The sequence below is a fragment of the Tenrec ecaudatus genome, chromosome X (assembly GCF_050624435.1).
Source record: "Tenrec ecaudatus isolate mTenEca1 chromosome X, mTenEca1.hap1, whole genome shotgun sequence".
Taxonomy (NCBI): Eukaryota; Metazoa; Chordata; class Mammalia; order Afrosoricida; family Tenrecidae; genus Tenrec; species Tenrec ecaudatus.
This window is the reverse complement of record NC_134548.1, coordinates 87,981,854-88,126,032: the sequence shown is the minus strand read 5'-3', so window position 1 is coordinate 88,126,032 and position 144,179 is coordinate 87,981,854. Positions and strand designations below refer to the sequence as shown.

The 144,179-nt window shown below is 38.3% G+C and overlaps 3 pseudogenes; all 3 read left to right on the top strand.

The window, feature by feature from the left end:
* Positions 1 to 26,510: 26,510 nt before the first annotated feature.
* LOC142434406 (hypoxia-inducible factor 1-alpha inhibitor pseudogene) lies at positions 26,511 to 27,842 on the top strand (annotated as a pseudogene).
* On the top strand, positions 27,664 to 76,551 carry LOC142433501 (DNA repair nuclease/redox regulator APEX1-like; annotated as a pseudogene).
* A 36,830-nt stretch (positions 76,552 to 113,381) lies between these two features.
* Positions 113,382 to 116,605, top strand: LOC142433500 (ATP synthase F(1) complex subunit alpha, mitochondrial pseudogene; annotated as a pseudogene).
* Positions 116,606 to 144,179: the final 27,574 nt, after the last annotated feature.

Genomic DNA, 144,179 nt, shown 5'->3' with positions numbered 1-144,179 from the left:
CTCGTGGTCAGTCAGGCTGATGTGCTTCTTTCATGTGACATTGATGCTTCTCAGCAAGATGGCCGCTTGTTTATCCTCAAGCCTTTAAGACCCCAAACACTTTTGATAGCCAGGCATCGTCAGCTTTCTTCCCCACATTTGCTTATGCACACATTTTCTTCAGCAATCATGTCGGGAAGGTGTGCATCATGGAATGCCAATTTAATAGAACAACGTGCTCTTGCATTGAGTAAGTGCTTGAGTGGAGGCCCAATGTCCATCTGCCTTAATACTAAATCTATAAACATGTGCACATAGATCTGCTTCCCCACACTCTTATATAAATATATTCACATATGTATATTCCAGTCTTCAGACCTCTATAAATACCCTTTGTCATCTAGTTCTTTCCTCTACTTTCTTTTACTTTCCTCTTATCCCACTATCATGCTCAGCCTTCATTTCAGTTTCAGTATTTTCTCTCAGTTACCTTGCCCTTGACGAATCTCTACCAGGCCTCTCATACTCTCCTTGCTACTGATTTTGGATCACTTATTGCTCCCCTGTCCCTGGGTTGGTCAGCAAGACCTCCTTATCCCCTCCTCCCCCTCTCCCGTATCCCCCAGAATCATTGGTTCTCTTGTTTTCTCCTCCAGAGTATTCATGCAGTCTATCTTATCTAGACAGAGCTGTAGGGATAATAATATGCACCAAAAATCAAGTCATAGAAGATAGTCGATGAGTGAGAACACAGCTAGGAAACCAATTTCCCAAAGAAGAATAAATTAATTAAAAGAAAAAAATTATTAAAAGAAAGAAAAACCTGTAAATAGATCAAGGTCTGATTTTGATCTCTAGGCATATCCTTCAGTCAGGTCCAATGGAGTACCATGATTTTTTATCTCTAGGCGTGTCCTTCAGTCAGGTCCAATGGGGTACCATGCTTTGGCCCCATAGTCTCTCGTTTGTATTCCCTCAGGGACTCCCTGCTCTGCTCCCATGGTTGCTCTGTCCTATGCTTTTAGTGGTTTGCCTCAGTGTCACAGGGTCAGTCTGGGCCAGTCCCCACCCTGAGTCTCCAGTGATGTCCCCCTTAGGGCCCTGGGCCATCAAGGGATGGCGTGTCTCTACTGGGGTCAGCCATAGTATCCACTCTGTCCATTGGCTGTTCAGAGTGGGGATATAATTCTCTAGGCCTGATGGGCCAAGATGTGCTCCACTTCTCTCTTCCTCCCCCATCATTTGCTCCCATTTGCTCTGATCAGACATGTCCCTCTCCCTCTTCATTGCTGTCCTCTCAAGTAAATTCTTCTGGGCTGAGGGGCAGTTGTCCACGTAGCTGGTATGGGGACCGAGCCCTCAGGCCCACCCTCCACTGGCTCCCCACTCCTTGCAGGCACACTACATTCGTCTGGCACTGGCTTTATATCTGGACCCTCTTTCCGTGTGGAGACACAAACAATAGCTTCCCCTTGGGTGCGTCAGTGCCCTATTCCCCCATCATTCATCTTTTTTTATTTCCCCTTTCCTCCCTCCACCCCCATTTTATTTGGCTACCATATGTACCCATGAATTTTGTCTGGCCAATGGCATACTACCTGGACCTCACCTCTGGAGTGTTTGTATACAGTAGCTTTTTCCTGTGCCCTTTTGCACGTACCTTTCTGTTCTCTCTTTTTCATTCATATATATATATAAACTTAGCGGACTCATGTTACAATTTTCCTTTGGCGCTTGGCTTACTTCACTTAGCATAATTTCCTTGAAGTTTTTCCCATGCGGCAATATGCTTCATGCGCTCATCACTGCTTTTAGCGATACATAGTACTCCATTGTATGTATGTATAAAAGTTTTTTAATCCATTGGTCTGTTGATGGAAATTTGGGTTTTTTCCAACTCCTTGCGATTGTGAACTGTGCCGCAATGAACATTGGAGCACAGATGTCTGGCCGTGGTTTGTTTCTTGCCTCTTCTGGGTATATGCCCAGTAGGGGGATTGCTGGGTCATATGGTAGCTCAATTTCCATCTGTTTGAGAAATCGCCAAATCGATTTCCATAGTGGCTATACATGCCTACAAGTCCACCAGCAGTGGATGAGAGTTCCTCTCTCACCACAGCCCCTCCAACGCTTGTTGCTTTCTGATTTTTTGAATTGGGCTATCTTTGAGAGTGTTAGGTGTTATCTCATAGTTGTTTTGATTTGCATTTCTCTTATGGCTAATGATTGGGGCCATTTTCTCATATGTTTACTGGCCATTCGGATGTCAGATTCTTTGAAACTTCTGTTCAGATCTTTTGCCCACCACCTCAGTGGACAATTAGTTTTCTCTTATTGTAAGCTTGCAAAGTATTGTAGATTTTAGTAATAAGGCCGTTGTCTGATGTGTGATTGCTAAAGATGTTTTCGCAGTCGGTGGACTCTCTTATTACTCTCTTGGTGTATTCTTTCGATGCACACAGGTGTCTCATCTTCACTATATCCCACTTGTCTCTTTGTGACTCCTCTGTATTTGTATCCTTCTTTTTTCCTATAGCCTATGTATTCCCTGTGCCAAGGTTCTCAGGTTTGTCCCAATTCCCATCTGATGGCCCTAATTGTTTGGGTTTTATCCCAAGGTCTGTGATCCACCTTGGGTTTATCCTTGTGCATGGAGTGAGGTAAGGATCTTGCTTCATTTTTCTGCAGGTAGATATCCATTTTTTCCAGCATCATTTATTAAAGATCGCATCTACCTCCCATTTAATATTTTTGGGCCCTTATCGAAGGTCAGTTGCCTGTATGCTGATGTTTTTTCCTTCTGGATCTTCAGCTGTTTTCCATTGGCTTAAAAATATGTCATTATGCCAGTACCACACTGTTTTGACTACTGTAGTCGTATAGTACGTGTCAAAATCAGGTAGAGCAAGCCCTCCCACTCTGTCCTTCTTCTTGAGGAGTTCTCTGCTAATTCTGGGCTTCTTCTCCCTCCATATGAATTCGTTAATCTGTTTCTCCAATTACTTGAAGATGGATGGTGGTATTTGTATCGGGATAGCATTGAACTTTTATCATGTCTTGGGCAGAACTGACATCATTACTACATTCCGTCTGCTCATCCACGAGCATGGGATATTGTTCCATTTGTTAAGGTCACTCTTGACTTCTTGAAGTAGTGCTTTATAATTGTCCTCATACAAATCTTTCATTTTTTTAGTCATGTATATCCCTAGGTATTTCAATTTGTGCTTGGCAATTATAAAGGTTTCTACCTTTTTAACCGTCTCTTCTGTGGTCTTGTCTGATGTGTAGAGCAGTCCAATAGACTTCTGTGTGTTGAATTTGTATCCTGCCACTCTGCCATACTCCTCTATTGCTTCCAACACTCCACTTGTGGAGTTTAAGGGATCTTCAATGTATAGAATCATATCACCTGCAAATAATGTTAATTTTGCCTCTTGTTTCCCCAGCTAAATACCTTTTATATTTTTCCTTTGTCTTATGTTGTTAACTAGGGCCTCCAGTATGATGCTAAATAGGAGGGGGACAAGGGGCATCCTTGTCTGGTCCCCTTTTTCAGTTACATATTTGTCCATGTCTTCCAGATTGTTGAATTCATTAGAATATAGACCTTCATAATACCATGTAATTTTCCTTTTATTTTGTTACAGTCCATTGTAAGGTCCCCTGTTTCATCCCTCATCCTTGCAAATGTCGTTTGTTTCTTCCTTTCTTTGATTAGGTTTGCCAGAGGTCTATCAATTCTGTTAATACTTTCAAAGAACCAACTTTTCTCGGCATTAATTTTTTCCATAGTTTTCATATTTTCCCTCTCATGTATTTCGGCTCTTATTGTTATTATATCTAGCCTCTTGCTATTAGTAGGATTGTTCTGTTGACTCTGCTCTAATTGCTATAAGTTTTGTGTCAGCATATCATCCACAAGTCTCTCTTCTTTTTTAATGTGTGAATGTATTGCTAATAGCCTTCCTCTGATAAATGCCTTTGCTGTATCCCACAGGTTTTGGTATGTCGTATTTTCGTTTTCATTGGTCTCTAGAAACTTCTAGAATCACTGAGAGGGAAACTGGGCTTGTTGTCCTATCTAGTCTGCTGATGCTTACTAGATCAGAGGATTTTGTTTTTTTCTACCTGGCCATCTAGAATAAAATCAAATGAAATTGTCTTCCACAATTATATGCTGTAGCTCTGTGCTGTTTGAAGGTGACACTTGCTACAGTGGGTCTTTGTTATGCAAAAAGCTGCCAGGCCCTGTAACTGAGTTGTGGCATTTCTTTACTAGGTTTCTTCTATGCTAATTTATGTTAAGGACCTCCACCTATGTGCTCCTTGGAGCTGAGCAAAAAGACTTGGGCTTGGTTTTAAACCAATAATATATATTTCACCCTCTTTTTTATTATGCTTGTGATGTGCTCTGATTTGGGGGCTGTCAGGCTGACCCCCGGAGGGGGAGATCCCCCTTATTAGGGATGTTGTTTCCTTCTAGGCCTATTGGAACTAAATTTGATCCCTGGATTCCAAAGTTTCCGCCTATTTTCTCCCATACCACTATCTACCTGAGATAACATTCTACTTTTTCTTCTACTCTAAATTATGGCTACTCACTACTACCACTCATGAGCTCAAGTTAGCCAACCGCATGGAGAATTCTGGCATAGGGTTCCCCTTGTGTCTGGCATTCTGTTCCCTCTGGTGTCTGCCTGCAGAAATCCCTGCTCCTGGCAATGGCACAGCTGGCGCCTGCGGCCTCGCCAAAGCTAGAGCACTTTAGAGTATTCTTGTTTGCTTTGTGAGTGGAAATCCCACACAAAATGGGGTTCAGGAGATACCCTGGTACCCTAGTTCTAATTTCAGGACTCCACCTCCCCGTTTCCTTCGTCTTATCTCCCAATTTTCTGGTCTGGCAGCAGGAGCTCCAGACAGATGAGTCCTATCTAGTCGCCATTTTCCCCCTCCCCCTTCACATCATTTTCATTTCTAATTCTAGATATCTGCATCTTCTCTTTCTTTGCTTCTGTTAAATTTACCGGCAGTTTGTTCTTTTTGTTAATCCTTTCAAAGAAACAACTTTCTTTTAGTTTATTCTAATTTAGTTAATTTCATTGTCCTTATTAATAGTATTATTGATATTAAATTGACATATAATACACTTCCATAGTTAAATTGCTTTTAAAAAGAATTGTATATACATCATCGCAATCCATTCAAGTGCCCCCTTCCGTATTCATTATTTGCTCTCCAATTCTCTTCACCCTCTGACCCCCAATTTATTATAAAGCATTGTATTAATTATTGTCTATGTGCATCTGCATCCACTCCTGTGCATCATAAACTGGGGAATCTAAAAGAAACAATAAAAAACAAAACAAAAAAGACTTCAAAATAAAAGAATAATAATATAAATATAAAAATTAAGAAAGAAAAAAATACCAACAAACAATATTTTTAAAACTACAGAAATTTCTGTTATGAATCAAGTGAGATATATTTCAGTCTAGAACAAATTTAGGTTGGGTCAAAAGGGAGGTCAACTGATTAAGTAGCACATTATATCACAGTTCCATCCATCATAATTAAGATTACAATATCTGTCTGGTAGTAAAGCTGTTCATGTCCCTTGCTTGTGGCCATAGGCTATCTGCCAGACACTTAATTTGACTAGATGGATTTTGTAGATGGATTTTGGGCTTCCACTGTCCTCCATAGCCTTCTACAAATTGGGTGTTTACAATGTAAGCTCAGATAATTTTCTCTTTGTCTTATCTGGATGCTGTTATTTTCATCTTTGGATTGCACAGGCTGGTGGGCTTTTTTGATGTAGACTTAGTTGATGGCTCACTTAGATGGCTAATTTTAGACCCACTGTTCTATTGATAGCTGGGCACCATCTATTTTCTTCACCACACTTTGATGTAGCATTTTATCTTCAGTGATCTCTTCATGAAAACAAGTATTGGGCAGGGCCATGTTATAATAACTAACTGCTCTTAGACTGAGACTCAAGTTATGTGGGAGCCCAGAATCCATCAGCTTGTCCACGAGTTATGAAAGACTCTGGTTTACTTTAGTGGTCATATTATGACAACAACAATGAAAACAAATTAACAAAAAAGGAAAAAACATTATCAAACATCCCTCTTAGGTATTTCCACTTGAGTGGATAACATCAATAATTTATCCAATCACATAGAATTTAAGGTACTTTTGATATATGGAATTTATGTGAGTTTTGCCCCAATGCGAGCTGATCCATGAGTTAGTGCTCTGTTCAGATTTATTTCTTAAATGATTGAGCTCTCTTTACATTGAACGTGTGCACTGGTGTTAGGGGAAAATGTCCTGTTAAGATTCCTTACAAGGGCAGATCCTTGACTATTAAATTAATAGTTGTCATGTTAATGCAATGGGAGGATTGAGATTCTAAATATATAGTGAGAACGAATTTTTGTCTTTTTGATTTTTCCACTGTTTTCTGTTTTCCAGTTCATTTATTTCTGATCTAATCATTATTAATTCCTTTCTCTTGTTTTTGGAGGTTTATGTTGTCGCACTTATTGCAGTTGTTGGATGTGTTATGTTAAATGATTGACTTTGGATTTATTCTCTTTTTAATGTGTGCATTAATTATTATATATTGCCCTCTTATAACAGCATTTCCTATATTCCAAAGTTTTTGGTATGCTGTGTTATCATTCTCGTTTGTTTGCAGGAATTTCTTAATTTCTCCTCTTTGTTTATCTATTACCAAGGTATTTTTAAGTAGTATGTTGTTCAGTCTCCAAGTGTTTGGTTTATGTTCTTATTCTTCTTGTTGTTAATTTCCAGTTTCATAGTGTTGTGATCTGAGAAAATGGATAGTAGGAACTCAATGATTTTATAATTTATTAAGGCTTGCTTTTTGGTCCACTGTGTGATCTATTCTGATCTATTCACTGTGTACACAGGCGTATAATATATACTATGCTATTTTCCATTGGAATACTCTGCATATGTCAAGTAGGTCAAGCTGCTTGATTGTGCTGTTTAGTTCCTCTTTTTCATTTTGAGTTTTTTCTTTGATGATTTGTCTTCCCCAGTATTATTGCTGAGCTGTCTTTCTTTCCTCAGCTCTGTGCTAGTCTGGGTACTTTAGAGCAACAAATCCATAGCAACTCATGTATAAGAGAGGGTGTTATATGAAGGTTAAGTGTGCATCAAGAAAGCATCCCAACCCAGTGCTGCCCAAGCCCACAAGTCCAACATTAACCTGTTTAACCCATATGTCCAACACCAGTCCACAAAGTCCTCCTCCATCTCACAAAACAGACACAACAATGCTGATTGCAGGAGGAAAGCCGAGTCAGTGAATTTGTAAACATCTCAGCACTGCCAGTGGTCTCCACACGGCTGCTTCAGCACCCAGGGCTACATCAGGGTAGGTTCATGTGGCTTCTCCTTGGGGATGTCTTGCAGGAAGTCAGCCTTACAAGCTGAAGCAGGGAACTGCTAAGGCAGATGCACCCTGGCACAACCATCACAAAGCAAGAGACCCGAGAACTAGAAAGGCGAGGCCCACCGAGCCATTTATCCCTGCATCCTTCAATTAACCCCACATGTATTTACATCAATTTATATACTGTCCACTTACATAGTTTGTTAGCTTCACTATTGAAATTAAATAACACCTACACCATAATCCTATAATCCTGTGAATATATTCTTCCACCTATGAAAGTTTGTAAACCAACCATGTACTGTGCTATTTTCCATCAGAATACTCTGTATATGTCAAGTAGTTCCACTTGCTTGATTGTGTTGTTTAGTTCCTCTCTTTCATTTTTGAGTCTGTTCTTTAATCATTTATCTTCCCCAGTATTATTGCTGAAATGTCTTTCTTTCTTCACCTCTGTGAGAGTTTTATTGGCATATTCTGAGAATCTTTCATTGGGGGCATGTATGTTTATTATGGTATGTCTTCTTTTTCTATCATTCCTGTATTATTTCTGTAGAGTCCATTCTCTGTTTTGATGTATGTAAATGTCATATATTTTTAGGAGATACCAGTCCTCTATTTTCTCTTATCTAGTGTGGGTGTTTTTAATTATGTTTGGTAGTGTATTGGTGCCTCATATTAGGGCCATTAAATTTGTTCCTTTTTTATTGATGATTTTTCTAGTTCTAGAGTTTACATTTAAATGTACCTTAGGTTAGTTGTTTTTTTTTAATAGTGTGAGTTGTAGATCCTATTCCATTCTTCTGCTGGTGGAGCTACAATTTCTTCAGCACCTTTTAATGTGTTTTAGTCTTTTATCAAAAATCTAGTTTTCATGAGTGCTTTTCAAAAAAATTGATTCCTCCATTATGATATACTGTTAAATATATCTATTATTGTACCAGTGACAAAGCTGTCCTTATTTGTGTAACTGTGTAATAGATTGTGAAATAAGGACTATTGATTAGCTGTCTACTTTGTTTTTTAATAGTGTTTTACTTAACCTGGATTTCTTTCATTTTTATATAAAGTTGGTGACTAATTATTTCATATCTTTGAAGAAGTGTTCTGGTATTTCTATCACAATTGCACTGTACTTATATATCGCTTACAGTAATATGAACATTTTCACTGTATTACATCTTTCCATTTCTGAACAGGGAACATTCTTACATTTATGCAAATCTGTATTGGATTATTTAAATAATGTATTGAGATTTTCTTTGTATCATTCTTTTGATTCTCTGATTAGGTTTATTCCTAAATATTTCACATTTGGGTTGTCTACAATAAATGATTGTAGCTCTTTGGTGTCACCAATTCAGTTTTAACTCATGGCAACCCTATGCACAACAAAACTAAACACGACCCCGTCATTTATCATCCTCATCATTGTCCCTTGGTTTGAGCCCATTGTTGTAGCCACTGTGTCAACTCATCCCCTTAAGGGATCTTCCTCTTTTTTGAAGCTCATCTATTTTACCAGATATGATTTCCTTCTCCAGGGACTGAGCTCTCCTGACAACATGTCCAAAGTGAGACCGGTGTAGTGTTTACTTCTGTTTTTTAGAGGGTTGCTTGTGTTGGAACTGACTCTATGGCACCTAACAATGACACGTCTGTAAAAATGGGTAAAGAAATCATTATTTATCTGGATACCTCATGCCTTTTATTTTCCTGTCTCATTGATGTTACTTTTTCAAATAAGATGGCTTGGTCCAAAATATTCTGGTTATTTACATTGAATCTGCACTTCATGCCACATAAACAGACAGTTTATTAGCACAGAATGCAATTCTTTTTGAAACACATTTTCATTCTATGAAAGATATAGGCACATGGAAGTACTTTAGTCTCCATTTAATTAAGTCATTTGTAGGTATATGCATAGGTAAACACAGACTTTTAGATAAAAATAATCATGCTTATGCTCTTCTCATACATACATTTTTTCTCATTGTAATAGTATAGCCATTGGTGTTAATAATTATATTGCACATTGCTCTCAATCATTTCACATAATTTACTATGAATTTAACCAACAAGGTCTATATTGCTCATTAATGATTCTTTCCCCCAAATACTTATGAGCACGAGAGATTTTTAAAACTCTAAGACATCTGCAATTTGTACATTTTTATATCAACCCACTTACAAGTGACATATATGTGTTTCCTCTGAACAGATTTAATTTTAATTTTCCTGAATCAGTGTTAACCAGGAAAAAGGTAATTGTTGTCAAGCGTATTCAAACTGTCAGAATATCCTTCAATCTAAAAGCTGTTAGAATCTGCAAAAGTAATTACAGAAACTCTATTCAACTGTAATAATAACCTGCCACTGATGACAGCAATTACTGGGAAAGTGTAATAGAAATCAAAGGCACTTTTTCTGTGACAAGTATATTTCTGACTGAGGTCTGCATTGGTTGAATAATGTTGACAATGATGATGTGCTGTATCATTCTTAATCATGGTTGACATGTTACAGTTCAAATTACTCACTGTTAGAGAGAGATTAAATACTTTTACATAGGGATATATATTTTGATGAACAAATGTTATATTTCATTACTTATTTTATATGCTTTGTAAGTGCAGATTTTAAGTACATTTTAATTCAAATTTCACAAGCAAATTGTAGTTACCCCCAACTTACAAAATAAACTTCTCGGACTGGCAAAAGGTTTAGTGATCCATAACTAGGTCAAATGTTAGGCCCCCTTTAAGATTTTTTAAGCAGGTTTATTGGTATGTAATTCATATTTGATACAATTGGAATTTGTATACAATTGTATCAAGAATTAGATCTTATTAAAATATTTTGCAATCATTACCACAATCAAATTTAGAACATTATCTTTTTTCTTGTACTCATTATTAGCTGTCCATTTCCTTCCAAATACCCTTGCAATAACCCTGAGAGACTATTAATCCAGATAATGTATCTATAGAATTATCCATCCTGGTTTTATATAAAGAAATTCATACAAATATAAAAAGCAAAAAAATAACAGAATAAAACATAGAAAAGCCTCAATTATAATGAACATATAAAAACTAGAACAAACTTAAAATGGGTCCAAGGGAAGAAAAAAATGAAAGTGTGTCAAATTTTAACCTAACTACATCTGTATTCGTCAATTTTCCAATGCATCCTCTCTAATAGCAAGGTTATTCACATAACTTGAATAGGGATTTACCTTCAGTTTAATCCAATTGGGGACCCTGCAAATGGATTTTGGGTTTTCACTGTCGTGCATACTTTTCTGTAAATGAGGTGCTCAAATGTTAAGTTCTAATATATTCCCCTCCTCAAAATTTGGGTTATATTATTTATAATCCTGGGATCACAAAAGCTGGTGTATTATTCTCTGTGGATTTAGATGTCACCTCACTTAGATGGCTGCTTATTTTAAGATATGTCTGTAAGAGCCCTGGTTCTATTATTTCTGATAACCAGGCATCATCTGATTTCTTTACCACACTTTCCTATAGAACACATGTTTTCAGTAATGTCTTCAGGAGGGCAAATATTTAGAAGAGCCCTGTCCTAAGAACTGTTCTTAGATAAAGGCTATACTTCAGTCTGAGCTCAAAATCCATTCACTTAATCATGCTTTATATATGTCCCTAGTCCACTTTAAAAAACATCATTATCCTTTTATTGGGAAACATTAAAAATCATCTCTATGAAGAAGCACACCAGCCAGTGTGATCACTAAGTGTCAAAGGGATCAGGTATCAGGCATCAAAGAACAAAAAATCATATCATTGTGAATGAGGAGGAGTGCAGACTGGGAACCTAAAGCCCATCTGTAGGCAACTGGACATCCTCTTGTACAGGGGTCGCAGGGAGGAGATGGGCCAGTTAGGGTTCAGTGTAGCAACGATGAAACATATGATTTTCCTCTAGTTCTTAAATACTTCCACCCCCACTATTATGATTCCCAATTCTACCTTAGAAATCCAGCTGGACTGGAGTCTATACATTGGTACAGATAAGAACTGGAAACACAGGGAATCCAGGATAGATGAACCCCTAAGGGCCAGTGGTGAGAAATGCAATATGGTGAGGGTGGAGGGAAGGTGAGGGAGAAAGGGGGAACAGATTACAAGGATCTACATATAACCTCCTCCCTGGGGAATGAACAGCGAAGAAGTAGGTGAAAGGAAATGTCGGACAGTGTAAGACATGACAAAATAATAATTTATAAATTATCAAGGGTTTGTGAGGGAGTGGGGAGGGGGAGAGATGGGAAAAATGAGCGGATACCAGGGGCTCAAGTAGAAAGGAAATGTTTTGTGAGAATGATGAGGGAAACAAATATACAGGAGTGCTTGACACAATGGATGTATGTGTGGATTGTGATGAGTTGTATGAGTCACCAATAAAATGATTTAATAAAAAATAAAAACAAATCACCTCCACGAGGCATTTGATAATTCTACTGATGTTACTGTTGTTAAGTGCCTTCAACTTGGTTCTAACACATAGGGATCCTATCTATGTGCAACAGAATGAAACGTTGTCAGTTCCTTAGAAATCCTCACAATTGTTATAGTTGAACCTATTTTTAAGGTCATTGTTAATCCATCTTCTTGAGGGTCTTTCTGCTTTCTTTGCCTCTCTACATTACCAAGCATGGTGGCATTTTCCAGGGAGTGTTCTCTCTTGATAACATTTTCTCTGTACATAAGATTAAGTCAAGTTACATTGCTTGTAAGGAGCATTTTGATTTTTCTTTCTCCAAGATAAATTTATTTGTTGTTTTGGCAGTCTTTGGAACTTTCTATATTCTTTGTCAGTACCATATTTCAAATGCACCAATTCCTGGGGTTTCCTATTTCGATGTTCAACTTTCACGTGTAAATGAGGTGATTGAAAATACTATGAGTTGGGCCAGGCAGACTTTAGTCCTAAAATAACACCCTTACTTTACAACACCTTATTATGAATTCTATTCACTATATCATTGATTTAGCCAATATATTCACTTTCACATACAGTTTAAAAAAGGAATATGTACATTAAAGTACAGCTTTTTAGACCAAAATATATGGGTCACCGATCTGTACAGGTGGGAAAAAAATCAAGTGACTGACCACTATTCATTGGGGTGGGGGAATGAACTTTGGAGATAGGACAAAGCCAATAATGCTCATTTGCAAAGGTTGTACCATGCCTTTTAGACTAAGACATGTCAATAAAAAGTAAAGAGAGCATGAAATTAGCAAATATATGGTAGTCTGGAGCTGGTATTCCCTGGGAGTGTTTAACACAAGAGATCCAAACTAAAGTCCAAAGACCTCCAAATCAAGAAGCTTCGGAAAGCAGTCATCTGTTTCATCTCATACAAGGTTGTTTCAGCCTTAAATCCAAAGGAATATTTCAATTGCTTAAATACGCTCCAGGCGAGTTTAAGGTAAAGTCCACTTTTTTTAGTGGTGTTTTTAATTTAGAGCATTTTGATGTGGCTTATGAAAGATATTGTGTACCTTGAAAGCACAGAGCCTAAAGTCCTGGTTGTATATACTACATGGCCTGAGTCACGAAGGGCTGAATAGAAATTGGGTCAAACATTTTCAGTTAGGAACATAATACTAGGTGCATTCTCTCCTTGGGGTATAAACAAATAATTTTACTCCAATGGAAAGTTGCTTCACCTGGTTTAATCATCAAAAGAGTTATAACCACTTTCTCAAAGACAAACCTGCCCCTACATCCAACTCGGGGTTTGAATTTGAACTAAAATTCATTGAGCCTACATGTAGGAGTGTCCGTTGACTTTGAGTGATCGTAGAACAATCGCAAGGACTGACTGGTCTTCTCCTTCTGCCAGAAACATGAGAAAATGACCCCTAGCTGTGAGATTTCTCCTGTTGAAGTAGTTATTAAAATGCACAAATAAGGAGATGTTCTATGGATTGTGATTATTAGACAGGGACACCACCTCTTGCTTAGGAGACTGAATTACAAGATGATATAATCTGAGAATGGAGGCCTCCCTTTGCCTTGGTGTTTAACTTTATAATAGTGATCTTATACAATATTTGTCCTCTTGTGGTTATCTTTTCTCAGTGTAATGGTTTCTAAGTCCATCCATGTCACAGGTTTTTTCTTAAATTCATTCCTGTTTTTCAGGGAGTCACAGCATTCCATTGAGTGTATGCATGAGAGTTTTTTAACCATTCTTCTACTGATAGGTATTTGGGCTATTTCAAGTTTCTTATTATTGTGAACTCTGCTACCAGGAACATGGGAGAGCACTGCTGGGTTGATTGATATTTCTACTGCCAGTTGTTTTCGGTAGTATCGTATCATTTCCCACAATGGTTGTAAGAGTTTCAAAGCCCAGCAGCTGTGTCAAAGAATTCCACTCTCCCCACACCCTCTCCAGCTTTTGTTGCTTTCTATTTGTTTTAATTTGACTGTCATTGTTCTTTTGATTTGAATCTCTCAGATGGATAGACATCGTGAGCATTTCCTCATGTTTTGCTAGCCATTTGAGTGTCATTTTGGTGGACCATCTGTTCATGTCTTTTACTCACTCAAAAAATTAGTTTTATTGAGAGATAATGAACATATTATAGAGTTCACTAGTTCAATCATATTAAGAAGAATTGTGCAATCATCATTATAATTAAATTTGGAACATTTTCTTCCTTCTTGTACCCATTGCTGCTGAATCCTCATCCCCCACCCAATTTCCTCTTTCATACCTTGGGGTATGCAGGTAATTGTTAATCCAGTTGCTTTCATTTGTTATTTTAATTTGAAGATGCAATTAATTTTTTGAATTCTGGAACCATAATTCAATAAGCAATTTGGAAAGAATTTTCCATTGAAAACCAGATATTCTAAAAAGTGAGTAAGTGCTTTCTTTTTAAAAACCAACCAGACAACATATCTATGTACTTTTTAAGTAGACTGTAAATTCATCATTGAAACAATGGTTAGTCCCAAATAATCACTGGTGAAAAAAAAAAAACATTTACTGTTTGAGTTCATATGTGCTGTATTCACAAGTTTTAGTGAAGACCATGTTGAGCAGAGAATCAAATTTATGGTGTTCCAAAAGAGTGGTCAACAGACACATATTACTCAAATAATAAACAGAACTAGGGTAAATAAAACAGTATCCTCGCTGATAATACTGATATACCATTATCAGCCACAATTCCCCCAAGTTAGACGATCTTCCTAGGGTGATGTTAGATCACTAGTAATAGCACTACTGATAGGACAATAATGCCACATGGCATGTAAGAGAATAGAGAGGGAGCGAAGGAATAAATTATAACCAAAGGCAAAAACGGAAGGGATAATAAAAGTGGAAGGCCTCCTGCAGGGCAGTGGACATTATTCATTGCCCTAGTGCCATGGGGGATGGCTATCTTCTGGTGACTCGTCTAGAGTTACTGGGTGTTTAGATCATATATTTCCCCTTTACTCCTTTAAAATGTTCAAGGTTTCTTAAGAGGGCAATCATATCTCCCTGATACATACTTTATTTTGTATCCTTTTATAACTATTACATCCATTAAAAGGTGGGGAGGTGGGAAAGAATGGACTAAGTACAAATGTGCAGCCAGCATCCAAACACTAACCAACCCCATTGACATTTAGTTGATTCTCATACATATTTACCATATATAGGGTTTCCAAAGCTATAAATCTTAACAGGAGTAGACAACTTCCTATTTCTCTGAGGATAAGCTGGTGGATTGGATGCGTTAGCAGCTAAATGAGTAATGCACTAGACCACCAGGGATGCTTGCACTCAACATCAGTAAATCCCCAAATCTATAGATGGATACCCAGTTCTCATTCTAGCCTTCAAAGTTAAAATCTCAAGGTGTTATCTGGGAATATGATTTTAAAAGAATTTTATTGGCATATAATTCACAAATCAAGCAATTTAATAGTTCAATCACATCAAGAAGAGTTGTATAATAATCATCACAATAAGTTTTAGAATATTTTCTTTATTCTTGTACTTATTATTAACTTCCAATTTTCCTGAAATCCCTCCTGTCACATGCCCAAGGAACCGAAACATCTTTAACATGGGTGAAAAGGGAGATAAAATAACAAAATATTACATTTTAACCTAACTACATGTGCCATAATAAACTTTAGTTTTCTCTGATACCAAGGCTATTCACATCCTTCAACTATAAACAGAGGCAATTCTCCAGAAGCTTAATCCATGTGTGGACCTTGTAAATGGATTCTGGCTTCCACCGGCATCTATAGCTCGCTGCAAACCAGGTGTTCACAATTTAAGCTCTGATTCCATTCCCTCATTTAGATTTGGATTATATTATTTGCAATCCTTTTATCACACAGGCTGGTGCGCTTCTCCTGTGTAGTTGACACCTCACTCTGGTTCTTCTTAGAAACATCATGGTTATTCAATGTTAGAAGACATTTTCAATCATCCCCTTAAGGCATCACTTCCACTGCCATCTTGTCAGTGCTGACTAATAGCAACCCTATTGAGCAGGGTCAAACTTCCTTTGTGAATCACTGAGCCTGCAAATCTTCACAGTTTTATCTTTAGCTTGTGGAGCTGGCTAGTGATTTTGAACTGCTCACCTTGAGTTAAGCAGTCCAGTGCTTAATCACTATACATTTAAAGTAGGAACATTTTTAGCCCCAATCTATGAACAATTAGTTCTTATGAAATGACCCTGCTTGATATTCACCCTACGAGGGGATCAATGAAGATAGATGTGCTATAGCAAAGTGTAGTGAAGAAATTAGATGATGCTCCGGTATCAGAAAGAACAGTGCCTGGGGTCTTAAAGGCTTGTTTTCAAACAAGCAGCCATCTAGTGAGGTGTCAACTACACAGGAGAAGCACACCAGCCTGTGTGGTGCAAGGATTGTAAATAATATAATCCAAATCTAAATGAGGGAATGGAATCAGAGCTTAAATTATGAAAACCTGGTTTGCAGCGAGCTATAGATGCCGGTGGAAGCCAGAATCCATTTACAAGTTCCACACATGGATTAAGCTGCTGGAGAATTGCCTCTGATTATAAGGATGTGAATAGCTCCGTTATCAGAAAGAGAAAACTCTAAAGTTTATTATGGCAGATGTAGTTAGGTTAAAAGATACTTTCTTATCATTTGAGCTCCTTTTAAACCCTTTAAAAATAATTTCATTAGCACTTCATGCACATGTCATACAATTCAATAATTCAATCTTATCAAGAAGAGTTGTACAATTGTCTCCCTGTAATCATCGACCCAATTGTAAAGCTGTTTCTGTTTTTAAAAATACATGCAGATTATGCCCCTGACCTGATTACTAACCAGTGTATTGGAAAGATGAACTTAGGAGATCAAAATGATAAACCTGACTTGAAAGGTTAGAAGATCATCACTTGATTCCTCCTTCTGATACACTTTGGGCCTTATCTGATTTTCTTTTCTTTTTTTAAAACATTTTATTAGGGGCTCATACAACTCTTATCACAATCCATACATATACATACATCAATTGTATAAAGCACATCTGTACATTCTTTGCCCTAATCATTTTCTTTTCTTTTTTTACATTTTATAAGGAACTCATACAACTCTTATCACAATCCACACATATATATACATCACTTGTATAAAGCACATCCATACATTCTTTGCCCTAACCACTCTCAAAGCATTTGCTCTCCACTTAAGCCCTCTGCATCAGGTCCTCTTTTTTTCCCCTCCCTCCCCGCTCACCCCTCCCTCATAAGCCCTTGATAATTTATAAATTGTTATTTTGTCATATCTTGCCCTATCCGGAGCCTCCCTCCCCTCCCCCTTCTCTGCCATCCCTCTCCCAGGGAGGAGGTCACATCATGTGGATCCTTTTAATCAGTTCCCCCTTTTCATTCCACTCACCCTCCACTCTCCCAGCATCGCCCCTCACACCCCTGGTCCTGAAGGTATCATCCACCCTGGATTCCCTGTGCCTCCAGCTCCCATATGCACCAGTGTACAACCTCTGCTCTATCCAGTCCTGCAAGGTAGAATTCGGATCATGGTAGTTGGGGGGAGGAAGCATCCAGGATCTGGGGGAAAGCTGTGTTCTTCATCGGTACTACCTCACACCCTAATTAACCCATCTCCTCTCCTAAACCCCTCTATGAGGGGATCTCCATTGGCCGACACTTGGGCCAGGCCTTGTCTGATTTTCAATATTTTTGCTTTGTTTTTCATTTTAGGGCTTATCTCTGATGTATTTTTTTCATTGTGGGTAGCCTTCTTGATTTGTTGTTACATGTTTTTCTGTTTTTCAGTATATAAAAGCCAGGATCGATGTACCTATAGAGACAACAAGTAGAATAAGAGTTCCCGTGGGCTACGGTTAGGAGAGCTTTAAAGGGGAGCTGTTAACAAGGAGATCAAGAAGGATGAAAATTATTTGAAATTAGTTGTAGTAGCAATTTTACAATATGGTTTCATGTGAATGAACTATGGAATAGTATGATATCTCTAATAGAGCTTATCCCAATAAAATGGTTTTGGAAATACATATATATATACATATAAAATTTATCACCCTATCATTTAATCTCTTTTAGGATTCACTGTACATTTTTCTACTTTTTAATATTTTATATTCTTTTCATTGAGGTTTTTATCTAGTTTTCTTTATTATTGTTACTTTTAATGAATGTTTCTCTGTATACAAAACCCAAGATAGGTAAATCTGTAGTGACAGTTACTGGATTAATGGTTCCTTTGGGATATGGGAGGTTGAGGTGAAATGGTGAGCTAATAATCATGAGAACAAGAATGAAGAAAATGTTATAAAACTTTCTTGCTGATTATTGTATAAATCATCTTCATGTAATCAAACTATTAAATTGCATGATATATGAGTTATATGCCAATAAAACTGTGGGAAAATGTTTCCGCTTTCATAATTATCACACCCACTTGCTGTCAATGAGTTGATGCCGACGCATAGCGACCCTATGGGACAAGGTAGGGTGGCGCCTGTGAATTTCTGATACTGTAACATTTTATAGGAGTGGATAGTCCCATCTTTCTCCTGTGGAATGACTAATGGTTTTACACTGTTGATCTTGCAGTTAGCAACTTGTAACCTCATAAATATAGAAGTCATTCTTAGTTACTGCAGATGAAAAATGTGTACATATAGGTATCTCTGAAATTTAACACAGGATTATTGGAGATTGTCTGAGTTAGAACAACTTGTGGCACAATAAATTTCTCAATGAAAAAGTTGTTAAGTGAATGCATTGAAATTCTTCTAGTTTTACCTGATTATATTGCTAATGGTAAACCTCATAGATACAGATTCTATACTCATGTATACACATTTTTTCATTTGCATGAGCTAGAAGGGATTGATAAAAGCTAACCTTTACTGAACATAGACAGGAATTATGTCATAAACTCTTTAAAGTCTCTTCTATGCATTATCTCTTCCAGCGGTAATATTGTAGACAGTATTATTTCTGCAGGAGACCTGGTTGCATGGTGGACTGTGCTATTAATTTCAAAGTCAGCAGCTCAAAACCAGCAGCAACTCCAAGGGAGAAAAGTGAGACTTTCCACACCTGTAAAGAGTTTCAGTTTTAGAAACCCACAGGGTTTCCTATATGGTCCTATAGGGTCACTATGAGTCAGAATCTACTCAATAGTAAAAAAGGTTTTTTTTAAAGTATTGTTATTAGTATTTTATAGAGAACAAAACTGAGATAAGGTAAGTTTCATGATTTGTCCACTATCATATAGCTAGCAAATGGCAAAATCTAGATTCATATGCAACCAATCTGTCACTCTATCCTTCTGTTTCTAATCACTGTGTTATAATGAGATGTTACAAAATCCTTTCTGTGTAAAATATAGCCCTAAGGGCAAAGGATAATTCATAGTTAGGGCTTTATAATAGTGCTTGAGGTAGAGACAGAAAAAATGGAGATATAAAATTAGGAAACCGGAGGGGACACTTTCCAAATTTAAACTTCTTCATTACCTTGCTGATCTTACTCATGAAATAAAACAGGCCATCTGCCTATTTCTATCACAGTGAAAATAATAATCCCTCAGATTTATGTAGAACCTAATTTATAGTTCACATCTTTGCCTTTGATTTCATTTGGTCATCATAGTTCTTTGACATATACAGAATTATTGTTGCTATTTCTATTCCACATGTGAATACATTGACACACATTAGAAATAAATCCCAGTTACACCAATTGTTTGGATTTGATTACTTGGACTCAGAGTCTTACTTTGATCAATCGTATGGCATATTTACCATAATTTCAGTCTTAGTCATACAGAAAAATGTGAGATAGAAACTGAAAAAATATTAATAAATGTGTTGATTTTTCACTTATCCTTGCCAATAAGTCATATCTGGGAAGCAAGAGATGAAATTTAGATCTGACATGTGATGTCACTTGAATACATCACCATTTTTTAAGTAAAAATATATCTCAAAAATTTCCTGGGATTTATGAGTAAATTAAACATTCTCATATTTATATTTCTATAGCACTCTCATTTCCTTATCTGACCTAATTTTAATCTATGGAGAAATTTACTATTTAAAAATCAAAGAGGATTCACGTTTAATTATGGTGCTACCTTATAATATGAAAATGTTGCCCGTTAGGAGAAACCTAAAGGATCTTGAAGATCTAAATAGCTGAGATGGGGCTTAGGATGCAAAGAAGCTATTGGATAAGAGGTACTGGATGGCATAAGTGGTTGAATGCTCAACTATTTAAGTATTTAAGCCCACTCAGAAGTACTTTTGGAAGCAGGTCCAAAAATTTGTTGTGCAGTTACTATGCACGTATGGGTCATCCTGATTCAAAATCAAGTTGATGGCAATTAACAACAACATCACAGTCATATAGGGGAAATACTGAATTTGTTTCCTGTTGAAAGTAGTAATACATAAAATCATCCCTAAATGCTTCTTGTACCGCATGTACTTTTAGATCTTTGCCTACCATTAAAAAGGCAACCTGTAGGAAAACTAGAACTTATTGAGATCCAGGAGACTAACTTTTCTGTCTCAACAGAGAGCTATTTGTATTAACAAGGAATACCACTAAATTAAATTCTAAAGTAATACCTCAGGCAATATTAACTCTAGAGCTGCCTACAGTTCTAAAGAAATTCACATACCAAGAGTTAGTGTGTATGCAAGCAAGCAACGATATCAGATCTGTGCCTTTAAAAAATGATCTAAATATAGCTGCATTGTAATGAAAAGGAATAAAGCATATATTTAGACATTTTGTAACTTAACTCCCCAAGGAATCAAGAAAACATTTTGAAGTTCCCGATCCAGTACTTTCCAATATCCTACTATTTGAGTAAATGTGTTCAAACTATACCAGCTTTACCTTTCAAAGTGATCATATGACAAATTGCATGGTACGTAATCTGACATGTGCTTAATAAGAATCTACTGTAGTCCTAACCCTGTATTAAACTTAGTAGCAAGGCTGCAGCATGCAATTACTCATATGTGTTTTGATACCAGCAGCCATAGGAGAAAGGAGACTCTATGGATTCATACCAGAAGAAAATAATTTTGTCTTAAAATATTTAAAGCATATGTGCATAAAACACTACAACACAAGTTACTATTTAATGCATCAAGAGATTCATAGAACACGGGATTATTCAATTCATAGTAAGTTCAATTCAATTCATAAGCAACATTTATGCCTTTCAGGGCAAAAGTAATTTAAAACAGATAATAGCAGCATAGGTCATCAAAGTCACGCTCACTTAAGTACAGGAGAAAGGCATGAAAGAGTAACAAGAATTACAATATTCAGTCATTAGCAAAGGTCTTTATGGAAGATCATTTGATGATCCAAGTAGAATCTTGCATACATGCTTGTGTGGCAGGGGGTTCTTTTGAAAATTCTAGAGGTCATGTAATGAAAGATATAATGAAACAGAGAAATTTAATTCGGTACAATTAAGATGTTATCAATTTTATCTTATCTCTAGTCTCCATGGTGATGAAAAATGTTTAACTGATAAATGAATAATCACCAAATCTAAATAATGTGCTTTAGGGAGCATCTGCCTTATGTGTCTATTCTACATTTCTACTGTTCCTACTACAATATATGTCCTTTTCAATGTTCACTAAGATTACTATAACATGTGATATATTAACATTTGTACTTGTTTGCTCTAATTCATATGTCCACTTTCTGCTCAGTGATTTTCAATTGCTAAGAGAAAAATTCGAATAACTTAAATATATTCTTGTTAGGTGCCCTAAAGTCAGTTACGATCCATAGAACCCTTACGCACAAGAGGACAAAGCCCTGCTGGTCCTGTGTCATCTTCACAATTGTTCCTATCCTTGAGCACACTGTTGCAGCCACTGTGTCAATCCTCTTTTTTGCTGCCCCTTCACTTTATCAGCACGATGTCCTTTTCTAGGGACTGGGCTCTCATAATAGTATGTCAAAAGTAGGTAGCACCAAGTCTTACCATCCTTGCCTCTATCGAGCTCTTTGGCCAGACTTCTTCGAAGACACAATTGTTTGTCCTTTTGACAGCCCATGGTACTTTCAATATTCTTCTCCAGCACCACAATTCAAATGCATTGATTCTTCTTTGGTCTTCCTTATTCAGTGTCCACATGTTTATGAGACAAATGAAAATATCATGGCTTGGGTTAGGCACACATTAGCCCTCAGAGTAACAATCATGTTTTTTCCATACTCTAAAGAAGTCTTGTGCAGCAGAATTACCTAATGCAATATTTCTGTTGATCTAGTGACTGCTGCTTCCTTCAGCACTGATTGTAGATTCAAGTAAGACAAAAATTGCAGTGGCGCTTGCAGACTAATATTAGACTAAAATGAAAGAATAGATTGTCCATTCTTGTAGGATTTATTACTCACTGAATGTCTAATACATGACAGTGGAACCTTTCAGATATAATGTGAGAAGACAAGCCCTTCAGGTGGGAAAGCATTCAAACAACGACAAAGTAAGAGCTGCCCCAGCATGGTACATTTGACCATAATGATGTGGATGGAGTAAAGCTTTGGGAACCTTCATTTGCTGGTGGGACATAATTCCAAATGAAAAGAAACAGCTGAAAGCCTCCATTAGTGAATAGCACATGAAATTTCCCAAGAATGAATATAGGAAAATTTGGAAGTAGTCAAAAATAAAATGGGATACAAAGAAGAGACAGTCTTTGGAACATATGGCCTTGGTAAAAGAAACAAGCTAGAGATAGCATGATAAAATTTTGCAAGACCAATGATTTTTTCATTTCAAATATCGCCTTTCCACAATATAGATGGTGACTGTAATGTCTCACAGGAAGTGTCCTTGTGTATCTGGCCTCCAATCAGCTATTTATCTCCTTGGCACCTCCAAATGAGGTCATCAAGCTGCAACTTGATTGACAGGCTAGACTCCACCCCTTTTCAAGTTGACAACATATCATGTAACTCCCACAAACAGTATATCTCAAGCTAAAATAACTGAAGAAAAAATTCAATCCTTGAGTTGCCATATTAAAGCATTTGATGGGGGAAAATATTGCTGGGTATATGAGGCATTAAAAAAGATGGAAGGAATACGCAGTCACTTTATCAAAAAGAACTAATCAATGTTCAGCCATTTCAAGAGGTAGCATATGCTCAAGAATCAATGGTACTGAAGGAAGAAGTCCAAGCTCAACTGAAAGGATTAGTGAAAAATAGTATTCCAGGAACTGACTGAATATGAATTTGAATGTTTGAACAAGCTGAAGAAATACTGGAAACACACATTCATCTGTGCCAAGGAATTTGGAAGATAGTCACTTGGCCAAGTGACTGGAAGAAATCCATATTTTTACTAATTGCAAAGAAAGATTACCCCAATAAATAGATAAATTATCAAACAACATCATTACTATGTCATGCAAATAAAATTTTACTGACGCTCATTCAACAACTTTGAGATAGTGAAATTGTATTGTACCAATATGGCCAATAAACACATGTAGGATTAATTGAAGGGCAGAGAGATAAATGGCTCAGTGAGCCTCACCTTTCTAGTTCTCAGGTCTCTTGATTTTGGATGGTCAGACCAGAGTGCAGCTGCCTTAGCCAGTTCCCTGCTTCAGCTGGCAAGGCTCACTTCCAGCAAGACATCCCTGAGGAGAAGCCAAATGGACCTATCCCAGTGTAGCCCTGGGTACTGGAGCAGCTGTGTGGAGACCCCTGCCAGCGCTGAGATGCTTACACGTTCACTGATTCGGCTTTCCTGTGCAGTCAGCCTCATTACATGTGTTTTGTGAGATGGAGAAGAACTTTGTGGATTGGTGTCGGACATATGGGCTAATTTTGGACTCGTGGGTTTGAGCAGCACTGGGTTGGGATGTTTTCTTGATGTGCACTTACCCTGTATATGAAACTCTCTCTTACACATGTGGATTTCTGTAGATTTGTTTTTCTAATCCATCCAGACTAACACAAACTTTTAGTGCAGTATATGGACAGGAAGCTGCCAGAGGTTCAGGCCTGATTCAGAAGAGGACATGGAGCTAGGGATATCATTGATGATATTAGATCGCTCTTGACTGAAAGCAGAGAATTTCAGAAAGATGATTATTTGTGTTTTATTGAATATGCAAATGTTTGTGGATCATCACAAACTATAGAAATATTGTAAAGAATGGGAATTCCAGAACACTCCATTGTGTTCATGCAGAACCTGTACATTGGACAAGAGGCAGTTGTACAAACAGTACAAGTGAAGTTTGAATGTTTTAAAATCAGGAAAGGTGGGTGTCAGGGTTCTATCATTTCACAATACTTAATCTGTACATTTAACAAATAATCTGAGAAGCAACAGCAGGATTTGAGAAAGCCTTATCAACATCCTGTGATATGTTGATAACACACCTTTGCTTGCTTAAAGTTAGGAGGACTTGAAGTACATTCTGATGAAGATCAAAGACTGTAGTCTTTAGTATGCATGAGAACTCAATTAAAGAAAACTAATATCCTCACAACTGAACCAGTAGACAACAGCAGTGGAAGCAGCAGGCAAAGTATCACAGAACATCAGAACATATTGCAGTGGAAAAATTTGCTGCACAGAACTTCTTTGAAGTGTTGAAAAGAAATCATAGCACTTTATTGACTAAAGCTACACCTGACCCATATAAGGCATTTTCAATTACTTTATATGCATGTAAGCACTGAAAGAAAACCCACATCTACGTGACTGGGACATTATCTTCATTGGGCTCTGCAGTTATTCAATGGAGTATTCATCATCCATCATCATCTATTTTATTTTCAGATGTAGTCACTCTCCACTTTCTAATAGTGATAATTTCACATGATGTACTGGTCTTTGGAAACTAACCATATTAATAATTTAGGGGAACAGATGTCTTTTAATTTTCAAGGGTGAAGTGTCAAAAGGTGAATTGCCAAAAGGTGTTTTATGGTACCGAGATGTGAAATTCCTCCTGATTTTTGTGTGGCAGAGTATAGTTTTTCTGAAGTGAGTGAAAGACTTGGTAGAATTCCCATAAATCTATCTATTTGTGTGTGCTGTGGGGGGGGTGTTACTTCTTTTTGGCTGATTGTGTAGGCGTTGGTGGAAAGGATAGGAAGTGACTTTCCCACTTGTTTTCTTTTGCTTTCCACGAGGGCAACCCTAAGTAGGCTGTCTCATGAATGAATGGGAGGAGGGAAGCCACGTGCCTCCTATTGGTGCCTGTTTGGATGTACTTTTCTTGCCATGGATGATAAATGGATCCTTTGTCTCAACTGTTGACTTGGGACCTAATATCATCTAACTTCTGGTAACAGTGAGACTTAATGAGACTGTGTTAGGCTAGGTTGACTAGAGAAATAAATCCAGTGACACTTATATATGTATATAAACAGCTTCAAATAAAGAAGTAATTATGTTTCAAGAAAGTGTCTCAGCTCAGTCCAACTCAAGTCCATCAGTCTAATACTCGTCCCTAAGTCCCTCTTCCGACTCGCACAACCACATGCAATGATGCAGAATGCAGGAAGTTCACAGACCTGCAGGTGCAGTGTCGAGTGAATCTAACCTTGATAGACACATGGCAAGGCTCTGGCAGCTCTTTGGGTCAGTGGTAGAGAAAGAGCAGTTTCCAGGATCTTCCTTATAGGAAGGTCACATCCCCAAGGAGACAGCATCTGGCTATGACCTGATTGACAGGTTTGATTCCACACCAAGCCAAGAGTGTCTAGTTGACTTAAAATTATCTAACTACCACACTCACACACAGTCTTTAAGATTCCCAGGTGCCTTCTTGGCTTCCCTGTTTGGGAATTTCCACAGGCAACCTGACTACTTTAATCAAACTATAGTATCCTAAGTTCCATGGATTTCAAATACATGCTGTGCTAATATGCTGCCATGGTCTTTCAGTTTGACTTGGACCAAAATGGTGTCCGACCCCTTATGTGGGACATTTCCAAGGTTATTTACCTAAGTATCTCTTATCCAAAGTATATCCTCAGTGTAGATGTCATCTTAGGGTTTTTTCGGGGGGAGGGTTTTTTTTTTCCGAGATGTTGCCTTTTTATACACAGTGAACTAAGGGAACAGTAAGGTGCTGGTAGTCAGCAAATGCACTTCTTCCACCTTCCTGGTTCTAATTGTTTCTAGATTGAGACTCACCTCAGCTCTCAAGCACTTCAACTGCCATCTGAATCCACACCACAAAATCTTTGTCTCTGCTGATTTTTATGGATTTATTTATAGAGAGACACATGAAGCAACTATTTACATTGTCATCTTGCCCTCCTTGCTTTTAATCGAATCATCTTCTTTATCTCAGTGTAATTAATTACTCATATATATAATGTTATATAATTAACATCTATCTCTGACACTAGAATATAAGCTGAATATGGCTAAGGACTGCGTATTTGTTCACAATTCTGTCCCCAGTGTCTAGCACTGTCTTTGGCATATAATACTGATTTCAGAAATATTGGTTGAACAAATTAATTTATAAATTTTAAAAATGGCGGTGGGGCCGGCCGTAGCGGCGGAGATGGTGGCGACTCCGGCGGGGGCTCCCTCCTCGGGCTCGGGAGGGCCCGGGGAAGAGGCTGAAGCCCCCAACTCCGCCAGGGATGAGTCCCAACTGCGCAGTTACAGCTTTCCTACCCGGCCCATCCCGCGGCTGAGTCAGAGCGACCCTCGGGCCGAGGAGCTGATTGAGAATGAGGAGCCCGTGGTACTGACCGACACTAATCTTGTGCATCCGGCCCTGAAATGGGACCTTGAATACCTGCAAGAGAATATTGGCAATGGGGACTTCTCTGTGTACAGTGCCAGTACCCACAAGTTCTTGTACTATGATGAGAAGAAAATGACCAACTTCCAGAACTTTAAGCCGAGGTCTAACAGGGAGGAAATGAAGTTTCATGAGTTTATTGACAAGCTGCAGGATGTACAGCAACGAGGAGGAGAAGAGCGGTTGTATCTGCAGCAAACACTGAACGACACTGTGGGCAGGAAGATTGTCATGGACTTCTTGGGTTTTAACTGGAACTGGATTAATAAGCAGGAGGGAAAGCGTGGCTGGGGTCCGCTGACCTCCAACCTGCTACTCATCGGCATGGAAGGAAATGTGACACCTGCTCACTATGATGAGCAACAGAACTTCTTTGCTCAGATCAAAGGCTACAAGCGATGCATCTTATTCCCGCCGGATCAGTTTGAGTGCCTCTACCCATACCCCGTCCGTCACCCGTGTGACAGACAGAGCCAGGTGGACTTTGACAATCCCGATTATGAGAGGTTCCCCAATTTCCAGAATGTGGTTGGCTACGAAACAGTGGTTGGTCCTGGCGATGTTCTTTACATCCCAATGTACTGGTGGCATCACATAGAGTCGTTACTAAATGGGGGGATTACCATCACTGTGAACTTCTGGTACAAGGGAGCCCCCACCCCTAAGAGAATTGAATATCCTCTCAAAGCTCATCAGAAAGTGGCCATAATGAGAAACATCGAGAAGATGCTTGGAGAAGCCCTGAGGAGCCCACAAGAGGTGGGGCCCTTGTTGAACACAATGATCAAGGGCTGGTACAACTAGCCTGCCAGGGCTTCCCGGCCTCCTGCAGGTGACCGCTGCCCCGTCTGCTGCGCCACCTTGACGAGGACGGGCGCTTCAAGCGCTAGGAATGCACGCTGCACTTACGGACTGGACTCTTGCCATGGCCCTGGAGGCAGGTGTTTGGGGCCAGGCAGGAAGGTTGGCACTCCACTTCCATTTGGAGGGACTTCCTGCCCTTGCCTCTTGTGCCCCAGTACTTTCCTCTCTGCCCCCCTAAAGTCCTGCACTTAGTATGTGGAGTCCCAACGTCTGGTTGTTGTCATGTCTGTGTCTGTCAGTCTGTCAACCTCGGAGCATGTGTGTGTGTGTGTGTGTGTGCGTTCCTTGCAGCCTCAGTGCCTCAGCCTAAAAGGAGATGCTTCTTGGGCCTCCCGCTGCCCCTGAGCTGCAGGGCGGGGACTGTCCTGACTGTTAGGTCCGTCTGCTGACTCTGACCTCTAGGCTGGCCTGAGTAACGACTGCGACTTTAGCGGAGGAGACTGGCCTTGAAGAGCCCGGTAGTCATTCTGCGAGAGGGTCCAGTTTAAACCTTTGAGCCCAGGCCGCACAAGGAAAGGAGCCTTGTGACATAAGAACCAGGAGTTTCATATGTTCCAAGTTGTAGGCAGTATGCGTCTCACATTCTGTACCAGCTCTTGCTCCCTGTGCTGGGCACCAAGGAAGTTCTCCTGCTGGTGGCTTCTCAGGGTGCAAGTGTGTGTTTGTGTGTGTGTGTCCACATTGGCCAGTGTCTTCATCTGAGCAGGGTTCTCCACTGCTTGCCCATGTCCAATGGGACAGCGCAGTGGGAGTCCCAGGCAAGTACAGCCTGATCTTGCCTAAACCTTTTAAACTCAGATTACAGCCATAATTAGTCAGGTCTCTCTACAACCTGCCTGAGGCCCACTGGCCAGCACCTCCAGGCCCTCTGGCCCTCCCTGCCCAGGCCACATCCTCAACTCCTGCTGAGCTTCCTGCCCGAGTACGTGAAATGGGTCAAACTTAGGCAGCTAGCTCGCCATTCATCCACCTCAAGGAAAGGCCAAAAGTGAAGCCTTGCCTCATAAAGCCAGCGCCTCTGCCAGGCCCAGTGGCCCAGAAACACCCGAGGGAGCAGAGGAGGGAGGAGGATTTCCGTGCCGTTCAGAGCTCCTCACGGGAACCCCTCAGGACTGCAGCTCACAGCTGGCACTGCACAACGCCAAGAGCCATGCTCCTGACCTGGGCGTCGAGAGTCGACCCCGGGTGAGTGTGTCGGCCTGTGTCACCTCACCTCCAATCTCGTCTCCAAACCCCTTCTAACTGCGACGAAAGAGGAGTCGAAAGTCTCTGGTTTTGTTTTGTTTTGTTTTTCTTGCCAAAGGTTTACTTCCAGTGTCTGAGCTGTGACTCAGCCCAAAGCTCAGTTTACAGTGCACTGATGGACGTGGAGGGTGCGTGCACAGTGCGTTTGCAGAGAAAGCACGAGTGTGTGTGTGCATGTGTGTGTTTAGGGAGATGGGTGTTCATGGCTTTTTTAGTACCACCTGGGGTTTTCCGATCGTGTGGGTGTGCAGACACGGTACCTTTTCAAGTGGAGTTCTTTCAAATATAGCCAATGCTGGACCAAAAAAATTTTTTTTAATGGATTACAAAGTATAAGGCTACGTAGTGGAGGTTTCTGCTCATGTATTGAATTTCACAGGGTGGCAGCCAGTGGTGGGATTCTAACAGTTAATACTGATTCAGCAGAACCAGTGTTCTGTTTTGTTGAGTTCAGTGAAACAGTTGTTAAAATGGCACTTGTAACCAGGGTTGTCTCTAATCTGGGTGGGTGGACATCTATCTATTCAATGTGGAATTTTACATTTCGTAATCTTTTTAATCTCCATTAACAACACAGCATGTTAATTTGCAACACACCATAATAAAATGCTCATTATGTCTCTAGGTATAAAAAATTAGATAGACCTATGCTTGTAATATTTATTGATGCAGTTCATAAGACTCATCATACTTTCGATGAAATACTATATTTTATTGCCTTGTATGTGTTAGTTAGTAAACACATGCAAAGAAAAAAGTAGCATGCTAGCATTCATTCAGCTTTGTGTTATATCCCAAATTCCCACGAGAGATTATGAGTGAATTATACAATTCCTGAAAGTGCTCAATGAGCTAAAACTATTATCAGAATAATTGCTATAAATTCAGTAGCAGCAGGAAATAGTATTTCCAAGATGAATACAATATGTTCAGAGAATAGAAGTTACCTAACTCTTTATATTAAGCCTAATGACTATTATCTAATTGACCTACCTCTAAAGGAGAGGGATCTTATTCCTACAGTGAAAAGATGGTTATGGATAAATCACACAGTTGATGATGCATGGATAAAAGCAAAGACTATTGCAAGTGAGGATGACAATCAAGAAGCAATATGGAAATACATTTTTTGAATCATTTTATTGGTGGCTCTTTCAGCTTTTATCACAATCCACACATAAATCCATTGTGTCAAGCACATTTTTATATATGTTGCCATCATCCTTTCAAAACATTTTCTTTCTACTTGAGCACTTGGTATCAGGTCATCGGTCCCCTCTCTCCTTTCCTCTCTCCCTCATGAACCCTTTATAATTTATGAATTTTTGTTTTTATGTCTTACACAACCGCTGTTTCCCTTCACCCGCTGTTCTGTTCATCCCTCTGGGAGGAGATTAGATGTTGACCATTGTGATCGGCTCCCATTTTCTCTCCACAAATTCTCCTTACCCTCCTGGCATTGCTAATCCCATTATTGGTCGTGATGGGTTTATATGTCCTGGATTCCCTGTGTTGCAAACTCTTATCTGTACCCATGTACATGCTCTGGTCTAACTGGATTTGTAAGGTAGAATTGGGGTCATGATGGCGGGAGGAAGCATTAAAGAACTAGAGGAGAGTTGTGTGTTTCGTCAGAGCTACACTGCACCATGACTGGCTCATCTCTTTCTTGTGACCCTTCTGTGTGTTCTGTTCAGATGCACTGAAGCTGTAACTTCAGTGCTGTCCTCTGTAGTTCATTCTTTGGGGGGGGGGTTCCACATACCTGGGATTGGGGCCATCCCCGCAGACCTCTCTCTTGGTTCACTGCTTCATGCTGATAAGTTGCATTCACGTCTTGGCGCACCAGGTTGAAGTCTGGTCTCTCCCTCTCCTGTAGAGATATGAAAAATACCCTTCCCTTGGTTGAGTGAGAGCCCTGTTTCCCCACTATCCATGTCCTTTTTTTCTTTCTTTTCCTCCCCTTTTTAGTTAGCTGACATATGCATATCTGGATTGGGTCTGGCCCCTGTCATGGTACCTCACCCCAGGAAGGTATGCATATAGTAGATATTCCCCTATGCCCCTTTGGGTTTTTAAGTTTACCTTAGTGGACTCGTTGTACTTGTCCTTTTGTGCTTGGCTTACTTTTCTTAACATAATTTCCTCCAAGTCTTCCCATGCAGTGGTGTGCTTCATGCATTCATCACTGCTTTTTAGCGATACATAGTACTCCAGTGTATGTATGGACCCCAATTTTCAATCCATTCATCCACTGATGGAAATTTGGGTTGTTTCCAATTCCTTTTGATTGTGAACTGAGCCGCAATGAACATTGGAGCACAGATGTCTGACAGTGGTTTGTTTCTTGCCTCTTCTGGGTATATACCCAGTGGGAGATTGCTATGTCATATATTAGCTCCATTTCCATTTGTTTTAAATATTGCCAAATAGATTTCCATAATGGCTGTACATACCTACAGGCTCACCAGCAGTGGATGAGAGTTCCAATCTCAACACAAACCTTCCAACACTTATTATTTTCTGATTCTTTGAATTGGCCTATCTTTGAGGGTGTTAGGTGGTATCTCATAGTTGTTTTAATTTGCATTTCTCTTATGACTAATGAGCAGGAACATTTTCTCATAGTTTTATTGGCCACTCGGATTTCTTCCCCTGTGAAACTTCTGTTAAGGTCCTTTTCCCACCTCCTTATTGGGCAATACGTTTTCTTTTCTTATTGTAAGCTAACAAAGTATTGTACATTTTAACAATAAGGCCTTTGTCTGATGTGTCAATGATAAAGATGTTTTCCCAGTCTGTGGGCTCTCTTATTACTCATTTGGAGAATTATTTCAGTGTACACAGGTGTTTTATCTTCAGTGTATCTCCCTTGTAAATTTGTGCCTCCTCTGTGTTTGTGTCCTTCCCGATTTCCCATAGCCTATGTATTCCCTGAGCCAAAGTCCTCAGGTTTGTCCCAATTCCCTCATTGATGGCTCTAATAGTTTGAGGGTTTACCTCAAGGTCTGTGATCCACCCTGTGTTTATTCTTGTACATGAAGTGAGGTAAGGGTCTTGCTTCATTTTTCTGTAAGTAGATATCCATTTTTTTTCCAGCACCACTGTTGAAGAGGCATCCTCTTCTCATTTGATATTTTTGGGGACCATATCAAAAATCAGTTGTCTGTATGCTGATGATTTTATTTCCAGGTTTTCCGCCCTTTTCCATTAGTCTGGGTATCTGTCATTATACCAATGCCACACTGTTTGGACCACTGTGGCTGTATAATAGGTGCAAGCCCTCCAACCTTGTCCTTCTTCTTGAGGAGTTCTCTGATAATTCTGGGCTTCCTCCCTCTACATATGAAGTTGGTAATCAGGTTTTCCAATTCTTTAAGGAAAGATCGTGGTATTTGTATCGGGATAGTATTAAACTTACATAGTGCCTTAGGCAGAACTGACATCTGTACTATGCTGATTCATCTGATCCACCGGCATCGGGTATTCATCCATTTGTTGAGGTCACTCTTGCTTTCTTGTAATACTGTTCTGTACTTTTACTCATACATATATATATATTTTTTTTTAGTCAGATATATCCCTAAATATTTCGATCTGTGCTTGGCCATTGTGAAGGGTACTACCTTTTTGAGGCCCTCTTCCATGGTCTCCTATGTATACAAATCTGATAAACTCCTGTTTGTTGATCTTGTATCCCTCCACTCTTCCATATTAGAATCTCTATCACTTCCAGCACTTCCCTTGAGGAATGTTTGGGATTTTCCATATCATCTGAGAATAACAATAGTTTTACCTCTTCTTTCCCCAGACAAATACCTTTTATGTCTTTTCTTTGACTGTGTTGTTAGCTAGGACCTCAAAAACAATGTTAAATAAGAGTGGTGACAAGGGGCATATTGTCTCGTCCCTATTTTCAGTGGGATTGTTTTCCTCTTTTCTCAATTGACTACCATTTTGGCTGCTGTTTTTTTCCCGCATATATAGCTTGTATTCTAGTGAAGAATTTTCCTTCCATTCCTATATTCTTGAGTGTCTTAAACAGGAATGGGCATTGGATATTGTTGAATGGTTTTTCTGCTTCTATCAATATTAGCCTATGGTTCTTATAATTTATCATGTCAATGTAGAAAATAATACTAATGGTCTTTCTTACGTTGAATCCCTAGTATGAATCCCACTTGGTCATCTTGAATTATTTGTTTTATATACTTTTGAATTCTATTGGCCAGTATTTTGTTGACTTTTACATCAATGTTCATTAGGGATATTGGTCTGTAGTTCTCAATTCTTGTGGGATCCTTATCTGCTTTATGGATCAGAGTTATACTAGCTTCATAGAAAGAGTTCTGGAGTTTGCCATTTTTCTATGCTTTGAAAGAGTTTGTGTAGCATTGGTGTCAGTTCTTCCCTGAATGATTGGTAGAATTCTCCTGTGAGAATCTCCTGGCCAAGGGGATTTTTTTTTGTTTGTAATCCCTTGATAACCTTGTCTATTTCTTCTATTGCTATGAGTCTGTTGAGATTCTTGATGTCCATTTGGGATAGTCTAGGGAGGGATTATTTTTTCCAAGTATTTGTCCATTTCTTCCAAGTTGTTGACTTCATTGGAGTGTCTTTGTAGTACTGTGTAATTATTCTTTCGATTTCATTGGGGTCTGTTGCAATGTCCCCTGTTTCATCCCTTGTCCTTTCTATTGAAATTTGTACCTTCCTTTCTTTGGTTAGGTTTGTGAGCAGTCTGATTCTGCTAATCCTTTCAAAGAACCAACTTTTAGCTGCATTAATTGTTCCCATACTTTTCTTGTTTTCCCTCTCCTGTATCTCAGCCCTGATTTTTATTATTTCTTGTGTTTTGCTATTAGTAAGATTATCCTTTTGTCTCTGTTCTACTTGGTGTGTTTTGTGCCGGCATATCAATCATAAGTCTCTCTTCCTTATTCCTGTGTGCATGTATTGCTATCAAACTTTCTCTGATAAAACATTGCTGTATCCCAAAGGTTTTAGTACATTCTATTCTTTCTCATTGGTTTCTATAAATTTTCTCATTTCATGTCTTATCTGGGCCAGTAACCACTTCTTTTGCAATAGAGAGTTATTCACCCTCCAATTGTTTATCCTTATTTTCTTAATCATCCTTTTGTTGAGTTCCAACCTTATGGCATACTTGTTGGAGAGAGAAGTCAGTATGATCTCTATTGCTTGACCTTACACATATTTGACTTGTGTCCCAGCCTGTGACCTGTCTTTGAGTATATGCCATGTGAGCTTGAGAAGACTTGGACTTCTTTTTTTGTATTTGGTGGGAGAGTTCTGAAAGTATCTATCAGGTCAGGTTGTCTAATTGTAATGTTTAGATCTGTAGCCATCTTGTTAAACTTCTTTCCCTGTGACCTATCTTTCTCAGAGAGTGATTTATTAAAGTCACCTACTGTGGAGGTTGAGCCTCTTATTTCTTTTTTCATCTTTTGGACCATTTTATGAATCTCGCAGGTCACTCTGTGAGTACGTATAGATTTATTATGCTCATTGATTCTTGGTCTACTGTTTCCTTGAGCATTATATAGTGCCCCTCCTTATCCCTTGTTATGGCTTTCACTTTGAGATCAATTTTGTCTGAGATTAGGTTTATAACCCCTGCTTTTTTCAAATCCACAGAAACTCATATATATAAGAGAGTTTTATATAAAGGGTAAGCATATATTAAGAAAGCATCCCAACCCAGTGCTTTTCAAGCCCACAAGTCCAACATTAGCCTATATGTCTGACACCAATCTATAAAGTCCTCCTCAGTCTCACAAAACACACACAATGATACCAACTGCAGGAGAAAGCTGAATTAGTGAGTATGTAAACATCTTCACACTGGCTGGGGTCTCTACATGGCTGCTCCAGCACACAGGGCTGCATCAGGGTAAGTCCATGTGGCTTCTCCTCAGGGTTATCTTGCAGGAAGTGAGCCTTGCCAGATGAAGCAGGGGACTGGCTAAGGCAGCTGCACCCTGGCCCGACCATCAGAAAGCAAGAGACCTGAGAACTAGAAATGTGAGGCTCACTTAGCCATTTATCTCTCTGCCCTTCAATTAATCCGACATGTTTATTGGCCAGGTTGTCACAATAAACCTTAACTATCTCAAATGTCATTCATGAAGAAATCAAAGAGTCATTAAAAAGACAGGAAAGAAAGAAAATATTAGCATGGAAGTCAGAGGAGAGTTTTAAACTTGCTGTTAATTGAGGAGTCACTAAAGCAAATGAAAGAAAAGATGAAGTCAAAGAAGTGAATAGAAAATTTCAAAGGGCAGCTAGAGAAGAAAAAGCCAAATAATATCATGAAATAGGCAAATAACTAGATTAAAAAAAAACAAAGCAGAACACCCTCAGCACATCTGAAATTGAAATAACTTAAGAGAAAATTCAAGCCTCAAGTTTCAATGTAAAGAGGCTATGGACAGAATATTAAATGATGCAGGAAACGTGAATATAAGATGGTACAGAGTCACAGTACCAAAAAGAACTAGTAGATATTCCACCATTTCAGGAAGAAGCTTATGAAAATCAATTGTACTGAAAGAAGTTCAAGCTGTACTGAAAGCATTAGCCAAAAACAAGGCTCGAGGAATTGATGGAATGCCAATTGAATGCTTCAACTAGCTGAAGAAACACTGGAAGCACTCACTCCTTTATGCCAGGAAACTTGAAAGACATGGGCAACCGAGTGGACGATATCCATATCTGTGTCCATTCCAAAGAAAGGTGACCCTCCAGAACACTCTAACTATAGAACAATATCATTGATATCAAATGCAAGAAAATTTTTACTGATGGGCATCCAATAACATTTACAGCAACTGTTGCAGTAAAACACTGACAGGGAACTGCTGGAGCTTCAGAATGGATTCAAAAACTGTTTAATAAGGGATATAATTGCTGATGCCAGAAAGAGGTTTACTTGTATTTTATTGGCCACACAAAAGCACTGGGCTCTGTGGATCAAAGCAAAATATGGTTAATAGAGAAGAATGAGAATGAAGATACTGCAGAAGGAGAATTCCAGAACATTTCATTATGCTCGAGAGGAATTTGTACATAAATCAAGAGGCAGTTTTGTGAACAGAACAAGGAAATACTGCATAGTTTAAAATCAGGAATGATGTGTGTCAGGAAAAGTTGTATCCTCTCATCATACTTGTTTAAACTATATGTGAGCAAAATATCAGAGAAACTGGCTTATAAGAAGAAGAATGTGGCATCAGGATTGAAGAAATGCTTATTAAGAACTTGTGATACGCTGGTGGCACAACTTTGCTTACTAAAAGTGAGAAGGACTTGAAGCGCTTGCTGATGAAGATCAAGGATGGCAGCCTTCAGTATGGATGATGTCAATGTAAAGAAGACCAAAACCCTCACAACTGGACCAAAATATGACATCATGTAAATGGAGAAAAATTTGAAATTGTCAAGGCTTTTGTCTTTTTGATACACAATCAATGCTCATGGAAGCAGAAGTCAAGAGATCAAAGGTCGTGCTGATCTTGGATTTTGTTTTGCCTGTTTTCTTGTTGAGGCTGTTGAGGCAGATTGCTGCTTACATTTCATTTTGGAGGAACACAGTGCACATTCCTGGGAGTTAGAGAGCAAGGCCTCTCTGTTTGGGAGGTTGGAAGGAATGTTTCTGCGGGTGGCGGTAGCTAAGGTGATGGTTCACCTTTGTCCCACTGGCATTTCCAGTTTCCCTCGCAGCCTCGCCTATTGGGAATCTTTTGTTTGGAAGGCAGGGTCAGAGGCTCTCTCAGATTTCAGGCTCTTAGGTCAGTCTGCATTGTGCTCCAGCAACTCTCCAGCCTCTGTAGGGGCCATTCGAAGCTGTGAAGGCCTCTGTCTGAATTATAGTGCTGGCCAGGGTGCAGGAGCAAACAGCTCCAGGTGTGGGCATGGGGAGGGGTTGGGCACTTCGGACAGGCAGGCCAGTAGGAAATAGGACCCAGCCCCATCTGTTAGAAGGCTGGGAAACAACAGGAAGTGTAGGAAAAAGGTAGGAAGGAGAGTGCTGGTCTTACAGGTGGACTCCATCAATGTGCAGCAGGAGAACCCCATGCCCTTTATGTATCAAACGACAGCTGCGCAAGCCTCTGATGGCTGGTTGGCAGGCTCAGGGTGCTATTGCCGGCTGTGGCAAGGCAGTCTGCAGCAATGTAGACTCAGGCTGGTCCATTTCCTACAGCAAGCCAGGTCCTTGGGATGCTGCCGCATGTGTAGGAGATGGGGTGGGAGTCAGCTCCTGGTTCAAGGAAGCCCCCTGGCTGTCATGGGAATTAACCTACAGCCTCTGAACCCCTACTCGGCCCTCAGACTTACCCACTCACCAATATCCACATGGGTCCCAGCGTGAGCTGTCTAACTGGTCACCATCTTGCTGCCTCTCTTCTGGAAATATCTTAAATAGCAGTTTTATGTTTTTCTGGTATTATTTAATATTTTTCATAAATATTTTCAAACTCTTTCTTATAATATAATCTAATTTTGTGTACATCTTTTATTCTTCTTAGTTAAATATTAATGTCATGAAATGATAAGCTACATTTCAATATTTTTTATACCTAAACAGGTCATTAGAGCAACGATCTATTTGTTACTTTTTATTAATCCCATCACTGGTGGAAGCCATATTGAGACTTAAGTTGAGAGAGACCGTCTGCTGCAGATCACTGTTATGTAGTGATTTATGCAGATAAATTATGGAGTTGTGGTAGTTATATAATCACTTGTCAGTTTGAGAAGATTAAGTGTGAAGGGGTGGAGTCTAGTCTGTCAATCAGGTCATAGCCAATGAGGCCTCTTTGTGGGCACGGCCTTCCCCTGAGGATTCTGTAAACTCTGGTTTTCCTCCTCAGAGGCGGGAAACATTTTCTCTCTCTACTAACTCCATGCGAGACATTTCTCATGAGAAGTCACATGAAGCTGCCCTGATGCAGTCAGAGAATGAGAGCTGAAGGAACCATGTAGAGACCCCTGCCAGTGCTGAGATGTCTCTATTGCCACTGGATCCACAGACTTTGCACCCATTGGCCTGTGATTTCCTACATTTGGTGTCATTACATGTGCTTCATGGGTCTGAAGAGGAATTTATACATTGGTATCGGACATATGGGCTAATATCAGACTTATGGACTTGATCTGGACTGGGATGGGATGTTTTCTCAATATTCAATTGCTCTTATATAGAGAACTCTTTCTTAAACACATATGAGTGTCTATGAATTTGTTTCTCTAGTCTACGCAAACTAACACAGTAGTGGAGGCAAGAAGTTCAAAATAAAAGAGCTAGGACCTCAAGCAGCAAAAGTTTGGGGCAATAAATGAGAAAGAAAACTCACTAAAGCTTGGTGACCTGGTAATGTAAATTGCATGCAGTGTTTATTTAGAAATTACAAAGATAGTTAATTCTTCTGAGGAGGAGTAGGTTCAATTTTATTGGACCTGCTAATAATGATTCTCTAAGTCATTGGTTCTCAACTTGTGGGTCGCGACCCCTTTATGGGTTGAACAACCCTTTCACAGGGGTCGCCTAAGACTATGGGAAAACACATATTTCTGATGGTCTTAAGAACCGAGACGCTGGTCCTCTATTCATCTCCAGGCGGGTCCACCCACATGCAGATACACCCACATACAAGTACCTAGCATGAAGACTGTTACCCATGCCACACCATGCTTCAGGACAAAATTTCATTTCTTTGTAATTAGAAATAGATATTTCACAATATATAATTACATATTGTTTTTGTGATTAAGCACTAGGCTTTATGTTCAATTTGTAATAATGAAAATATATCTGGCATATCAGATATTTACATTATGATTCATAACAGTAGAAAAATTACAGTTATGAAGTAACAACGGAAATAATTTTATGGTTGGGGTCACCACAACATGAGGAACTGTATTAAAGGGTTTTGGCATTAGAAAGGTTGAGAACCACTGTTATAGCTCATCAGGTGAGTGATACTGTATTGAGACTTTTTATTAAATGTGTATGCACCTGACAATATTCCACAGGTGATATTGAGTATTTAATGGGGGAGGGGTCACATTTAATAAAAGGGACCTTTGTTATTTCATTAGTGTCTTTACTCAAGTGTCCTATAAACTACTGCTATTAGCACTGGATTCTACTACCTACTGGATTCTACTATACGCAAGCTTCTACCAAGCCTTTCCTTGAGGTTTTTCTAAATGCAAGTAGTCCTCTTTTTGCACAACTATGATATGTACAAATTATACTTACCACTGTTTAGTTAAATTTCTCCAGCATGGTTCAAATTTCAGTTACCATGGCATATTAACTGTGGTTAATTCCTTAGTGTACAAATTTCAATCCTATTTCTTCATTACATAAATCACTAGATAAACCACAGAGGTAGATGATGATTGATGATCAATCACACTACTTCTTTCCAAATGATGAGTCACTGTACATCAGTTAGTTAGCTTATGTACTAACAGCCAAGTATGGCATGTAGTATGCTGTCTCCTTGACTCCAAATCATAAAAGCTCATGATCTTTTACAACAATTATATAAACAAAAGAAACAATTGGTTGAGGTAGGGCTAGATGACTGTGTAAATAGTCGCTCCCATTTATCCCCCTACAACTAACTCACTGAACAATGAAGCACAGACTGGGATTTCAGACTTTTGCATGATAGCACAAGTGTTACAGAGTAAAGGTAAACCCAGAAATCAATGAGATATGGACTAGCTTTTTCATAGATGTTGAGAGATTCAAGCCATGGAGTGTGTCTTCCAGTGAATGAGCCGAGAGACTATCTCCCACCTCCAAGGAGGAAATACCACAGTTCCCAGAATTCTCAGAAGGCCATGCCCGCACAGAAGCCTCACTGACTATGACCCGATTGACCGACTAGACTTCACCCCTTCACTCTTAATTCTTTCATGTCCCAAATTGCCACCAGATTATGTAACTGCCACACAGGTCACAGTGGGAAACAACAGGCTTCCTAGGCCCAACGGTGCCTCAGAGGAACATATAGATAGTTGCCCAAGAGATAAGACAGAAAGTGCTTCCCACTCTCACCTTAGGAAGTCCAAGCCCCAACACTTTCATCCATCTTGGTGAAAAACTACAATGCATATACAGTCACAGAGAAGAAACTTTCACTAATATGACAAAGGGAAGGAAAGAAACAGCCACGAGAGTCTAGTCTGGATTGTAGCAAAATGTGCAGAATACAGACGAACTCCCACAACAGTGAAAAAAAAATCAGCCACCCTGGAGAGAACCAGCCAGAGTAAACACCCAGAGCCTTGAAACTTCAAACCAACTAAAATACATGGCAAATGGTTAAAAGCCTAGAATAACAGATACAGAACCACAAAAGGAACAGCTGACTCCGCACTGGAAGGTCTAAGGACAAGAGTACCCTCTAGTGGTACTTAGGAGAAAATAGTGGAGAAAAACCTAATACACATTTCTGTGAAAAATTTAAAAACTCAAATGTTAAACCATTAAAAAGATATTAAAATGGAATATATTGGTCCCAAAATATACAAATCACAAGAGAAGAATTAGAAATCACAAGAAAAATGTGAAAATGAATTCTATGGAGAACAGAATAGAAGTGTTCCAGACAATAGTACCAAATACTATTTCCTAAATGCTGTTGTCGTTAGGTGCAATTGAGTCAATTCCAACTCATAGTGACAATATGTATAAGAGAACAAACTAATGTCAAGTTCTACATTGTTTTCACAATTGCTGTATTTGAGCCCATTGTTTCAGCCACTGTGTCAATCATATCCTTGACGATCTTCCTCTTTTTCACTGCACCTCCACTATACCAAGCATGATGTCTTTTTCTAGAGATTTGTCTCTTATATGAACATACTGAAAGTCCATGAGGTACATTATCCTCACCCTCACTTCCAGAAAATAAATATATTTCTGATATCCTCTCATTTCAGCTAAGATCCATTTGACTCCATCATGTCACATCCACTTCTGAATTGTTGTACATTTCTGGCTGTTCCTTGTCAATGAACTGCTGCAATTGTTGAATTATCTTCAGCAAAAGTCGACTTGCACGTGATATTGATGATATAGTTTGGGGTCATTTTTCTTTTTAATGGTAACAATTATGGATCTTTTCCAATTGTTTGGACTACATTTCAAATTTTGTGACAGGTAAGTGCTTCATCAGTTTGTTGAAAAAAATCTATGGGTATTATGCCAATTCCTTTTATTCACTAATATTTTATGTGCAACTTGGACTTCTTCCTTCATTTCTTCTTCCTTCCTACTAGACTTGGTTCTTTATTATATGATCTCTTGAAATGGGTAAATGAATGCTTTCGGTACAGTGACTGTGTATTCTTTATCTTCTTGTAATGCTTCTTGCATTGTCAAATATCTTTCTCGCTGAATTCTTCAACATTGCAATTGTAGGCTTTGGGTTTTCTTTCAGCTATTTCAGCCTGAGATATGCTGAGCATGTTCTTCCATTTGGTTTTCTATGTCCAGGTCCTTTCATATTTAATTATACTCCTCTACTTTGTCTTCGTGAACTGCTCTTTGATATTACCTATTCAATTATTTTACTGAATCATTCCGTCCATTTTATTTAGTCCTCTACATTCAAGAGATAATTTCTTATATTCATTTTGGTTTTTTCTTTTTAATGACTTTTTCTTTATTTGTATATGGTGTTTTGAATGTCATGCCAGAACTTATCAGATCTTCTGACATGCATTTTAAATGTGTTATATCTGTTCTTGAGATGATCTCTAAATTCATGGAGAATATATTCAACATTTTATCTTGGATATTATAGATTTATTTTAATCTTCAAAGTGAACTAATATGTGCAATTGATAGCCTGTTCCACAGTCAGCCCTGGCCTTGTTTTGGCTCATGATTATTGAATTTCTCTATTGTCTATTCCCACAGATGTAGTCAATTTGGTCCCTGTATATTCCATCTGGTGAAGTTCGCATGTATAGTCACAATTTACTTTGCTGAAGAAAAGTCTTTGCAATGAAAAAGTTGTTTGTCTTGTGAGATTCTTTCTTTCTATATCTGGCTTTGTTTATATTACCAAGGCCATATTTTCCAACTACTGCTATATCTGGGTTGTTTCCCACTTTTGTACACTAATTATCAATAATTGTCCATTTATCTTGATTGCATATTTGATCAATCTCAGACTAAAGAAGTTGGTATCACCAGCTTAAGTGATTGATGTGTAAAAATTAATAACAGCTTTATTACCTGGTCTTAAAAGTAATATATGTTCCTATCACAGTCAGCATTGTGCTTCAATACAGATCTTTATTTTGACCACAAATGTGTTAGCATTCCTCTTGATGTTGTCATTCCCAAATAGTAAATCATGATTATCTGATTCGTAAACTCCATACCAGTTCATTTTTACTTACTAATAACTAAGTTGGGTTTTATGCATTCCATTCCACTTTTTATAATGTTCAATTTCCTTTGATTCATACTTTGGACTATCCATGTTGAAATTTTTAATGGATGTTTGCAGCCATTTCATCTTATTTTGAATCATTCTCCATGAGAAAAGTTTGTGAAAACTTTGTTCCAGCCACACTATTAAGGTCTACTTTTCTTTGATAAAGCAGCGCTTTCCGAGTTGTCTTTTGAGTGCTTTACAGCTTGAGAGCTCATATTCTGGAACTAAATCTGACAATGATCCAGTGATATTCATAAGATTTTCAGTGAATTATCCATCAGTAGAGACAGCCTATTCCTTTTTAGTAGTCTGTTCTGAGTCTGGAAACTGAGCTAAAACCTGCTCTCCGTGAACACTGCTAGTATTTTAAATACCAGTGGCATAGTTTTTAACATTGCAATCACACACAAAACACCATAGTACAGCAAAATGAAAGACAAGTGGTGGATTAAATATTGTCAAGGAGGTTGAATAAATATATTTAAAGAAAGCAAACAACATATATATACATATATATAAATCAAATACATGAAGCAACTAATAGATATCAGAAAACAATAAGGAACAAAATGAGAAACTAAATAAAGAGATTGAAAACAGTAAAAGTAAACCAAAGAAAATCACTGGGACTGAAGAAAAATAAATGATCCAGAAAATGCAGAGAACCATTCAACAAAATATTTTAATAGACAGAAGATAGAATAAATTAAAAAGAAGGCAAGACAATTGAAAATATTGTCCTAACAGAAACAAGAGAAAAGAGCATAGATAAATAAGCAATACCAAATGGAAATATGGGACTCAATGAAGAAATTTAACATTATAGTGTTAGATTTATAGAATATCATGATAAGAATAAAGGCATAGAAATAATTCTCCATAAGATAATATTAGAGAATTCCTGAGGCTTGAATAGGGATCCAAGGGTGAAAATACAGTTAGCTACAAGAGCTCCAATTTGAAGAAAATCTAAGACATTCACATTTTATCACACCATAATACATTTCCTGAAAACCAAAGATAACGAGAAAATTTTGAAAGTAGTAATAGAAAAGCATAATGTCATGTATTATGGGTATAATATAAAGGTTCTTCCATATGAATTACTGTGGATTTCTCCCCAGTAACCTTGGAGGCGCTAAGGCAATAAAATGATACATATAAAATATTGAAGGAAAACAAGAATTCTTTACTTAACAAAGTTGTCAGTCAAAAATGAAGAAGAAATCAGAACATTCCCAAGTAAATAGAAGCTCTGAAAATTTGCCACAAGAACAACTCTGCTTTTATTACTTACAGATATTAATTTAAAGAAAGAGCACTAAATAAATAATTGCATCAACAAAGAGACTTAAAATTTTTTTTTTTACCAAACTCCCTCACTAAAACAAAACAAAAAAGGATACTACAAAAGCGAACCAAAAAACACATCATTGGAAAATATACAGCATCTTCAAAAAGCTTGTGGAAAAAATAGAATTGAGAGAAAATGGAATTATTCCAAAAAACGTCCTAAGCCTTTAATATGAAGACCAAGTATACAATATTTTCAAGAAATAAGCTAAATATTTAGCTTCATTTTTTTCATCTTTTTACTTTTAGTCACTTTTTAATCCTTCAAGTATGTTTCATGTAGGCAGCAAACAGATTGATCTTTAATAAAAATTAATCCAATTTTCCTCTCTCTCTCTTCTCAGGGGAGTTTAAGCCATTTTCATATAAGGTTATTATTGAAAATGAAATATCTACTGCATTATTTTTTCTATTTGTTCTTTGAATGCCTTGTATGTTCTTTATCTTTTTATTTCTGTTTTTTCTTGCATTGTCATATCTGTTCTTTTGTGTATTTTTTTGCCTAGGTTGTTTCTTAGTGTTTGCCTCAAATATTATTTTACATAACTTGCAATTCCAACATTTAAAATATAAACATTTGGTATAAAGCATTAGTAAAAAGATGAAAAACAATGATTCCTTGCAGTTGTTAACCAAAAATAGAGTAGAGTTGGCTGTACTGATTTCAGATAAAATAGGTTTAAAAAAAAAAAGTATAACAAGCGAATATTTCACCATAAAAAGTGTCAAATTAGTCTTTTCTCCCTTCAACTATGCTGATTTTGGTTGCTCTCTATAATGACACATATTGATATCTACTGTGTTTATATAGACTCTGAAAAAATGACTTGAATAAGTCAGAATTGAAGTGTAAAAAGTTTGAATTTTTTTAAAAGTTTGAATTTGTAACAAAGATTATTATTTATTATTTTAAAACTTTTTCTTTATACTGCTACAATTACTTTGATGGTTTTTAACGTAGATAAATTATATCTTCTTCTTCTGGCTTCAGGTGTATATCCACCACAATGTGAGAATTTATGTGGATTTATTTTACCGGTACATAATCTGTAGAGTATGAAAGACATTAACATGAGAGGAATTTTGTTTTTATTTTATGTTGAGGCTCAAATGATAATTGAAGAAGCTTTGAGTTTATCTTTCAACAGGCAATGGGATATGCAGGATTTATGAAGGAATATCCCAGTCCCTGGAGTCTTGTGGCCCTTTTCAACAGTAATAAATTCGGCTGTGAATTTAGGACAAATGTGGACTATTGAAAATAAGGATGCAGCTTGTCTTTGAGCTTCGGCACTACTGGTCTGCGGCAATCATTATTATGATGCTTGCACGCTCATTACCTCACTGGCACATTGATAAGTGGACATGTAAATGGGTAGGTTAGCTCCACAAAGGGTGAAACACGGTGTACATACAACCCTTGCTTTTTGTTCAGATGGTTAAGGTTGTGTGTAGTTTATTCCCCTTTATTTAAGGTACTGAGTGGGTGAAAAGGAAACATTGTAAGGGGTTCACCTCTTGGGGAGCAAACATACTTCTCAAGTGAAAATTTCACTTTTCTTTCTGAATTCGTAGCTTGCTTTACGGTAGAAAGCGCTCATTGAAGGACTGGATTGACTTCAGATGGGGCTTTAACTCTGTAGATTTGAATCAGGAACGACATGCTTCCCAGTGTGGAAAGGAAAGGTTGGTTTGACAGGCAGAAGACATCTAAAGGTCTATGATTTTGTTGAGCAATCCAGTTTGTTTGAGAGCCATGTTATGGGCAACTCGGTATCAAATCTTATGCAAATGATCAGCCTTACCCGTCTCTTTGTCCTGGAAATGGGGTTCTAGGGAATTCAGAGGAAAATAATTAGCCCCATAAAATCCCTTCAAATTATGACATCTGTGTTAGTATGGGATGATTACAGAAACAAATCCAGAGACATTCAAATGTGTATAGGAAAAAAAACTGTATATACATGAGCAATTGAATATTGAGAAACACCCCAGTCCAGTCCAGATCAAGTCTATAAATCCATTATTAGCCCATATGTCTGATCCCAATCTATAAAGTCCTTTTCAGAGTCACAAAATACATGCAATGATACCAAATGCAGGAGGATCACAGGCCAGTGGGTTGGAAGACTTGTGGATCCAGTGGCTTTGTAAGCATCTCAGTGCTGGCAGGGGTCTCTACGTGACTTCTCTGGCTCCAGAGGTCTGGTTGCATCAGGGTAGATCCATGGCTTCTCCAGCTCCCAGGGGTAGCGCCATGTGTCTTGTCAGTCGAGTGTCTCCCAGGGAGTGAGTCAAGAGAGAAAATGTCTCCTGTTTCCAAGGAGGAAAATACAGGAGGTTCCAGAATTCTCAGAAGAAGGCCATGCCCACACAGAGGCCATATTGGCTATGATCCGACTGACAGACTAGACTCCACCCTCTCCTTCTTAACCCCCTCAGGTCCCAAATTGACACCAGATTATGTAACTACCATAACACCAATAATAAATATTAGTTCCCCTGCACCCCACATCTCTTTTTTCTTTTTTTCCACCTCCTTTTTAGATGGCTGTGTATCTCTGGATTTAGTCCGGGTGAACGGGGCACTAACCCTCCCAAAGGGAGGGTATTGTTTGTCTCTCCACAGGGAAAGAGGGACCAGATTTCAACCTGGTGCTCCAAGTCGTGAATGCAACATACTGGCAGGAAGCAGGGAACCAATAAAGAGGCCTGAGGGCCCGACCCTAACCCCAACTACATGGCCAGCCCCTCTTCCCCACAGAAGAATTCACTTCAGAGGACAACACTGAAGCTACAACTCAGTGAGAGGGACATGTCTGATTAGAGACCACAGGAGCAAATGAAAGGGGAGGAAGAGAGAGTGGAAAATATCCTGGCCCACTAAGCCCCATGGGCAATATTCCTGCTCAGAGCAGCCAATGCACAGAGAGGACCATAGGGACTATGAGACAGGATGTCCCTCACTGACCCACAGTGCTACACTGGAGACACAGTGTGGGTATTGTACCTGATTTGAACCCACCACACTGAGGTGAAACACTAAGATTGTGCAACAGAACAGCAAAGGGAACAGAGCAATAAAGTCCCCAGGGAATAACAAAAATAAACTTTGGAGCCAGGGTGGAGTCTAGGCTGTCAATCAGGATATAGCCAATGAGGCCTCTGTATGGGCATGGCCTTCTGAGAATTCTTGGAACTCTGGTATTTTTCCTGTTTGGAGGCGGTAGACGTGTCTCTCTCTGCTCACTCCCTGAGACAACGCTCTACTGACAAGGCATGTGGCACTAAGTTGACAGACCCCATGCCCTGGGAACTGGAGGAGCCCCCTGCCAGTGCTGAGGTACCTACAACGCCACTGGATCCAAAGACTTTCCACCCACTAGCCTGCGATTGTCCTACATTTGGCATCATTACATGTGTTTCATGACTCAGAAAGAAGACCTTATAGATTGGTATCAGATACATGGACTAGTATCAGACGTATGGACTTGGACTGGACTAGGTTGTTATGCTTTCTTAATGTACAATTGCCCTTTATATAAAATTCTCTCTTATACACATATGCGTGTTTATGAATTTGTTTCTCTAGTCTAGCTGGACTAACCCAGCAACCCTATAGGGTAGAGTAAGAATGCTTTCTAGATTTTCTGAGACTGTAAATAGTAACAGGAACAGAAAGCCTCAACATTCTACTATGGAGTACCTGGTGGGTTTGAACTCCTAATCTTATGATTGTCAGCCCAATACACTAAGCCACCAGTGATGTGTGGTTTTTTGAAAAGGTCAATAGAATGGATAAACTACTTGATAGACTAAAATCTAAGTTGGGAAGAGGAAAATAACCAAATAGGAAATGCCATTAGTAACATCTTAACAGATCCAAATGTATAAAGAGGAAGAGAATTTGTTGTTAGGTGTCACAGAGTTGACTCGGACCCATCCTCACAATTGTTTCTCAGCCTGCTACTATTGATTCAGCCAGTATAAACTCGTCTCTTTAATGGTCTTCCTCTTTCTCTGCCCTTCCACTTTACTAGAAATGATGTCCTTCTCCATGAATGGGTCTCTCCTGACAATATGCCCAAAGTATATGACTCTGGTCTTACTTCTTCCAATATAAATCTGCTTGTCCTTTTGGCAGTTCAAGGCACTTGCAATATTCTTCCCCAGCACCACAATTCAAGTACAAGTTCCACATGAAGACAATGAAATGTTCTGGGATTCCTATTCTCCTCAAGGAATTCATGAAAGAATAGTATAAAAATCATACTCCAGCAAATTTGAAAATCTAGATGAAATGTACAAATTCCTAGAAACACACTACTTGTCTGAATTAACAAAAACAGGTAGAAAACCTAAGTAAACCATTGAGAATTGAAATTGCCGGTTTTGCTCTTTCACCCACTGTCTGTAAACTCCCACTAAAGCACTAGGCGCGGTTATTATTAGGTCCCACTGAGTCTGTCTGACCCATAGTGGCACTCTCCACAACCGAAGCAAACACTGCCTGGTTCTGAGCCATTCCTGCAATGATTTCTGTGGTTTAATACATTATTGCAGTTACTATGTCAAACCATCTCCTTGAGGTCCTTTATCTCTTCTGTTGCCCTCTACTTTACCAAACATGGTGGTCTTCTCTAGGGACTGGTCTCTCTAGACAACATGTCCAAAGTATGTAAGATGATGTCCTCTCAGATGTCCACTCTGACCATACATCTACCAAGATAGATTTGTTCATCCTTTTGGAAGTCCACGACACCTTCAATATTCTTCTCCAGCCCAACAATTCAAATGCATTCTTTCTTCTTCAGGCTTCCTTACTCAATGTACAACTTTTCCATGCATGAGGCCATTGAAGTTAGTATGGTGTGGGTCAGGTGAAGCTTCGTCCTCAAAGTACCATCCATTCTTTTCAACCCTATTAAAGGTCCTGTGCAGATTTTTCCAATGCAACACATTGATTGATCTATTGACAGCTGCTTCCATTAACATCCATTATGTATCTAAGCAAGACAAAATCCTTGACAACTTCCATTTTGTCTCCATTTATCATGACTTTACTTAATGTTTCAGTTGTGAGGATTTGGGTCTTCTTTATATTTAGTTGTAATCTATACTGAAGGCTGCAGTCCTTGATCTTCATCCGCATGGGCTTCGAGTCCGCTTCATTTTCAGCAAGCAAGTTTGTGTCATCTGAACAGCTAAGGTAGTTAATATACTTTCTTCCAATCCGAATGCCACATTATTCTTCATGTAAGTAAGTTTCTTGGGTAATTTGCTTAGGATACAAATTGCATAAATATGGTGAGAGGATACATTCCTAATGCACGACTCTCCAGATTTTAACCATGCAATTTTCCCTTGTCCTGTAAATAAAGGTACCTCTTAATCTGTGTACAAATTACACATAAGCACAATTAAGTGTTCTGTAATTTCTATTCTTGTCAAGGCTATCCAGACTTTGAATGATCCATAGAGTCAATACCTTTGCATATCTAATAAAACACAAAAAAATATGTTTCTGGTAGTCACTTCTTTAAGCCAAGAAACATATGTCATCAGCAATAATATCCTTTGTTCTATATTCTACTCTGAATCTGGCCTCAATATTTGACAGATCTCAGTAAATGTACTGCTGCAACTGTTATTGGATGATCTTCTGAAAAATTTAACTTGCATGTGACACCAATGATATTCTTCTATAATTTGAGCATACTATTGAGTCACTTTTCTTTGCAATGGGAAAACATATGACTCTCTCCCAGTCAGTGGGCCAAGTAGAAGTTTCCCAAATTTCCTGGCATAAACAAATAAGTGCTTCCATTGTTTACATCAATGTGTCTAAGCATTTCATTCAATCCCTGAAACCTTGTTTTTTGATAATATTTTCAGTGCAGTTTTAACTTCTTTCAGTACCATTGTTTCTTATTCCTATATTACATCCAAAAATGTTTGAATATTGACATGTTCTTTTTTGTACAACAATTCTGTGCATTCTTTATATCTCCTTTGGTTGCTTCATGCATCATTCAATTTATTGTCCATATAACCTTTGAGTATTGTCCCTCAAAGTTTGTAAATTTTCGCTAGTTCTTTCAGTTTAAGATACATGAATATGTTCTTCCATTTTGATTTTCTAAGTCTAGGTCTTCACATATTTCTTTCTTTCTTTCTTTCTTTCTTTCTTTTTTTTTTTTTTTTACCATTTTAGTGGGCACTAATCCAGACATCATACCATTCCATAGTTCAATCATACCAAGTAGGGTTCTACAATCACTACCAGGATCAGTTTCAAAACATTTTCTTCTGTAGGGGACAGCCCCACAATCAATAGGGTCTTAAGGAACTTTAGTACCTTGAATACCTTGACTGCTTAGGCCAACTTTCCCTAATAAAGATTCTGTCTATCCAGCATAGTCTCCCACACTTTGTTTTAACCAGCTGCAGGGGGCGCTCTTGAACCTTTTTTTAAATGGCTAGTTTAGTTTACAGCAGCACAGACCTCTCACAAGCCAGTTCTGGAGTACTTGTCCTGTGTTGCAGGGTATTGTCAGCACCCCTTTTGAAAATGTCCGATAGATTCACAACAAAAGAAAAATATCTTTTAGATTTGGTTTCCAAATTTTCTTTTTCTGCTGCTTCTCTCCCTACTTTGGAAATCGAGTGAATGCTGCAGCTTTATTTAATAGCCTTGCTTTTAATTTTAGAACTAACTTCCTCCACGGTGGCCTTTGGGCCTTCAGAGGCTGCAGTCTGCTGAGGGTGCAGAGGCTTTGGCAATGAGGTATTGTTTAGAAGAGAAGACCTTAGATAGTAAATCAGTCCATGCTTCTTCAGGTTTTTTCCCCACAAATATCCTTAACTAATTAATACTTGTTTTAAGAGGCTTTAGCCTGCTTTTCCAGATTTGGATAGCTCACACAAGACTTCTAACTAAACTGATGTTCTTCTTTCTCTTCTTCTCTCTGGAGAGGTTCTAAAACCATTTAACCTCCCCAGAGACCATGTCTCCTTAGGAATATCATCACCCCCCCCCTCCCTGTGCACTTTCTTTAAGTTTGTACTAACCCTTTCCCAAGTCCATAGCTCAAAATTTCCTTCCTCTAAGAACCATGTATTGCTGTAGAAGTCTCTCGAAGCTGCCTTGTGTGGTGTGCAGTGCTCCCACAGAGGGAAGACTGGAGTTCCCCCTGCTGTTCAGCTGGACTTGCCCTAGGCAGAGGTCAGTGGCCTGGAAGCCAGTAGTGGTGAGTGAAAGGAGTGAGAGGGAGAGAAGAGGAAAAAGAAGAAAGAAAAACAAAACAGAACTGGGCCTGCTGAGACCAATTGCTGTGGGAAAGATAGGAGGGAGACAGAATAAAGAGAAGACAAAGAATAGTTAGTAAGGAGATAGCTGCGGCCTGATGCCTGACCATGGGGCTGGAGGAGTTCCAATCCTGCCTTAAGGTAGTGGGGTGGTTGCCTGCTTGGTGTAGGGTCCCACAGAGGCAGGGTGGAATTACCCTCTAAAGGCAAGACCACAGTGGAAGCCAGGCAGTGGTTCCCACAATGGTGTTGAGTACTGGAGATCACTGGTATAGCTGATTTATACTCTATGGAACACTGTAGAAGTGGGGGGGGGAAGTTCCTTCGGCCTCTTGTAAGGTCCCAGGACAGGCAGAGGATCACCCAGTCACATGGAAGACAGGCAGGACCTCCCCAGCGGCGTGTAGGATCACTCAGGGCAGACAGTAGCTCCCCCATTATGTTTGCGGAGTTGCACCTGTGCCAAAACCAAGGATGCCTCAATACCTCAGAGACTTGTTGTGTCCCCCCAGCCCCTGGCTAGTTTGAATTGAATTAAAATAACTTGGCGCCCTGGCTATGGGCTCTTGGTCTGTGCTCAGTGAGATATTCTGAAACTGAGGCTTGCTCCAGAGCAGTGGTTCTCAACCTGAAGGTCACAACCCCTTTTGGGGTAGAATGACCCTTTCACAGGGTTTGGCCAGTTTATAACAGTAGCAAAATAGCAATTATGAAGTAGCAACGAAAATAATTTTATGGTTGGTGGGGGATCACCGGGACATGAGGAACTGTATGAAAGGGTCCTGGCATTAGGAAGGTGAGAACCACTGCTCCAGGGGTTCTTCGTTATGTTGAAAGCCTCTGGGCTCTGTAGCTAACTTCTGGCATTTCTTAGCATTGGCTCCCTCATTATGCTAATGTATGTTAAAAGACTCGTTCTCTTAGTTTGTCTTGGAGTTAAACAGTGAGCCTGGGATTTGCAGTTTAACCTAGAAAATATTTTTTATCTTTTTTATATTGGGCTTGTGGGGTACCCTGATTTCGGGCTGTCACGCTGACCCCAGAGGAGAAAGAGGTTTTCTTCTTGGCCAGGTGGAACTGAATTTCCCTCCTGGGCTATGGCTATCAATTTCTGCTGTTCCACACCAAGATCTGACTCAGGCAAATTTCCTGATGTCTTTAAAATTGCTCCAAATCTGTGGCTACCTGTGCTGACGCCGTCCCCCAGGATATGAGCGCAAGGCAGCTAACAGGGCAGGGAGATCTGGTGTGGGATCCTCTGACTAGCTTTCAGAGGTTCTCCTCATTTCTGGGATTATGACCCCTTTTTGATGTCAGCCTGGGAAATTGCTAATCAATGCCAGACTAGGGCTCTGGTAGCTGCTCTGTCCAGAGCCCACAAACCCAGCACAATGAACTTAGAGAGTTTCAGTATGTTCTCGGTTCACTTTGTGAGTGAAAATTTTTAAAAAGCAAGGTTCAGGACAGACCCTAGTACACTGATTCTAATTTTAGGACTATATCTCCCATTCTCTTAACTCCCAAATTTTTGGTCTGGCAGCAGGAGCTCCCAGCAGGTAAATTTAACTATTCGCCATCTTCTTCTGTCCTATCCTAATTTTTTTAAGTCCTCCCCAAAATAGTTTTATATCAAGAAGCCATCCCAGCTCAGTCCAAGTGAATTCTAAATTGCCAACATTCCTCTAAAACAAAGATAAGAAAGTAAGGGTCAGGAGAGTAGGGTAAGGAAATGGAATAAGTAGAATATAATGAAAGAATATGTTGGCTTATTGTCAAAAATGTAAATAATGTTACTGAAGGCTTCAGTTCTTGATCTGCATCAGCAAGGACTTGCCAAGGAGGATTTAAAGTCCTCTTCACTTTCAGCAAACAAGGCTGTGCCATCTGAATATCAATGGTTGTGTATAAGCCTTGATGCTGCACTTTTTTCATATAATCCAAATTCTCTGAATATTTGCACAACATACAAATTGGACAAGTGTTATGAAAGGATACAGCCCTGAAGCATATCTCTCTTGATTTTAAACCACGCAGTATCCCCTTGTTCTGTTTGCACAACGGCCTCTTGCTTTCGTTACAAGTTCTACATGAGCAAAATTACCATATATACTTGAATATAAGCCAACCCAAGTATAAGCTGAGGTACCTAATTATTACCTGGGAAACCAGAAAAACTGATTGACTCAAGTATAAGCCTAGGGTGGGAAATGCAGGATGTGAATTAACACAGAGACCAGAGGGGAGAAACAGAGGGGAGAGACAGAGCGCAGCCACAGACACATTCTTACCAGTTCAGCTGACAGCTTAAGTGAATCACTACGGGTGCTTCTGTGAATTGGAGCAGTCCACATCATAGGACGGTTCTGATTGGTTAGATGTGAGTAAACAAACATTCAAAGCCTTGCAGTGTCAGCGGGACTTCGAATGACAGTGGAGGAATGGCAATCACCCGTGAGATGTTACACCTCACTGGGGTACCACTGATCCATGTATAAGCCGAACCCCAGTTTTTCAGCACATTTTTTGTGCTGAAAAACTCAGCTTATACACGAATATATGTGGTAAGTGTTCTATAATTCCCTTTCCTCTCAGGGATATCTATAATTTATTATGATTCACACAGTCAAATACTTTGCATAGTCAATAAAACAGAAGTAAACATATTTTGCTATTCTCTGCTTTCAGTCAAGATCCATCTGACAACAGCAGTGATATGTCTTGTTTAATATCTTCTTAATCTAGCCTGAACCACTGGAAGCTCTCTATCAATGTGTTACTGCAACACTTGTGGGATAATCTTCAGAGAAATTATACTGTAATGTTATATCAGTGATATTTTTATATAATTTTAACATTTTGTTGGGTTACATTTCTTTGGAATGGGCACAAGAATCAGTTGCCAAGAAGCTCTTTTGAAAATTTCTGGCATACATAAGTGAATGCTTCCAGGGCTTCATCAGCTTGTCAAAGCCTTTTTTATTTTATTAAAGATCATTTTATTGGGGGCTCTTATTACAGTCCATACATCAATTGTATCAGTCATATTTGTACATATGTTGCCATCATTCTTTGCTAGACATTTACTTTGTATTGAGCCCTTGGTATCAGCTCCTCTTTTGTCCTTCCCTCCCCTCCCAACCCTCGTGACCCCTTGATAGATTGTAAATTATTATTATTTTCATATCTCACACTGCTGTCTCCCTTCCCCCATGGTCTCTATTGTTCTTCCCCCTGGAGGGGAGCATGTGGTTCTGTGTCAATCATTGCAATCAGTGCCCCCTTTCTCCTCTCCTCTCCCTCACTCCCACCTACCCTGGTATTGCTATCCCCATTCCTGTCCCAGTGTTCCATGTGTGGTGAGCTCTAATCACTTATCTATACTTGTGTACATGCTGCAGTCCAGTCCGAAGTGAGAAACAACACTGGTGTCATGGTGAGGAAGCCTCAAGGAATGGGAGGAGGAGGAGTGTGTGTTTCACTGGTGCTTTACTACAGCATGGATGACTCATCCATTCTCAGTGACCCCTTTGTGGGGTAACGTTCCATTATCTACAGATGGATTTGGGTCTTTGCACCAACACTCCTCGTTCTCACCTATAGGTTTTTGCTTGTTTGCTAAAAGTTTTCTGATGCCTATTGCCTGGTCCTGCTGACACCTCATGATCATACCAGATGGTGTGCTTTTTCTATGTGGGCTTGCTGCTTCTCTGCTGGATAGCTGCTTGTTTAACTTCAAGCCTTTAAGACATCTGACACTGTATCTTTTAATAGCCGGGCACCATCTGCTTTCCTCACCACATTTGCTTATGCATCCATTGTGTCTTCAGCGATTGTGCCAGGAGGGCGAGGACCACAGAATGTCAGTTTGTTAGAACAAAGTGTTCTTGTATTGAGAGAGGGTATGAGCCGAGGCCAGAAATCCATCTACTACCTCAATGTATTGCCATATAAATATATGTACATAGGCCAATACCTTTATTTTTATTGATTAACATATTTACATATGTACACACCTATGTTTATACCTCTATCCATAGCTTTGCTTCATAAATCCTGTTTCCTTTTACCTGCCGCATCATCATGCTCACCCTACTTCCGCCTCTTACTATTTTCTCTCAGCTAGATTGGTATTGCCCCCAACACCTCCAGGATCTCTGCATCTTCTTTGTTGTTCATTTTAATTCCCTAGTCGTTTCCCTGTCTATGGTGTTGTTTGCTCTCCACCCCCTTTCCCCACCACCTCCTCCCTTCAAGTCCCTCCAGGACCTTCTGTACCATTGATTTCTCCTCATGCTTGCTTCCCATGCATGTCTTATATAAGCAGGCAAACCAACAATGACATATACCAAACAAAAAGAAAACAAAACCTTGGGGGGAAAAAAGGAAAGAAAAATGCATACATAATTCCATACATAATTCCAGGCCTGTCTGCTGACCTTTATGACTATGTCCCCACTGGTCCTTGGGGATTACTGGGAGCTGTGCCTCCTAGCCTTAAGTCTATTTGGGGGACACTTTAGGACATTGGGGCTTTTCTTTGCTCCAATTGCTGATCTGTTATGTTCCCTTTGTGGTTTGCCCCACTGAGGAGGTTACAGAATGTGCTACCTTCTCTCCAGGTGTCCTCAGTATTGTCCTCTGTCTCCACATGCTCCAGCAAGAGGACAATATGTTATGAGCTGTTGTTGACCCTACAGTCCTCTCTGTGCCTTAGCAGTGCTGTGCAGGTATGTTATCCTCTGGGCTTGGTGTGCCAATATGGGGTCTAGACCAACCGTCCCTTTCTTTTTTTTCCTTCTTGGTTTGATTCCTGTGGGTGTGGTATGCTGACTCCTCTCCCCATCCTATAGATTGAGTGTTGTTCTATGTCACACATACTTCTAGGGAGGGGGCGAGTTTGACTCTGTTTGGGGCCAGCCCTGTAGCCCAATCTTTTCATGCTTTCCTCCATGTGGTTACATTGCCCTCATGGTTTGGAGCACTGTGGTGGTGTCTGTATGCACACTTCCAATTCTGTGGAGACGTAACCAATACTCTCTCCCTGGGTGGGTTAGTGCCATGTTCCCCTCATGACATCATCTCACTTTTGTCACCTCCCCTTCTTCTCCCTCCCCTTTACCCCCTTTCCCGTTAGTTTTGTTGGATTAACATGTACCTCATTGGGTTTGGTCAGACCTCCACCCAACTGCCTGTACCTCAACTCGTATATTGTGAGATGTGGCTTTTCTTCTATACTACTGTGCTTATTGTACTCACCTCAAAGAACTCATGTTGTACTTGCCCTTTTGTGATAGACTGACTTCGATTAGCATAGTTTCCTCTAACTCTTTCCATGAAGCTATGTGTTTTATGTGATGTTCAATGCTTTTTAGTAATGCGTAGTGCTCTATTGTGTGTATGTACCAGAGTTTTCTAATCCGCTCGTGTATGGATGGAAATTTAGGTGGCTTCCAACTCTTTGCAATTGTAAATTGTGATTGAATAAACATTGTATTGCAGACCACTGGGTGTGTTGTATTTCTTATCTCTTCTGGGTATATGCCCAGTAGAGGAATAGCTGGGTCATAAGATAAATCAATTTACACTGTCTTTAAATATTGCCAGATCACTTTCCACAGAGGCTGTACATATTGACATGACCATCACAATAGAGGAGTATCCCTGTCTCACTATATCTCCTCCAACATTTGTTGCTCTCTGATTTTCTGATTTGGGCTAACCACAAGGGGGTCAGATGCTTGTTTGATTTTGCATTTCTCTGATGGCTAATGATCAGGAGCATTTTCTCATATGTTTATTGGCCACAGGGCTCTCCTCCCTAGTGAAACTTCTTTTCAGTTCTTTTGCCCATTTCTTCAGGTGGTTAACCTTTTTCCTCTCTTTGCAAGCCAAGGGGGGTATTGTGGATTTTAGTAATAAGCCCTTTGTCTGTTGTGTCATTGCTAAAAATGTTCTCCCTGTCTGTGAATTGCCTTGTTAGTCTCTTAGTGAAGTCTTTCAACCCACACTGGTGTTTTATCCTTAGTAAACCTCACTTGTTGATTTCAGGTTCACCTGTGTATGTATCCTTTCCTATTGTAGTTAGCCTATGTATTCCCTGAGCCAAGGTTCTTAGGTTTATCCCGATTCTTTCCTTGATGGTCCTGATGGTTGGGGTTTTACTTCTAGGTCTGTGATCCACCTTGAGTTCTTTCTTGTGCATGAGGTGAGGTAAACATTTTGTTTCATTTTTCTACATGTGGATATACATTGTTTCCAGGACCACTGTTTAAAGAGGGCATCTGCCCCCACTTGATTCTTTGGGAGCCCTTGTGGAAGATCAGTTGTCTGTATGCTAATGGGTTTATTTCTGGGTTTTCTGTTCTTTTCCATTGGTCTGAATATCTGTCATTATGCCAGTACCACACTGTTTTGACTGTGTAGTAGGCGTTAAAGTCAGGTAAGGCAAGCCCTCTGACTTTGTCCTTCTTCTTGACGAGTTCTCTGTGCTGATTCTGGGCTTCTCTCTCCCTATGTAATTGGTGGTCACTTTTTCCAATTCTTTGAAGAAGGTTGTTGGAATTTGAACTGGGATAGCATTAAATTTTTAATTTCCTTGGGTAAAATTGACATCTTTACTATATTGAGCCTTCCAATCCCAGAGCATTGGATATTCTTCCATTTATGGAGGTCACTTTTGGTGTCCCGCAATAGGGGCTTGTAGTTTTCGTTGTATAAGACTTTGGGGTTTTTTTGTTTAAATATATCCTTAGATATTTCAATTTGTTCTTGGCTATTGTGAAGGGTACTGCCTTCTTGATCCACTTTTTCATGATCTTCTGTTTGTTGATCTTGTGTGCTGCCACTCTTCCATATTCCTCTATTACTGTCAGTACTCCTGTTGTAGAGCCTTTGGAATTTTCAATGTGCTGAATCATCTGAAAATACCATTCGTTTCATCTTTTCCTCTCCCAGTAGGATACTATTAATGTCATTCTGTGTCCCGTCCTGCGGGACATTCAACATGGATCCTGGAGGAGAGAGTGGGAATTGGGGGGGTACAAGAGGCACGGAGAATGAGGACAAGACAATATCCTGATCAAGTCCTGTTTTAATGAACAAAGAGTCACAGCTTATAACGGCCAGCAAAGGGGGGGAAGCCTCAGCCGCGCATGCAAATTAGGCTACCTTGGCAACAGGCCAATCAGGGAGTTCAGGGGAGCGTGCCCTGCCCGTGAGTCAGTAAGGGCTTACAGTCTTCAATTAGGTACACAGAGGAGTGGCATGTACATGCAAATCAAGCATAGGGGAAGACGATCTTTTGCCCAATCAAGGGGAAGCAGGACACAGGTGCTTATCTAAAGAGCATCACCCCTTGTTTGCTCAAGCTTTACAGCTGCAGTGCTCTGTCACGTAGGCTGGGGTAGAAGAATGCCCAGAGCTCAGGCTAATAAACTCCAAGTAATGGCCAGGCCTCACGGCTCCAAGCAGGTCCTAATAAATTCCAAGCAATGGCCGGGCTTCATGGCTCCGGACAATTCTGCTGTCTTATGTTTTTAGCTAGAACCTCCAGTACGATATTGAATAGAAGTGGGGACATCGGTCATCCTTGTCTGGTCCTCTTTTTCAGTGAGATTGATTTAATCTTTTCTCTATTGACTATAATGTTGATTGTTGGCTTTTCATAGATAGTTTGTATTAACTTGAGGAATTTTCCTTCCATTACTATCTTCTTAAGTATATTAAATAAGAATGGGTGCTGGGTGTTGTCAAGTCCTTTTTCTGCATTTATCTATATTAACATATGGTTCTGATACTTTTTTTCTCAATGTGGTATATAATATTGATGGATTTTTGGATGTTAAACTATCCTTGCATCCCTGGGATGAATCCTACCTGATCATGGTTGATGATATGTTTTGCATATTTTTGTATTCTATTGGCCAATATCATGTTAAGGATTTTTGAATCTATGTTCATTAGAGATATTGGTAAGTAGCTTTACTATTCCTGTCGGATTCTTGCCTTTAATATTCCTGTGGGATTCTTGCCCTTTACTATTCCTGTGTCATTCTTGAGAACTCCTCAAGAAAAAGGACAACGTCATACTGGTTTCATAAAATGAGGTTAGGAGTTTGCCATCGTTTTCTATCCTTTGGAATAATTTGTGGAAGATCAGTGTCAGTTCTGCCCTGAATGCTTGGTAGAATTCTCCTGTGAAGCCGTCCGGTCTAGGACCGTTTTTTTGTCGTTAGCTTCTTGATAGCAGTAACTCTTTCTTGTTTTGCTATGGGTCTGTTGAGGTTCTTAATCTCTATTTGGTATAACCTAGGTAGAGATTATTTTTCCAAGTATCTGTCCATGTCTTCTATATTGTTTAATTAATTATAATACAGACTTTCATAGAACTTTGTGATTAGCCTTTTAATATCATTGGGTTCGGTTGTGATTCCCTTATTTCGTCTCTCATCCTGGCTATTGATGTTTGTTCTTTCCTTGGTTTGTTTTGCCAGCAGTCAGTCAATTTCATTGATCCTTTCAAACAACTAGCTTTTGCTGCATTAATCTTTTGCATCATTCTTTTGTCTTCCCACCTTTTAAACTTTTCTCTGATTTTTATTATTTCTTTTCTTTTACTATTGGAAGGGTTGTTCTGCCAACCGTGCTTTAGTTGCTGGAGGTTTTCTGATAGTGTATCAGTCTTAAGTCTCTCTTCCTTTTTCATATATTCTCTTAGTTCTATCAAGCTACCTCTGATAACTGCTTTTGCTGTAGCCCATAAATTTTGATACATTGTATTATCATTCTCATTAGTTTCTAGAAACTTCCTAAACTCCTGTCTAATCTGAGCCAGTACCAATTCATGTTGCAGAAGATCATTATTTATCCTCCAATTGTTTTCCCTTGTTTTTCACAACTTGAGGATTGAATTTTCGGGAGTTCTCTGATTAAGAGAAATTTTAAGGGTCATTTTGTTATCTACTTTGATCTTTTCTTTCCTGTCTTTAAAATTATGTTTTGTTCTGTTCATATATGATGTTTTATGTCATCTTATAGCTCATCTGGTTTTCTATAATTAGTTTTCAATGCATTTAATCTGTTCTTGAGATTTTTTGTTTGATCAATTTCATACTGAAAAGTTAAAATTCTTCAATTTCTTCACCAGTAGCTTTTGTGGTTGTTGCATAAATGTGAATAATATTTGTACTGACCGTATTTCCTTGTATTCAGATAGATATTATCCTATCACAGACAGCATTGTATTTCAAGGTAGACCTTGATGTGCTCTTTTTTGATGAAAATGGCACCATTCCTCTTTATTCTATCATTCCTGCCATAGTAAACCATGTAATTTTCTGATTCAAAATGACCAATATCAGTCCATTTCAGTTCACTACAACACAGGATATTAATCTTTATGCTCTTCATTTCATTTTTCTCAATTTCCAATTTTTCAATGTTAATTTTTAGGATGAGGTAAAAAACAGTGTCCTAAGTACTCTTGAAAACTTAAAAAAAATAAACTTTATTTCTTAGTATTTTAAATATTTGTTCTTAGTAAATAATTGTTATGTTAAAGTTATCTCTATACTTTTATAATATGTAGTAAGATACTTTAATTAAAATGTTTAAAGATGAAAATAATTGTAGTATTTTCCACTGTTGATAAGAATCTTTTTTAATGATAACACCTTGTATGATCAACTTTTTAATCTCATATTTCCTTGCAAAGTGATGCCTACGGATTTCAAACCTCTGTTTACTCAGTTTCCGAGTATTATAATCTGTATTCTCTATGACACTTTACTTGACATGTCTTAATTGACTTACTACTTTCCTGAAAAAAGCAACCTCTTATCCTTATTGTGGTTAATAGCACCTCAGTTTGTTATTGAATATTGCACAGTCAATATTTCATGGTTATTTTCAAGTTATATTATTCTCCAGCCCCTTCAGATCACTTACTCAATTGGAACTAGAGTCTCACCTACTCCTAGTATCATGGAGATTTAGAACCATAAACAGGACATTTTAGAGATCCTGATATTAGTCACTATTATTTTTCAGATAATGAAACCAATCCCTGGTTAAATCAAGCTATTTTACCGAGTTTACATAAATTCTCATAAAGCTAGATTTAAATATAGGTTTCTTAACTCCTAATACAGCGTCCTTTCATAAGAATAAGATGTTGTATTTTCTCTCCAATATCTCTCGGGTTTATTCTAATTCTTATTCAAAGCTTATGGCCTACATTTTATTCATTATTATCAAAATTGTGCCACTAGATTATCTGCTAAACTCTGTCACCAACCCTTCAATTCCCTTCCTTGCCACATTTAAATCACTAATCTAGTGGGCTTCCAAAACATTTTCATCACAAAATTCAGCTCTTCATGAACCTCTCATGTCTCCCAGTTGGCTTTTCAGGAGTTGGATATCTGTATTTGTTGAATTAATTAATGATTTCCTTTGTTTTTATAAAACCCTCACTCAATTCCTTTCTGTGCTTTTTAAAATAATATTTCCTTAAACTAACTCATACTTTCTGCACATATATAACCAGCATACCATCGTGCCTCAATTTCATCACTTGAAATAAATAGAGAAGATAAGACTTCTCTAATCAGTTCATTTACCGTGGAACATTCTGTAGCGCTTATTGTCTGTATTCCTTTTCATTGCACTTAGAATCAACAGTGCATAATCTTTGCATTGTATAGTTAACAACCTGGTCAGTTTTTAAATGCAAAGATTGCATCACATGCCACTTGCAAATTCCCTCATTTTTTGGCATAGTGTTATATTCAGTATAGGCTCTTAATATTCTGTTAATTATTAAATGGTATGCACAACAATTAAACAAATGTTAAACAAGTCAATACATTAATTATCTGTACATCCATGACCATGAAATAACATATGTTTACAAGATTCTTAGCACAATGTGAAGAGGTTGAAACAATTTTCCCCATCTATTCCCCTGGAACAATAAGGAACTTCTAATTACTTCCAGGTACGCCATCATGATTTTTTGCATAAAAATGGGAATTCAGCCACCTATTTTCTCAACCTCTGATTCTATTTTAGAGGGGGGAAAATCCAACGTTGCTAAAAAAAAAAAAAAAAGCTTTTGGCAAAGGTTTCTAGTTTGACCCAATTCTTATTGCTGCTTTGCTTTGAGGACTGTGGCTGTTTTGTCTGTCTTTGATTGCTCCCACATGCAGAGTTCTAAACTTTTCTGTGAGGGAGTGGTACCCAATTTCCCAAGTGAGAGTCCTTGTCACCACTTCTACTGCCATGTGTTTAAGCCATTTGGAATTCAGCCGTAAAGTGAAATAGATTGTGACTTAGTCTTTTTTCTCTCTGGGACTAAGTTCTTTATTGGCAATTTAGGAAGCTAAAGGAAGTGGAGAATGAGTGGAATGCAAAGCCAACTTTCCAGGAATCAGCAGTTCTATCCTTTACTGCATACCATAGCTCCTGGCGTTGCCCTTCGAATGCAGTTTTGATTAGGCAGCCTTTGAGCCAACTGCTTTATAGAAGAAAGATATGACTGTCTCTTTCCATAAAAATTTACAGCCTTGGAAACCCTATGGATTGCTTGAACTCTATCCTATAGGACGTCTTGGGGCAGAATCAATTCCATAGTAATGTGTTTGGTTTCAGTTTTTGGTAATTCTACTGCAACTGTTTATTTCATTCATGCTCATTTAATTTCAGTCCAATAGAAAATAAAAATTTATTGAAAATCTGTAGAAACTACCTCATGATTATTTCTTTACTAATTTCTGTCTTGACAGGTTAATTTCATAAGCACTCATGCTCAGGACTCTAACCTGGCTTTCATTTACAGTGGGTGGTAGGAAGGCCCACATCTGCCTTACATAACACTGTTTGCCTACGCAACCATACATCATTTTCTATTGTTTCACGAGCTTTTTGCGCATATAATAGAGTTTCAATGAGTTCAGAACTCCTGTTTTTAATGATGTTTTTAGTCAGTTATTTTTCTGCCACATCTTGTATTCCATGTATTTCAGATGGTCACAATAAAGAAAATACTTCTAGGGATCATTCATGCCATAAAATATGTTATCCTATTTTCCATAATGAGCATTGTCATGTAGGGATTAAAAAGGTAGTCCATCAGGTTCTATTAAAATCAAAAGGTATGACCCACATTACTTATATTAAAAAGAATCATTAAATAAAATCTGGATTCCAATATATCAAGAATGTTATAAGAATAATAATGTGGAAAAAGACACAGGCAACACACAAATAATTTCCTTAATCATATTTCCAAAATATTGCAATGGGATAACATTAAATTTACTTAATGTATATGACAAAGTTTAAGATAGATTAACAATGTTTAAAGGGTTGCCAAATAACGTACACTACAGCATTGGATCTGGTATAAAACACAGCTCCTCTGAACTCTAGTCTAGCCATATAGCATGTCAATTTCTCTTGCTATCCTTATGTTGCTCTTCTGTTTAAGATGTTTTAGTTACTGTCTATTACACTAACAATAAGATTCAAAACGTACTTGCTCGTCTTCTAAGACCTGCAACCTTATTCCATCATTTCAATATAACTTTATATTACTCTCTCATATAGAACAAACGTTGCTACCCAGTCAGAGCAGTCTTCTCTTGCATTCTATACTAATGGCTGCATCTAGACCGCATCAACACTGACATGGTTCACCTTGCCTCACTTGCCTGCGTACACATAAATGGAAGTTAGTATTCTAAGGTTCAGCTGAGATTCCATTTATTTTAAAAATCCTTACCAGAGTTACTTCCATTTACATTAAACTTCTTTCTTATACGAACAGTTATTACACATAGATTCAATACCAAAGACAACATAAGTGGTTAAATTCTTACTGGAAATAGAAGGCAAGATGAAAGCATAAGCCATGAAGGCTCTCATACTCACACAATAACCACAAAACATAAATGAGTAAAATAAAACACATGTACCGTATATATAAGTGTGTAGTTATATATTCTGGGGTCAATTTGAGGATTAAAAGTGTAGGGGTGGGGTCTAGACACTCAATCAGGATAGAGCCAATGAGACCTCTGTGTGGGCATGGCCTTCTCCTGAAGATTCTGGGAACTCCTGTATTTCCTCTTTGGAGGCGGGAGACACACACTCTCTCAACTACCTCCCTGTAAGACATCCCTGAGGAGAAGCCACATGAAACTACCCTAAGGCAATCAGAGCTGAAGGAACCACATGGAGACCCCTACCAGCACTGAGATGTTTAAAATGCCACTGGATCCACAATACTTCCCACCCACTGGCCTGCGATCTTCTGCATTCAGCATCATTGCATATGTTTCATGAGTCTGAAGAGCACTTTATAGATTAGTATCAGACATATGGGTTAATATCAGACTTATGGACTTGATCTGGGCTGGGATATTTTCTCAATGTTCAATTGCTCTTGTATATAAACTCTTTCTTATACATATATGAGTGTCTATGAATTTGCTTCTCAAGTCTACCCAGACTAACACAATAAGTTCTTATTGAAGGCCCTTTTTAAAAGAACACAAAGCTGACACTATTATAATTATTTAATTAATAGGTATCTATTACTCACAGCTTAAAAATAACAAGGATGAATAGAACAAAAAGTGTAATCATAAGCCATGGGTTCATGAGGTTAGGGTTCTTATCCTAGAGTATGAGTTAAAATGCATTCATGTTTTGTGTTATGGAAGAAGAAAGCCAAACTATCTCTATACAACTATGTAAAGAAAACAAGTAGTAAAAGGTACACTAAAGGGCAAGAGGATAATAAAAAGTAAAAAGTGTAATAAAAGTGGAAGTGCCAGCAGAAAATAGAGCTTACTCATTGCTCCTGAGTAGTGGGTCACAATTTCTTCATCAGTGTGATAGATTATTTTTGTGCCAACATCACACCCATAAGAAGATATGGGTGGAGTTTAGCCTCTCAATCAGGTTACAGCTTGATAACCTTCTTTGGAGGTGTGATCAAGATAAATGGCTCTCTGGAATCTGGTCTCTCTCTCTCTCTCTCTCTCTCTCTCTCTCTCTCTCTCTCTCTCTCTCTCTCTCTCTCTCTCTCTCTCTCTCTCTCTCTCTCTCACTCTCTGCCATCACCATCTTGTTGAGGAGTCACCCCGAGACCTCTGTGAGCTCTGTGATGCAGCCACCACCACTGGATCCACACAACTGTACCCACTGTCCCATGATCTTCCTGCATTCTGTATCATTGCATGTGGCTGCATGGGTCTGAAGAGGAAGTTATGGACTAATATCAGACTTATGGATTAGTGTCAGACTGATGGACTTGGGTTGGACTGGAATGTTTTACTGATGCATGATAACTTCTTTATATAAGGCTCTTTCATATATATATATATATATGCCTCTGAATGTTTTACTGATGCATGATAACTTCTTTATATAAGGCTCTTTCATATATATATATATATATATATATATATATATATATATATATATATATATATATATATATATATATGCCTCTGAATTTGTTTCTCTAACAACCTGACCTAATAAAATAAGCTATTTCCAAATTTCTGGTTTTAGAGAACAATGTTTCCTCCTAACTCCACTAAAGTATTATGACAGTTTTCTAAGTTTCTTCTGAGTGCAATCATCCCTCCCGTACCCCAAGAAGCATACTACTTTGTGTTCACTAGTGCCTATTATCCAGCACTGGTGGCATATTGGGTTAAGTATTGAACTACCTCAAAGTCAATTGTTTGAAACTACCAGCTTCTTCATAGGACAAAGAGGAGGCTTTTATTTTGGGAGAAATGTGATGATTTTTTACTCAAGTGTAGAGTTACAGTCCCAGAAAACGACAGAGGCAGTTCTTCCCTGTCCTTTAGGGTCTTTCTGAGAGTTTTTTAGTGGTTGTTATATCCATTAGTAGCTATGGAAATGGGGTGGTAGATGGAGATTCAGTATACCATACCTATGCAGCCAAAAGTCTACACCATTTGACCACATCCAGTGTCTCTCTGTTACTCTTGGTTCATTGTACTATCATACGCCCTGGAACTTTCATGATTATGTTGATTCAAGTCATTCTCCTCAAGTTTATAAATTACCTTGGTTACCATGGTCTTAGTACAGAACTGTTCAACAAGTCATAGCACATTTAATAAGTCCAGTGACTACAAACATTATCATGTGTATGGTGTATTTGTAACAGATCCCAACCATAGCTTCTATGCAGTTGATAATAATGAATAAGGGAGACCCAATGAGAATCAATGCATTTGAATTATGGCTTCAGTAAATATTATTAACTATATCATGGATTGCAAGTAGAATGAACACATATATCTTTTAAGATTTACAGAAAGAACTCTCCTTAAAACAAGGATGGTGAGACTTGTTCTCCTGTACTTTGGATATGTTATAAGGAGGGATCAGTCCCTGAAGATAAATATCATTCTTGTAAAGTGTCATTTAAAAAGAGGAACCTCCTCAATGAGATGGCTCAACACAGTGGCTGCAATAATGAACTAGAACATTGCTATAAAGGTGAGAATGGAGCATAATGGAGCAGTATTTTTTTCTTGTACTTAAAGTCACTATGTTTTAAAACTCTCTCAATGATATATGATAGCAACAACCAATTAGACCTAATACTAAAGGTGTGTCAAAACATAGCTATCAAAACAATTTTGCATTTGCAAATCACTGCTAGTAAAAATTCAAAAGGTATTTGTCTCATTGCACTTTCCATTTCTGCTTCATTAAAAAAATAGGGAAACCTTACAATGGTTATTAGCAATAAATATTATTTTGTAGAGTTTCACTTTGGAGAGCAAGTTGTTTGTTGTAGGTACCATCAAGCCGGCTGTGACCCATTAGGTCCTAATGATTAGAACCATATGCACAACAGAACAAAACAATGTATGGTCCTGCACCATCCCCACACTTGTTCTTATGCCTGAGCCAATTGATGCAGCTATTGTGTGATCCATCTCCTTGAGGGCCTTCCTCTCTTATGCTACCCTTCTACTTTCCAAAACATGATGTCTTTCTCTAGGGACTGAGCTCTCCTAACAAGATATCCAAAGTATGTAAGATGGAATCTTACCATCCTTACCTCTAAAGAGCACTCAGGCCTTACTTCTTCCAGTACAGATCAGTTTGGCCTTTTGTGCATGGTACTTTCAATGTTCTACGGCACCACAATTTAAACACATCAATTCTTTTACAGTCTTCCTTATTCAATGTATCACTTTCCCATGCTTATGATGCAATGGAGAATACCATAGCTTGGTCCTTAAAGCAATATAGTTGTGCTTCAATACTCTAAAAGAGGTCTTGTGCAGCACATTTACCTAATGCAATACATCTTTTAATCTTTTGACAGCTGCTTCCATGAGCATTCATTGTGGATCCAAGTAAGGCAAAATACTCGAAAATGTCAAGCTTTTCTCCTTTTATCATGATGTAACCTCTTGGTTCAGTCGTGAGGATTTTGGTCTTCTCTACACTGAGTTGTAATCCACACTGATATGCATCAGCAAGTGTTTCCAGTTCTCCCTACTTTCAGCAAGTAAGGTTGTACCATGTGCAGACGGCAAGTTTCTAATAAGCCCTCCTCCTATCCTGATGGCACACAATTCTTCAGATAAGACAGCTGAAGAAGTACAGCAAAAGAATACAACCCTGACACACACCTTTCTGATTTAAAACATGCAGTATACCCTTGTCCTGTTCACACAAGTGCCTCGTGATCCCTATACAAGCTCTGAATGAGCACAATGAACTATTCTGGAGTTTCCAGTCTTCTCAAGTTTATTCAAGGTTTATTATGGTCCACCGTCAAATGCCTTTGCACAGTCAATGAATACAAATAAACATCTTTCTGATGTTCTCAGCTTTCAGCCAAGATCCATCTGACATTAGCAATGATACCTCATGTTCCACGTCCTCTTCTGAATCCAGCCTGAACTTTTGGCTGTTCTCTGTCAATGTTCTGCTGCAATCATTGTTAGATGATCTTAAGCAAAATTTTACTTATGTGTAGTATCAGGCATATCATTCTATAGTTTGAGCATTTTATTGGGTCACCTTTCTTTGGAATGGGCACAAATATGTATCTCTTCCAGTCAGTTGACCAAGTAGGTATCTTCCAAATTTTCTGGCATAAATTAGTGAGCACTTCCAGTGCATCTTCAACTTATTGAAATATTTCCATTGGTATCCCATCAATTCCTGGAGCCTTTGTTTAGGCTAATGCACTCAGTGAAGTTTGAAATACTTCTTTCAGATACAATATATTCTGCTTATATGTTACCTCCTGAAATGTTGTAATTTCGACTACTTCTTTTTAGTACAGTGACTCTGTGCTGCATTCTTTCCATCATTTTCATTTTCTCCTGATACTTCCTGAATCATTCAATATGTTGCCAACAGAATCAAAATTGTAATTTGGGGACTGAATTTTTTCTTGAGTTCTTTCAGTTTGATATGGTGAGCATATTCTTCCCTTTTGGTTTTCTAACTCTCTGTCATTATAATATTTGGCTTTGTCTTTTCAAGCTGTCTTTTGAAATTTACTATTCCGCAACTTTATTTCATCTTTTCTCCCATTTGCTTTAGGCACTCTACACTTAAGAAGCAATTAAAGAGTCTCTTCTGGCATGTACTTAGATCTTTTCTTTCTTTCCTCTCTTTGTAATGACTCTTACTTTCTTCATGAATTCATGTCCTTTCACAGCTCATCAAGTCTGTTATTAGTGTTCAATGCATCAGACATATTATTGAGATATTCTCAAAATTCAGGAAGGATTGACACAAAGTCAAATTTTGGCTCTTGTGGATATGTTTACATTTTCTTCAGCTTTGTCTTAAACTTACATATGAGCAATTAATGGTCTGTCTCACAGTCAGTCTTTGGCTGGGTTTTAGCTGCTAATATTGAGTTTCTCCATATTCCCACATATATAGTTAATTTGATTTCCATGTATTCCATCTGGGGAAATTCATATGTATAGCAACCTTCTGAGTTTTTTTTAATGTATTTGCTATGAACAAGTAATTGGTCTTTGCAAAATTCTATCATGCATTCTCCAGCTTCATTTCTGTAATCATGTCCCTATTTTCAAATTACTGTTCCTTCCTCTGTTTCCAACTTTTGAACTTCAATCACCAATAACTATCAATGCATCTTGATTTCATGTTTGAGCACTTTCTGACTGAAGATATTGATAGAATTCTTCAATTTCTTCATCAACAACTTTTGTGGTTGGTGCATAAAGTTGAATTATAGTTGTATTGATTGGATTTTATTGAAGATGCATAGATGTAATGAGATCACAGAGAGAATTGTACTTCATGATGTATTTAGCAATATTATTTCTGGCAATTAATGCAAAGCATTTCCTTTTGATTGTGGTACTTCTGGCATAGTAAATCAAATGCTTTTCTGATTCAAAATAGTCAATACTAATCCATTTCAGCTCACTAAGGCCTAGGATATTGATCTTCATGCTTTTTGTGTTAGAAATGGCTCTCTAGAGAAGCAAAACCAGGACACTTATGTGTGTGTGTGTGTGTGTGTGTGTATATATATATATATATATATATATATATATATATATATATATATATATATATATATATATATATATATATATATATGTAAGGGGATAGATATATAACCATGAATGAATATAACAGCTAATTAGTTCACACAACAGTATAGAGGGCTCTGTTCAACTTACTTCTGTGGAACAGTTAATAAATACCGGAAGTCCTTCAACTCATGAGGGTTGTTGGGTCAAAGGTTAAGGATGCAAACAGCTAAGTCTTCCGTAGTGAAATGTATGCAGTCTGGCCAAAGGCAGCAAACAGCAGGGTGGGTAATCAGCAGTCAGTCAGATGACAGGATCCAATAGTCCCAAACTCAAGTGATGTAAACTACAGCAGCATTGTGAAGCAGGTCTCAAAGGAACCTCAAGCTCTAGCAACATGATACAAGCGTTGGGTGTCCCACAGGTACTGTAGCTCACAAGTTGAGGCGTAGAACTAACAAAGGCAGTTTCACACTGGTCTGAACACAAAATAGCAAGAGAGAGAGAGGGGCAGGGCTTGCTGAATCATTTATCTATTTGTCCTCCAAACAAAGTTCAACCTTATTAATAACACATGTTCTTATTGGCCAAGTTGGTACAATAAACCTACTTATTATAGTGCACCCTTTGCCAACTTGGCACTTGTACCCAATTCTTTAGCCATATATAATTTCTAGACATTAAGGAAATCACATTACATCTAACATCATACATCTATCATATATATAAATGAAAACACACTGAATCTAATTGTATCTGGTATAGCATATATGAACAAAGCAAAGATATTCAGTAAGTATATATAAAGAAGATAACACAATCAGAAACCTCACTTTTGAAATTGATCATGTGGTCATAACTGATAGGTAGAACTACCTTCTTCTCCTACTCATTCTGTATTTGCTCTCAGCCAGCACCTTGCTCTCAGCCAGCACCTCAGCTGGTCGTTGTTCTTTGCCTGGTGGGGTGACCCAGACCTTTATTCCTGAAGGGTCTGGATCATTAGATGTCCTGTGAGGATTGGGTAGCTGTAGTTTACCACGTACTTCAATCATATGGCATAGTAGTACTAAGAGATGGCATATGGGATCTTCTGAATTAGTGTCAGTTCAGAGGCCATGTCCAGGAATCCCCAAAAAATTTGATTATTTCCTTTCCGCCAATGAACAGTCACTCTTGTGAAAAGCTGCAGGTCCTTTCAGGGAAGGCTAGAAGAAAGACTAACAGTATAAACCTATGGTGATGTAGCAGGGTCCTTCAAAGGGACTCAGCTTCCCCCTTCTTCAAGGGGTTTTGGGTCTGTAAACTGGCTCAGGTCTGGGAACTGATTGAGGGGTCATGACTGTCTATATTGCTGTTAAACTGATATAGCATTCATTTTCTTGTATAGATAACATAAATATTTAGTAGGTTTCCCATGTATTTAACTCCTAGCAACACCATGGCTAAGTAGTCAATGCCATAAGTTCACATGAGACAGGTTGCTTTAATTACTATGGAAAACTTGCTGTCCATTACGATAACCATGTCTCTGTTGATTCAGTGCTGACACCTGCCCTCTACTACCACGGGGTTCAATCGGCCCCATCCTGGTATTCATAAAATAGCAATCTCAGGAGTCTTCCGAGATGCTGGGGCCCCCTTCAAAAACGTGTTCTTTATGGGTGTGGTGAAAGGTATGTCCTCAGGACACTCCCTTTTGGGTTCTATGGGATTATTCTTATAGATCCATTCCAACATACCAATTTCCCTCAGCTTTTGGATGCCTTCATCTGCAGTGTGCCAAGGTAAGTCAGGTACTTCAAGTTTGTCTAATCTAGGCCATCTGACAGCCCATACTTCAGTGAAACAACCAAATAAGAAATTAGATCATCTCTTAACCTCTCTGCCTGAGACATTGAAGGAAAAATCTGTGCTTAGGGGTCCCATATCAAGAAACTCAGACTGGTCTAATGTTACATTTCTTGCACCAGTATCCCAACCCCCTAGTAACAATTCCCAGAGATATTCCCCAGCTTTCTGCTTGTATGTATTAGAAAAATCGAGCAGATCTTTATGAGTATATCGAAATTCTTCCTGAGTTATCATCTGAATATCACCTTTAGGGACTTTCTGAGACTCAATTCTAGTTACGGGCATAGAGGAAATAATTGGTAGTAGTAGGTGCTTTCTGAGAACTCTCAGAAATATCTTGTAAGGCATCGCCCCCAGGAAATGCTACAGTTGTGGGTTATTTTACTGATAGTGGATTAATTGATAGGGGTGGATCTATTGGGTGGGGTGGCTCAATTAAATCTAGAGGCTTAATATCCACTTTGTCTGGATCATTAGCCCATATGTTACCATCTATATTAGACAGGGTTCTCTAGAGAAACAAAACTAGAATGCTAATAACTATATCTATATCTGTATCTATATCTATCTATATAATCTATATATCATCTATATTTATATCTATATCTTTATAATCTTATAGATATATCTTATAGATATAGATAACATAAGAAATAAACAGGTAATTAATCTATAAAACAGTACAAATGGCTCAGTGCAACTCACACCCATAAGAGAGCTGTGAGACACTGGCAGTCTTTCAAGTTTTGAGGGCCACTGGGTAGTCCTCTGTAGAGCAATTCAGGCTATCCAGCCACAAGCAGCAAACAGCAAGGCAGGTCACCAACAGTCAGCCAGATGACAGGGTCCAACAGTCCCCAACTCAAGAGATGTATATTGCAATAGTGTGGCGAAGCAGGCCTTGAAAGAACCTCAAATTACAGTGACACAGTCCATGGGTTAGGTGTCCAACAGGTAGTGTAGCTTGCAACTTGAGGCACAGAACAAGTAAAGCAGGCGCACACTGGTCCAGTGATCAAAGAGCAAGAGACAAGAAAGGCGAGGCTTACCGAGTCATTTATCTCTCCGCCCTTCAATTAATCCCACATGTGTTCATTGACCATGTTGGCACAATAAACATTAACCGTCTTACCATCGAATTCCCTAATTCTTTCTGATTAATGCCCTTACTTTACTATCAGACACTGTTCTAGACCTGTAATTCAGCTAATGCTGTTATTATGTCATCTCTATTACTAGAGGAGAAAAAGCTCTTCTTTGTAGCAAATGCAGAAGCTTTTAGGTCTGTTATTCAGCACTTGAAACATGCTTCTGAGTTTCTGAGGTGATCACTTTCTTTGATCACATTTTTTATTGCAAGGAGGACCAGACATCCAGCTTCCCTATACTTCTCATCCTGACAAAAATGCTGGAAAATATCAAACACACAATCACCCAGAGCCTCTCCTCTCAGCAGCACTTCATCTATTGGTGGCGATACTGTGGATATTAGCGTTGCTATTTCACACCATGGATTAACACCACCGACTCTAGTAAGAGTGGCAAACTCATCCATGCTTTTAAGGGTAGAGATAGCATTAATAGTGCTCTTAAGCCTAATCAGGCTGGAGAGCCAATTTTAGAAGTCCATATTTATGATTGTGTTTCCCTAGAAGCACTCCCAGTACCAATTTGTTATTCAGGGTAGACTAGAGAAACAAATTCATAGACACATATATGTGTATGAGAAAGAGCTTTATATTGAAAGGCAATTGAATATTGAGAAAACATCTAAGCCCAGTCCATATAAGGTCCATAAGTCTGATACTAGCCTATATGTCTGATACTGATCTATAAAGTCCTCTTCAGACTCAGGAAATACAAGCAATGATGCCAAATGGAGGAAGATCACAGACCAGTGGGTGGGAAGTCTTGTGGATCCAGTGGTGTTGTAAGCATCTCAGTGCTGGCAGGTGTCTCCAAGTGGCTCCTTCAGCTTAGGGAAGTAGAATAATTCCATGTGTCTTGTTAGCTTCACTGTCTCCCAAGGTGTGAACAGAGAGAGATAGACTGTCTCCCACCTCCAAGGAGAAAATACCATAATTCCCAGAAACCTCAGGGGAAGGCCATGCCCATACAGAGGCTTCATTGGCTATACAATGATTGACAGGCTAGACTCCACCCCTTCACTCAAAATTCTTTCAAATTGACACCAGATTATATAACTACCACACTTTCCATTTCATTTTTTAGCACTTCCAATTTCCTAAAGTCATACTTAACACATTCCACATTCTAATCATTAGATTTTTACAGCTATTTCTCTACTTGTACCCTATGAGCAAATTCATATCCCAAAGTTTCCATTCCGACATGCTTTACCTGACTCATGTCATCATGTTTGAATTCCCACCAAGAAATCATCTCTTTTCAGTCGTATTTTGAGTTCCCTCAGCCCTGAGGGGCCCATCCTCTGACAATATCTCGGACAATGTTCTCCTTCCTTTGTTTAGGCTTTTGTATTTGAAAATACTTCAGAGCTCTGCATAATGTGTCCGGAGCCATGAGGCCCAGGATTACTAGGAATTTATCAGAACCTGTCCGGAGCCATGAGGCCCGGCCATTACTTGGAATTTATTAGCCTGAGCTCTGGGCATTCTTCTACCCCAGCCTACGTAACAGAGCACTGCAGCTGTAAAGCTTGAGCAAACAAGGTGTGATGCTCTTTAGATAAGCACCTGTGTCCTGCTTCCCCTTGATTGGGTAAAAGATTGTCCTGACCCGCGCTTAATTTGCATGAACATGCCACTCCACATACCTGGTTGAAGACTAAGCCATTACTGACTCACGGGCAGGGTACGCTCCCCTGAACTCCCTGATTGGCCTGTCACCAAGGTAGCCTAATTTGCATGTGTGACAGGTGCTTCCCCCGTTGCTGGCCTATATAAGCTGTAACCCTTTGCTCAATAAATGAGACTTGATCAGGATACTGTCTTGTCTCCATTCTCCGTGCCTCTTGTCCCCCCAATTCCCACTCTCTCCTCCAGGATCCATGTTGAAGTTTCCGTGGGACGGGACATAATGTTTTCAACAGCTTCTTTCTCCGAAGTGAGAAGCTGAGTCCGTTTTCATTGTCTGTTTGTAGTCTGGAAGCTCCACTGAATCCTGCTCACTTTCGGTGACCCATCTGGCACTTGAAATACAAGTGACATAGCTTTCAGCAACACAGCAACACAGAGTACAACAAACTCACAGAAGAGAGGTAGTTAAACATCTTAGGCCTATGTATAAGGAGACCTGGTGGTGCCCCGGGATAAATGTTGGACAAACTCACTGGCTGCTCTGTAGGAGAAATATATGACTGTCTGCTTCTACAGATTTACAATATCAGAAATCCTGTATATGATCTATATAATTTGGCATCAACTTGATGGCAGTGGGTTTGATTTTTTAGAAGGTTCGTTATACTAGTTTAAGAGTATAAATAATAAAGAAAAGAGTGGAGAGGATGATATTAGTTCATTGATTTACAGTCATAACTTATGACTGTGAGCAGGAATATTGAATTATGTATAGGCCATGGCCAACTTAAAAAAATCACCTGGACATGATTTCCTTTTTCTTTCAGTTTGTTAAGAGTGTCACATTCTTTTGTTCTTGGTTTTGTTTTTATCTTTTGATTTTACCATGACAATGGATTCAGTGACATCATTTCATAAACCAACTTGTGCTACTGGTTAATTTAATTTTTAAAAGTCATTGCTGTAATGTAAATTGCATACTGTGGACACAGAAAAAATGGAGAGAAGCTTAAAGATATTGGTTGTTAATGTCTGGATTTCAAAAGATGAATGATGTCCTAGATATATAAAGCATTTATATAAAGCATTTTTCTAGGAAATGAGGATAATACCAAAAGGTATATCAGGCTGCAGGGACTCAGTATACTGGGAGTAATGAAAAAATATAAGCAATTATAAATATTCTGTACCATAATTAGTCCAAACCCAGTGGTGTGCCACAGTGCAAAGAGAAAGAGGCTGCCAAACAAGGACCATAGCAAGCATGTACGTCATCCCATAATAAGTCTTACTCTCTGATAACAGAATCCCTTGTGAGTTCACTCCATTCTTTGTGCCTGGGGAAGCACAGTATAAATCGTGCTTCAGTGCAACAGGTTCTGAAAGGCATTCATTGCAGGGATACCAAAGCACGGGGAAAAGGTGCTGTGGCCATTGATGAGGAAGAACCCAAGATCAAGCCAGAGCAAAACAAACACACAAGAAAGCAAATTTTTTTAAAAAAGAAGAAGAAAAATGAGAAAGAAGCAACTGGAGAGGGCCCCTCAGATCAGAAAACCTCTCCTAGTGGCAATCTGCTACTCTCAGATCTGTTTGTGGAATGTGGATGGGCTTTGAGCCTAGATTATGAAGAAAGCTTTAGATTGGGTAAAGAAAGATGTTCCAGATATTCTGTGCCTCCAAGAAACTAAGTGTTCCAAGGAAAAAACGACCAGTTGACCTGCCTGGACTGTCTCATCACTACTGGCCAGCCTCTTCAAATAAGGAAGTGCACGGTGTCTTGGGCTTACTCTGTAGTGCCTACTCAAAGTCTCCTACAGCATTGGTGAAGAAGAGCATGGTCAGGAGGGTCAGGTGATCATAGCTGAATATGACAAGGTTGTGCTGATAATAGCCTATGTACCTAATGCAGACCAGGGTATGGTGCAACTGGAGTATTGCAAACGCTGGGATGAGACCATTAGCAAATTCCTAAAGGACTTGGCTGTGCACAAGTCTTTGTGGGCACCTCAACTTGGCCCATGAAAAGTTGACCTTGGCAACCCGAAAGGTAACAGAAAAAAAATGCTGGCTTTACTCCACAGGCATATGCTTATACATATTTTGACCTACATGATGAATATTCCATCCAGGAGTGTAGGCTGGAGTCTTGATTATTTTTTGTGTGTCACTCTCTGCTACTGTACTGTGTGACAGCAAGATCCATCCCAAGCCCTTCAGCTGTGATCACTATCCTATCACTTCCTCAAAATCACTCAAGCCTAGAAAAGGAGCTCTAAAAATTTAATGTTTCTTCTGTAAGGTTTTTACTTGAGAAATCTGCACTGTAAAGGCCTTTTAAAATTTTACGTGCACCCTTCAAATGGGCTCCTAGCGACAGATTTTGGCTTCCCTCTTGATCCTTTAAGTCCATGGTTTTTATTTTGTGGAGGCCTTTGTTTTTACATTAAACAAAAGTTACTGGTGACTTCCTTTAACTCTGTCCAAATGAAAATAAAAAGACATAGTTAAAAAAAATAAAAATCCCTTGCAAGCAAGAGGCATTCTGGAAAATAACTGCATGCACACCCTATTAGTATAGCTTAGAATTCCAAGAAAATTCCTTTCCCCTAAAATTTAATGAATATCTGTAACCTTCCATTTGCACCTGGCTGGTCTGGATTTAAAACCCTGAGCCCAGCTCGCTTTGATGAGAAAGAGTAAGTGTTGCTGAGGCTCTCCTCATCTCCACCAGTTGGCTCATTTTCTAACAAAAACTTGGCTTGTGTGGAAACTTTGTGTCTCTCCTAGTCATTATTGGTCAGTAGAAAGGAATAACCTTCCTTTGTAGGGTTAGAACAGAGACATCCTCACCGATAACAAGATGACCCTATTTATGATCAGTGGGGCAAGTTCCACAGTAGAACTATGCTCAAGGTTTTAGGGCACATGGTCAGAAAATGTAGCTTGTAAGGCTATAGAATCAAGACAAAAGAATCGGTTTATCTCCATCCCCCACAAAAAATGTCTATAAATGCAGTACTATGGGATCACAGCTGGCTTAAAAGGAGTTCAGAGTGCTTCTTATTGTAATGAAGAGAATATAATTTCTCTCAATCAATCCAGAATGTATCATTAAGACTGGATTATAATTAAATGAGAATGTAAATAATGCACTAATCTAATCAATTGGATTATAACTTGACTGTCTAAGAAAATGACTTTTCAACAAAAGGATAAATTACATGTTATTTAGAAAAAGAAGAGAATGAAGGGGCATGTTTTTATAGTGCAAAATTATTACCAGATATCGAGAAAGAAATATTTCTAAAGTAAATAGTATTTTTAGGAACTTTTATTTAATAAAATCTAAGCTAATCTCTTTATTTTCATTTCATGTTCAACAACCATCTTATGATCGAATTTGCTCTCCCAAGTAAATTTATCTACAAAAAAGAGTATAAATACAACCAATACTAACTATATAGCTATATTATCCACTTTATATGCCAGAGTAAGACATAATTAAATCAGTATTTTTATTTTTCAGTCAATGCTGTGTGAGTTGATTAAGAAAAGTTACATTTACATTAAAAAGTGAAAACAAGCGGCCATCTAGCTCAGATGCAAAAAAGCCCACATGGAAGAAGCACACCGGCCAGTGCGATCAGGAGGTGCCAAGGGACCAGGTATAAGGCATCATGCAAAATAAGAAAAAAGATATATGTGTGTGTGTATGTATGTGTGTGTGTGTATATATATATATATATATATATATATATATATATATATATATATATATATATATATATATATATATATATATATATACCATTTTAAATGAAGGGGGAAGTGCAGAGTGGAGACCCAAGGCCCAAGTGTCGGCCAATGGAGATCCTCTCATAGAGGGGTTTAGGAGAGGAGATGGGTTAATTAGGGTGCGAGGTAGTACCGATGAAGAACACAGCTTTCCCCCAGATCCTGGATGCTTCCTCCCCCAACTACCATGATCCGAATTCTACCTTGCAGGGCTGGATAGGGCAGAGGCTGTACACTGGTACATATGAGGGCTGGAGGTACAGGGAATCCAGGGTGGATGATACCTTCAGGACCAAGGGTGTGAGGGGCGATGCTGGGAGAGTGGAGGGTGAGTGGGTTGGAAAGGGGGAACTGATTACAAGGATCCACATGTGACCTCTTCCCTGGGAGAGGGACAGCAGGGAAGGGGATGAAGAGAGATTCCGGATAGGGCAAGATATGACAAAACAACGATGTATAAATTACCAAGGGCACATGAGAGAGGGGGGAAAGGGGAAGGAGGGGAAAAAAAAGAGGACCTGATGCAAGGGGCTTAAGTGGAACGCAAATGCTTTGAGAATGATTGGGGCAGGGAATGTATGGATGTGCTTTATACAATTGATGTATGTATATGTATGGATTGTGATAAGAGTTGTATGAGTCCTTAATAAAATGTAAAAAAAGAAAAGAGGAGAAAAAAATGATTAGGGCAAAGACTGTACAGATGTGCTTTATACAATTGATGTATGTATATGTATGAACTGTGATAGAGTTGTATGAGCCCCTAATAAATTGTTAAAAAAAAAGTGAAAACAAAATCCAAGGCTTTTAGGAGGCAACAGATCTACATAGTTAAAACAACTAAACAGCACCTAATAAGAGCAACTGCCTTTGACTCGTGTAGGTACTTTTGGATGTCATGTACCTGACACATTCTGTATGCTTAATAAATATTAATCTGATGTTTTCATAATTTATTAAATGATAGGTATGGGTATGGCTATCATTTAAGCCCATAATTTTATGATAGGTTTGTCAAATATGTAGTATTCTAAACCTTCACTGTCTTCTTTTTCCTTAATCTTCCATGACTTTTATTGAAAAATATTTTCTCATTATATTTTGACAGTTTTCATGATCTCTCTCTTTTCTATCAGTAGTTTTATTGTTAAGTTACATATCAGTTAACTCAGTGCTTCAATCATTCAATCATATGACAGAGAATTGCATCATCACGCCCACATCAATGTGTTGATTTCTGGGGGTTGTTACACCCTTTGGTGGTCCCATGTTCGTCAGCTGCGGTTGTTATTTTTCTAACCATAAAGAACTAAAATTATTTTTGTAATGCTGGTCTTGTTTTTACAAATTCTCTAAATGTTTCCTTATCAGAGAAAATGTTAATACCTCCTTCAAATTTGATGGAAAACTTTGCTGAATTAAGGATTCTTGTATTGCAGTTGTTTGTTGTCTTTCAGCTTTCAGGACACATTTCTCCAGTTCTTTCCTGCATGATTTCTGAGGAGAGGCCTGAACTAATTCTTATCTGCTTACCTTTATATGTCACTGCTTTTTTCCTCTCTAGCTGCTCTTATGATAATCTCCTTTTCCTTTAAATTGGATAGTTTGACTGCTGTATGTCCTGGTGGTTTGTTTGTTTGTTTGGGGGGCAAACTAATTGATGCTCTGTCTGCTCCCTGAATGGTTATCATCTCCTCCCTTATGATATTGGGGAAATTTTTCTTCCAAGTGTACCCTTACTATTTTAACTGTAGGCTTATTTCTATCTTCCTGCTCCTGGACCTTAATAATTCAGATATTCTTTCGCTTTGTGGAGTCCCACATCCTCCTCAGGCTTTCTTCCAATTCTTTTGCTTTTTTGCTTGATTGTTTCTCTTGTTTGCTGAATTCTACCTGGTTATCTTCGAGATCACTATTATAGTTCTCCATCTCTGTCATTCTGTTATCAATATCATTCAAATTTTTATAGATTTTTGCAATGTTATTCCTTAACTCCCGGACTTTCCTTTGGTGTGAAGATTCTAGTATTTCTGTTTTTCATTTGTTTTCAGGATTGATCCCGTAATTTCCTGAATGGCACTAAGCAATATTCTTAACTATTTTTTCTTTTTTCTTTTTTGAGACTTATTAACTTTATTAGTCTTTTCTTTTTTTTTAATTTTAACAATTTATTGGGGCTCATACAATTCTTTTCACAGTTCATATATATACATACATCAATTGTATAAAGCACATCTGTACAGTCTTTGCCCTAATCATTTTTTTCTCTTTTCTTCTTTTACATTTTATTAGGGACTCATACAACTCTTAACACAATCCATACATATACATACATCAATTGTATAAAGCACATCCATACATTCCCTGCCCCAATCATTCTCAAAGCATTTGCTCTCCACTTAAGCCCCTTGCATCAGGTCCTCTTTTTTTCCCCTCCTCCCTCCCCATTCCCCCCTCCCTCATATGCCCTTGGTAATTTATACATCGTTGTTTTGTCATATCTTGCCCTATCCGGAGTCTCCCTTCCCCCCTTCTCTGCTGTCCCTCTCCCAGGGAAGAGGTCACATGTGGATCCTTGTAATCAGTTCCCCCTTTCCAACCCACTCACCCTCCACTCTCCCAGCATCGTCCCTCACACCCTTGGTCCTGAAGGTATCATCCACCCTGGATTCCCTGTACCTCCAACCCTCATATGCACCAGTGTACAGCCTCTGTCCTATCCAGCCCTGCAAGGTAGAATTCAGATCATGGTAGTTGGGGGGAGGAAGCATCCAGGATCCGGGGGAAAGCTGTTTTCTTCATCAATACTACCTCACACCCTAATTAACCCATCTCCTCTCCTAAACCCCTCTATGAGGGGATCTCCATTGGTCGACACTTGGGCCTTGGGTCTCCACTCTGCACTTCCCCCTTCATTTAATATGATATATATACATATATATACATACATATATACATATACACATATATACACATACATACACACACTTATATCTTTTTTTTTTTTGCATGATGCCTTATACCTGGTCCCTTGGGCACCTCGTGATCGCACTGGCCGGTGTGCTTTTTCCATGTGGGCTTATTTGCTTCTGAGCTAGATGGCCGCTTGTTCACCTTCAAGCCTTTAAGACCCCAGACACTATTTCTTTTGATAGCCGGGCACCATCAGCTTTCTTCACCACATTTGCTTATGCACCCATTTGTCTTCAGCGATCCTATCATGGAGGTGTGCAGTCAATGATATGATTTTTTGTTCTTTGATGCCTGGTAACTGATCCCTTTGGGACCACTTGCTCACTCAGGCTGGTGTGTTCTTCCATGTGGACTTTGTTGCTTCTGAGCTAGATGGCCGCTTGTTTATCTTCAAGCCTTTAAGACCCCAGTCACTATCTCTTTTGATAGCCGGGCACCATCAGCTTTCTTCACCACATTTACTTGTTCACCCACTTTGGCTCCAGCCGTTGTGTCGGGAGAGTGAGCATCATAGAGTACCAATTTTATAAAAGAAGGTATTCATGCATTGAGGGAGTGTTTGAGTAGAGGCCCAAGGTCCTTGCCTGGTGGGAAATGATCAAGGGTAAGGTTGCTTAGAGAAGAGGTATACTCTAGCCCAGGTGGCGATGAAGCATGGTAGTAGGGCAGGAGGAAAGTCAAGGGAGATGGAGGAAAGAGCTAGGAGTCAAAGGGCATTCATGGAGGTCTAGACAAAGACATGTACATGCAAATATATATAGGAGGATGGGGAAATAGATCTATGTGTCTATATTTATAGGTCAAGTATTAAGGTGGCGGAAGGATCTTAACTATTTTTTCAATATAGTTCAAGGGATGTTTCTTCTGTGTAAACTGCTGTGTATGAGTTATCTTCAATAATTGGCTTTTTAATCTTTTTATGGCATCTGCAGGTATTGGCTGTTGTGTATGTGGTGTCTTGTGTGAGCTGATGATCCAGTGTTATCTTCTGGGATGTATAGTGTGGGGGGTTGGCTCTTTATGTTAGGGGAGGATCAGATGGGTGCTGGAAAATATATTGTGTGTAGATGAGGAGGGAATGTAGTTGGGTGAGAGGGATAATTAGGGTTTGTGTGCTCTGGTGTAGGTGTTAAGTGGTGACATTAATCATAAGAAACCTTCCCTTAAGATAGTAATTTTAATTAGTTGGAGAAGAGGGCTATATAAGATGTGATTTTCCTTGGTAAGTTAAAAGGAGGTTATATGTTGCTGAGGTGGGGAGGGAACAGGTTCCAGGGGTTATTGTAGTTGCGATAAGGGAGAGGTATAATAGAGGTATAAGGAATCTACCAGATTCCCTTAATGACCCAGTGCATTATGTGGGAAGTGTGCACTTGTGGTAATTACACAATTTCATAACAACCTGACAAATACTTATAGGGGTGGAACTTAGCCTGTCAACCAAGTCACAGCTTGATGATGCCTCCTTGTGGGTGTGGCCCTCTCATGAGGATTCTGGGAACTTCCTATGTCTCTGACTGTCTTTCTGTTAACTAGCCACAGAGAGATTGCTGAGTCTGATGAAAGCTTCCCTCTCTCTGCTTCACCATCGGTTGAGGAACCACACTCTGAGATACTGGAGGAGCCACATGGTGACCCATGCCAGCGCTGAGGTGCTTCCACCAGCATTGGATTCACAAGACTTTTCACCCACCAGCCTGTGATCTTCCTGCATTCAACATCATTGCATATGCTGTGTGAGTCTGATAACAAATTTAAGGACTAGTATTGGACACATGAGCTAATATCTGACTTAAGGACTGGGATGTTTTCTCGATGTACAATTACTTTTCCATATAAAGCTCTTTCCTGTACATATATGAATGGCCCTGAATTTGTTTCTGTAGTCAACCCAGGCTAACACTCTTTCCAGTATTGTGCTTATAACAATAGGTTTCTGTACAGCTCAGAACTATCTGTTCCTAATGCGTGGTCCTAGGGTATAAATGGGTAATTATAATAGTGGATGCCCCAGGGAAAAGGGGCTTCCATTCAGACGGTGATCAGGCTAGAGACTGGACATCAGTCCCAAAGGCTACCTGACCTGTAGCAGGAAAGCTTCTGGGAAACCCAGAAATGCCAGTTACATTTTTACTGGCAGGGTGAGGAGCTCTAGGATTCCTTTCTCAAATCAAAATAGAAGCCCCTCCATCGACCTCTTAGAACCCACTCGTGGCAGATTCCAAGCACTCCTCTGTTTCCCCAGTGCTGAGATTTGCTACAACTGGCTGGATCTATTTATCTGCAGGAGGGATGTGGGCCTTGGCTAGGGATTATCACCAGTGGGAACTCTCCTCCCTCTGTGGACAGTGAGTGCAGTATCCAGCTTCCCTGATTGCCAGGGTTCAAGTGGGTACCTGTGGGATGCTCCTAAGGTATGAACAGCTCAGGCCACCTCTCCATGCTGGCGACCACTGATTGGGGAGGTGAGATGGGTAGAGGAAAAGAAAGAAAGAAGAAAAAGTGGGGAGTTGCTGCTGCACCAGCAAACAAAGAAAACATGGGTGGGTGTTGTGTACAGGGGTCATGTGCATGATGAGCACAGCTGCACTCTCCGGCATAGCCAACAAAAGATAAGCCTGCGTTTCTGTGAGAACTGGCCTTATGCCCCAGTCCCCCATCATGACTACCTTACCTGCAAATCTGGGAATCCCATAATGAGCTGTTCATATGGGCATTTCTACATTGGTGCCATCTTCCAAGAAACCCTTAAAGCTTCATTTTGTTTATTGAAAAAGGTTGCCTTATTTCAATATTATCTGCCAGTACCATAATCCAAATGCATCTATTCTTCTTCAGTCTTTTATAATCAATATCCTACTTTGATAGGCATATGAGGCAATTGAAAGAACCAGGACTTGATGTTTTAATACTTCCTTGGGTTTCAATACTTAAACAAGGTCTTATGCTGAAGATTACCTAATAGAATGCATATATTGATCTCTTGATTTCTGGTTCCATGAGCATTGATTATTGATCCAAGCAAAATTAAATCCTTGATAACGTCAATCCTTGCTCCATTTACCATAATGTTCATTGATCCAACTGTGAAGATTGTAGTCTTCTTGACATTGAGCTGTAGTCCACACTGAAGGCTGCAATCTTTGATCTTCATCAGCAAGTGCTTCAAGTTCTCCTCCATTTCAACAAGCAAGATTGAGTCCTCTGCTGGTTGTTAATAAGCCTTCCACCAATTCTAATGCCTCATTCTTCTTCATGTAATTCAGATTCTGTAATTATTTGCTCAGCATACAGATTGAATAAGTATGGTGAGAGGGCACAGCACTGACGATCAACTTTCGTGATTTTAAACCACACCTGTCATTTGATTCATGGACAAGTTCTGCATGAGCACATAGAAGACTTGGGGAATTTTTATTCTTCTCAAGACTATCCATATTGTATTATGATACAAACAGTTGACTGCCTAAGCACTGTCAATAAAACACAAGTAAATATTTTTCTGTTTTTGTCTGCTTTCAGCCAGAATCTATCTGACATCAGCAATAATATCCCTTGTTCCACTTCGTCTTTTGAATGTGGACTAAACCTCTGAAGATTATCCAAGAATGGTTGCAGCAGTACATTGACAGTACTACCAGAGGTAGCTCCTTTGAAACTTTCTATTCAGCTCTTTGACTTCATTATTTTTTCCATATGTTTATCTACTCTACGATTAAGAGTAAGTGTAAGAGTCTTTTCTGACAACCACTTTGATGATGTCTTTCTATCCTTTGTTTTTAATGACTTGTTGCTTTTTCACGAATGATGTTCTTGATGTCCTCCCAGAGCTCATTAGGTCTTCTGTCATTTGAGTTCAATGCATCAAATCTCTTCTTGGGATGTTATTAGAATTCAGGTGGGATAGATCCAAGGTAGTATTTTGGCTCTTATGGACTTGTTTTAATTTTCTTCAACTTCAACCTGAACGTACATATGAGCCAATTGATGGTTTATTCCACAGTCAGCCCCTGACCTGGTTTTAGCTTCTGACATTGAACTTCTTCATCTTCTGTTCCCACAGATGTAATCGATTCTGTGTATTTTATCTGAAGAAGTTCATGTACCATTTGTACTCGAGTATAAGCCGACCCAAATATCAGCCAAGGCACCTAATTTTACCATAAAAACTCCAATAAAAATGTGCTGAAAAACTCGGCTTATATGTGAGTATATGTGATATATAGTCACCACTGGTATTACTGAAAAAGGGTTTTTGCTATCAATAATTTGTTGGTGCTACAAAACTCTATCATGTGATTTCCAGTTTTGTTTCTATCACCAAGACCATATTTTAAGAAAACTCTGGGCTTTCTGATTAATGTGGCTCCAGACAGGTTTATCTAAGATAGTTGCCTTTTCTTCTGCTGTTGATATTTAAATAACCTTGTCTCTCCCATACATGAGCTTTGCTTCTAGACTTAATCCCTTTAAATGAGATAAGGTTTCCCCTGAACCCCATGTACCACTTTCTGGTGCCACAAGGAAATTACCAAATATAAGAACCATGCCTAGGAGCGACACAATGCATTCTCTTCCCTTCCATGAATGTCATTTTTATCAGGTGCAGTTATGTCAGTTCTGACTCATAGCCTATAAGGGGATAGATCCTGAAGGTGGCTATCTTCCATCTGCTCTTGATCTACTCATGAACTTAACTAGACTTTCCTTCCCTTTCTCTCTGCAACTGCCTTTGTGGAAAGGTAGATATTTCTTTTTGCCATAGGTACTGAAGCTGGCAAAACACTTCACTTTGTGGTTCTCACATGGTTGGCAGTTTTCGCTGCTTCCCTGATGATGAAGTTGTGCCTACTCCTGCCCATCACTCTCATTTTCCATATTTTTTAAAAATAATTTTATTGGGGGCATCATACAGCTCTTATCACAATCCATACATACATCTATTGTGTCAAGCACATTTGTACATATGTTGGCATTATCATTTTCAAAACATTTTCTTTCTACTTGAGCCGTTGGTATCAGCTCCGCGTTTTCCCTCCCCCAACCCCACTTCAATCCCTCATGAGTCCTTGAAAGTGTATCACTTTTTTTTCATGTCTTACACTGATTGATGTCTCACTTCACCCACTTTTCTGTTATCTGTACCCCTGGGAAGGGGTTATATGTAGATCATTGTGATTGGTTCCCCCATTCTCTCCCTACCTTCCCCTTATCCTCCTGGTGTCACTACTCTCATTATTGGTCCTTAGGGGTTTATCTGCCCTGAATTCCCTGTGTTTCCAACTCTTATCTGTATCAGTGTACATGTTCCCGTCTAGCCGGATTTGTAAGGTAGAAGTGGGCTCATGATAGTGTGTGGGGAGGAAGCATTAAAGAACTAAAGGAAAGTTGTATGTTTCATGGTTGCTATACTATACCCTGACTGACTCATCTCTTCCTTGTGGCCCTTCTGTGAAAGGGTTGTCCAAATGTCTACAGATGGGCTTTGGGTTTCCACTTTGCACTCCCCCTCATTCACATAGATATGATTTTTTTTGTTCTGGATTTTTTATGCCTGTTACCTGATCCTATCAATACCTCATGATCACACAGGCTAGTGTGCTTCTTCCATGTGGGCTTTGTTGCTTCTCAACTAGATTGCCGCTTGTTTATCTTCCAGCCTTTAAGCCCCCAAATGCTATATCTTTTTTTGCTATATATTTTGATAGCCAGGCACCAACAGCTTTCTTCATCACATTTGCTGATGTACCCATTTTGTCTGCTGTGATTGTGTTGAGAAGGTGAGCATCACAGAATGGCAGGTTATTAGAACAAAGTGTTCTTGTATTGAAGTAGTACTTGAATAGAGGCCCAATGTTCATCTGCTACCTTAATACTTAACAAATAAATATATGTACATAGATCTATTTCCCTATCCTTATATATAAATATGTTTACATATGTACATGCCTGTATAAATGTACTTTGCCTCCTAGTTCTTTCCTCTGTTTTCCTTTACTTTCCTCTTGTTCCACTATCAAGTTTGACCTTCATTCTGGTTTTGGTAATTCTTCTCGTTTACATTGCCCTTGTTTGAGCAACAACAACAACAACAAACCAAACAAACAAACAAAAGAAAAACCTATAAAAATTTCCTGGTGTATTTCTTGCCCTTTAGGAGTGTTTTCAGGTCTGATGGGGCGCCATGTCCCGGTCCCAAAGTGTATTTTTGGTATTTCCTGAGGACTTCATTGTTTTGCTCTTCTTGCTGCTTTGTTGCATGTGCTGACAATTTCATCCCAGTGTGGTAGGGTCAGAACGGGTCCATTTCTTGCCCTGTGCTGCCAGTGTTGTTCCTTGTAGAGCTTTGGGTCAGTGAGGGGTGTCCTGTCTCATGGTTGGGCTGGCCCTATGGGTCTTTCTGTACATTGGCTGCTCTGAGCAGGAATATCATCTTTAGTGCTTGGTGGGCCAGGATGTATTTCACTCTCCTTCCCCCTTAGTTTGCTCCTCTGTGCTCTGCTCAGATGCCCCTCTCTCCTCTGAAGTGAATCATTATGGTGGGAAGGAGGGGACATGTCCACATGGTTAGGATTGGGGCAAATCCCTCCAACACTTGTTACTTTCTGATTTTTTGAATTGTGTTATCTTTGAGGATGTTACGTAGTATCTCACAGTTGTTTTAATTTGCATTTCTCTTATGGTTAATCATCAGGAACATTTTCTCATATGTATTGCCCATTCAGTATTTTGCCCTTCTAAAAATTCTGTTGAGGTCCTTGGCACACCTACTCAGTGGGCAATTAGCTTTTTTTTTCTTTTGTAAACTAGTAGAGTATTGTAGATTTTAGTAATAAGGCCTTTGTCTGATGTGTCATTGATAAAGATGTTTTCCCAGTCTGTAGGTTCTCATTACTCTTGGTGAATTCTCTCGATGTAAACGGGCATTTTATCTTCAGTATACCCCATTTGTCAATTTGTGCCTCCTCTGTGTTTGTGTCCTTCCTATTTCTAATAGCCTATATTTTCCCTGCTCCAAAATTCTCAGATTTGTTCCAATTCTCTCACTGATAGCCCCAATAGTTTTGAGGTTTACCTCAAGGTCTATGATCTGCATTGATTTTATTCTCATACATGGAGTGAGGTAAGGGTCTTGCTTCACTTTTTTGCCTGTAGATGTCCATTTTTTTCCAGCACCACATATTGAAGAGTGCATCCTCCTCCCATTTGATATTTTTTGGGACTTTATCAAAGATCAGTTGTCTGTATGCTGATGATTTTATTTCTGGGATTTCAGTTTTTTTTCCATTGGTCTGAGTATCTTTTCTTTTTCTATTAGTAGGATTGTCTTGTTGACTCTTCTCTAATGGCTCTTCCTTTTTGATGTGCACATGTATTGCTATCAGCCTTCCTCTGATACTAATTGCCTTTGCTGTGTCCCAAAGCTTTTGATACATTGTATTCTCATTCTCATTGGTTTCTAGCAATTTCCTAATTTCATCTCTGCTCTGAGCCAGTACACACTCCTTTTGCAATAGAGAGTATTCATCCTCCAACTGTTTGCCCTTATTTTCTTAATCAGCCTTTTGTTGTGTCCCAGCCTTATGTCATAGTGGTCAAAGCGAGAAGTCTGTATGATTTCTATGTGCTTGAATTTACACAGATTCGTCTTGTGTTACAGCATGTGCTCTATCTTTGAGTATGTGCCATACGGACTTGAAAAGAATGTGAACTTTTTGCATTTTGGTGGAGAACTCTGAATATACCAGGTCAATTAATCTAATCATACTGTTTACATCTGTAGCCTCCTTGTTAAGATTCTTTCCCTGTGATCTATCATTCTCAGAGAGTGGTGTATTAAAGTTACCTACTATAATTTTTGAGCCTATGATTTCCTTTTTCATCTTTTGGAGCGTTTGATGAATATTGAGAACACATCTCAGCTCAGTCCGGATCAAGTCCATAAGTCCAATGTTAGCCCATATGTCTGATACCAATCTATAAAGTACTCTTCAGACTCATAAACACATGCAATGACACTGAATAAAGAATGATCACAAGCCAGTGGGTAGGAAGTATTGTGGATCCAGTTACCTTGTAATTATCTGAACAATGGCAGAAGTCTCCATATGGTTCTTTCAGCTCCAAATCTCTGACTGCCTCAAGGTAGCTTCATTTGGCTTTTCCTTTGAAATGTTTCACAGGGAGTGAACCAAGAGAGAAAGTGTCTCCCAGCTCCAAAAAGGAAAAACAGGATTTTCCAGAATCCTCAAGAGAAGGCCATGCCTTCACACCTCTCAGTGGATATATCCTGGCTAGACTCCACCCCTTCACTCCTATCCTCTCAAATTGACAAATGATTACATACCTACGACAGACAACCCCTTGTAAATTTGACACTTTTACATAACTCTTTAGCCAGATATAACTTTCAAATAAGCAACAATATAATCATATCTGTCCCTAACAGGATAAAACTAAAATGCATATGATTTAATATGTGCCACCTTATTTAAATATAATAATCTATAAGTGACAAAACACAAATATCCTATGCCTAACAATTGTATTTAAGTAACACCTAAACCTTAATCCTATAATCCCTCACCTGTGAAAATTTGTAAGCCAATCACTTCATGTTTTTATCCCTAAATTTTGGTTATCCAATTTCTACATACTCACTTACATCAACCCAGTGCTCTGAGGAGACAATCATATTCTTTTATGTGAAGAATCTTCATTCCAGTGGGAACCTTTTAAAGTCCACACCCATAAGCAAAGTCAAATGAGAACAGACTGTCCATAAATTCTACAGTAATGTGTACCAGTTCACAGGCTCAAAAATCTCTTCATCTGGTAGGGCTCTGGTGAACTCAATGTGAACTCCCTCACTGGTAGTATAGCTCACAAGTTGAGGCAGCAAACTAGCTAAAGCAGCCAGCCACACATGGGTCCAATGACCTCTGGGGAAGAGGGGGGGGGGGAGGAGAGGCGCGTGTCTTGCCAAGCCATTGATCTCTTTACTCTCTAGTCAAACTGTGACCTGATTTATCCCACATGTTCCTATTGGCCACATTGGCACAATAAACCTACGTATCACAGTGAATGCTGTTCTTCTGCCCATACAGTCGACAAGGATCTTCTGTAGGGCTGGGTATCTTTTCATGTATTCTTTGAGTTTTTCCTTCTTTGGGAAGACTCTTCTCCATCTATTTTGATAGATAATTTGTCTGGACAAAGTGTTCTTGGGTTTGCATTATTTCCTTCAATTTTTGGAATATGTTACTCCACTCTCTCCTTTTCTTCATAGTGTACACTGATAGGTCTGAGCACATTCTTATTTGGGTACCTGTATAGGTGATTGCTTATTTTTCTCTAGATGCTCTTATGGTTTTCTCCTTTTCCTCATAGTTGGATAGTTAAACTATTATATGCCTTGGTGACTTCTTCTTGAAATTCAGTCTAGCTGGTGTTCTTTTGGCCTCCTGAATGGTTGCCTGCTTTTCATTTATTATGCTGGGGAAGTTTTCCTCTAAGAAGTCCCTCTCTATTTTTACCATCGACTTCTTTATGTCTTGCTCAGGTCGTCCAATTATTCTAATGTTGTTCCTATTCATCATTCATAGTTCTCAGGTTTTCTTAAGCTTCTCTGATGATCTTATTTGACTGTTGTTCCCCTTTGTTGATATCTTTCTGGTTATCCTCTAGATCATTGGTGTGATTGTTTGTTTCTTCAAGTCTGTTGGCAATGTCTGTGAATTGGATATTGCCTATTGTTATCTCCTCTATCATTTCACTCTTTTTCTGTATTGCTTCCCTCATATCCTGTATGACTCCAAGCAGAATTCTGAAGATTTCTTTCTGTAGTACATCAATATATGCTTTTTCTATGCATTTGATCAGAATCAGGACTTCTTCCAACGTTGCCTTTTGCTTCTCCTGCTCCTCCCATCCCTTTTGAAGTTGTTGAGGCCGATGGCAGTTTGCATTGTGTTCTTTTAGAGGAGTCCAATGCCATTTTCCAGAAAGTCAAAGAACACTGGGCTCTCCCTTTGGGAGACTTGTAGGAATGCTTCTTTGAACTGCCTACTGCTAATTGCATAGTGGGGTCAGGCTACCACTTTATCCTTCTGTGGTTTCATTCTTTATCTAGCCAACCGTATTCTGTTATTTGGAGGGCAAGTTGGATGGTCCTCTAAAGGGCTGCTGTTTGGGTGATTTGGGACTCGCGAGAATGGCGTTGCACTAAATAATCTCACAAGAAGCTCTGGTGGTGTGGCCCATGGTGGCTTGGGTTGCTTCAGAGAGCATGCATGGGTAGCTGCTTAAATGGGAGTGCTGCAGAGGGTAGGTGGGTGTACCCACTTTGGTGTAAAGCACTGTGGATTGTGAGCGGTATTGGCTTAGTCTGCTAGATTGCTGCAAACGTTGGACAGAGGTTCCCACAGCAGTGTGGAGCACTGGAGATGGTTGTTGGAGCTGCCTTAGACTGTGTGATGCACTACGACATGCAGGAGTAAGTTCCCTCAACCACGTGGGACCATGGAGGATCGGCAGTGGTTCCCCTAGCCATGTGGAGCCCAGTGGAAGGCAGACAGTTTCCCCCAGCCAAGTGGAGCACGCCAAAGGGTGGCCGCTTAAAGGGCCTTGGAGGGTAAGCGGGAGTTTCCCTACAGCGGCAGGCAGGGGAGGTTTTTTCCAGCCATGTGTTATGCCACAGAGCACGGGACCTCCCCCAGGTGGGTGTAGGGCTGGTGTAACTGCACTAGGCAAAGCTATTGGCCTGGAGGCTGGGAGTGGCATGTGAGTAGAAGGAGAAGAGAAAACAAAAACACCACTGAGACTGTGGAAGGAAACAGAGAAGAGAGAAACAAAAGAAAAGATATAGCTGAGCCCTGATCATCTGGCTGACCGTAGGGCTGGCAGCGTTTAAACCCTGCCCAGAGATGGCACCAAGTTTTAGATATGTTGAATTAAAGCCAGTGGGCAAGCTAAAGAAGCCCAGCTCTAGCTGAGACTGTGCTGGGGCTTAGCCGGCCTCCACAGCAGTAAGCCAAAGGCCCACAGTTTCTCAAAACCTAGTGGGTCTGTGTCTGCTTATTTTATGATGCCCCTCCTGTGACCTGGCAGTGTGGAATTTCCCTCACAATCACTCTTCTTTGCTCATTTCTGCAGAGTACCTCTGGTATGTGTTACTTGGTTGCTATCTTGTTGGAAGTTCCTAAAGGTTACTTCTTAATGACATCATTCTGAAAATAGTAACCATCTTTGCAAGTTTGTGAATCAGGGTAAATAAAGTATGTTAGTAAAAAAAATTCTTAATGCTAATGAAAGTGACCAATATCCAAGATTTGAATCTTAGATTATGGCAAGTGCTTGCTCAGACTTAGTGTTGATTATGTTTCTGTGACACTAAAAAATATTTCTGTTCAGTAGACATATTTCTTTCTATATTAGCCACCAGATAAATAAGAAAAATGGTCTATGTCAAGAACCTACACATTAAAATGCATTAAAAACAACTCTAAGTGGAGGATACAAAAACATTTTAAAAATAGATTTGAATAAATATTAATATAAGTGAGTTTATAGCATTCTGGGAATCTTATTTTATTTTAAGAAACAAGAATTTACTGGGTTTGTGAAGGAGGGTTAAATGTGGATATTAGTATATAATTTCTATTATTTTGAGACTGACCTGGAGGAAAGCTTAGAAAGGCTTTCCTTATCTGGCAGTCAGTAGTAACATATTTATTTATCTGGGAATTCACAGCACCACTGTAACATCCAATTAGCGAAACATACATTAAAAGCCTTATAAACTAATCTTTGAGACCAGCTGATGACTGTGATTAATGGTTGTATATCTATAACTATTGTACATAGGTCTTAACAGAGCCATTTGTAAATTGTCAGCACCTACTCATACAATCTCAGGCTGTTAATCAGTGAGGTATGCATTGTAGTTGCTTAATTATAGCCGTGCTTCTAAGGCACTAGGATATGGTAACTATTTCTTAAGCACGGAAAACTGCCAAAAATTGGTGAAGCAATTTTGAAAGCAAAATCTTATAAATACTTATTTCCTTCTGATTGTTAGTTCTCAGAAAGTGAAACTCAAGACATTTATAATAAAGCTCTTTGCCCTCTAGTCCCTGTGATTTTTCTTTGTTTTACATATCATAAATTATTCTGTAGTTAGAGCAATATTCTATGTTACAGAGTCAATTCTAGTTGGAATCATATTTGTAGAACTCATCCCAGGTTTTAATATTACGATGGTTGCAAAAGTGTTAATCATGACATTGTGTATCCAAATGTAAATGTATGTGCATCCTTTTTCTCCCTTAATATTGGCTACCTTTTGCATTGCTAGGAACCCTGGTGGCATAGTGGTTATGCACTGGGATGGTAACCACTAGGGCAGAAGTTCAAAATGACCAGGCAGTCTTAGGGAGCAAGGTGAGACTTTCTATTCTCATAAAGAAAGTTACCGGCTCAGACACCCACAGGGGCACTTCTATAGTACTGTAGAATTGCTATGAGTAGGAATTGACTCATTGACAATCAGGGTTTTGTTTTTGTTTTGTTTTGCAATGCTGGTCTAATGGACAGATTATTTCATGCCTAAATAGAAACAACAGTCCTTTTATATGATTCTGTGCTTTATTGATTTTTGATTGCAACTTGGAGGGATTACATTTCAGATCAATTTTGTAGTTCACAGCTTAAACTACTAATCAAACTGATTAGTTACCTCTCATTAGTTACCTTTCCCTTGTTCCTTTGTTTTTCTTCTTCTTCTTCTTCTTCTTCTTCTTCTTCTTCTTCTTCTTCTTCTTCTTCTTCTTCTTCTTCTTCTTCTTCTTCTTCTTCTTCTTCTTCTTCTTCTTCTGTATCACCACCTTCCACTTCACCTAAATCAACACCTATGAAGCCTCTAGCCCACTGCTTTATCCTACCTCTTTTGCTCCCACACTTTGGAAAACTCCAAAGTCTGTTTGCTTTGGTATGAAATTCTTTATCCTTTTTCTTTCTCTTTTATAACAGTAGCCATCTATGATTATTTATTTTCACTCAGCATAATTTTTCCACCATATTATAGAGTGCTTCATATTTTTCATCATTTTCTGAGGATGCATAATTTTCCCTTTTCTGTATGTCCCATAGTTTCTACATGCATTCTTCTACTCATAGGCATTTAGGTTACTTTCAGACTCCACTATTGTGAACACTGCTATGGTGAACTTGGCAGTGCATCTCTCTTTTCATGCATGACTCTTACTTCCTTTGGATATGTAACTCGCAGAGTATTTGTTGGAGCATATGCTATTTCCATTCTCCATTGTTTGAAGTATGGAACCCTGAAGGTGTAGTGTTTACACATTGGGCAACAATCTGCATGATTGGCAGATGAAACCACCCTCAGTGCCACAGAAGAAAGGTAGGGCCTTCTATTTCTGTAAACAGTTTACAGTCTTGGAAACCCACAGGAGGATATTATGTGTCAGCATTGACTCAATGGCAGTTAGTTGGGTTTGGTTGTTTGAGGTAGTGCCATATTGCTTTCCAAGGTGGTCAAACATAGTTACAGACCCACCAGCAGCAGTGTGTTATTCTGGGTAGACTAGAGAAGCACATTCATAAAGACACATATGTGTATAAGAAAGAAGTTCATATGTAAGAGTAATTGAATATTGAGAAAACATCCCAGCCCAGTTCAGTTCAAGTCCATAAGTCTGATATTAGCCCATATGACTGATGCCAATCTATAAAGTCCTCTTCAGCCTCACAAAACACATACAATGATGCAGAATCCAGGATGTTCACAGGCCAGTGGGTAGAAAGTCTTTGGATCTAGTGGCATTGTAAGCACCTCAGTGCTTGCAGGGGTCTCTACTTGGCTTCTCCAGGTCCATAGTTCTGGCTGCATCAGTGTAGGTCTATGTGGCTTATACTCAGGGATGTCTCACAGGGAGTCAGCCTTGTGTCTTGTCAGTAGAGTGTCTCCAAGGGAGTAGCCGAAAGAGCAAATTACCTCCCATCTCCAAGGAGGAAAAATAGGAGTTTCCAGAATTTTCAGGAGAAGGCCATGCCTCACAGGTCTCATCAGCTATCTCCAGATTGACAGGCTAGACTCCACCCCTACACCCTTAATCCTCATATTGACACCAGATTATGTAACTACCACACGCAGTATATGAGGGTTCCAATCTCTCTACATCATCTCTAGCACTTGTGTACTGTTTGTTTATTTAACTTGTTTACATTGTCTGTGTAAGGTGTTATATGCTTGCTTTGATTAGCATCTTCTGCATGGCTAGAGATTATGATCATTTCTTCATATGTTTGTTGGCCATTTGAATGTCATCTTTACTGAATTGTTTGTTTATGTCCATTGTCCACTTTTTAATTGGGTCATGTATTTATATTTGTTTGAAGTGTTGCAGTTTTCTATAGTTTTTAAAGACTAAACCATTAAAGCATTGTATTGTTGTCAACAATTTTTTCCCACTCCATGGATTCTCCTTCTACTTTTCTGATAAGTTTTTTGATGTACATTTCTTATTTTAGAATGCTCCAGTAACTAATTTTGTCATCTCTGTGTGTTTTCCTCATTCCATTTTAAAGTATATCTATACCCAACAATCGAGTCATTAAGTTAGTCCCTGTTTTCTCATTGATGCTCCTTACCTCTGAGATTTACATTGAAGTCTTTAATCTCTCTTGAATTTGTTTTGTTACATGGGGTGAGGTATAAAACCCCTTTCATTCTTATAGAGAACAATACAATTTTGCCAACACCATTTCATGAAAAAGGCTGTGTCGATCCCATTTGCTGTTTTTTGACCCTTGGTCGAAGATCAGTTGTCTATATATGGATGCATTTATTTCTGGGTTCTCAACTCTATTTCATTGGTCTGTTTCTAAAGGTAACAATACCAGCCTGTTTTAATTACTGTGACTAAAAGGTTTTGAGCTTGGGAATGGTGACACCTTCTAATTTTTTTCCCATAAGTTCTTTATTTATCCTGGGTCTCTTCCCTTTCCATTTAAAGTTAATAGATGGCTTTTACATTTCTTTTAAAAATGAAGTTGGGATCTGGTTAGAATTATTTTATATAGTATATTGTTTGGGGGAATTTTGACCTTTTACTAATATTAAGCTTTCCTATAGATGAACATGAAATATTCTTCTATTTATGTAAATCGATTTTGGTTTCTTGTAGTAGTGTTCTGTAATTTTCTTTGTATAAATCTTTTGTTTCTCTGGTTGGGTTTATTCCTATGTATTTAATTTTTTTGTGTCACTGTTGTAAATGGAATAGTTTTATTGATTTCTTTTCCAGAGTTCTTTTTGTTAATATTCAGGAATCTTATTTATTTTTGTATGGTAATTTTGTATCCTGACATATTACTCTTTTCCCAATTTTTATTTTTCCCCTTTTTGTCATGCCTTTGGGTTTTTCCATGTATCAAATCATAGCACCTTCGAATATTGAAAATCACTTATCTTTGCCAATCTGTATTCCTTTATTTTGTTTTGTTTCCTAATAGCTCTGGGTAAGATTCCAACACAATAATGAATGAGGGATAACAAGGGATATCTTTGTCTAGTTCCTGTTCACAAAGATAATACTTTCATTTTTCAATAAATTAATTTCAATCATGATGTTTCAATAAATCTTGTTCTTTGGATGAACTATCTGGAGGAAAAACAACGGGACCGACAGTTCCGGGAGGACTTGGGGTGGGGGGGTAGGGGGGGTAGGGGTGGTAAGGAAGTGGTGTTAATAAACACAGGGACAAGGGAAAAACATGGAACCCCAATTGGTAGAGAGGGGGGAGTGGCAGGCCTGGTGGGAAATGATCAAGGGTAAGGTTGCTTAGAGAAGAGGTATACTCTAGCCCAGGTGGTGACGAAGCATGGTAGTAGGGCAGGAGGAAAGTCAAGGGAGATGGAGGAAAGAGCTAGGAGTAAAAGGCCATTTATGGAGGTCTAGACAAAGACATGTACATGCAAATATATATAGGAGGATGGGGAAATAGATCTATGTGTCTATATTTACAGGTTAAGTATTAAGGTGGCGGAAGGACCTTGGGCCTCTACTTAAACACTCCCTCAATGCATGAATACCTTCTTTTATTAAATTGGAACTCTATGATGCTCACTCTCCCGACACAACAGCTGGAGCCAAGTGGGTGAACAAGTAAATGTGGTGAAGAAGGCTGATGGTGCCCGGCTATCAAAAGAGATAGTGACTGGGGTCTTAAAGACTTGAAGATAAACAAGCGGCCATCTAGCTCAGAAGCAACAAAGTCCACATGGAAGAACACACCAGCCTGTGTGATCAGTGGTCCCAAAGGGATCAGTTACCAGGCATCAAAGAACAAAAAATCATATCATTGACTGCACACCTCCATGATAGGATCGCTGAAGACAAATGGGTGCATAAGCAAATGTGGTGAAGAAAGCTGATGGTGCCCGGCTATCAAAAAAGATAGTGTCTGGGGTCTTAAAGGCTTGAAGGTGAACAAGCGGCCATCTAGCTCAGAAGCAAAAAAGCCCACATGGAAGAAGCACACCGGCCAGTGCTAACACGAGGTGCCAAGGGACCAGGTATAAAGCATCATGCAAAAAAAAAAAGATATAAGTGTGTGTATGTATATATGTGTGTGTGTATGTATGTGTATATGTGTGTATATGTATGTATATATGCATATATATACCATATTAAATGAAGGGGGAAGTGCAGAGTGGAGACCCAAGGCCCAAGTGTCGGCCAATGGAGATCCCCTCATAGAGGGGTTTAGGAGAGGAGATGGGTTAATTAGGGTGCGAGGTAGTACCGATGAAGAACACAGCTTTCCCCCAGATCCTGGATGCTTCCTCCCCCCAACTACCATGATCCGAATTCTACCTTGCAGGACTGGATAGGGCAGAGGCTGTACACTGGTACATATGAGGGCTGGAGGTACAGGGAATCCAGGGTGGATGATACCTTCGGGGCCGAGGGTGTGAGGGGCGATGCTGGGAGAGTGGAGGGTGAGTGGGTTGGAGGGGGGGAACTGATTGCAGGGATCCACATGTGACCTCTTCCCTGGGAGAGGGACAGCAGAGAAGGGGGGGAAGGGAGACTCTGGATAGGGCAAGATATGACAAAATAACGATGTATAGATTACCAAGGGCACATGAGGGAGGGGGGAAAGGGGAGGGAGGGGGAAAAAAAGAGGACCTGATGCAAGGGGCTTAAGTGGAGAGCAAATGCTTTGAGAATGATTGGGGCAGGGAATGTATGGATATGCTTTATACAATTGATGTATGTATATGTATGGATTGTGATAAGAGTTCCTAATAAAATGTAAAAAAAGAAAAGAGGAGAAAAAATGATTAGGGCAAAGACTGTACAGATGTGCTTTATACAACTGATGTATGTATATGTATGAACTGTGGTAAGAACTGTATGAGCCTCAATAAATTGTTTAAAAAAATCTTGCTCTTTGAGCGAGATTTTGGCCCTTAGTCTTGCCTTTAATGGCCTTTGATGTGTTGAAAAATGTTCCTTTTATTCTCATTCTATTGAGTGTTTTTTATTAATAATGAGGGTTGAATATTGTTGAATGTCTTTTCTGCAATAAATGTATGATCATAGGATTCTTATGCTTTGTTTGTTTATGTTGTGTATTGTACTGATTTTTTTTCTAATGTTGAATCATCCTTGCATGACTGGTGTGAAATTTCCTTGATCATGGTGTTTTGTGTGTGTGTTATTTTAATGTATTGTTAAATTCTAATGGCCAGTATTGTGTTGAGAAATTTTGTATCTATGTTTATGAAGAACATTGATCTGTAGTTTTCTTTCTTTGCTTAGTTTTGGTTAGTCTCACTTCATAAAATGAGTTTGGTAGTTTTCTGTCTTTTTATATATTCTGGAATAGTTTATGTAGAACTGATGTCAACTCTTAAGATTGCTTTGTAGAATTCTTCAGGGAAGCCATGAATTTTTGTTGTTGTTGGAAATTTTTTAATAGCCTGATTGATTGCTTATTTTTATGGGTGTGTTGATATTTTCTATGTCATTTTGTATTAATTGAGGTAAGTAATGTGTTATTCAAAATATATCAATTTAATCTAGGTTTGCAAATTGTTTGGAGTGCAGTCTTCCATAATAATATATTATTATTGTTTAAAATTCATTAGGACTTATTGATATTTGTATCTTTTATTGCTCAATTAATTTTTTTCCTGGAAATTTAAGGCTTATTTTGCTGTTTTTGTTCTGGTTGTTAAAGATGCTTGGTCAGGGTGCTGATTTTTATTTTATTTTTTGCATATATGTATTTATTGTAAAAATTGATCTCTGAGTACTGCTTTTGCTGTGTCCCAAAAGTTTCGCTATGTTGTGTTATAGTTCTTAGTTGTTGCAAGGATTTGTTTAAGTCCATTCTTTATTTCATTAATTACTCAGCACTTTTAAAGTGATGTGTTGTTCAATGTCCATGTGTTTTCTTTTTTCCTTGTTCTTCCTCTTGCTGGTTTCTAATTTTATAGCATTGTGATCTGAGAAAATTCCTTGTAAAATATCAATATTTAAAGATTTGATAAGGCTTGTTTTGTTTCCTAGCATATTGTCTATTCTATAGAATGTTTCACGTGCAAAGAAACATTGTATTCTGTCTGGAAAAGATTGTATTCTGTTGCTGGATGGAGTGTGTACATACAGGAGATCAAGATTATGTTGTTTTCTTCTCTTTTTTTTTAACAATTTATTGGGGCTGATACAATTCTTTTCACAGTTCATACATATACATACATCAATTGTATAAAGCACATCTGTACAGTCTTTGCCCTAATCATTTTTTTTCTCTTTTCTTCTTTTACATTTTATTAGGGACTCAAACAACTCTTACCACAATCCATACATATACATACATCAATTGTATAAAGCACATCCATACATTCCCTGCCCCAATCATTCTCAAGGCATTTGCTCTCTACTTAAGCCCCTTGCATCAGGTCCTCTTTTTTTCTTCTTTTGTATCTTTATTAAAATTCCTTCATGACTGTCTTTCAGTCCTCATGAGTGGTGTATTGAAGACCCCTACTATTACTGTTGTACTGCTAATTCTCTCCAGTTTTATAGTAGTTTGATTAACATATTTTGAGGATGTTTCATTGGATGCATGCATGTTTATTATCAGTATGCCTTCTAGTCCTATTGTCCCTTTAATCAGTATGAATCATCTTTCTTTGTCTCTCATGATGTATTGTGCTTTGAAGTTTACTTTATAATGGATTATTATTGCCACTTTGGTCTATTTTTGTTGAAATTAACGCGATATATTTTCCTTCCTTTTATTTTTTACTAGGTTTTATAATTTCTTTGTTCCAACACACTGCAAGTCCACTATATGCAACACAGAAGAATTCCTGGCATTACTCTGGTAGTCACAGCACCAGGATTCATTTGACAGAGTGTGCACGTGTGTGTATAAAAACAACTTACATGCTTCAATTTCTTGATTGAAAGCTTTATTATCTGAAAAGTGTTCTGTGTAGTTTTCAGCTTTGTGCACACCATTTCAGAGTTTTGCTTTTTTCTGCTTAAGGATGACTTAATTTCTTTTTTTTTTTCTCCCTAACCCTAACCCTAACCCTAACCCTAACCCTAACCCTAACCCTAACCCTAAGGATGACTTAATTTCTGCTGTTGCTTCTTGTTTGTTCTCTTTCAGGATCAAGGTAGGTACTTTCATATAAAATCTTATTTTTGATTCTTCCTCTGGAAATTCGTTCCTGATTTCTTTGCTTTGCACAATTATACTGACAATGGAAAAAGCACCCTAAAGTCACCAAAATAAACCCTCCTAATGCAGCATCACAAGATCTTCTTATTCTAACTCCCCCTTCTTGGGCTTGCCAGCTAGGCAACCATGAAGACCAGTCTGCACCTTTGGCCCTACTGGCTACAACTAAGGGCTTCCCAAAATGGAATTCACAGCCAACTTTGTTGAACTGCTCTTCTCCTTTCTTTTATTTTTAATCTGTTTTTTTTTCTTGTGTTTCAGGTGTGTTTCATTTAGGCAAAATATTGATGAATCTTTTTTCTTATACAGTCTGCTACTCCCTGTCTCGTGATTGATGGGTTTGACCATTAACATTCAGTGTAATTATTAATATATGTGAATTTGTTGCTATCATTGTGCTGTGTGTGTTTTTCTGAGGTTATTGGTTTCTTTGTTCTTATATTTCTGGGCTGTTTTGAATAATGCTTTAAACGTGTTGATTTCTTCATGCTATTGTTTTGATTGTGGATCTCAGGTTTGTCTGCTATTGTTGTTATTTTTTGAGAGTACTCCCCTTAGTATGTTTTGTAATGTTGGTCTTATTTTTCCAAATTCTTTTCATGCCTCCTTATCTGAAATACCTTTATTTCTCTATGGTGTTTGAGTGATAATTTTGCTGTATATAAAATTCTTGCTTGGCAGTTCTTTTAAAATTCCGGGTTTTATAGATATCATTTCATTGTCTTCTTGTTGCATGTTACTTCCTGATAAATCTGAATTTATTCTTTTTGGCTTTCCTTTGTAGGTGACTACTGATTTTTCCTAAGTGTTCCCAGGATTCTCTCCTTGTCCTTGTTATTGGAAAGTTTTACTATTATATGCCACAATATTTTTACTTTTGGTGTCTATCTTATTTGAGGTTCTCGCATTTTCTTAGAGATTTTCTCCTCTTATTCTGCTAAGGAAGTTGTTGTTTTTTCTCTCAGGATTTCTTGTACTATTGTCCTTGTGGATTTTTGCTTTGTTTTTTCCTGTTCTGGAATACAAATGAGATGTAAGTTGTTCCTCTTGATAGTGTCCCACATAATTCTTAGGCATTGTTTGGATTCCTTTGTACTTTTTGTTGATTGTTTTTCTTGTATAATGAATTCAAAAGATTTGTCTTCAAGCTCATTATATCGACTTTCCCTTTCTTCAATTTTATTATTCTGATCTTTTAAACTATTGTCTATTTCTGTTATGCCATTGATTATATTCTGAATTTCCACTTGGTGTAACATTAGTACCTTTTCTAATTTCCCCCCATTGTTTCTCGAGCTCTTTCTCTTTCCATTGAAAGTTCCTGAACATAATTTGTTCTGAATTCCTTTTCTGGCAGTTCTAGGGCCTTTTCTTCTTTAAAAAAAAGAAAACAAATCCTATGGATCTCGATGTTGTTCGCGTATTTGTGCCTATTTTCCTTGTCTTTTGTTTGGTTGTGTGTCTACACATGTGCATGTACTTGTGTATGTGTGTGTGTGTACTGAGATTGACTACTATTTCCATGAAATTTTGTTGAATTTTTTTGGGTTAAGAGGATTGCTGGATTGTGGGGGCTGGGGGGGGGGGCGTAGTTGAATACATCAACTGGTAATGGACAAAAATAATAGAAACCACAAAACCAATTGAAAAATGGGACAACAAAGAAGAAAGTGAAAAGGACAAATAGAAGATAAAAAGAAATAAAAGAAAAAAAGGAAAGTAGTCTTGAAGAACTAAAAGAAGGAAAATGGAAGTTTGAGAATAAAAACAAAGGTTAGCATTCAAGATAGTCTCTGAGATCAAAACCACCTGGTCTTTCCTTTTTGTGAACTTTCTCCTGATTGTTGTTTAGGGATCTACTTGTATATGTATTCAGTCAACAAATAAACCTTGAAAATCATGGTAAAGTACTTTTTATTTGCCCTTGTCATCATATACACTCTTTAATGAATCCCAGCAGGCTTTGTAAATTACAAAAAAGGTTAATAGTATAATTAATACCAAAGCAACATATATAGTGTTCTGCTACATGTCCTGGGTTTAGAATATTTGTAATTTTCTAGTTATTTACACTCAGACAAACAAATAAATATTGACCAATTAAGGATTAAATTCCTTGTTTCAGAAATGCACCAAAATACAAATTGTAATTTGTATTGATCAACTGATTTTCATTACATCTATAATTTCATATTATGTAGAACTTAAAAATTAAATCAAAATTAGAAAACATATAAGCCTCCTTAATAATCCTTAATTTTTTTCTAAAAGGCTCAGTATAATTTACAATGTCAAATGCAATCATTTAAATTTGCTTAAGTATTTTTAACCCTATTGACTTAAGCATTTTAAAGAGATTTATCTAATTAAATACTTCTTAAGCAGTATTACATAAAGAAAAATGTGTTTAAAGTTGTAATAAGATTACCAAAACAATCTATACTGCTTTCATATTATTAATAATATAAAAATTGGTTTCGTATGTTTTGTCTTTCATATCACAAATTAGTTATAATAAAAATTGATTGAAAAGATATTTGAGGTAAAAGGATATTTGAGACAAATGCAACTTAAGCAAGCAACTTTTTTAATGTAACTACAACCGTTAAAATTAACCCCAACTGCATATTTATATCATAATGAGAATAGAGCAAATGTTAGTCATTAAAAAATAATATTGATTTGTACCCAATTGATCATGCTGTGCAAGAGATATTGTTTGAGGCAGTGGTTCTCAACGTTCCTAATGCCGAGACCCTTTAATACAGTTCCTCATATTGTGGTGACCCCTCAACCACAAAATTATTTTCATTGCTACTTCATCACTGTAATTTTGCTACTGTTATGAAATGGGCAACCTCTGTGAAAGGGTCGTTCGACCCCCTAAGTGGTCACAACTCACAAGTTGAGAACTGCTGGTTTAAGGAGAGGGCTAGGTAACAATGAAGTAAACAATATTTATCTTGAACTCTACTGAAATCATTGTCTGAGATCACTCTATTATTGACACCAAATATATACCTGTTACATCAAGCTTTACTGATCTCACACTGTCTTCAAAGTTTTATGATTCTGTGCAGTGTTTATAGTATTCCCACCTCCAAGAGAAATGGACTTGCAGGTATTCTGGTGCTTGTAAAATCTTATTGTCAGCAAATTAATATATTTATCCTGAGTCAAATTTTTGCCTTTTCACAATGATAGCTTGGAAACCACACCAAACCAGAACCAAATTCACGTCCTTGAGTAGACTCCAACTCACAAATTTATAGAAAAGGACAGAGTTACTCCTTTTGGGCTTCTGAGGCTAAATCTTTATGGGTGTTGAAAGCCGCCACTTTCTCCCAGAACAGCTGGTGTGTTTGTACTTCTGACCGTGAGTTTAGCAGCCCAATGCATAACCCAGTAGCAATGAGACTATATTTAGATTTTGACGGGGTTTGTGGCCCCCAAATTCCATCATCTGGTCAGAAAACCACTACACCTAAGCCCTGTACTGACTCTAATAATTCTATATTGGCTGAAGTTGAAGACTCTTCAACTGGTTAACAGCAGCAGTCTAACAAAGCACACTCTGATTTTGCTGACTATTTCTGAAACACGGAATAGTTGTTTTAAATATATGATGTGTTTTATCTCCCTGCAGAGACTAAAAAATGGTTATCAGAACTCAGATAAATATCTCCAAATGTCCACAGTTTGTATGTTTGTTTTTTATTACTGTGGTTATATAATCAGAACCTCCATAATACTTGAAGCATTTAATTTTATTTTATTTTGAAATTACTCAGATGCTTCTTGCCGTTTGGTTGATTTGAATCACGGCTTTCCAGATGCTCTCTCAAACCCTTCAAAACAAGGCACAACCACAGGGCGCCTCTGAGATGTAACTTGTTTTTGCAGCAGTATAATAGTAGATGGTTGAGCTCTTAATGAATCACGCTAAGGTCTTTCTTATAATTGACACATGGAAGCAATTATTAATGGATTCTTAGCCCCTGCAAAGGTTTCCTGTTAAGCTATTCATATGTGTAATAAATGTATATATCACAAATAAGTAGTGAGAGAGTAGGGAATGAAAATATACCTCTCAGAGCTAATGACTCAAATGCCACTACTGCCCTCTTTTGGTCAGATGAAAGAAAAGCTTCAACCTATTTAGATATAGAAAGCATTTAAAATAAGTGAATCAATAATTTTTTGTTACATCTTTTAAAAGTCTGAACTCACATCATAGACACAATGTCAGGAAGCAGAATAGTCATGTATTGCACTGATTTTACAAGGAAAACAACACACACAACTCATTACCACAAACAAACAAAACAAATTCATTGCCAATGAGTCAATTCTGACCCCTGGTTACCCTATAGGATAGGGTAGAACAGCCTCTGATGGTTTCTGAAACAATAACTCTTTAGTAGACAGCTTGCTCGTTCCCCCAAAGAGTGGCTGGTAGGTTTGAACTGCTGACCCTGTGGCCTGTGTAACCACTACACCAAAAGGGGCCCTCTACCCTCAGACTGAATAAGTCTATTTTAGTATTGCAAAAATGTCCAAAGCCAAGATATTTAATATTTATTTGCACATGAATGTTTTCTGTGCTTATGACATAAGTTGATGATAAAGAATAACTTAAAATTTAACATAACAGAGTATTTCTGTATAGAATAATAACACTTTCTGCAAAATATTGTGCAAGTATACTCTGTAGGTAGTGACTGCCCAATAAATGAACTTGAAACACATACATACACATACACGCATAAAGTCAAGTGAGTGCTGTCCTCTTCAAAATAATCGTTTGGAGAAGCTTTATTCACATTAGCATTTTGAAACCACCAACAGCTTCAGGAGGGAACGATAAAACTTTCTACTCTTGTAAAGATTTACAGTCTCAGAAAAACGTGGGATATTTTACTCTGTCCTATAGGGACGCTATGGATTAGAATCAACTCGATGGCAGTAGGTTTGTTTGATTGTTTATATTTATATCCATGGAACATAGAATTTATGATTTGGAGGTTGCAGTCAGAGGTAAAAACACATTACCATTATTTTCTGTTAATGTCTTATTTTTGACCCTTGACTGTATTTCACAACTTGAGTTGCCATGTGATTTAACATGCTAAATTTTAAATACCAATTGATAGTTTATAAAAATTCACATCCATTTTTCCTTAGGTAAAATAATTATCACCATCAGGGTTATTGAAAAAGAGAAACCATTTTTTTCATAAGAAAATTCTTAAAGAGAACAAATCTCCAAAGATATTTGAAGTATTGGTTACAACATAGATGAACCTCCCACCTTGGCTTTGAAATAAATGGGATCTATTTGTCTAGATTTGTGTGTGTATGTGTGTGTTTTTTAAAAATGCACTCAAAACCCTTTTCTGTCATATCTCAAGAATGTATTGTTTAGCCTCAAATTTGCCCTTGAGGTTTAAACCTCAGAAAGCATGAGTAACTGGCTACATATCCAGAATTATTTGAAATAATATTAGGAATATTCCCCCCACACCTGTCTGAGATTTTCGGTTGCCACATGGTGTAATGGATTCTGCCTTAGGCTGCTAACCTCAAGGTAAGTACCGGTAGTTCAAATCAGTCAACTGTATTACAGGAAAAAGATGAGACTTTCTACTTCTGTTTCATTCTTGGAAACCCATAGAAGCAGTTTTACTCTGTCATACTGAGTCACCTATGAGTTGAAATCAATTTGATGACACTAAGTTTAGTTTTATTTTTTATTTCCATTGTGGAAATTAGAGGATAGAAATCTAAGCTCTCCACTTGGTCTATTCTGGTTGAAAAATAATATGAACATTTCTTTTTTCTGTAGTGTCAGACTACAATGTGGCAGACACTGTCTAAGTGATTTTGGCCTTGTCTGGCTGACACTTACCTAGTTCTTTGGTTAAGAAGATAAGGGTTTTGTTGTTGTTTTCTGCCTGCTCCCATTGGTATTTCTTGGTTGCCAAAATTCCTCAGCTCCAAGTCTGAGACATATGAGAAAAAAAGTGATTACCATTGAGTAGTGCCCATGGTTTTCTTATCTCCACTTTTTGTTTCATATAATATATATATGTATTTGAAATTTAAGCTGCTCTTATTTTCATATATAGGGGAAAGCTTATGCAATCTATATTTCTGGAAGTGGGAGAACACATTAACTTGGAGATATCTAAAGGATAGAGTGGAAGATGCTCAGTAAGTATATATATATTATATATATGTATATATGTGCGTGTGTGTATATATGTGTGTGTGTTCTGGACAAAGATTTGGGCATGGTACATAAACCTAGAATTAATTTAAATATAAATTAAAATTGATGGCATTTAAAACCATGATCTTGGATCAAATTATATAGTGACTGACTCCAAACAGAAAACAGAAGACATTCAAAGGACAATCAAATATTTAGAAGTTTTAAAGATAAGGATAAATCAGCAAGAGTATCTGAGAAGGAACAATCAGAATTGTAAAAAAAGAAACTCAAGAAAGGGTGGTTTTATGGATTGAATTGAGTCCCTTCCCACATTTGTTGTAAATGCTAACCCCACAACTGTGGTTTTAATTGTATTTGTAACTAATTATTGTTGTTACTGTTGTTGTATTAATGAGACAGTGCCAGTGTATGATGTGACTTTAGTCAATCTTTACTTTTTTTAAAAAAATGATGTAAGAGAGCGGTTTAAGCAATGATGTGAGAAATCTGAGATGTAGAAAGAGAGATGCCAAATATTCAGAAGATCACCACTTCAGTGGCATAGCATTCAGCATGACAGCAATATGCAAATCTCTCCATTAAAACAAATGAACAGAAAAGTGGTGGCTCTTGTAGTTAGGCTAGAAGACCAAATTTAGGGTGCTGGCTCTGGGGGAAATCTTTCTGTTTTTGTGAGCACTGAAGAAAGGAATTTCTCTGTTGAGTTTCTCTGCTTCTAGGTGATTTTCTTATAATTTGGCATCTCTCTTGTTCCATCTCTGCTTCTTCCTTATTCATTGTCCAACTTTTCATATGAGGCAAATGAAAATATCATATCTTGGGTCATGTGCTCTTTAGTCCAAAAAGTGACATCTTTGCTCTTCAACATTTTACAGAGAACTTGTGTGGCAAATTCACTGAAAATATGTTGCTTTACGTTCTGATGGCTGCTTTCATAAAGCATTGATTGTGTTTCCAAGTAAAATGAAATCCTTAATAATTTCAATCTATTCCCCGTTTACCATAACATTATCTAGTGGTCCAGTGGTGAGGAATTTTTTTTGGTTTCTTTATATTAACCTTACAATAAAAAGAACATTCATTAACTAAATTTAATATCAATAAATTACATAAATATTTTAGCATTATCTATATACCCCATGACATAATTAAGAATAAAATAGGGGACTTCTTGCAATATGGTGACGGAGTAACACATACCAGAGGGCCTCCACAGAATTCAGCCCAGGAGAGTTGCTTAGAAGGAAATTCAACACTGCTGGAATTCAGGAAGAGCATCATAAAGATAAGTAGGCACAGACCCATGGGGTTTTGAGGGGCTGGGGGCTTTTGGCTTATCTCAGTGGAGGCTGGCTGAGGCTTGACCTTGGCCCCACCACTGTATCTGCCTGAGCTGGGACCATTTGAAGCCTTTAGGGCAGCTTGGTTTCAATATAGCCACAGTTTGCCACCACCCACTTCGAGGTAGGGACTAAACCCTTGCAGCTCCACTGGTGGGGATAAGGACTCAGCTACATTGCTGCTTTGTTTGCATCTTTTCACTATATCCCCCCCACCCCCCCTGTCCCTGCTCCCCAGAGGCTCAACTGGCTTGCTTTTTAACTTTTTTTTTCTCTTTGCCTCTTTCTTGGTATCTCACACTCTACTGCTAACCTCAAGACCACTCCCATTAGCCTAGGGCATTTACACCTGTGCCACACCCAGCTAGGTGAGCTCCACCCTGTGTACCTGGCCTGAGGCTGAAGAAAGGCCCCGCTGACCCCCACCAGGGGCCACTATGCTCAACTTCTTACTGGGGAATTCCTTCCTGTGTGCCTGGGGGCATAAGGCAGCTTGGCCAACACTCCTCAATGCTCCAAGAAGCTGCTCCAGGAACCTCTGCCCAACCTCTGCAACACCAAAGCCGGCAACCCTTCTGGGTCACTCCCCTAAGAGGGAAGCCACAGGAAGATAAAGTGGTCGGTTAATTCCATAGTGAAATAAGCTAGAGGCAGTTTGAAGAAGCACTCCTACAAGTCTCCCTGAGAGAGCCAGTGTTCTTTGACTCCCTGGAAAATGACACCTGGCTCATTTAAAACAATGCAACACAAACAGCCATCAGCCCCAGTGACCTCAACGAAAAAAACGGGAGAAACCAAAGGCAATGCCAGAAGATGTCCTGAACATAATGACATGCATAGAGGAAGCAGACATTGAGCTGCCACAGAAAGAAATTTTCAGAATGCTACTTGGAATCATAGAGGATATGAGGGAAACAATACAGAAAAAAGATAAAATGATAGAAGAGATAAAAGCCATAAATCAAAGAGAAATACAGGAGCTTAGGGAGGAGATAACAAAAACCAGTATCAGACTCACGGACCTCGAGAAGCGACTGGGGGAATCAGAGAACTGCATCAGTGGCTTGGAGGACAGCCAAGCAAACTTTAACAAACACGAACAAAAATCTAATAAGATCATCAGAGATGCTGAAGAAAACGTAAGAGCTGTGTCTGATGCTATGAAGCGGAAAAACATTAGAATTTTTGGCTTACCTGAGGAAGACACAACAAAGAAGTCATCTGCAACAATAGTGAGAAAATTCTTGGAGGAAAACTTCCCCAGCTTAGTGAATGAAAACCAGGCAGCCATTCAGGAGGCTGAAAGAACAGCTAGACTTCATCTCAATAAGAAGTCACCAAGGCACATAATAGCTAAATTATCCAACTTTGAGGAAAAGGAGAAAATCATGAGAGCAGTTAGGGAAAAACAAGCAATCACATAGAAAGGTTGCCAAATAAGGATATACTCAGACCTATCAGCAGAAACTATGAAGAAGAGGAGACAGTGGAGTAACATATTCAAAAAATTGAAGGAAAACAATGCAAACCCAAGCATACTCTACCCAGCCAAATTATTGATCAAGATAGATGGAGAAGTAAGAGTCTTTCCAGACAAGGAAAAACTCAAACAATACATTAGAAGAAACCCAGCCCTACAAAAGATCCTGGCCGACTCAGTATGGGCAAAAAGAAAAATACTCACCAAGCAAAAATAAGAGACCACCACATAGAACAACCTCACCCAGAGGGCAAAAAAGGGAAAACAGACCTAAAGATAGCATTGAGTTAAATATAGAAAGACTTGAAAGGCTGCTGAGGCAAGCTTTTAAAAAAAAAAGGCAAATGGGGCATAGGGAAAAGCTACGGTTTACAAATATCCCTGGGGTGAGGACCAGGTATTGTGGCAGGGGCCAGATCAAATACAGAGATACACATGGTAAACAACTGAAACGGAGGTGGGGAAAGGAAAACAATAACAATAATAAAAAGAAAAGTGTAGCAGGGGCACAGGGCACTAACCCACACTAGGGGAGGGTATTGTTTGTGTCTTCACAGGGAAAGAGGGACCAGACTTCAACCCGATGCTCCAAGATGTGAATGCAACATGCCGGCTTGGAGTAGGGAACCAGTGGAGAGGGAGGTCTGGCGGGGCCGATTGAAACCCCAAGTACTAAGGGGACATCTGCCCCTCCCCTCAGAAGAATTTCTCTCAGGGGACGGCAATGAATCTACAGATCTGGAAGAGGGACATATCTGACCGGAGCACACAGGAGAAGATGAAGGGGGAGGAGGAGAGAGTGGAGCACATCAGGGCCCACCAGGCCAGGAGGTCGATGTTCCCAATTAGAACAGCCAGTCGACAGAGAGGACCACATGACCGGCTCCACTATGAGACATGACATCCCTCACTAACCCATAGCCCTACTAGTGACAACACCGGAGACACAGTGTGGTGTTGCACACGATCGGATCCCGCCACACCGAGGCAAAACATTATGGGGGTGCAACAGAACAGCAAGGGAGGTTGGGGGAAAGGTAGTGGTGCTAATAAACCCTGGGAAAAGAGAACAAGTTATCCAAACCGGTGGTGAGGAGGGTGTGGGAGGCCTGGTTGGACATGATCAAGGGTAATGTAACTAAGTGGAATTGCTGAAACCCTGGTGGGGACTGAGCATGATAGTGGGACAGGAGGGAAGTCAAAGAAAATAGAGGAAAGAGCTGGGAGGCAGAGGACATTTATAGAGGTCTAGATAAAGACATGTACATATGCAAATATATTTATACACGAGGATGGGAAAATAGATCTATGTGCATATATTTATAAGGTTAGTATTAAGGTAACAGGGGCACATTGGACCTCCACTCAAGTACTCCCTCAATGCAAGAACACTTTTTTCTATTACATTGGCATTTTATGATGTTCACCTTCCTGACACAACTAATGAAGACAAAGTGGGTGAACAACTAAATGTGGTGAAGAAAGTTGATGGTGCCTGGCTCTCAAAAGATATAGCATCTGGGGTCTTAAAGGCTTGAAGGTAAACAAGTGGCCATCTGGCTCAGAAGCAATAAAGCCCACATGGAAGAAGCAGAGGAGCCTGCGTGACCATGAGGTGATGAAGGGATCAGTTACTAGGCACCAAAGTACAAAAATCATTACATTGCATGCTCATCTCCATGATTTGATTGCTGAAGACAAATGGGTGCATAAGTAAATGCGTTGAAGAAAGCTGAGGGTGCCTGGCTATCAAAAGATATCATGTCTGGGGTCTTAAGGGCTTGACGGTAAACAAGCAGCCATCTAGCTCAGAAGCAACAAAGTCCACATGGAAGAAGCACACCAGCCTGTGTGATCACCAGGTGTCAAGGTATCAAGTATCAGGCATCATCAGAACAAAAACTCTTACCATAGTGAATGAGCGGGGGAGTGCAGAGTGGAGACCCAAAGCCCATTTGTCGGCCACTGGACATCCCCTTACAGAAGGGTCTTGGGGAGGAGATGAGACAGTCAATGTGCGATGTAACAACGATGAAAAATACAACTTTCCTCTAGTTCCTAAATGCTTTCTCCCCACCCCACCCCACCCCTGTCATGATCCAAATCCTACCTTGAAAGACTGGCTAGACCAGAGGATGTACACTGGTACAGATGGAAACTGGAAACACAGGAAAACCTGGGTGGATGATCTCCCTCAGGACCATTGGTGTCAGTGGTGATTTTGGGAGGGTATTGGGAGGGTGGGTTGGAAAGGGGAACCTATTTCAAGGATCTACATGTGACCTCATCCCTGGAGGACATACAATAGAAAAGTGGGGGAAGGGAGACGTGGGACAGAGCAACATAAAACAAAATAATAATTTATAAATTATTAAGGTTACATGAGGGAGGGCGGCATGGGGAGAGAGGGGAAAAATGAGGACCTCATACCAGGGACTTGGGTGGAGAGCAAATGTTTTTAGAATTATGAGGGCTACGAATGTACAAATGTGCTTTACACAATTGATGTATGTATGGATTGTAATAGGAGTTGTATGAGTCCCTAATAAAATGATTAAAAAATAAAATAAAATAAATGACACTTCAAAAACAAGAATAAAATAAAAATTCACTGGAATATTTTAATTTTAATTCAACAATTTTACTAGTTTTCCAAATCCAAATTTAGCCTTTCCAGGTTGATTTGAATGTTTACACCTATTTGGGGGTATTGTTCTTCAGTTTCCAGTGGCTACCTGGACTCGAACAAGCCATTAGCTGTGCATTGGCCTGCTAATCACTAGATGAGGGGTTGGAACACATTAGTCACTCTCCCAGGCAAGATGAGGCTGTCTGATTCCACAAAATTTAAAGTCATTTTTATCCTCTTATAGAGTCACTATGCTTTGGAATTGACTTAATGGTAGTGAGTGTATTATTTTTAATTTTTTATATGGACTCATGTACTGGGGGCCATGGAAGCCTGATCTTCTGCCTTGCCCTCCAGATCTTAGACTCATATTCAGTGACAAGAAATAGTCATCACAATTTATTTGCATATATTTAAACTTACCCAAGTATTCAAAAAGCCAATAAATACCCAATTTTCCACTTTTGCTATTCTCTCACAAGCCCTGGTGGCATAGTGGTTATCCATTGGGATGGTAACTGCACTGGCAGTCTGTGTCTGCTTCCAGTGGCTGTTCCATGTGGGCCACCGGACTCTGAGTGCTGTTGTGGCCCTGCCATGCTTCCACAGACCTTGGATCCATTTGACTCTGCACTCATTGGCCTGTGATCTCCATGCTTCCCATGTCATCTGTTGGTGTCATCAGCCTGAATCTACATGAATCTGAAGTGGACCCCAGCTAGCAGTTGACCTATGGACTTAAGTTGAACTAGACTGGGGCACCGTCTTTATAAAAACTTCTTTCTTGTACATAGATGAGTTTCACTTGTTTGTTTCTCTCAACAACCTCCCTAACATACCTCTTTGATGAAGGGTGGTATCCTTCTCCACGCGAATGGCCATGAAGGAAGGTTATCTGGCAGATGGGAGGACAAAGTCCGATACTAAAAAGAATCAGAACGTTGGAACAAAATCTCTGTCTAAAGAAACAAACATGTTGGAAACTATTCTGTCATAGCTGTTCTAGGACTGTTAAGGAAAAATAGTGTCACTGAAAACAATTCTCTTTAAAGTGTTCCTCCCTAATTTTCATGCTTTAGTAAGGAAAAAGTGTAACCTGTTTAGTTTTATTTGATTGTATGGCATTTCTTTCAACAAGCAAGTGCTTTTACTAGTGTTTTCATTCTCTTAAGTGTCTCTGAAGACCACTTCCCATTTGATCCTTCCCAGTAAATGAGGCAAGCAAGAGTAAGATCTTCCACAGACATATAGCCAACCAAAATGGAAAGATGAACTATTCTGTCTATATAAACAACTTGGATATTACAGGAATGGTTGGGTTTGCTCTTACTATTTAAAGTTCCAGGGGTTATTCAAACTGAAATCCCAGTATTCTCAGAGTAAAAACCTGAGAGTAGATGCTTATGTTAGGAAAGTGTTGTTCACTCAGTAAACCCAAAACAAAAGAATAATATTGGCCAATATGTTTCCTTTTTAACATTTCTTTGGAAATCTTCAAGGTCCTCCCCTTTCCCCCTTCTCCATTAAGACCATTTAAAGTGTATGTTAAACAACTACAGAAAGTAAATTAAAAATTTTGGCCATTTTGAAAAATAAAACAAACAAAAAAAACCTATTTCATAAGCACCAATTTCTATTAAACCAAATCAGAGTCAATTCCTTGAAGAAACATTCTTATAGAATTTAATAATACTATGTAAAGTTAAGAATTATAACTTAAGAATAATCGGATTTTTGGTCCATACTTCACAAGCTCTTTTGTTTTGAAAGACCAATAACAAAGCCTCAATAAAGGTGAAAGTGGACATAACACTCATATTCACAGACATCCACTGAAGTCAGCTGGAGAACAGGGTTCTTGAGAAAAAGCAGAATTGATTTTAGGCTTAAGGTTATGTATTATCTCTGTGTGTGTTTCCCTTATTTTGATATTTTGATAAACCATCACCAAAGAGGCACAGGACACAAGAGGGAAGGAATAATCTCTAACCCCGGACAAGTCATTTGACCAGAAAAGTTGTCACCTCCCACCCTCATACATCCACGATTATACCCTTACTGTGTGAATCCAGGGTAGAACCTTGATAAGCATGCACTAGTGACTGAGAAAGAGAAAACAGCTACTAGTTTCAATGTGGATGTTTGTGTATCAGTTTGGAAGTGTGTGTGTGGTTTCCATTCATTTGGTTGTTGACTTGGTTTAATTTATTTATGCTTTGGTGTGCTTGTCTTTAGTTTTGTTTTTATTATTCATTTATTGCTCCACTCAAGGAACCCTGGTGGCATAGTGGTTTTCGGTTGGGCCACTAATCAAAAGGTGAGTAGTTTAAAACCACCAGCTGCTCCAAAGGAGAATGATGAGACTTTCTACTCCCATAAAAATTTAGAGTCTCATATTTTTCCCAGTGAATTTGGAGGCTGTGGCTGTAGAATCACCACCAGAGGAGATATTGTAAAGAAAATGTCCATGTGTGTCACTTCCCAGACCCTACCTTGGCGAGTGGGGCTGTCTCCAAAAATGCTTTTGGGGTCTCCTTCATTGCCACATGGAACCTCCATGCCTCCAACAGTTGCCTACAGAGGACTGTCACTGTTGAGGTATCTTTCATTCAGGAAGAGCTAATTCTTGAAACTGCTACCTCTGTTGACCTTGAAGACACTGGGTGGATACTGAGCTTTGGTGATGGTATTACTTGAGTATACAAGCTGAGGAGTGTGAAAGCCAAAGAAACAGTGACATTTTCTTCTGACTTAAAGGGTATATCTCTGAACTTGGAGGCTGACAATGTTGGTGTTGTCATGTTCAGAAGTGATAAGCACATTGAGGAAGGTGAAATTTTTAAGATAACAGGAGCCAGTGTGGGTGTCCCAGTCACTGAAGAACTACTGGGTTGTGGGTGGATGCCTTTGGAAATGCCGTTGCTGTAAAGGGTGCAATTAGTTCCAAGACTCCTAGGCAAGTTGGACTGAAAGACCCTGGAATTATTCCTCGAATTTCTGTATGTGAACTAATGCAAATTGACATTAAGACCGTGGATAGTTTGGTGCCAATTGGTAGTGGTCAGCATGAACTGATTATTGGGTACTGATAGATTGGCATAACATCCATTGTTGTTGACACAATCATTAACCAGAAACACATCATTCATGAAACTGATGAGAAGAAGAAGCTGTACTGTATCTACTTTGCTATCAGTCAGAAGAGATCCACTTTTGTCCAGCTGTGAAGAGACTTATAGATACAGATGCCATGAAGTATATCATTGCGGTTTGGGCTACAGCTTTGGATGCTTCACCACTTCAGTACCTGGATCCTGACTCTATCTGTTCAATGAGAGTTTTAGGGACAAAGGCAAGCACACTTTGATCATCTATGATGATGTATCAAAACAGGCTGTGGCTTATTGTCAAGTGTCCCTGCTGCTGCACAAGTGCCCCAGGTGTGAGGCCTACCTTGGGGGTATGTTCTACCTGCACCTCCATCTGTTGGAACAAGCAACCAAAATGAACAACTTTTTTTGGTGGTGTCTCCTTGACCATCCTGTTCCTGCCAGTCATTGATATACAAGCTGGCCACATGTCTGCTTATAGTCCAACCAATATCATTTCAATTGCTGACAGACAGATATTCTTGGAAACAGAATTCTACAAAAGTATTTTCCCTGACATTAAAGTTACTTTGTGTCCTGTGTCAGGTCTGCTTCCCAAACCAGCGCCATAAAGCAAGACCCATGTACCATGATGTTGGAATTGGCACAATATCAGGAGGTGGATGCTTTTGCCTTGTTCAGTTCTAACCTTGGTGCTGCCATTCAGCAGCTCTTGAGCAGGGTGTGTGACTGACTCAGTTGCTGAAGCAACGGCGGTATTCTCCTATGGCTATTGAAGAGTAAATGGCTGTGATCTACATTGGTGTGAGGGACTATCTTGATAAACTAGAGCCTGGTAAGATCACAAAGTTTGAGTTTTTGTTTTTTCTCATGTCATCAACCAACACCATGTTCTGGGCAACATCTGGGATGATGGAAAGATGTATGAACAGATTGATGCAAAGCTGAAAGAGATGTCACCAACTTTTTTGCTGGATTTGAAGCTTAAACTTCTATGGATCCATGTCAGGTACCAGTTTGCTTTTGTCTTTGTTTCTTCTAAAATCTGTTTCATTTGTAAATGAAAATTACATAAAAATAAAGGGTCCAGATGGCTTAAATAGAAAAAAAGAGTTGCAATCTCTGAAACCCACATACGCCCTTTTACTCTGACCTATAGGGTTGAATTAAGTCAGAATTAGCTCAATGAAAGTGAGTTTGAATTTTGGATTTTGCTCCAAAGTTACATGGCACATTTTCAACATCTACAAGCACTATCCTCTTTGATTGGCACTTTATTAACAAATAGAGACTGATACAAAACCAACAAAATGTCTTGGAAGCAACATACCATCTCAGTTCACATAAAGAAGCAAGAGAGTATAGCACAGATGAGTGACTAATATACACAGCTAAAAATATTTCTGTGAAAGATAAGGCAGTGTAACTACCAGAAATGGAACTCAGAAAGATCCTTAGGTATTTTCATTGGACAAACAAAAAATATCAAGAGAGCTTTTGAGGAAAAAAAAAACCCAGAAAATTTTTTTAGAAGAACTCAGAAAAACACCACAAAATCAATCTGACAAAATAAATTAAGATTAGAAACCATAAAAAATATAAATTCAAAAGATTAATACTACGATATTAGAAACTTTGAAAGAAAAAAAGCAGAATTGAAGCAGTGACAGACTGAATGAATAAGCTTGAAGAAAATACCTTGAGACTAATCGTATGAGAAGACCAATCCAGAAAAGGAACTGAGAAAGTCTACAAATTATATGGACTCTATCAAGGGGATTAATATATGCCTGATAGGCATTCCAGAATAGAAGTAAACAATAATAACAACAACAAAAATAGAGAAAGCAAATTTCTCTAACATATCATAAAACAGAACAAAATAACCATTCAAGAAGTTGAGATAACACTAAAAGTGATAGACTCCAAACGAAAATGACAATAACTTTTCATAATTAAATTGATTTTTCAGTAGAAACCAATGCAGATAAGAAAGAAGTAGAATGACATATATCAAAACTTGAAATTAAAAATTAAAGTCAACCATGAATTTATATCTAGGGGGAAAAAAACCTCCTCAAATAAGAGCATTTCCACATGAAGAAAATTCAAGGAATTTGTTAAAAAAAGAACCAACACAGGCAATGTTAAGGAGAATTCTCTGGACAGATAATCAACAGCAGCAAGCATCAACTTGAGATTCACATCACTACCCAAAAGTAAAGTCACTTAGAGCACTCCTCAAAGTAAAACAGACTTAGAAAACTGAAAATAGTAAGCTATGGATATCATAGCACAAATTATTTACAAAATATTTACAAAATAGATAAGGGGAATGCTGCTGATAACAAAAACTTCAGACGGAGCAAATAAAGCAGTTTGAAGAGATAACAGAATGTTTTAAATTTGGGAAGAAAGAATTATCAAAGTAATAAGGAAAATGGAAAAACCTCATTATTTTTTAAAGGAAAAACATTGTTACTAAATAAACCTTAAAATAACATTAAAGAAAAGCAATGACAAGTAAACCCACAAACAAAATGAACTGAGAACAGAAAATTATAAGAAACAAAGAACCAATAGCACACAACAAAGTGACATCAACTGAATGTAAATGGATTAAGTACACTAGTCAAAACACAGAGTAGAAGAATGTATAAGAAAACAGTCCTCATCAATATGTTGCTTTCAAGAAACATATCTAGAAATTAAGACAAAAAGAGGCTGAAAATCAAGATGTGGGAGAAAGGGGGTCTAATGAGGAAAAAAGAAAAGAACGAGTGGCAAGATAAATACATGATGAATATATATCAATGCAAAATCCATCATAATGATTAAAGAGACAATTGACTACCAAGAGAGAATCACAATAAATATCTATGTGCCAATGCAAGGTCTTCAAAATACAGTAATCAAACTTCTCAGAGTTAAAGAAAGAAATAGACAATTCTACAATAATAGTAGGAGACTTCAATACAACACACTTAAAGAAGGACAGAACTGGAAAAAAACTTCATTAAAATTCAGAAGAAATGAACAAAACAGTCAATTTGACATCAGATATATACAGAATACTGCACTTCAAATCAATAATATATATATTCTTTTCCAGTAAACATAGATCATTCTCTAGAACATACCAGGTGTTAGGATACAAAAGATATCTTAATAAAGTTAAACACATTGAGATATTGCAAACCACTTTCTCAGATTATAGTGCTACATTATTAGAATCCATTATTCGGAGTATCAAGGGTAAAAATAAGTTTATATAAATTGGAAAATAACCTACATAAAAATAGTGGGTAATTAAAGAAATAAGGACTAACGATTTTAAATTCTTTGAACAAAAGAGAACAAAAATACGACATACTAACGCAACTAAAGCAATACTTAGAAGACAATCTATAATTAATAAGTACACAGAAAAAAAATTAAAAGAACAAAAATCAGCACCTTAAACAGACATTTTCAACATTTAGAACTGGAACATAATAGAAACCTTCATGAACCGGGAAAAAAAAAGATGAGAGCAGAAATAATGAATTGAAAAGCAAAACAATAGAATCAACACGACGAGAAGCTGGTTTTTTTTAAAGAGTTAACAAAATTGTCAAGACACTGGCAAACCTAACAAAGGAAAAGAAGGAGAAAATACAATTCTCAGGAAAAAGAAAAAAATGGGCACAGAACTAACTAAAATAACATAGATAACTTAAAACGATGTAGGCAGGGATATACTCCACTAAATTTGAAAACCTAGAAGAAATTGACAAATCTTCAGAAACTCACTTGCTACCTAAAGTAACACAAAACTATGTAGAAAACCTCAACAAATCCATAAAACATTCATTAAAATTTCCCAAACGAAAAATTTTTTTAATAAAGAAGTTCAATAGCAGAAAGCTTCAATAGGAAATTCTACCAGACATTAAGAGAAGAATTGACACCAGTTCTGCTCAAACTATTCCAAAATATAGAAAATTATAGGAGATGCCCAAATTAATTTTTTGAAACATAACACTGATACTCAAAACAGGCAAAGACATTATCAGAATATAAAATTATAGACCAATATGCCTTATGAACATAGATGCAAAACTTCTCAACAATTCTATTAACAAATGTTAATAGAATCCAACATAACATAAGAAATAATACATCGGGCAATGAATGTACAAATGTTCTTTATACAATTGATATATGTATGGATTGTGCTAAGAGTTGTATCAGCCCCTAATAAAATGATTTAAAAAAGAACACATCATGATCAAGTGGGATTAATACCAAGTATTCAAGTATTTATCATTTAATAAACAGACAACACAATTCAACCTTTAAATAAAAAGAAAATAACTGTAAAATATCAACTGATGCAGAAAATGCATTTGAGAAATCCAGCATCCATTGTTGATTTTTAAAACACTCAATAAAATAGGATAAAGGGGAAATTCCTCAATATAAAATGGCTATATGTGCAAAACCAATGGCCAACAACTTTCACAATAGGGAGAAACTGAGAGCATTCTCCCCAGGAAAGGGAACAAGGATGTCTTTTATCATCAATCTTATTCATTATTGTGCTTGGAGTCTTAGCCAATATTAGAAAGCGAAAAGAAATCAACAGCATACAAATTGGCAATAAGAAGTAAATCCTTCCCTATTTGCAAATGATACAATTTTTATGTACAAACGCTCAAAGACTCCATGAAAATTGTTGGAACTAATTGAAAGATTAGGCAACAGGCCAGAGTACAAAATAAACATAAAAAAAAAATCATTGGGATCCCCTCCTCCCATCAAGGAAGTCCTCAATTGTCCTTTGCTCACTTTTTAATTGACATGTTCATATTTTTTCTTATTGAGCTGTTGTACTTTTCTAGAGATTTTGGGGATTTGTCTCTTGCTCATTGAGTCATTGTTTAAAAATTTTTCCACATAATAGGTTTACATTTTACTCTTTTGATGACATCTTTTGGTGCATATAACTTACTTATTTTAGTAGGTCCTAGTCATCTATTTTGTCATCTATTATGTGTGTTTCATTCAGTTGATAATGTGTCTATGTCTTTGTGTTATTCTGGGTACATTAGAGAAACAAATCCACAGAAACTTATATGTATAAGAAAGAGTTTTACATAAAGGTTAAGTGCACATCAAGAGAACATCCCAACCCAGTGCTGCCCCAAACCACAAGTCCAACATTATCCCGTATGTCTGACACCAATCCACAAAGTCCTCCTCCATCTCACAAAGCACACACTATGAAGCCTACTGCAGAAGGAAAGCCGAACCAGTGAGTGTGTAAGCATCTCAGTGCTAGCAGGGTTCTCCACACGGGTGCTCCAGCAGCCAGGGCTGCATCAGAGTACGTCCATGCGGCTTCTTCTTGGTGGTGTCTTGCAGGAAGTGAGCCCTGACAGCTGGAGCAGGGAATTGGCTAAGGCAGCTGCATCCTGGTCCGACCATCACAAAGCAAGAGACCCGAGAACTAGAAAGGCGAGGCTCACTGAGCCATTTATTTATTTCTCTGCCCTTCAATTAACCTCACATGTGTTTATTGGCCAGGTTGGCACAATAAACTTTTAACTAGCTCAGTCTTGAAATAGGGTCCTTAAGTTTGTTTCTTTTTTTTCTCACAAATGGTCATAGCCCTGGGTTTTACATATAGGAATTTGATTCATCTTGAGTTCTTTTTTGTACAAGGGGTGAGATATTGGCCCTGTTTCATTCTTCTACAGATGAATATCCAATTTTGCCAGCACCATCTTTTGAAGAAACTATTAATTTCCCATTTAACCTTTTGTTGAGGATCAGCTGCCTGTATGTGGATGGATGTATTTCTGAGTTCTCTATTTTATTCTTGGTTTATATACCTATCATTGTACCAGTACCAAGCTGTTTTGACTACTGTGGCTGTGAGAGACCTCCCACTTAGTTCTTCTTAAGAAGGTCTTTACTTATCCTGGGTCCCTCTCATTTTTGTATGCAGTTAATAACTAACTTCAAAGTCAGCAGTTCAGAACCACTTGCAACCCCATAGAAGAAAGAAGAGGTTTTTTTACTCCCTTGAAGATGTACAGTCTCAGACACCCCCAGGGGCAATTCTACTTTGTTCTATAGGGTAACTATGAGTCAAAATTGACTCTATTGCAGTGAGTTTGGTTTTTGTTTTATCTATGAATATGGAACATTCTTCCATTTATGTAGGCCTCTTTTGTTTTCTTGTAGTAGTGTTCAGTACTCTGTAAAAGGCTTTTATTTTTCTGGTTAGGTCTATTTCTAATTATTTCATTTTTGCAATTTCAACTATTGTAAACTTTATTGCTCTTTTTGACTCCCTTTTCAGAGCTTTCTCCATAGTATACAAGAATTTAATTCATCTTTGATATTAATCTTATAGCCTTCCATGCTACCAAATCCTGTTGTTTCCAACAAAGCTTTAGTCAAATCTTTGGAGTTTTCTACATATGAGATAATCCTCTGCAAATATTGAGCGTTCCACTTCTTGGTTGTTTGGTATTCATTTGATTTCGTTTTGTAGTCCAATAGCTCTAGTTAAGAATTCCAGCAAAATCTTGAAGAAGAGTGGTGATTAGGGGCAACCTTGTCTAGTGTCTGTTTGCGCAGTGAATTATTTCAGGTTTTACCAGTTGATCTAGATGTTGGCTATTCTTTTTCATATATCGCCTTAGTTGTGTTGAGAAATTTCCCTTCTGTTGCCAATGTGATGAATTTTTTTTTAATCAGAAATGGATGATGGATATTATCAAATGCCTCTTGTTACAAACATATAGTTCTTATCTTTTATTTTGTTAATGTGGTGACATACCTGAATTGTTTTTCTTATGTTGAACTACGCTTATGTGCCTGGTATGAATCATATTTGTTCAAATGTATTAATTTTTAATATATTATGGGATGCTATTGGCTAATATTTTGGTGTGGATTTTTGCATCTATGTCCATAGGTATTTTTATATAGTTTTTTATTTTATTAAGATATATTCCTGGTTTGCATATCAAGGTTATCCTTGTTTCATTAAATGCATTTCGGAGTTTGCTGTCCATTTCGATATTTTAGAATAATTTGTATCGAATCAGTGTCAGCTGTTTTCTGAAAGTTTGTTATATTTCTTCAGTAAAGCCATCTAACCATGGACAATTTTTGTTGGAAAATTTTTAATATCTTGTTCTATATCTTTTATTATGTATTTTTTGAGGTTTTCTACCTCCTTCCATATTAATTTGGGTAGATAGTGCTTTCCTACAAATCTGTCCATTGTTTCAAGTTTTTAAAATATGTTGGAGCAAAGTTTTTCATATTAATATATTATTTTTAAATTTTCTTTTGGATTTGTTGTACTATAACCTCTTTAAACTCTTGTTTTTATTTTTGCATCTTTTCTCTCTTTTTCATTTACCAGGTTGCTAGTGTTTTGTGATTTTATTAATCTTTTCAAAGAACCAACTTATTGTCTTGATTTTTCTACTCTTTCCAATTTATTTCCGCTCTAATCTTTATGATTTCCTTTCTCTTGTTAGTTGATAGCTAATTTTGCTGCTTTTGTTATAATTATTGAAAATGCTGGGTTGCAAAATTGATTTTTTTGTTCTCTTTCCGTCGGCATATAGCTTTTGCTGTATCCCAAAGGGTTTGGTTTGCTGTGTTTTAATTCCCACTTATTTCAAGGAATTTTTAAATTTAATTATTTATTTCACCAAGTACCCAGTAGTTTTGAAGCAGTGTGTTCTTCAGTTTATATGCATTTGCTCTTTGTCCTTGCTCTTCCTACTGTTGACTTTTAATTTTATAAAATTGTGCTTTGAAAAATTGGATTTTAGAAATCATATTCCGATTTTAAAATTTTTCTTTGTGACCTAACATAATCCATTCAAAAGAATGTTCCAAACAAGCAGCCAACTAAGCGAGGTGTCAACTAAGTCCACATGGTAGAAGCACACCAACATCAGTGACAGAAGGATTGTAAATCATATAATCCAAAACCAAAGAAGGGAACAGCAGCAGAGTCTAAATTTTGAGATCCTGGTTTGCATAAACCTTTGGATGACAGTGGAAGCCAAGATGTATTTGTGAGATCTACACAGGAAATGAGCCTCCAATGATTTCCCTGTATCCATAGTAAAGGGCTTTAGGAGATAAAAATGACAAACCTACTTGAATAGTTAACACCTTGCCAGTTGATCCCCACTCTGTTGCACATTGAGCCTGATCTCGTTTGCATTTTTTCTCTATGTGGGTAAGTGTGTGTGTGTTCATATTGGGGCTTATCTCAGATGTATTTTGTCATTGGGTATCACTCTCTTGAAATTTTGTTGTATGTTTTTTTTGTTTGTTTGTTTGGGGTATATGAAACCCAAGATTAATAAACCTCTAGAGATACGAAGCAGATTAAGGGATCCTGGGGCACATGGTGTGGGGCTAAATGAGAGGTGATAGACAGGAGTTCAAGAAGGAAAATGGTGTTTTGAAACTGATTGTGATAGCAATTGTACAATACTGCTTGATAAGATTGAACTATGGAAGGATATGATATCCTTATTAGCTCCCAATAAAATGGTCTGAGAAAAAAGAAAGAAAGAATGCTCCACGTGCCCTGGAACAAAAGTTGATACTGTGCTGCTGTTGGGTGGAGTACTCCATATATGTCTGGGAGATCAAAGTGTTTGATTGTGTTGCACAGTTCTTTGCATTTACTTTCTTTCTTTTCCAATAATCTGTCCTTTCTTGAGAGTAGTTTATTAAAGTCTCCCACTACTATTGTCAAATTGCCTAGTTCTCTCTTCAGTTCTATAAATATTTGGTTAATTTATTTTGAAGGTCTCTAATTGCATGCATAAATATTAACTCTATTAACATTTGTAAATAGAATAACTCTACTCTAGTTCTATTTTCCCTTTAATCATTATGTAGTGCACTTCATTATCTCCCATGATGGATTTTTGCCTTGAAATCTGCTTTATCAGGGAATGATATTCTTTGTTTTATTTCCTGTTTTTCTTCATTTATTTTTCCATCTTTCTACCTTTAGTCTAATTTTTATTTTGTATTTTTTATTTGCGTCTAAGGTGCGTTTTTATTGTAAGCACCTTATTGATTACCCTTGTTTACTTCTAATCTGCTACTCTGTCGCTTGACTAGTGTGTTTAATCCATTAACATTTTGCTGTTTTTGTGTTGTCACCTTCAAGCATACCATTTCAACTTTGGCCACAGCTTAGGAGCTCTGGTGATGTAGTGGTTACACATTGAGCTGCGATGTGCATGGTAGGCAGTCAAACAAACCATCAACAGCTCCGGGAGAAGACTGGGCTTTCTACTCCTGTAAACAGTTACAGTCTTAGAAACCCTCAGAGGGTTTGCCATGAGCATTGACTTGATGACCATGATATTTTGAATAGTTTTAATTTTTATTTTTATTTTTATTTTTTTTTAATTTTAACAATTTATTGGGGCTCATACAATTCTTTTCACAGTTCATATATATACATACATCAATTGTATAAAGCACATCTGTACAGTCTTTGCCCTAATCATTTTTTTTCTCTTTTCTTCTTTTACATTTTATTAGGGACTCATACAACTCTTACCACAATCCATACATATACATACATCAATTGTATAAAGCACATCCATACATTCCCTGCCCCAATCATTCTCAAGGCATTTGCTCTCCACTTAAGCCCCTTGCATCAGGTCCTCTTTTTTTTCCCCTCCTCCCTCCCCCTTCCCCCCTCCCTCATATGCCCTTGGTAATTTATACATCGTTGTTTTGTCATATCTTGCCCTATCCGGAGTCTCCCTTCCCCCCTTCTCTGCTGTCCCTCTCCCAGGGAAGAGGTCACATGTGGATCCTTGTAATCAGTTCCCCCTTTCCAACCCACTCACCCTCCACTCTCCCAGCATCGTCCCTCACACCCTTGGTCCTGAAGGTATCATCCACCCTGGATTCCCTGTACCTCCAACCCTCATATGCACCAGTGTACAGCCTCTGTCCTATCCAGCCCTGCAAGGTAGAATTCGGATCATGGGAGTTGGGGGGAGGAAGCATCCAGGATCCGGGGGAAAGCTGTGTTCTTCATCGATACTACCTCACACCCTAATTAACCCATCTCCTCTCCTAAACCCCTCTATGAGGGGATCTCCATTGGTCGACACTTGGGCCTTGGGTCTCCACTCTGCACTTCCCCCTTCATTTAATATGATATATATATACATATATATACATGCATATATACATATACACATATATACACATACATACACACACTTATATCTTTTTTTTTTTTGCATGATGCCTTATACCTGGTCCCTTGGGCACCTCGTGATCTCACTGGCCAGTGTGCTTCTTCCATGTGGGCTTATTACATTAAATATTTTAATTATTAATGTGTATTTTCATTTGCTTCTTATTTTGAGCTGTACCACATGGGTCAGTAAAGGTCCCAGACATTTTGTTCTATTCACATTATTAAGATCAGCTCTACTTTGAGGAGGCAGTTCTTCCTCACATCATCTTTTGATTGCCTTCCAATCTGAGGGTCTTATCTTCTGGCATTATAAGAGGCAATGTTCCACTGCTATAAATAACTTTTTCACTGGCAAATCTTTTTGGAAGTAGATTGTCAGGTTTTTCCTAGTCTGTCTCATTCTGGAGACTCAAGTAATACTTGTCCACCACAAGTATCCATGCTTGTATTTGAAATACCATTGGCATAGCACTCGGTATCATAACCACAAAGAAGCCACTACAGTACAATACACCGAGAGACAAGCAGTGAGTTGAGATTGATGTATGGATTAAATATGATAATTTAGCAAAAATATTTAGTATGGTGTTCAGTACATTGTAGGTTAGAAAAATATTATTGTAGGTTATTAATTCTATACTTTCTACTTCTACAAAACTTTGTATGTATGTGTACTTATATGTGTTTGAGGAGTCCTTGTAGTGTATTGTTTACATTCTCAGTTGTTAACTAAAAGTCAATGGTTCCAATCCAGTACCATCTCTGTAGAAGGAAATGCTAGAAGAGTTAATGAGCTCTTCTCAAACAGTTTATTATCTAGGAAGCACTATGTGTCAGTTATACTCTGTTCTGCAGGGTCACTATGAGTTGGAGTTGACTAGATAGAATAGCCACACCAAATGGACATATGTGTATATAACATACAGGGGTGAGTTGAAAAGTATCAGTATAAGGATTCTAATGCTTACGTGCACAGGTTTACTCCAAGCAAAACATGTTTAAACATGTCTCTGTTATCAGTAAATGATTGAAAACAAATTATCTCAGTAGCACACTTGTCTTAGTCTCTCATTGGGATGCCTACAAAAAGGCAGTCAGACAGTGGATTCTAAGATCTGTTGAGACAGTTAAATCCAAGGCAAATTATATCAGCTTAGAAAGTTATAGTGCCTACTTTTGGTGATTCCAAAGGGGTAACCTTGACAGAGTTTCTCAAGAGACACAGAACAAGCACAAGACGTTTAAGAAAATGGAAAATTGTATCAGTGAGAGAAAAGACAGGAAAGTTGCACCAATGATTTTTTATTTTCCCCATCATAGAAATGCACTTGTTCATTATTCAACTTTGCTATTGTCCTGTAAGGAATTCCACTGAGAAGTTTTACACCACCCACCCTACAGCCTGGATCTTGCCCTCTAAGACTTCTTTTTAAATTCAAAGGACACTTACAGGGAAAATTATTTGAATCTGTTGAGGATTAAGTTTTAATATGTTGTAAATCATAGAGTACATAAATTTTTGAGAAAGAACTATAGTGATGGAAACATATCTTCAAAGGTGTTAAGATCCCAATAGAAAATATTTTGAAAAACAAAGACTTCACATTTATCAGCTATATTTAGTATATAATATTTAGTATTTATATTTTATGGTATATTTTTGCTGAATTTCATTAATTGCATTAAATATTTATGTGAAGCTCTCTCCAGTTTTCCACTCTGCAATGCCAGCCTGTCCCTATTGTATAAAATCTTTTTTTTTAAGAAAACACAAGGATTTGTGCTTGTAAATTAAAAGTCTCATTTTAATTTACTTTCTCATTTTTTACACGTAACATAAATATATAGTAGAATAATAATGTTGTTGTTGTTAGGTGCTGTTGAGACAATTTTAATTCATAAAAAAACCCATGTATTCCAGAGTGGAATTACCCACATCATTTTATAGACCATAATCTTTATTGGAGCATATAAGCAGTTCTTTCTTCTGCAGAGCTGCAGGTTTGAACAGGCAATCTTTTAGTTAGCAGTTGAGCTCCTACCTGTTTTACTAGCAGGACTCCATATAATAATAAATATAACTATTCATTGACAAATTACTATGTGTTGGCATAGTGCCAGGTACTTTATAAGCATTTTTAATGGTATAGAAATCCTGAAAAAAAGAACTAGGTTTAATTTGATTTTAAAGAAATGAGGTTGTTCCATGATACGATCGCTGAGGACAAATGGGTGCATAAGCAAATGTGGCGAAGAAAGCTGATGGTGCCCGGCTATCAAAAGAGATAGTGTCTGGGGTCTTAAAGGCTTGAAGGTGAACAAGCGGCCATCTTGCTCAGAAGCAACAAAGCCCACATGGAAGAAGCACAGCAGCCTGTGCAATCACGAGGTGTCGAAGGGCTCAGGTATAAGGCATCATAAAAAAAAATCTTACCATAGTGAATGAAAGGGGAAGTGCACAGTGGAGACCCAAAGCCCATTTGTCGGCCACTGGAGATCCCCTCACAGAGGGGTCTAGAGGAGGAGATGAGTCAGTCAGTGTGCGACGCAGCACAGGTGAAGAATACAGCTTTCCTCCAGTTCCTAAATGCTTCCCACCCCCAACCCCCCACTGCCATGATCCGAATTCTACCTTGCAAGTCTGGGAGACAGCAGAGGTTGTACACTGGTGCAGATAGGAGCTGAAGGCACAGGGAATCCAGGGTGGATGATACCTTCAGGACCAGGGGTGTGAGGGGCGATACTGGGAGGGTAGAGGGTGAGTGGGTTAGAAAGGGGGAATCGATTACAAGGATCTACATGTGACCTGCTCCCTGGGGGATGGACAACAGATAAGTGGGTGAAGGGAGATGCCGGATAGGGAAAGATCTGACAAAATAATAATTTATAAATTATCAAGGGCTCATGAGGGAGGGGAGAGCGGGGAGGGAGGGGAAAAAAGAGAACTTGATGCAAAGGACTTAAGTGGAGAGCAAATGCTTTGAAAATGATTAGGGCAAAGAATGTACAGCTGTGCTTTATACAATTGATGTATGTGTATGTATGGATTGTGATAAGAGTTGTATGAGTCCCTAATAAAATGTTTTAAAAAGCATAGTGATTAATTACAAAACAATATGTAAATATTTTGTGAAATGTTTATTTCTAATTACAAATAAATGAAAATTTGTCTTGAAAAAAAAAAGAAAGAAAGGAGGTTGAGAGTGAAAACCACTTAGAAACATTCTCAAGTTCTGTTTGTATATGGAAGAAGCACTATTCAAATTAAGTTTCTTAGGTTGTAAAGCTCATGCTCATTCAACTACATCCATGGACCAATTGTGTTCATAAATGTTAATCACTCATTTTTTAATTAATAAATCTTTTTATTGGGGCTCATTCAACTCTTATCACAATCCATACATACATCAATTGAGCAAAGCACCCTTATACATTCATTGCTCTCGTCATTCTCAAAATTCAGCTTCCACTTGGGTTCCTGGAATCAGCTCGATTTCCTAATCACTAATCTTTATATACACAAAGGGGTAAAGCAATATTGATTTACATTCTATAAAAATAATCCATAGTCTTACCTCATTCTTGAAATTTTACCCTCAAAAGAAGGTAAAAGTCCAAAGACTAAGGAGGGAAATTCCCTAAGGGCTACATAATGGTACAGAACTGAGGCAGGGGCTTGCGTCAGTATAAAACAAATGGTGGGTAATGATAGATGAAGAGGTGCGTCTGAGGTTTCCATTTTCCATTTTAATCTCCAGGGTCACCATGGTATACTAGGCACAGGAAGTAGGGATGGCACATGTGGCTTCATGTTCAGACCACCAGGGAAAAGAGAAACGGAACACTGGAGGCTATTTCCAACTTGTGACAGCAAAAGAGGAATGGGAGCTCCTATAAAATGATACGTTATTTTATACACCTTCTTTGGAGTCAGGCAGATTATGTTTGAATCCTTGCTTTGACACTCTTTAGTTGTATGACTTTGAAACAATTACTTCAGCTCTCTAAGTTTATCTTTTATTTATAAAATATGAGATATAACAGTATCCATCTCATATGATTGATTTGAGGATTTAATGAGTCTAACTGATAATTGAAATAATTTAGAAAGAAACCATTATAGACTATGCACTCAAATAAATGATAGCTATGATGATGACAAAGATGACCATGATTATACTTATTGCTGTTACAACAGCTTATTAAAATGTCAGCCTAGCATTTATGGAAGCCATGTATATGTAAGCAACACATGTCTGGTGTATGCAGTATAAAACATAGATTGCTTCAATGAGGGAATTCTATCACATTTTTTGTGTTTACATTCTTTGAGTACAGAGTAGTATGGAAATAGTGCAAAGACAGAAAAACAAAAATATAACTGGAAGGAAATCCTACATTTGGCCATAGATTTTCCATGAAATTAATAATTAACTGACAGAACATTCATGACTTCACTCAAGTATTAACAATACATTTTCTAAATCTGTGAAAAAGAAGGCTGCAAATAGTTGAAAGGTATCAAATAGATGTGCTTATAGAAGAATTGCAGTTATTTGAGTCAAAGACAAGCTCACAAAAGGTGATGCCAAGATACGAATTTCCACCCCAGTATTGTATGGTATCTTATTCTTCTCTCATTTCAGACATAAACACATTTTTACATTCTGTTCATGGTAATAGACATTGGAATAAAATTTTATAATTTTCACAAATTGTGTTGCACAATATGTCCATTGCGACGATGACTGCGAATGATATAACGCTCTCTGCTGTTGAGTCAAGGCTGACTCATAGTGACCACCCTGTGGGTTTGAAGACTGTAACTCTTTACTGGAGTACAAACGCAGTCTTCCTCCTGCCGAGCTGCTGGTGCCTTTCAACTGCTGACCATGCTGATTGTGTAACTCCTACACCACCAAGGTTTCCTACTTACTGAGAAAGAGAATGGCATTTAAGGTCGTTAAATGCCTAAAACAAATGATAGAAAAATCAGGGGACATAAGACTCAGAGAGCTTATAGTTACAAGGTGCCCACCCTGTCCTCACTTTCTGGAAATGGTCAGTCAGATTATCTTTAGGGGAAATTCTTTTACAATGGAAATAAAGGGAATAAGAAGACACATGTAATAAATGATGAATACTGCTCCCCCATTGCTGCAAAATTGTAGCTATTATTTATAATCCCTACAAACACCTCACAGAGATTTATACAATCTGTGCTACAAAACATTCCAAGCAAACATCTGACACATTAGTTAAGAGGCCTTTCATTTTACTTTGACAGTTCACGATAATGGAATTTAATTGTAGAAAAAGCAGACTAATTTTAGCTGAATGTCACTTGGTTCATTGAAATGGGAAATGGGGGACATTTTTAACAAAGGTTTTGAAACTTCTTTTGAAATCAGGAAGCTGCTATACACAGATAAGGAAAGAGGTTTGAGGATTCTCTATCAGAAATTTCAAGGTTTATTCCATCTCCCTTTTCACATTAACTGCTAATTATCCAGAAAGGCATATAATAGTGCAGAAATGACAGAAGCCAACAAAGGTTTACCTAAGATATGTAAATTGTCAATGATCAGCAAGGTGCAGCAGAAAGGATTTCTACAACACAATCATTTATGCTAGTTCAGTTTGCTTTCAGGTAGCACTGACGCTCTGCTACAGGGCAGCTCCTTATCACAGGCCCTGCACATTAGCTTCCACTAGTCACCAAGAAAATGTGGGGAAAGGTTGTGTAAAAGGCTGGTAGTTGCCCCTTATTTAGAAACTGTTTTCTGAAAAGCCGTGTTTTGGTGATCAGGCCATCATATTAAATTTTTCCTTTACTTTTAGAGCATTTTACAGTTATTTGTTGCTTCTCTCTCACACCCACACACAAATACACATACATACATACATACTGTGTTAGTCCGGGTAGACTAGAGAAACAAATTCATGGACACTCATATGTGTATAAGAGAGTTTTACATATAAGAGCAATTGAATATAGAGAAAACATCCCAGCCCAGTCCAGATCAGTTACATAACTTAGATATTAGCCTATGTGTCCGATACCAATCTGTAAATTCCTCTGCAGACTCACAAAACACATACAATTCTGCTGAGTGCAGGAAGATCACATGCCAGTGGATGGAAAGTCTTGTGGATCCAGTGACAGTAGAAGCATATCAGTGCTGGTGTGAGTATTCACATGGATGCCCCAGCTCTGGGCTCTGGCTGCATCAGTGTAGCTCCATCAGGCTTGTTGTCAGTGATACCTCACAGGGAATGTGTCTGTGTCCTGCCTCCAGCAAGTTATTTATCTCCTTAGCACCTCCAAATGAGGTCATCAAGCTGTGACCTGATTGACAGGCTAAACTCCACCTCTTAAGTCTCAAATTGACAACATATTATGCAACTACCACACATATATACAGAGGCACACATATGTGTATGTATACGTGAATATATATATGTATATGTATGAGGGGGTACCAAGACAAAATGGAATTCTTTTCCCAAAGCTATGTATTGAAAATTTTACAAAACAACCTTATCACCTTTAAAGTATTCTCCATTACATTTAATACACTTGTCAAATCTGCGATTCCATTCTTGTAAACATTTTCCAAATTCATCTGTTTGGATGGTGGAAGCACCACCCTTGTTTTTTTCTTTACCTTGTCTACATCATCAAATCACTGTCCTTTCATGTCCCTCTTCGTTTCTGAAAAAAAAATTAATTCACAAAGAGTAAGGTCAGATGAATAAGGTGCATGGTGCAAAAGGGACATACTGTTTTTTACCCCAAACTGGCACACTGAGATGACTGCATGAACAGGTGCATTGTTGTGGTGGCAAAACCACTCTCCCGTTTGCCACAAACCAGGCCTTTTTTTGTCGCACACAATTATGAAATCTTTTCAGAACCTCTAAAAATAGAAAGCTTGATTAATATTCTGATCTGGTAGAACGAACTCCAAATGCACTGAGTTGATACTGTCATCGATATAGGGGGTTGTTGGACGTCCAGAATGAGGTTTGTCATCAATCAACATTTCACCTTTTTAGAAATGAGAAAACCACTTGCACACTTGAGTTTTTCCCATAGCGCTGTCCTTGTGAGCTGTGTTCAACATCACAACAGTTTCTGCAGCATTTTTCTTGAGCAGGAAACCAGATTTTACAGTTGTATGTTGTTCTCTTAAATTGGTCATCACACACAAAAAAAGAGGTTTGAGTAAAACTGCTTTTACGAAAAAAATTCACTGTAACCTAAGAGAACCTTAGGTGATGCCACTGGGTGCCCTAACCCAGAGTGAGTTGTTTGATGCTCACCTAGCGGGAAAAATGTGTACTATGAAAACTTATCTCCACCCACCACATGGTTTTTTTGTGGGGGGGCAGGTGTTTGGAGGGGAGGGAGTATACCCTCATAGATTCATGCTATGCATATAGATCTAATAAAGACTCTCTCTATATATACATATATATTTAGTATATATAGTAAAACCACATATTCCATGAATAATCCATGAAGGTTCTCTCAAAATTCTTTAGTGTTCAGCTATGAATGACAATGGAAGCCCAAAATACATTTACAGGATCTAAACAAGGAATAAGCCTCTGGTGATTTCCCTCTAACCATAATTGAGGGATGGGAATAAACTGGCTATCAGACACAGAGTATTGGAGAGACAACTATAGTAGATTCAAATGATAAATCTGACTTGAACGGTTAAAATTTTGTCACTTGATCCCCCTCTGATACAATGAGGGCTTGATCTGGTTTTTAGTATTTTCTGTGATGTTTTGTTTTTGTTTTTCAAATTGAGGTTTACCTCTGTTGTATTTTGTCATTGTGGGTATCATTCTTGAATCTTTATGTGCTTTTCTGTCTTTTGGTATATGAAACCCAGGATAGATGAACCTTGAGAGACAGTATCTAGAATCAAAATTCCTGGGGGGGTCCAGTTAAGAGGGAGCTGATATCAAGGAGTTCAAGAAGGAGAAAAATGTTTTCAGACTGATTTTTGGTAGCAATTGTACAATACTGCTTGATATGCTTGAACTATGAAATAATATGATGTACAGATTAGCTCCTAATAAATTGGTTTGGAAGATTAAAAGATCTTCAGTGTTCAGACCCTCTGAAATGTTTTCAGAACATCTCTTGGCACTTAATGGTTTCCTAAGGACAACAATAAAGAAATGTCCTAGTAAATCTGATTTGCTAGAATCCTGGCTTCATTCACATCACATTATCTCTGGTCTCTTTAAAAAAATTGTATTATACATATATATATATATCTTAATATATATTATTCATTCAACAAATATATATAACAAAAAACTAATAATTGAGCATGTTTGTATGTACAATTCAGTGACATTAAATATATTCATGTTTGTACCATTCCTACTTTCCAAATTTTTAGCAATGTATTTGACATATAGAAAGAGCCTTATAAGTAACACAAATACTACAAAAATAGCAACAGTATTATTTATTGAGGGCCTACTAAATACCAAGACATTAACTAATTATATCTTCATAGTTATTATATGAGATGCATAATATTATCCCAACTTTACAAAGGAGGAAAGAGATTCAAAATATTACAATAACCTACATGATAACACAATTTGTCGATGTCAAATTAGACTTTGAATTCTAAATTTTGTCTCTGAAATTTTCTCTGTTAATCACTGGAAAATAACATTCTATCATAAATATTTGTTGAAGGAATAGAAGACAGTCTTTTCAATGTGTTTCTCTCCAGAAATTATTTCTTTCTACCTCTATCTAACTTCTCCACTTGACTGCTCTACTAAATTTCTTTTTTTTGTTTGCAAATGAAAATATTTAATACTTGAAATTCCAAGGAAATAAATGAAAATATTTTTGAGCTTTTAGAAATTGCATTTGTTGGTTAATGACATGATTTCTAATGTGTCAAACCTACAGAAGAAAAATATATAATGAAAGATCTACAATGCAATATAAAGCACATTAGAATATATAAAAAGGAGTACTCAAAATTTTTAATTAAAAAAGCATACTACTAGATGACCATAAAAATTTAACTAGTTTGAGATATTTTGCTCATAGAAAAGAAATCAATATTCACCAGACGTCATTATTTATGTGGAATATAAGCTGTAAAACATTCTGAATGCTATCAAATATATAATATTTATAACTGTTGATCCAGTGATACTAATTCTATGAATTTTCCTTGTAGATATTACTGCAAAAGTACACACACTATATTGGAAACCTTTGAAGACATCATAAATATCCATAAAGCTGAGATAAGTCAAGCAAATTAGATTTTACAAAATTTCCTCAGTTAGCAAATACTCTAATCTGATTAGAAAATCTAGAAAGAGATTTCTTGTATAGAATGTATTTATTAGGTATATACAAATCCACAGACATATATGCATGAGAATGTTCATGATATAATCTCAGTAATGAAATCTAGACTAAAACTCATTAAAATACTAGCCATGATTTTATCTGAGTGATTAAATTTCACATAATGTTAAATTTCCTATATGTCTTTCTCTGTATGAAATAAACATATGTCATATCATGTTAAAAATCACACTTATTAATAAGTGATGGTAATAAAGGAGCTCTAAAATGTATTTTGTTTATGCAAGTAAATACCATTTATATGAACAGAAATATAATCAGAACAATAAAACACCACATGATTTTGATAGCAGTAACTAAAACAGACTGTGTTTTAGTTTCAAGATTATTAATAAAATTGGAAATTTATTTCTTTTTGTCATATTTAAGGTTTTAGACATTTTTTAAATCATTTTATTGGCGGCTCATACAATTCTTATCACTATCCATACATACATCCATTGTGTCAAGCACATATGTACATTTGTTGCCATCATCATTCTCAAAACATTTGCCTTCCACTTGAGCCCTTAATATCAGCTGCTCATTTTCCCCCTCCATCCCCACTTCCCCCTACCTCATTAACCTTCATAATTCATAAAGTATTATTATTTTGTCATATGTTACACTGTCCGATTGTCTCCCCCTGCCCTTTCTCTGCTGTCCATCCCCCAGGGAGGAGGCTATACGTAGATTCTTGTAATCGGTTCCCACTTTCTACCCACGTTCCCTCCAGCCTCCAGGCATCACCACTCTCACCACTGGTACTGGAGGAGTTATCTGTCCTGGATTCCCTGTGCTTCCAGTTGCTCTCTGTACCAATGTACATCCTCTGGTCTAGCCAGATTTATAAGGTAGAATTGGGATCATGATAGTGGGGGGTAAGGAAGCATATACGAACTAGAGGAAAGTTATATGTTTCATCGTTGCTACCTTACACCCTAACTGGCTCATCTCCTCCCCACAACCCTTCAGTAAGGGGGTGTCCGGTTGGCTGCTGATGGGCTTTGAGTCTCCACTCTGCACTCACACATTTACAGTGATATGCTTTTTTGTTCTTTGATGCTTGATACCTGATCCCTTCGACAGCTCGTGGTCACACAAACTGGTGTGCTTCTTCCATGTGGGCTTTGATGCTCAGCTACATGCCCGCGTGTTTATCTTCAAGCCTTTAAGACCCCAGATGCTATATCTTTTGCTAGCCGGGCACCATTAGCTTTCTTCACCACATTTGCTTATGCACACGTTTGTATTCAATGACCATATCCGGAAGGTGGGCACCCACTGATATGATTTTCCGTTTTTTGATGTCTGATAACTGGTCCCTTCTACACCTCGTGGTCAGACACCTCGTGGTCCCTTCTATACCTCGTGTTGGGAAGGTGTGAATCCTGGAATGCCAATTTAATAGAACAACGTGTTCTTGCATTTCGTAAGTGCTTGAGGGGAGGCTCAGTGTCCATCTGCTGTCTTAATATTAATATGCACATAGATCTGTTTAAATTAAATATATGCACATAAATCTGTTTAAATTAAATATATGCACATAGATCTGTTTCCCCACACTCTTATATAAATATATTTACACATGTACATTCCAGTCTTTAGACCCCTGTAAATACTCTATGTCACCTAGTTCTTTCCTCTATTTCCTTATACTTTCCTCTTGTTCCAGTATCATGCTCAGTCTTTATTTGGGTTTCAGTAATTTCTCTCGGTTATCTTTCCCTTGGCTGAATCCCTACCAGCCTCTCACACCCTCCTTGCCACTGATATTAGATCACCTGTCCCTGGGTTTGTCAGCACCACCTCCTTAGCCCCTCTTCCCCCTCTCCCGTGTTCCCCCGGAACCATTGGTCCCGTAGTTTTCTCCTCCAGACTATTCATCCAGTCTATCTTATCTGGATAGGTCTTTAGAGATAATAATATGCACCAAAAATCAAGCCATAGCAAGACAGGCGATGGGTGAGAACACAGAGATGACAATCAAAAAGGAAGCCAATTACCCATAGAAGAATAAATTAATTAATAGAAAAAAATTAGACAGAAAGAAAAATCTGTAAATAGATCAAGGTCTGATTTTTGATCTCTAGGCATGTCCTTCAATTAGGTCCCATGGGGTACCATGCTCTGGCCCAAGAGTCTGTCCTTTTTATTCCCTCAGGGACTCCCTGCTCTGCTCCCACTGTTGCTCTGCCACACACTTTTAGTGGTTTGCCTCGGTGTCACAGGGTCAGTCTGGTCCAGTCACGACACTGAGTCTCCAGTGTTGTCCTCTTAGGGTCCTGGGCCATCAAGTGCTCCACTGAATTTCTGTGTACCCTCCAGTCTTAACTCTTTCTTATACTTCTGTATTTCTTCTCAGCTCAATAAGCCTTATAGCTAAAGCTTCAGCCTTTGCTGAAATTCAATCTTTCCCAGTATTATAGACATTGAACATGTATTTATAGAAAATATATATGAATCCTGAAATCGAAAATAATTCTTTGAATTTATATTTCCTATCAATAGAATATTAACCATAGACTGACTTTTCTACACCAACTCTCATAAGAGGCAGGCAATACTATACCAAATCTATATTTAGTTTAAGGAAGACTATGTAATGATTCTATGATATATTCTCTCCAGACTGATTTTTTTCAAAAATTTTTTTATTTAATTATCCTCTCCTGTTTCATCAGAATTCACCAGCTCTAAAGATATTTTTTTAATGTTTCTAAGGTGAAAAATCTAAGAATTATTTTTTGTGCTAATATTAATAATGATGACAGAAATGTGGATACATACTCATCCAACGTAGTAGTTTCCCCTCTCTCCAGTGTCAAGATCAAGGCTTTATGGTAAAGAGATAAGGTTTCCCTACAAAATTCTCATAGAACTTCCCTTGCTACCCTGGGATACTGGTAAGGTGCTTTGACAAGATGGGAAAAGTTCCTACTCTTTTTCTTACCAATGTAGTTATCAATTTGTTTTAAATTTCATTATAATAAGTTCTCATGATCATTGTTTTCCTTTGACAAAATCAATCAAGATTACTCCTTGGAATAAAGGAAATTAAAAAAACCCAAACCAATGAATCAATCAATCAAACAGAAAAGTTAAACACACACGATAATCACTGAACTCTCTGCCTTGAAATTAGCTGCCCTAGCAAATCTACTTGAAAACTACTACTTTGAATGCAGGCTAACACAAGTGAATTACTGGACAAATGGTATGCAATCAAACAAATTTTGTTTGTACCAAACCAATGCTTGTATGAAATATAACCCTAGTGTCAATCCTTTTGATTTATCTTCTTATATAATATTTGTTAAAGGAATAGTGTGAATGAATAAAAAATATGAAAAACAAGTAATAGTTACAAGTTTGGGTGAAGAATACATGGCTTCAGTGACTGGTTAAGTGGAGGTAATCAGAAAATCTTTTGTTTATCTTTTTCTTGTGTATGACATGTATAATTTGTAAGGATCATATCACGTGAGAACCAGCTTTGTTTCTGATTCACTGTGTGATCGTGAAGAGCGTCTTTCTCTTCTCTTGGTGAATAAGGGCACATTTTACCAGTCTCTTTATGACACAACCCTAAGGAAGACAAAGCTTGTGAAAATGATTAAATCTAAGCAAATTCTAAGCAGAAGTGATACAAATTAATTGGGAAGAATTAATTTCAGAGCCTTAAATATATTCTTTCAGTAACCCAGCTGTGTTTATTTGATTTCTTATAACCCACTGAACTATTTAAATATCTGTCTTGGCATAATGGGAAGAAATCCACACAGTATTTAACAGAAAAAAAACCATTAAAATGTTCTCCATCAAAAATACCCATGATTTTACACATTTTCCCCCAGTGAAGTTTAAGGTAAAGTTCCTCTCAAAACTAGGCTAGTAACTAAGGATTTAACTATGAGTCTCTCTGAAATTGATTGTAACGTGATTTTCTCCTCTGTAGTCTAATCATCAGTGGGTCAGAAGTTAAGTGACTCCAAAAAACTTTTTGGTAAGAAACTTTAGAGCTAGACATGAAAGATGCACAGGATCATCTAGTTCTAGAGGAGCAGTTTGATTATACTTGGTGAAATCCACAGCCACAAAACTAATGGATTCAGTTTTACTCCAGTGGACTTGAAGAAATCTTCACTTAAAATAAAAAGAATTAAACTGATATATAAGGTCAGTGGTTGGAGCCCACCAGCTGCTCTGTGAAAGAAAGTTGTAGGAATCTACTTTCCTGAACATTACAGCATGGGAATTCCTATGAAGCAGCCTTATAAGGCTGCTGTGCATCAGAATAGACTAGGCTGCAATGGGTTTCAGCAATATAAAGTGCAATGCACTCCATCCGAATTTTAGATATCTAACTAGATGAAGCAGCAGTTAAGAGATCAAACAATACATTATTGCATTGGGCAATTCTGCTCCACATGGCCTCTTTAAAGTGTTAAAAACAAACAAACAACCAAACAAAAAACCCATGAGGATTTATTTCAAAGTCTAAGGTGCACCTGACTCAAGTTATGGTATTTTCCATCATGTCATATGTATGTAAAGGTTAGATATTGTAAGGAATGCCAAAGAAAGATTGATGATTTGGATTATGATGCTGGTGAAGAATAGTAAAAGTACTATAAACTGCCAAAAAGAATAAAAGAAATCTGTGTTGGAAGAAGCACAGCCAGAATAATCCTTAGAGGCAAAGATGGCAAGACTTCTCACGTACTTTGGACATGCTATCAGGAGAGACCAGTCTCTGGAGGACATTCGTGCTTGGCAATGTCGAGGAAAAGTGAAAAACAGGAAGAGTTTTGAAAATATGGATTGACACAGTGACTGCAACAAAGAGTTCAGACATCAGAGCAATTGTGAGGATGGCGCAGAATTGGGCAGTGTTTCATTGTTTTACATAGGGGCACTATGAGCCAGAACCTATTTGGTAGCATCTAATAGCAACACACACTTGAATATTATATACCCATATATTTTGTGAAATATTTCAATTTACATTTCCGTTCACTCACTACACTCCAGGAAAAATGAGACTTTCACTATGAGTCAGAATCTACTTGATGGTCGTGAGAGTTGAAAGACGCACTATTTCAGAAACCTTATATAGGATAACCACGAATCAGAACTGACTCAACTACAGAGTGTTTGGGTTTTCTCTCTCTTTAGCAGTCTTTTTCCACTTATGCCAGGATCTAACACATACCTGTGCACTCTTGGGACACAGGAAGAGAATTTGTCTCATAAATTCACCCTTGAATTTGTCAGGTATTCTTTATACCACAATTCAACATTCTCTATACAGAATAAACTTCCCTATATATGCATGTCAATATACATCCTGTGTCTCATCTCTATTCCACACTACCAGCTCCTTTTAAATTTGGTCACTCAAAATGATAAAATTTTAAATGCTTTGAAAGTCCAGTATGTAATTAAGGGTACCTCAAGAGGTTTGTGGAAAGTTTTCATTATCTATTAATTCCATTTGTCCATAAACATTTTGAAGCCATATCATATAGGAAATATGTGAATATTGATAAAAATAATCAAAAAATCATTAAATATTGTTCTTTCAACTCTATAGGCACAGATACACCTATTAAATTGGGGAAAAACCATTAAATATATAATAAAATAATAATGAACACAAAATTTTATGACTAACCCATTTTGTACCTAGATTCTTATGTAGATTTCTTGACCCAAGAACACTATCTTCAAATAAAAGCAGAAGTGTAAGCAAAGCCAAGTAGTTTAGACCAAAGAAAAGATGAGTCATCTCATTGACCCCTTTACTTTACACTCATAACCAAAAGCCAGTAATAATAGAGGTCTTACCAGTCAAAAATCCACAGCACATAATACCAACCCAAAGAAAAGACCATAAAGATAAAGAGAGAGAGAGAGAGAGAGATTCATCTTGAAATCAACAATGGAATTTTTCCTAAATACCACTTCTTCAAACAATCAAGAGTTGATAAGTTTTATAATTATGCTTATATAGGTCTTTAGTATTTTTTGTTAAGTATATTCCTAGGTATTTCAGTTTGTTCTTGGCTACTGTGAAGGGTACTTCCCTCTTAATCGCCTCTTCCATGGCCCTGTCCGATGTGTATAGAAACCCTACCGACTTCTGTTTATTGATCTTGTATCCTGCTACCCTTCCGTATTCCTCTATTGCTGTAAGTATTCCAACTGTGGAGTTTCGGGGGTCTTCAATGTATAGGATCATGTCATCTGCAAATAACGATAGTTTCACCTCCTCCTCTCCCAACTGGATCCCTTTGATGTCCTTCCGCTGTCTTATGTTGTTAGCCAGAACCTCCAAAACGATATTGAATAGAAGAGGGGACAGGGGGCATCCTTGTCTTGTACCCTTTTTCAGTGGTATTGTTCTTGTCTTTTCTCCATTGACTATGATGTTGGCTGTTGGTCTTTCATAGATAGCTTGTATGAGCTTGAGGAACTTACCTTCCAATCCTATCTTCATGAGTGTTTTGATTAGGAATGGATGCTGGATGTTGTCAAATGCTTTTTCTGCATCTATGGATATTATCATATGGTTTTTATCCTTTTTCTTCTCGATGTGGTGTATGATATTGATGGATTTTCGGGTGTTAAACCATCCCTGCATCGCTGGGATGAATCCTACTTGGTCGTGGTGAATGATATGTTTGATGTTCCTTTGTATTCTATTGGCCAATATTTTGTTAAGGATTTTTGCATCTATGTTCATTAGAGATATTGGTCTATAATTCTCTACACTTGTGGGGTCTTTTCCCTGTTTGGGTATCAAAGTAATGCTGGCTTCGTAAAATGAGTTTGGGAGCTTGCCGTTCTTTTCTATGTTATGGAATACTTTGTGGAGGATCGGTGTCAGCTCTTCCCTGAATGTTTGGTAAAATTCTGCTGTGTAGCCATCTGGCCCTGGGGCCCTTTTCCTTGGTAGGTTTTTGATGACACTCTCTATTTCTTCCTTCGCTATGGGTTTGTTGAGGTTCTTGATCTCTGTCTCAGATAATCTAGGGATAGATTGTTTTTCTAAATATTTATCCATGTCTTCCAGGTTTCTGAATTCATTAGAATACAAACCTTCATAGTACTTTGTGATTATCCTTTTTATCTCATTGGGGTCTGTTGTTATTGCCCCCGATTCATCTCTTATCCTGGCTATTGATGATGGTTCCTTTCTATCTTTGGTAAGCTTTGCCAGGGGAGTGTCAATTTTATTAATTCGTTCATAAAACCAGCTTCTAGTTGCGTTAATCCTTTGCATTGTTCTTTTGTCTTCCCACTGGTTTAACTCCGCCCTGATTTTTATTATTTCTTTTCTCTTGCTATTGGAGGGGTAGTTCTGTTGACTCTGTTCTAGTTGTTGGAGGTTTTGTGTTAACATATCTGTCATACGCCTTTCTTCTTTTTTCATGTATGCATTCAGTGATATCAAGCTACCTCTGATAACTGCCTTTGCAGTGTCCCATAAGTTTTGATATGTTGTATGCTCGTTCTCATTAGTTTCTAGAAATTTCCTGATATCCTCTCTGATCTGGACCTTAACCCATTCATGTCGCAGGAGATCGTTGTTTATTCTCCAATTGGTGACCCTTGCTTTTCTGGGTGCCCTCCTATTAATCTCCAGCTTTATGGCATGGTGGTCTGAGAAAGACGTCTGGATAATATCTATGTGTTTGAATTTACTCAGGCTGGCCTTGTGCCCCAGCATGTGATCTATTCTTGAGAAAGATCCGTGTGGATTGGAGAAGAATGTGAAACCTTTTGCTTTTGGATGAAAGGCTCTATAGATGTCTATCAGGCCCTGTTGCCTAATTACATTGTTTAGCTCTCTGGCCTCTTTGCTGAGCTTCTTTCCCTGTGACCTGTCTTTCTCTGATAATGGAGTGTTGAAGTCCCCCACTATTATTGTTGTTTCCGTGATTTCTTCTGTCATTTTTTTAATAGTTTGTTTGACGAAATTTGCCGCACCATTATTAGGTGCGTAAATATTCAGTATGCTTATTGCTTCCTGGTTTACTGAGCCTTTGAGCATTATGTAATGTCCCTCTTTGTCTCTTTTTATGTTTTGGATCTTGAGATCCATTTTGTCGGAGATTAAGATAGCCACTCCTGCCTTCCTGGAGTTACCATTTGCTTGGTAAACTTTCTTCCAGCCCTTTATTCTCAGCATATGCTTGTCTGCTTGCTTAAGGTGTGTCTCTTGCAGGCAGCAGATTGATGGGTTATGTTTTCTAATCCAATCCTCCAGCCTCTTTCTTTTAACATATGAATTGAGCCCATTTGTATTCAGAGTGATTATTACAATCTCTGGCTTCATGGTTGCCATATTCTGTTTTGTGTTTTGGGTCTTTGCCTATCTTCCTTCATATCAGTGTACTGCATTTGAGTGGAGGGTTTCTATCCTGTCCTCTTTTCCATCTGAGACCGTGTTGTCCTGGTACGTGTTGCTGGCATGTTGGCTTCTAGATGGAGATGGGCTATATGGTGGTCTCCTGGAGGTTCTAGTTGGAGCTTGATCTTCTGGCCATAGTGAGTCAGCCAGTATGTTCTGCAGGATCGGGTGACTTGCAGTATATTTTTTGAGTTCTTCCTTGTCCTGGAAGACCCTTATCTTACCCTCTATCTTAATGGATAACTTGGCAGGGTATAGGATTCTGGGGGAGGCATTTTTATCTTTCAGAATTTGGAAGATGCTGCTCCATTCTCTCCTCCTCTTCATGGTTTCAGCTGTTAAGTCTGAGCATACCCTTACCTGCGCTCCTTTGTATGTGACTGTCTTCCTTTCTCTTGATGCTCGTAGAATTTTCTCTTTTTCCTCTAAGTTGGATAATTTTACAATTATATGCCTTGGCGTGT